Source organism: Columba livia, chromosome 6 (genome assembly GCF_036013475.1).
Source record: "Columba livia isolate bColLiv1 breed racing homer chromosome 6, bColLiv1.pat.W.v2, whole genome shotgun sequence".
Taxonomy (NCBI): Eukaryota; Metazoa; Chordata; class Aves; order Columbiformes; family Columbidae; genus Columba; species Columba livia.
Window position 1 is genome coordinate 36073051 of NC_088607.1, and position 122547 is coordinate 36195597.

Here is a 122547-nt window from a genome sequence, read left to right on the forward strand (position 1 = left end):
TCTGTACTTCGGGATCGAACCCTTGGTACATGTCAGTGGACTGGAGACACTGGTTGAGAGCTGCTTTGCCACTCCCACCTCCAAAATCGATGAGATCCTGAAGTACTACCTGATTCAAGATGGGTGAGTTCACTGTTCCCTCCGTTGCTGGCTGTTAGATGGGAACTGGCAGGGGAGCTAATTCACGTTGTCTGTGTGATGCAGGAAACGCTGTAACTTCTCTACAGCAGCCTGTCTGCTGTGTTCCTAGCAACAACCAGCAGCCAGGCCATCAAGCTGAGAGCCCCTCTCCCATCAAAAGTGATTGGGAGAAACAGCAGGAGGTGGTGAAACAGGTTACTCCAAGCACGGCCTTTACAGGACGTATTTTCCTGTAGCTAGGCTTGTGGATAATTGAGTTGGCTCCAGTGGAAAAGATATCCTTCCTGATGTCCTCTCTCTGCCAGCCTGCAGAGTGCCAAACCAATCGGCATAACCCCCCGATGGCTCCGTGCCACTGCCGCGCAGCCGCTGCAGCAACTGGAGCAAGTGTCTTAATTTTCTCATAATGGCTTTATTATAACAGGAGCCAGAAGACTCCATGGCTGGTTCTGGCTGGAGCTCCAGGAGCTCCCCTTGCTTTTCTCTCTCTCTGATGCCCGTCAATGCAGTAAGCTTAGGGTCTCTCAGTTCGGCTGTAATTTTCTGAGGTGTTTGGGTTTCGTGATCTTTCCAGGATACCCTAGTAAAAAAAACTCAGAGAGGATTTGTGGGTTCAGTGTAACGGGTTTTGTGTCAGAGGTTTGGGGCACATTGCTGTGGGCTCTGCTGTGACTCCGAAGATGAGCCCTGTTTTCAGACACTTGGTGGGTGCTAATGTGACAGCGCCACAGTGCAATGTCGCTGTGGAGTGTTTCCATCCAGCAGTGCCTGGCAGCTTAACCAGACAACGCTGTGGGAACGTCGCATTTGGAAACCAGTCTGCTGCCCTCTAGGGAGGAAAGTCCAGCCACAGTAATATCTAAGACATACCCAAGTGTCAGAGCCCAACAGTCAAGGGACTGGGGTCTCATATAAGTCCTTTGTTCTGTCTGCCAAACCATCTAATGAGGACAACAATTATTTCCTCAGCTGCCAGGCTGTCACCCACCGTTACAGCTGGTGGTGACAAGTGCTACGTGATTGTCCTGTAGCAAAAGGGTTCTACAGAGTACAGTAAACAAAATACTCTTGTCATTTCCTTCTGACAAAGCTTTCAGCATTAGCTTGCTTTCCCTCCGTCCTAGGCTGCAGTTCTGTTCCTGGCATTTCTGGGGTTTATAAGCAGATCTGTAATGGAAGGATTGATTTATTGACTCCCTGGCTTGGCTGTTCCTGCGGACTCTGTAAAGAGCCAAGGCTCCAAACATTCATTCACTTCCCACCTTGACTGAAAATGATGGGATTCAAACCAGTGGCCAAAACCTGAGATGAAGGGAGAAGGCAGAAAATGTCATATCTTGAATTTACCACAGCACTACTCAGAGGATTTACAGCACCAGCAGCCCCTTTGGTACCATTATCCTGCAGAGGGCATTAAAACTTCACTGACGGGAGAAGTGGGCTGGAGCCTCATTCCTCCTGCTCTGCTCTCCAGCCATCACTGCAGCCCCCCTGATCTGTGCTGTGTTTAAATGGATCCACTCACTTACACCAAAGGCTGATGATCTGCCATTGAGCTGACTGGAGTTCGGTCTCTGTGTGCTCGCAGCAATTAAAAAGTAAAATGAGCTGAGTACGCTGTTGATTTCTCCCGGTTCCAAACAGTTCTGTAATAACCCAGTTTCTTTCTATCAACCCAGGCCCAAAAGCCCAAAGCAATAAAGATGGGTTTTTTAAATGTTCGATTATGTAGCATCAGGACTGCAGGAGTTAACTGGAGCTCTCAGAGGTAAACACTGTTTAAATTTGAGGGGATATACCTTAGCCTGAGGATGGGAAAATTCCCTCTCCTGCTTTTTTCCCTGTTAATTCTCCAGTTGGCAAGAGGTGGGAGCCTTTTTCTCTGGGACTCCTCAACCTTCTCCCTATGCTGATGTGACCGTGCTGGAAATCAGGGTCTGTAAGAGCTGTCACTGTAACAGCCTGTACTGCTGCTAGCCCAGCCTGTCGGCCCCGAGGCAGCTCTCATCTCATTCTTCCTCATTCTCAAACCAAAAATAAAGAAAAAGCATTGACCGATTGCACAGGCGATAAAATCTGCAGCTCTCTGGGGCATCAGAGCAAGGTTGTGTCACTGAGGGCAATCCCTTGTAATGTGATGTGGCCGGGAGCTGTGATTTATCTGAGCGTGATGTGCGTAAGGTAGTTCCATTGCAAGGCTCGTCTAGTCACACCTTGGGCAGCCAAGGTGGTGATTTCATTCTCCAAGACCTTCTCTCTACCCTGCAGCCCGCCAGCATGAGGGTCAGAGCACACTCCCCACGGCACAGCCGCTCTCTGCTCCTGACCTGAGCACATTCTGCCCAGGAAAGGGCTGTTTTCCCCACATCTGACCAGAGTCACTTGTTTTCCTTCCATACCTGTGCTCCCTGCTGCCTTCTCACCTCTCTGAGGTGGGAAGCAGGGGCTGGGGGGTTCCTAGGAGAGGGTGGGACATGGTATGGCCCCATGCACAACACAAAAGGGCTTGACCAGGGAGGTTTCTGAGCTCTTTTTCTCATGCGTTGCAGCACGACATACTCGGCATACTTGGCTCCACGTATCCCTGTTTCCTCCTTGTTCTTCCATTTTCCCTCTCCCTAGCCCCAAACCAGTAGGTTTCTTGCCACCAGAGTGAAGAACCTTTGGAGAACCTGGGATTTAGGAGTCATTTTGAGCCAGTGTCCAAGAAGCATCACAGTTTCTATGCTCGTAAATGAGGACATGCCTATGAGTTGACTTTATGACCCCAAAGCTTGGCTGGTCACTTATGAAAAATCTTTAACTGTCATTCTTGACAATCAGATGCCTTCAGGAATGCTACTTGTAAACGCAATCTTTTCCTAAACAACTTATATCTAGTGTTTGGCCTCAAGGGAAAGGAATCTATGTCAATATTTCTAGATGCACAGTCTTAATTTATTAGCCCCCCTTGGATACCTTTTCATTGTGTGCCTTCCAGGGCAAGTTAACTAGACAAGTGCTGCAGACAGGGATATCCCCCTTCAGACTGTGACCTCCACTGGCTGAGAAAAGCTACAGAAATATGTGGTGGTGAGAATAATGTTACAATCAGACTAATACTTAGTGCTTCCATGAACACGCACGGCTCTACCGCACACAGAGAAGGGCCATTTTGGGAGGGATGGCAGATCTACCGCCCACGGAGCCCTGTCAGCCAAAAAGCATAGAGATTTCCAAACACGCGTTCTATGAAAGCAGAGCTACGTATAGACGTGGGGTTTGCTGCTCTTTAATAGTCGAACATGTCAAATGTCAGCGTTTCTGACAACGCCTTACGTATTTCTGGTGTAAAGATGGAACGTAGAAGCAGCATGTGGGCCTCTCAACGTGGCTACGGCTTTGCAGGAGGCAGCAGTAAATATCAAATCACTGTAACTTTTTGTCTGACTGTTTCTCTGTCAAACCCTAAACAGGCTGTAATAGTTTATAAATAGACTGCACCTGAAGTGTAACTTTTTATAAAAGTGGCTTGTTTTGTTGCAGTTCTGTGACCTCTCACATGACTTTATAGTGCTAGTGATGGAGAAGGTGAAATTATTAATTTTAGCTGTAACGAATTTGAGTTGGCCGATCAAGTCCAGCAGGAAGAAAAATATAAACGTTTTAAAGCAAGATAGATTGTGGTTTTTTAGAAGTATCATCTGTGATATTTTAGTAACATGGGTAACAGCCTATTCATTTTAAGTGTGATTTATGTACATATATGTGCGTGTACAGAGCACACGGAACACATTATATACTGTCTATACAGCATACACTGTGTTGCTCACTGCAGACCGTTGCACAGGAAGGTGAAATGAGGACAGCCGTGCCTGCAGCTCTCTGGCAGCCCCTCTGCCGAGGGGACCGTACTGTGTCCTGCCAGCTCCTTGTGCTGAGCTCTTCATGTCTGGAGATGCCATTATCATCACTGGTGGTTTTACCCATCATTCCCCAATTTTCTCCTGTGGCCAAAGAGGAAGTAACATGGACTGAGACAGCCGGGACCTCCTTCCCTTTCTCTGGCTGAATAGGCTGGGATGTTTTTTCTCTTTCCATTTCTGGGAAACCCATTAAATCCTATTCCTCTGCTTTCCTCAGCTGCGTTTCTGATGATTCCGTGAAGCAGTACACGTCAAAGGACCATCTCGCCAAGCATTTCCAGGTTCCTGTGTTCAAGTTTGTGGGCAAAGACAACAAGGTAAGTTCCAAAATCACCTCTTAGATATTGCATCAGCCCTGATCTGACTGAAGAGTCTCAGCAGAGAGCTGGCTAACACTAGAGTGCGAATGGTTGGCCCAAGGCAGATGCTGCTCTGCCTGTCCAAGCAGTTGTGTCTTTCAGGAGCCTGACACACTTATTTTAGGAGAGAATGATGAAAACAACTAAAATAAAATATAAAGGACAGTTGTGGAACATCACCGCCATAGCAGGTGAAAATAATTGTTGTTTACAGGGTAGTCTTAGTGGACTTGTATGCTGGGAGAGAAAAGCGCTCCCAGTCACCAAACAGAAACCTGTTGAGTTAGGCACGTCACGCAGTGTCCTATCTTTAAAACGTGACAGTCTATAGTTTTGAATCTCTTCCACCTTCTATCTTCCCTGTCTCTTGTGAGTATAGATACCAGGTTTCCAGATATAAGGCTCCCATACCAGGCCATCCAGGCTGGTGGTGCACTGGGGCAGAAGCTTTGTAGTGGGAGGAGAGTTGAAGGATAATGCCATTTTCCTATTGCAAATACCTTTGCTTTTCTGCGCTAAAAGAAATCAGGTCTTTCTGTCACTGTTGTGATGCTCAGCCAATGCTGCTTGCTCCAAAAGGCATAAAGCTGCCTCTCCAGTTCCCGGAGCGCCTCGGCAGGGTTAAAATGGATGAGATCTTTCCAAATTCAGAAACGTCGCTTGGCCGTCTGGTTGCCACTGCTGCCTCCAACCTGCATCCTCCTGGCCTGTGCAATGGATTTTGCTTCAAACTTTCACCATTGACCAACCATTCACAAATATTTGCTTTCCTAATTGCTGCTTGCAGGAGTCTTGCTTACTCTCGTTGTCATTTAGAGGGCAGGGAGCAGCAATCCTTTAGTGTGCAGAGAGAAAAGGCAGCTGTCTGCCTGCACTTTGTGTTCTCCTTCTCCCCACTGCTACCAGTCTCCCTCAGCGACCTGCATTTTCCTCCTTTGCCCCTCAGTCTCCTAGCTTCATGTTTTCTCAGCTTGCATCAAATTTTTCCATGTGTTTCCATCTCCTTGTGGGCCTTCATGCCTTCTTGGCCTGCTTCCTACCATGCAGCTCCTACCAGTCCATGCGAGCTCTTCCAAGCTTATTCTGGGCATTTTCATCCCTTCCTCTGGAGCATCATTTCATGCTTTCGTATTCTGTGTCTCGCCCTTGGCTAACAGACAGATCACATAATCACAGAATGTATGGGATTGGAAGGGACCTCAAAAGCTCATCCAGTCCAATCCCCCCGCTGGAGCAGGAACACCCAGATGAGGTTACACAGGAAGGTGTCCAGGCAGGTTTGAATGTCTGCAAAGAAGGAGATGCCACGCTTTAAGATCTCAGCCAGGCACTTGGAAAATGTCCCCTTTCCTGGGCACATAAGAAAATGGAGCAGCCAGTTTGGGTGGGGATGGTGACAGTGGATAAAGACCTTATTGATGCGGGGACAGAAATGGCCGTACACTGGGATTCTGGTTCCCAACGCCACGCGTTGACTTGGCCTGCTGTCTTGCCACCCTCCAGGAGGTGTTCCTGCACTGCCGCATCCTCGTCTGCGGGGCGCTGGATGAGAGCTCTCGCTGCGCCCAGGGCTGCCGGAGGCGGGTGCGCAGGTCGGCTGCGACTGAGGAGGAGGAAGAGGAGGAATCTGGTCGCGTGGCAAACCACGTCCTGACAGGTGGTCCCATCAGAATCGATTTTGACGACTAAAACCCACCCACTGGAGCAGCATCTCTGCCCGAGACCAACCTTCCTTATCAATGCCTTTTTTCGTGGTTGTTTGAGAAACAAGGGCTGTTTGGTAAAGCCCCACTTGAACCTCAGGACTTGTTTCCCTGTCTGCATGGTGATTATTTGTGATTTGTGTTTGCACACTGAGTGCAACCTGGACTGCAGAACAGTTTGATTTTTACCTGCATTTCTTACCAACAACCCTTTGGTTGAAGGGACCCTATTGCTTTGCAGGCCTGAAGCGTTACCCAACTTTGTCTTTCCCTGTATCCGTCTGCAGGCTCCACAGGACTCTTTCATTGACTAAAGAAATGTTATTCAAGCCCTTCTTTCATCAGACAGTACAAACAGTATCATAGCTGAACGTGTTTGCTATGCAGTTCCGTGAATGATGCTGAAGCTGAGATTTTGGACGAGCATTAATAAAAACATGTATAAAAATATATATCTCGTAACATATAAAATCCTTGGAGCTATAAAATGGTTGTTGCTACAGGCAGCTAAAGCTCAGATCTATCACGGGCACATTTAAATGTTATTCCTAAATAGTAAAAGGTATTTAATAAGACTTGATTTTTTAGTGTCTTTTGATGATTGCGTGCAGTTTAACACTCTTGCATTTAGTGTATCATTATTTTTCTCCCACTTCTTCCCGCACCAAAACTGTGGTGCCTTTTGTAAGTGCTCTAGCACCTTGATTGTAAGAAAAAGACCATTAAACATTTATAAACCCCCCTGTTCCCAAGCGTGCCGCTGCCAAGTCTTTCTTTGAAGGCTGCAATGCATTACCCTGGTCTAGAGAGGCTGTGGCTGTGATGGAGGGATTAGAGGAATGCTCGTTAGGTATTTACAGCAATCATTTGTAACGTGGTTAGTCCTCAGGACACTTGTCCCCAGCGAGCCTGGTGACAGGGACGTGGCAGCGTTGTCTGAGTGACTGTGTGTATTTGCAGTCTCCCGGAAGGTGAGAAGTCCCCCCAGCCTGTGTTACCCGCTTTCTACTTCGGCTGAAAGCAGCCAAATTGCTGCTTAGGCCAAAATTTGTTGCTGCTTTCAAATGGATGAGGAGTCTGTTTGAGGGGAGCACTTAGAAGGGAGACACAAATCACCTCAGTGATATTCCACTTCACAGATTTATTCTTCTGGTGAGTGGGATTCTAGTGAGGAACGGGCATGTGATGGGCTGCGTGTTTCAGGATTTTTCTAAATGGCTCCAGGGCTGCTTTTCCAGTTTGGGAATGTGTGTGCACGTGTGTGTGTGTTAGAATAAATGCAAATGTTTCCATGATGATAAGTAAATATATAATGGAAAGATACTTTTCATGTGTTATCTACCCATACATGAATAAAAAGGAAATGAAAAACCTCTAGGCAATGAAACTAATTATCTGGTGCCTTCTGGAGAGGCAACTGGAGGTTTTTAGTTCATGTGAAAGGGACGTGGGGTAGCGGTGGAGGGAAAGGTTCGTTTCCTGGCTTATTTCTGTTATTGCGCGCATTGTTTGGTTCTTCCTGACAAATGCATGCAAAGCGGCCTTTCTGCTCCGCAGCTAAATTATCTGTAAGAGTAATGAGGGGAGGAAACGCTGATGCTCCCGAGGATCCGACCAACACGGCCAACGGGACTTCAAAATCCCAGCTGCATCAGGGCTGCCCGACATGTGTTGTTGTTGTTCCGGCTGCTGTCACCTCCTTCTCTCTTAGGATGTAAAGCAAACATCTCAACATTGGATGTCCAGGAGGAAACACGTATTTTATACTGTCCCAGTCCCTGCTTTTATGTCCTCAGCAGAAATGGAGATTGCTGCTTGAGGAGCCATTGCTAGGAGAGGGCAAGCTGACCAAATGGGTTGAACATCAGCAAGAATTGCAAATAATGCTGCCTACAGGAAGCCGTCGGGTGAGCACAATGTCGTCATCTTGTTCAGAACAGGGTGGGAGCAAAGACGATTCCTAGTTTGGCTGTAGAAGTTTTACTGTGCTTCATGCACTGGTTTTCTCCCATGCAGGATTATCTGGTGGTTTGAGTCCCTGCCACCACTTGAAGGCTCAAAAGTTTCCTTGTAGAGCTGCTCATGGGGTTTTTCAGGTTACCACAGCTTAATTTTGGAGAGAAAAATGCACTAATGCCCTGCGTGTAGCAGTCGATAGTGTTTTGGGATGAATGGTGGTCTGAAAGCACGAAGAAATGATTATTTATATTAGTGGTGTCTCCAAGGCGTCAGTGTGTAGATCGTTTCTTTTCAGAACCCTTCCATTTCTCCAGTGAATATCATCATTTGTCATCATTTGCTTGGCTTGGCTTTAACCCGATATCACTTGAGCTATAAAATGCTTTAAGCCATTTGCCAGCCAGCCGGCTATTGAGTGTAGACAAGATAGATTGTTGTTGTCGTTGTTTTTAAGTTTTGTCATTTAATCATAAGAGTATGCTCACATTTAGAACTGTCAACAGGCAGCATTTCACCAACAAAATACAAAATTTGGGAAGTATCTGGAGCAAGAAATGCTTCCTTCCCATTCCTAGCCAAACATATCTTAGATGGGTGATCAGATTGTGCAGCCTCATGCTCTGATCGACACACACTGCAGTGAACCCTGGCAATGCGGTATTCACTCTCCAGTGAATTAGCACGGCGAGGAAAGGACGTTATCATGTCTGATCAGTGTAAATTAAAGTCTTCCTTAATGGAAAATAGCCCAGCACCCATCATGTGGTCACTTACGTTTTCCTGGTCTTAATACCGGTGGGGTCTTGGTGTTTCAGGCTGTTTGGGGCCAGATGAATGTCTCATTGCTGCTCACTGTAAAGCAAAGATGACTGGCAAGAACAGGAATACGGGGCTTGAATAATTTATAGCTCCGTGCATACATTTAAACACAAACTAGGAGAAAAATAACTAAGATGAACTCTTTCCTTTCTTGTGAAATCACCCTTCTGTAGCCTCAGCTTTTCTGTGGCAGATGGAAGAACATAACCATAAATATGTTTGCAGAAGATGCTGAAGTATTTATGTGGCATCACACACGCACCCAGCAGCAACTTCCTTTCAACAAGAAACGCAAATGAGAGCTGTCTGCAAACGTTCTATGGAGATGAAATTCCACAGACCACTTTAAACCCTAATTTTGCATGCGATAAAAGCTCCCCATAGCAGATGGAAGTATTAACTGCGTTTTGGAAAGGATGCTCGTCTCAGACTGCTGATGACTCCTCAGCTGGCAGCATCTCTGTCCCGCTGAGGTACCATCTAAGCCCTAACCCGCCTGACAGATAAGCCTCCAGGATTTTACATATCTCATCCAAAGCAACCACGAGCCTCTTGTTTCTCTTGTGCAAAAGCTGGAGGGGAATACCCAGCCATTTTGTATAAAAAGGGATCCTTTGTTAAATGATATAGGAGGAAAATAATTCAATAGGTCTGGGTGGCGCTGCCAAAGAAAAGTGGCTTTGTCTCCTGAGACTATGGGAGAGTGCTGGGATTTCACATCTCAAGCACAATGGGCTTTGGTTCTCTTCTGCCCAGATTCGAGGAGTTGCGCCTGTATCAAACACACTTAAAGTCCTTCTCGTGCTTACCGAAACCCTGGATGTTTTAAATCGTTTTGGGGATCCAACAAGTGTTTGAATGAGCAGTTGTCTCAGGGTATATAATGATAGGCTGGAGAACGCCAGGGATGGGTGTGAGCAATATACTCAAAGTAAATTACCCCTCTTCTTCAGTCTGTCACCAGTGGTAGAAAAATGTAAATAATGTGTCCATGCACTGGGATTTTCAGGGGTTGCAGAAACCTAATGCCTTGCCCTGCAAATTAAGGAGTTAAGGGGCTGGGGGAGCTAATACGTGTGTGTCTAAGGCAAATAAACAAGTGAAGCCCCTTGTTTATAACCATCACTACATCTTGTCTCTCTCTCCTGATCAGGCTGTAGAGAAAATTGGCATCGGATCATACGGGCCGATGGACTTGGAAAGGGGTAGGGCTGTTGAACTGCATCTGTGGTGGACAGCAGGCACCACTGCTCTTATAGCCACAGGCTGTCTCCCGTTTCGCTCCCCTCTGCCCAAAAGCTGTAGTTGATGTGTATTGCTTGGCCTGAGTCCCCCGTGCCGTGCGAGGCCTGAGAGAAATTGCTGTGCTGAGGTGCAGTGTCAGAGAGGGGACGCTTGGCAGCAGGCTCGTGCAGTCCGGGTGTCTGCTCTTCCTCACAATTCATCTCGCTCTTCCTCGTTGCAAATGCAGGCGCTCCTTTGGCTGTTCATGAAGGGCCGGCAGCCGAGGGTCCAGACGGCATTGAACACGGTGTCTGCGATAGATTCGCAAGCTGCAGCGGAGGAAAAGATCAGGGAGGTGAGTAACAGGCACTTGGGGATGTCTGAGGGCTGGGTGGAAGCCCTCTAGCCTGAGCCCTGCACTGACTTGTGTGGTATTTGCAGTTGGAAGCACGGGTGTTGCAGTTTTTCTAAATCCAGAGGTTCCCTTCTGCTGAACGGAGGGCTCTTTTCTCCCTGGGGTGGCACCAATCTGACACCAACTCCCCTCTCCCTAACCCCTCTCCTTTCTAGCCTCTCTCAGGCTTTTCTCATTGACGGATCATGTGGGGCACTGCAAATAGCACCGTTTACCAAGCAGGTGTCCCAGCAGACCTCCACGATACTGTCTTTCCTGGCTCCTTCTCCCATCTGTTGCCTATAGCCACTACTAACCAAGCTTTCCTGCTTTTTGGGAGGTGCAATGCCAGCTGCCAGCCAGCATGAAAAATCCTCCTGCAGCTGCAACAGTGGAGCTGTTGATATGGCCTGCCTTACTGCTAGCCCCTTCTCTTCTCCAAAAGTAAGCCCAAAACAGCTTGTCATTAAAAAGTGAGCTAAGGCTAGGTCTTTTAGAGCTTACTCACTGGCACTAATATTGACTGCTCTATGCGTAAGAGATTTGGGAAGGTCTTTGGGACTGTCTCCTCTCGTCTTGGCCTCTCCGAGCAACTCGCTCTGCTCCTGCTGCTTTGGGGGTCTGCTCAGCTGGAGAGGTGGCAGCATGTCAGTGGGAAAACTGAGGCTTTGGTTAACTGGCTGTGCTGCAGCTGGGATGTTTGTGCCCTTGTGAAGGGAGTGCAGCTGCTCTTCCCCTGCCTGCTGCCTCTGAACTCCTGCTGACTCAGGGGAAAGAATCCCAGAGAAGAGCTGGGATGGTGGTGGAAAACTGTGTGACAGAAGCTGCTTGGAGCAGCCCTGAGGACAGGGAGCAGCAGGTATAGAGCACAAGGCAAGAGGAGGCAGAGCAAGGGAAGGAGAGGATGGCTCAGATGTTTGTTCATGTTAGCAACCCTTGTGCTTCCTGAGGCAACCAAGAGATGCTGGAGGAATCTAGTCCTACTTGACTGTAGCCAGAGGTGGCTTGGCTCAGCCAAGGAGTGTGGACCTGTGGATAAGGATGACCAAAAAAGACTGGCTGTACTTGGCCTGTAGCACTTGTATCTCAGTCCACATCTTTGTTTTGTCTTGGTGGCCTGGACACTCTTTCACAGAGGTTACCCAATGCAGCCTTTACCAAAAAGCTTCTCAAACTTGCAGACTGAGGCTTTTAAACTTAGGCAAAACCAGGGTGGCTCTTGAACTGCTGACATGTCACTAGATCTTTGTCAGCACAGAGGCTCCTGAGCAATGCAGACCTCCCCAGAGCAGCTCAGCCACCACCCATGCTGTGGTGTGTCCCTGCTGCCATCGTCATCTCTTACCTGTGAACCAGCTCCCAGACAGCCCCTGTCCTTGGCTCTCCCAGTTTGTTGGCCCTTGGCCATGTACAGGTTTCAGCGTGTGGCTTACTGGCTCTGGAAGGGTTTTTTGACCTCCTGTGAAAGTGTTTGAACTCTCAGAGCAGGCGTCCAAAGGTTGAAGGGATTGCTTCCAGGGTTTGGGTTTTTTTTGTTGGTTCTTTTTTATTCTTTCCACATGTGTTTTGTAATGTTTTCCAAATGTAAATAATTCTAGGTGTCCGGTCTTGGGACAGAAGTGTGTGTGTGCAGATCTCAGAACCATGTGTTCTCACTCAGCTCTGACTCATCTGTGACAAGCACGGGACAGATGCGCTGCTCCCTTCTGCAGACTTATGTTTCTTTTGGCAAGAAAAGGGCTCCCTGCCCTCCCTCACCTCCCTGTTCCCTCCGCAGGGGCCGCGAGCCGGGAAGCCTACCTTCCACCTTGGAGACAAACCCGAGGCTGCGCTTGAGGTCGGAGCAGATGGAGTGGAGGCACCAGCGGAACTTGGCGTCGCAGCGGTATTTGTTGGCCCCGCAGGTGTCGTAACAAATATCCAGCTGGTTACAGCACTTGGTCATGGCAGGGATGCCCAAATCTAGCTGGGGAGAGAAAAGAAGTGTCCCATGGCTGCCTCCTGGCCTCAGACTCAAACAACTGCGACTGGGTGAGGTTTTGCAGAGCCCAGCTGGCTTCTTTTCCAGAAGCTACCCCCAACAGCTGGGGCAGGAGGAGAGAAAACATGCTTTTCCCTCACCATGTAAAGAAAGTGGTGACATTAATGCAGGACAGATCACATTCGCTTCTCTTCTGTCTGTCACCTCTGGTAGGGAGATGGGGAACAGACCCTTCATGACCATTTGCTGGTTCTCATTTGGCAGAGCTCACTGGAGAGCACCCTGTCCTTGCCAGCGATGGCAAAGGCCCCTTTTCTCTTTCCTCCTTTTCCCCCAACCTGACTGACAAGTCCCACTTTTTGGCCTAATAAATCTGCTATAAGTGTTATTAATTCCTAATTTCTCACAGATGCACTTGCAAGGCCAAGCACAAATACAGCTCGGGCAGGGGAGTTCTGCTTGCTTAGAGGTGCTATGGGGGAGATGGGGCAGAAGGCCTGTCGACCGGACAGACTGGACTCATTGGTTTATTGTAAATTCTTCCTCTTTTTGGCCTTTCTCATGTGGTATTTAGGAGACAAATTGTTTCTTCATTGCAGTCAGCACTCATGACCGCCTGCATAAGGAGGAGGGACCACAGAAATCCTCACAAGGTTTGTAATGAAATGTAGTTTCAGGAACTACTCTAACATGAAAAATGGGTTGTAAAGAGAGGGTTTTTCAGAGCCTAATTGCTGCAGGCCTCATGGGCAGCAATAATGCATGAGCTAAATAGTAGTTCTTGCTCGTAGAGCCTCATGGGAGTGCTTTTCCTGGTGATTCTCATATTAATTGCTTTTAAAATAACAAGTGGGTACAGTAATAAACCCCACAGGTTTATTTCAGTGCTTGGCAAAGGCAAAAGGCATGGGAGGGGATGAAGGGCCAGGTATGGAGAATGCATTCAAGTATTGCTGTTTGCACATCATGCTCTGTCATTGAGCTGCCCAGTGTTGAACGTGCTCCCTGTTCTATCACAAGGGCATGGGATTGCTCAAGGCCTTGATAAAATACATTTCTGCACATGGTGCTCTGCTTGGCCGGGTACCCCCTTTTCTTAAGTGATACTTCCTGGCTTTTCCAGAGCTCTGGCTTCAGCTGCAAAGAGAAGCCATCACACGGTCACTGCGTAGCCTTTTCCCTCCCCAATATTATGAGGTGGTTGCCGTGGTTAGAGAATTGCATCATTTGGGAATGGTGGCCGTGGCAGTACATACACTTTCAGGTACCTTGAGCCCCAGAAAATAGGAGCTACAGCCATTGGGTTCTTGGGGTTTGTAGTGAGGTCGCGGCATCGGAGCTTTCCCTGAGAAAGAAAGGAAAAATGTTAGGAAAGCCGATCTTCCCCAGAGTAGCACCAAAAAGCAAGGAGTCACAGGCAGCTTCCCTTTGGCCTGCATCTCCAAACACTTCATTCTCCTCCAGGGGATGCAAGGAGTGAGGGAAAGGTGCTAGAGCTGGCTGAGGATGCGCTCAGCTCACTCCTGGCGAGGCTCAGCAGCCTGGCTTAGCTTGTATCTCCTCTGGCATGGCTACTGGAGCACTGGGTTGTGCGTAAATTGGGTCCCCAGCGCTTCTCAAATGTTTAAAATGGTCTGAGTTCAGTCTCTAGGTCCAAGACTCTCCCCAGCTCTTAAAAATGGGCAAATCCCTCTCTGCAGCATTGGAGTGTGTGGTTGAGCAGCCCTTCGTGCTGGAGTTAGTGCCTCAGACCTCCTAGCAGCTTTTTCACGTGCTTCCTGAGAGCTCTGCACAACTGGGATCACCTTGGCTGGGTTTTAAACTCCTCCAAGAAACCACTAGCTAACCCACTAGCTTAGCAAGGGCATTTCTTTCTATCCTCGGTTCATTCTCAGAGCGTTGGTGAGCTATGGATCTCTGCAAAATTGTGCTAGACCGTGCATGCTCAGAGCAGGAGGTTGTCTTGGTCCATTTTCTGCAGGTGGTGATGCACTGCCACATTTTAAAATAATTTCTGTCCCTTTTTCTCTGCTCTCCCCAGGTGTGCTTCTTAGGCACAGAGGAGCAAGAATTTCCTTTGTCAATAATTATCTGGTGTAGAAAGAGTCCAGCAGATGATTGGCGATCAGTAGCTCCAGCAGCAATTTATTTTACTTTACTTTGCTTGACTCAGCTGTGCAAGGAGCTTGTTTAAAGGTGGAAGAGGATTCTCCACTGGAGAAGTCGTGGAGACCAGCCCGGCGTGGAGTCAGCTTTCTCTCTACTGCCCCTTGATTTGTGTTCAGTGCTGGTTCTGCTTCTGTCCCAGCTGGGTTTACAAAAGGGAGATTGCGGATGCAAAACGAGGTGTTAAAACAAGACATTTGAACTCTGCTCTGGGGAAACTTTGTAAGCCGTGTGAATGTTCCAACAAAAAAATGTGTGAGTTGAGCCTTCTCTAAGTCCATCACCTCTAGGGTTAAGTTTCTGCTTCCCTGAGCACTGCTAGAGAATTTATATAGACATAAAAATAGATCTAATTTAGCCCTTCAGGCAGGGTTGGGTTCTTAGAAACACTTCCACTGTTTTCTTGTCAGCACTGTTAATTTTTCAGGACACTTTTTTCTGTCAAGGTACCTAAAATACCAGTGGTTAATGTAACCACAGATCTGCCGTGTTTTTGAGAAGCCCTCACAGGCAAACGCCTCAAAAGCTCTGACGTAGGAATGTTCCCAGCACCTTCTAAATGGAAAAATTGCCAGAGAGGTTTTGTTTAAACAACAGATTTGCAAGAAATAAACAACAAACTGAAATCCCGTCCAGCTGTGAGATGCTAATAGCCAATTTTCTTCAAGCCTACAGAAATGCACTGTGCACCAAGGATTTAGCTGTCTGCAAGCCAAGATAAAGCCTCTAGTTGATGTTACCACCAGGTGATGGCATTTCTGTGGGAAGGGGTTTCTCAGTACAGCAGTTACTGCTGTGTTTCTACCTTTCTTGGCCCCTTTTGAATAGGTCAGATCTGCTCCATGCTCCAGATGTAATATTTTAGTGCAGAAAGCATTGTTATTTTGAGCAGGTAGACACAAATCAGTTGGTTGCAGCACGCCATCATTATAGGATATTCTTCACACCAAAACATATGCAAGGTAAGTTCTGAGTTCACAACACATTGCACATTACGCTATTTTCATGGTTATGCTATTGAGAGAAGGAACTATGTCTGTATGTGGGCTGAATCTATATGACCTAAGGCTCACATGCAATACAATGAGCACCCAGGTCTGAGTGCAGTGTACAGTCTAGTTGTTCTTTTGGAAGGGGATGAGAATTGGGACTCGGAATTTAAATGTCCCTGAACTGAGGGATGAGGCAGAGGAAAGTTCAAAATCCAAGGTGGGTTTTGCAGGATGGGGTCAAGTTTTAATGACTTTCTTGTAATATTGACAATAAGTTATGTTCCTGCAGCATATTGTCAATTAATGGGATAAGGTGGCAAGTCACAGTAGAAGTGGGACTGCCTGGGGATATGGAGATAGCTGAGTTTCCAGAGAAAACTGTTAAGCTGAAGTGACAGCTATTATAATGTCTTAGAAAGCTGTCCTGAGGAAACAAAAATCTGACATGAGAATTGTGGTGACCAACAAAACATTGAACTGCCTTCAAGATGAGCCCTTGCAGGAAACCTGCCCCCTCCTCTCTGAAAAACAAGGCTTAATCATTTGTAAAGTGCCCCTTTGTGAACTCTTTCTCAGCAGATAAAGTCTGAGACGCCACAGTTAACCTCTCTCCTACATCTTGTTTTCCAGCTAACGGGAAAACAAAAGCAAAGCAGAAATAATCAGCGTTCCTGACTCTCCATGAGCCTCCACTCCGTGCTCTCGTCATCATTCATTGCTTGCTCCTCATTACAGACAGGTCTGCGACAGCAAAAGGACTTGGGGGGTCACCCTGGCTGTTTTCTAGCGGCGTTTCACCAGGGGCCTGTTGCGGTCTGTCTGCTTGCTGCAGGGCATCACCGGGGGGACACCAAAGACAGCTGCCAGCACAGCAGGCCCTGCCCAGCAGCACGCTGAGGAGTGATGCTGGTGCATAGAAGCATCGCTGAGGAAGCCTGTTCTTGGGAAGAAGATCTATTTCAGGGCACTGCCTCGCTGGCATGGCCTTAGAGGAGAGTGAAGTTGAGTTTCTAATGGGAAGCACGTTTCCCTAATGCATTTTAATATCTCCAGGCTGTTGTAGCTGTGCCAAGAGACTGGAAATCGGCCAGCTGGCTGGAACAGCTGCTGGCGATGCAGGAGGTCTCAGGCACTGCGGTACTGGTACACTGGCAGCAGGAAGCGAATGTATTTGTGGGTGAATAGATGATCTTGGGGCTCTTTGCTGTTTTGAGTGGTCCATTGTTACTTCTGCACCGCAGGCTTTGAGCAGACCTTGCTGCACATACCACAGCCTTCTAGCACTATGTGGAGAGCCTGACTTTAAAGGCTCTTTTCCCACAGCCTGGATGTTCCTCCTCATTGTAAGCCCCCACCAGGACCAAATGTTGGGCAAAACTTTGAAGTCCTGCCTGGCCAGACAGCTGAAGGAAGCTATCAAGGGATTTACTTCCAGTTCAGGCTGTTTCCCCCCGACAAAGATGCCAAGAAAGAGATTTTGTGAGGAGAAGGAGATATTTGCCAGCAAATGCGAGTGTAACCCTAATGTCCTGATTTAAGGGAGTAATCCATCAAGTTGGTTGTTTTCAGACCTCGCTAGCTGCTGAAAAACCAAGAGGAGAGTCCTAGAGCCAGAACAGCCAAGTGCTACGTGCTCAACTGAAGATGGATGTGGCAATCACAGGTGAGCCCTGACCTTTATCGTAGTAAAATAAGCTATTATCGGTGTCTCTTGCCTGAAATGAAAGGGAGTAGAAGGCATAATTTTTGCTTTGTGCCTGGGGAAAAAGCAATTGGCCCCTGATTCAGCAGGAAGATTATGAAGATGGTTTGTGTTTGTTGTTCTGAGCACAGACTGGGTCTCACTGGTTTGGGATCATCGCTGCGTCCCCTCCACTTGCAGTTCGCAGTGTCTGTGCTAGAGACGAGCATGAACAAATGGTCCTGGAAGGGTCCAGAAAGACTCTTGGAGGCAGGCGGGCAGCTTTTCAACAGTTTGCTCCTCCAGCCACTGATTAATGAGTTGTTCAGCAGAAGATGAGAACAAGGCTAACGACGTGCTTGTTTGTTTTCCATTCTAGGTAAAACATTTCTTCAACAAGATGCAGGATGCTCTCAGGGAGCAGGCAAGCATTTGCACCGCTCCATGGAGATGCTCTTCCCCCTGCCCAGAGTGCAGGATCAGGGAAAGTCCCGGCCTCGGGATGCGCCCAAGAGCGATGACTTCTCCAGGACTTGGTGAGTCCTCAGGCTCCCTGAAACGAGCTCTGAATATCAGCCTGGCTTGCTGCTCCCTGTTTGCTGTTAGCGTGGGGCCTGGGGAGCAGAGCTGGCAGGAGCGGGAGGACAGATGTATAAACATCATTTAGAAACAAACCAAAACAAATGAAACAACTTTAAGGCTGATTTAAAACTCTCCTTGTGGCCCCACTTTGGCTAAGGGTGGCCCACCTGCCCTCTTGCCCTGCTAGGGAGCTGGGTTCCCAGCCCTGCAGCATCTGTTGCCCCCGACACCCTCGCTGCTGGCCAGGGAGGGGTGGGAGATGCTGCTTCCCCCCGGCTGCATCTCTCGGGAAGCATTTACAGACAGCCCTGCGCAGGCTGGAGAGGCACAGCGTGCAGCCGTGTTCAGGAGGAAATGTGATGTGTGCAGACTGCACCTAGGTCGGGGGGATCTCTCCAAAGCATGGAGTCTGTGTGTGTGAAGAGGAAGGAGAGGGGTTGAAATCACCTCCCTGCTCATCAGCATCTCGCCCAGGCTGTCACTAGGGACGTGGGATGAAGGTGGTGGGAAAAGGGCGGACTGGCAGTTGTGGCTGGGCAGGCTGAGGTGACAGTTGTAGGAGGCTGGGGAGAGGACACAGTCTGTAGGAAACCTCCTTGCTGTTCCCAAACAGGTTGTTTCAGCAGGAATCCTGCTGGTGGCTGGTGCTGCTGGTGCCCCTGCCTGCCCAGCAGCCCCCAGAACTCTGCACACTCAGTGCCCTGCCCTGCCTGCTCCCCCTGAGATGTCACCCCTTTGCCCTGCCCCCAGAACAAACCAAACCCTTCTTTTTTAGTAAAATCACTCTGAAGTCCGAGGCAAGTGGCAGCTGCCTCGTTCTGCCTCGAGTACTAAAGGTTCCTCCGTGGTGACCGCCAGTCTCGTGTACCTTGCTGTTATCTCCCCTCTTCTGGCCCATGCTGTTAGCCAACTGCTGAATAATGACACTCCGAAGGTTGCTGAGATTAGGGCTGCTGGTGACACAACCCCCTCTGAGTCAGATTTGCAGGGCCTGCAAATCTGTTCTCCCCTCCAGGGCCTCGCTGCCCACCCTCCTCCTCCTCTGCAGGGCTCCGGGCAGCCCCATCACCTCTGTGCCCTTCCCGTAAAACCCACGTCCTCTCCTCTTGTCCCCTTGCACACAGAGCATTGGCTTCAAGATCAGTCTGAGAGGGAAATAGGAGGGTTTGGTGTGCCTGTGCTGGCACTAGCAGAGGAGTTGTGTGATTTTTTGGTCAGGTCACAGATAGGAGCTGGTTGTGGTCTTGGGGAAGGAAAGTGCTGTGAGTTTCCACACGAGAGGGAAAGAGGGGAAAGGGCGAGGAGAGGGGTGGCAGCAGGAGTGAAGTTCACTTACCATATCGACATCTGTACTGACAAACGCCGTTTTTTCCCCCAAGCAGCTCCAAGAAGGAGTCGAAGTAGCTGTTGACCGTTTCGAAGCTGTCCCGGATGGTTTCGATGCCCCAGTCTGAATAGGATGACTCTGCTTGGGGAGCTCGGTGGACTGTGTTCTCCTGTGTCGTTTCCTCGGTGCATTGCCTCAAGCCCAGCGTCAGGCACAGAACCACTGCCTTGAAAAGCAGCCGCATGCTGCAGTCCAGATCCAGGCCGCAGAGCCCCCGTGCAGGCAGGGAGGAGTGGGACCGAGCCGTTGTGCGTAGCAGGCAGGTGAGCTCCCGTCTCCCCTGGACTTTAAACACTGCTGAGGGACCCAGCATGAGGTCACCACAACCAGAGTGCAAAGTGCACAGCGGAGATCTGGACCAAGTTCACCTCGCAGAGTAACACTGGGGTTTGTGTTTGCACAATCCCGCTGGGACGGGCTCAGCCCCTGCCGCGCTGGGGCTTCAGCCTCCCCAAAGGGGGCTGGTCCCTGGGGTGCTGAGCGGGGCCTGGCTGGGTTGTGTGGACACGGGGACCCTCCGCCTGCCCCACCGGCACCACACGGGCTGCCCCTCTCCCTCCCCAACCAGCTGGGAGATCAAGAGTATCTCCTTGTCCAGAATTTCTGCTGCTCAGGTAATGGGAGTAATGGATCATGAGCAGCCTGAGGATAAGGAGTACCCCTTGCCTTTTTCCTAGGCAGGTAATGGGGTGGGATGAGACATCCACCCAGCCTGGGTGCTGTGGGGCATCGCTCCTCACAAAACCTGCAGGACCCCAGGGCTGACACCCCCAGAACAGGCTGCCTGGCAGGGACGTGCCCGGGACAGAAACCAGTGGCAGAGAGCACCCTGTCCTGCTCTGGCTTGAGGGTGCTGGTGGGCATCGTGGGTGTTGCTGCTGCAAGTCTGGGTCTAGAAACACAGCATTTGGGGCAAACCCTTGTTGTGTCCCCTCCAGTTAGAGGATCAATGATATAGATTAATATTGGCCTACGATGGGAGTCCCGAAGGCTGATGTTAGATGGCTGGTTGTTACAACTGTTGTGTGACAACAAAAAAACGAACAAACACCAACAGCAAAAGACAACGCAAACCGCTGATCAAGAATAGAGAAGGGAAAGGGTATGGGAAGGCTCTGGCTGCTCTTGGAAAGCTTTTTGGATGTGCTGCAGCACAACACTGCCCCTCTGAAAGAGCAGATGGACTGATGTCTGTGGATTCCAGTGGCCAACTTCAGCAGTCATTTCTGTTTGACTGGCCAGGCTGTTTGAGCAGAGACTCTCCAGGGACAAAGAGGAGATAGGCAGTGGGTCTTTCAAACGCATAGCAAACGTAAGTGCAAATTCTGGCGGTTTATTGTTTTGCAGGAGACTCAGCCCTGCTGCGTTGGTACTTCTGGAACTCCAGAGCCCTGCAGCACCCGAATGCCTGCGCTTTGCTGTATATGGCCCTGCGTCCTGTGCTCCAGACGTGGGGAGAGGAGGAGGGACCACAGCTGAGTCTTGGCTTCTCCAACAGGTGAGTCAAAGAAGTGGGAAGGAGAAGCAAATGAGCCGGGGCGGGCTGCTGCCTTTGTGTTACATCTGTTCTGGTGCCCACCGCTGACCGCGTTCGTGCTCAGTGCCCCTCAAAGGGGGCGTGGGGGCTCCTCATGTCGGCAGGTGGAGGTGATTTGGTTGCACAGCCACAGCTGATGCCTGTGTGTTGCCTCTCTGAACACTGCTCCATAGCCGGAGCTGCGCACTGCTGTCCCAGCCCACAGGAGGACGCTAAGCTGAGTTACAGCGTGCAGGACATCCCAAGGGAACCTAAAACAAGCGCTGTTTTTTGGGAGATAAGCCCAAAGACAGAGGCAGACAGCATCAGGAAGGGAGGTTGGCAGCGTCTAAGCTGCAGACAAAGAGGTGGAGCGCTGCAGTGCCTGGTGAGAAATTATGGTGATGTTTTGGTTTGAGCTAGAGGTGCCAGGTTGCTACTAAATGGTCCATTCTCCTGAGCCTGGGAACCAGCAAGTCCGTGCCTCTGGTGAGCCTTTGTGGAACAGGGCGTCATCGCGGGCACAGGGCAGTGGGGATGCTCATGAAGCGAGGGCTCCACTGCAAAAGCACTTTGCAGGGCAGGGCTGGAGAGCTTGGGTTTGTCAGTCATGGGGGTCCCTTGAATTTGTTGTCAAGGAGTCCCAGTAAAGGGAAATATGGGTTCAACAGTCCCGTGCTGTGTCTCTGTTGGCTGAATCACTGCCCGGTGTGATGTGCTGGTTTGTGGCCCTAGTGCTCTCCACCCTCAGAAACAGCCTGGCAGCAGTTAATGTAAAAAAAAAAAAGAGCAAAATAGCTATTCAGAAATAGCTTGGAAACACAGCGTAAAGCCCCTGGGTGGCTGTACTTGGTGTTGCGCTTTTATGCGGAGCCTTTTAGGGTTGCTCTGGAGGCAATTCTAGAACACGGCTTTTCTTCGTCATCCCGTAGTCCCCGGTGGCTCATCCATGTGCTGCTGAATGTGGACAGACGGAAAAAACGCCGGCGGGACTGCAGAGGGTGCGAAATGCCTGTTGCATGAGTTGTCCATGCTGCGCCAGGCGGGACAAGCAGCCTGCAGGGGACTGTTTGCAAATCAGTCGGAATGACAATAGTTAGGAAAGTGGAAAAGAGCGGGGGGAGCACCTGGCAAAGCGCAGAGCCTGGGGAAAGAGGAGTTGGAAACTTCCCTGCAAGTTCATCACTTGTTGTGTCGAAGCAAAAGTTTGTGAATGAAAAAGCAATCTTTAGGTGCTCTCCCAAAATGTGGCAGCCCCTTTTCCCTGCCCTGGGGATGCGCCACCCTCTTTCCTTAGTGCTGCTTCTTCCCATCCCTCCCCACACTCGTCTCCGGATACATTTTCAGTCCAGCTGCAAGCAGCTTGGTTGCACCCAAACTTCACGACCTGAAGATCAGGAAAAATGGAGGATTGAGTAAAACTAAGAAACACTACACAAAACCTCCCCCCCCACACAGTTATCTCAGGGAATTGCTGCTCAACAGCTGCAGAAGTGAGGGCTCGGTAAAGCGGGTGTGCACAGCGGGTACCTGCAGCTTGCGTGACCCACCGCGGTTGTAGGTACCCGCTTCCCTGTGCCAATCTTTCTCTCTTAAGATTTGAGAGACGCAGATGTTGTTTGCCACGACAGTGAACTCTGGTGACCTCAGGGTGAGCAGCTCCTGACTCTGTGCATTCATTTCTGACTCTGTAATGCTTAAATTTAGAGCAGCCCTTGGGCTGCAATGCGTCAGTCAGTCCCAGCGACACTGTCAGACTGTTGGCAGCTCCTGTCAAACGGAGGCAGAGCTGACTACGTTTAAGCTCAGTCTAAAGTGGGGACAATAGGCACTTGTAGTTAAGGTTAGTGGGTAATCTGCAGTTGGTTCCAAGCCTGGTTTGGGAGCCGGGTGAGTCACTGGTTATTGGGACAGGAAATGTAGCTGGATGATGAAATGCCCGAGTCCCTCTCAGGCAGGTCGGAGTCCAGCGGCTGGAGGAAGGTGGGTGGGTGGGTAAGGACCTTCAGGGAGCTGCACCTGAGTTCTCGTCCCATGAAGCCCCTGTGCTCCTGGCTTGGTAATACCAGCTCAATGGCCACATCTACCCAAAAGGGGCAGCCCCGCTTCAGCCATTACCCGCCTGGGGCGAGGAAACACCCCAAAAAGCTCAGAGGGTTGGAGTAAGCCCTGTCCTCTTGTTCTGCTTGTGTTCTGGTGCTGGCCCAGCTTGCCGAGCGCGACACGGCAGCAGCGCAGCAGCATGAGTGGGGTAGCCTGGGATGGAATCGATTCACATTTCCAAAATTAAAAAAATGCTGGTACACTTTAGCCTTATTTCCTATGCTGTGGCCGCCAAATCTGCAAGCACATGAGCTGCATGGAGAAGGGAGGGCAGCTCCCCAGCAGCAAGCCAAGTGCTGTATCAGCAGCACAAGGCTCCATCCCACAGGCAAAGGGATCAAGGCTTCTGACCAGCCCGTGCTGTGCTTTTTTGCAGGTTCCCAATGCCCATAAATGAAGTGCGAGCTCCACTGTTCTGACGGAGTGAAGCAGAGGAACAGCCGTAGCGTATGAACCACAGAAACTTGATTGTGGAAGCCATCAACCGGACCTTCCTACAGGTAAGTGCTGTCTCCTGTTGCGCTGGGGGTGTCTGTTGTAGGATGCTCTGATCATTCTTCCCCTCCCTAGAACTATGACCTCTTGGCTTTAGGAAATGGATGGATTTATTATCCCTGAAGAAGGGTCTCTCAGCAGCTGCCCCTTTGCTGTGTGTTTTGAGTTTCAAGCCAGAAGCTCGTGCAGTTCCCATGTCACTATTAAACCCCACACCAGCCACTGCCATAAATCAGCACGTTAGGCAGACAAGGGCTGAGCCGCTCTCCTCCCTCCCAGCACGTCAGCTCCTTCTCGCCAGTTTTTGAGCACAACGTGCTTCCAGCCCGGGATCATCTGCCCGCCACTCCGCGGTTCATTAGCATGGTGTGTTTCCAACGGAGATGCCAAGTTTGGGTCTGAGAACGTGTTTAATAGCGATTTGTGGTATGAGCATCTTCTGCACCTGCCCGCCTAGATGATGGAGTGAAACAAATGAGCTTGGTTTCCAGAAAACACATATGGTGATAAAAATCTCAGCCTGAGATCGGATTTACAACAGCCACATAGGAAGAGAGTTTAATGTGGAGGATTTTTCACTGCTAATGGCAGTGGCTTTTATTTTAAGCCCTTTTTTTTGTTTTTACATTAAAACTTTTATTACAAAAGTCCTTCATAGTAAGGTAGTTTCTCAGTTGTCAGTCACTGTGAGCCAGATGGTTGTCAATCACCTTTAATAGAGTCACACAGGAGCCCCGCTCTTGGTGCAAAAGCCCTTTGAGAAATGCAGGCGTGAGGCAGCAAGCAGCAGCTCCCGTGCAATCCCTCAGGGTTAGTGTTGGGTGCACGGACAGGACTGCACAGGAGAAAAGAGGGAATACAGATTGTCTGCAGGTAAAAATACTAAGCTTACCCCTTCTCTTCTAGTAATCTGAACGTTTTGATCCGATGCGCCTCAGCAGACTTGAGCTTTAGTTTTGAGGGATTATTATTTTTTAAACTGAGTGAAATATTCCGCTGTCAAAAGACAAACTGTTTTTCTTCCCCCAAGACTTGCACATCAAGTAGTTCGGTGCTTTACAAAGTCCTGCACTAACCCGTTTTTACTGGCCGAGTGATGCCTCTTAGAGACTGTTGTTAAAATGCTGTTTAACTCTGGGAGGCCTGGCAGTTGAGGGAACTGTTGAGCAACCGTCCCCAACGTCTCCCAAGTTTGTCATTCACCTTTTGCTGTTGGTTGAACAAAACAAAACAACCCTCCATTGCTTAATAGAACTGTGATTTCTCATTGCTGCGACCATTCCTTTCTTCATTTGACATATAAAGACGCTAGTGTTTTCTTCCACTACAGCAGTACCTAAAGCACTCATTAATACTTTTAATTCAGTATTCCAATTTTGCAGTTTTAAGCTTTCAATTATTTTAATGTGTCGTCAGTCCTCTGCTCACTTGAGGGGAAAAAAAGCAGCTTTTCTGCAATAGCACAACCAGATGCTGTTTTCTAAATGTGCTCGTGGCAGCAACACATTGATAAAAAGAATTGCGCTTGTTAACTCTGCAGGATCGGCTTTTCTAAAAGTATTTACAGATGCCCTGGAGCTACTGAGGGAAAATTAATGGCCCAAAGACTCCTGACACCACATTGTTCATCGTGTTCTTGTACTTGCAGGAAGCGGCCGGACGGACCTGCAGCCACAGTTACTTCTGGAGCTTAAGAAAGTAAAACAGATGGGAAAGAGAAAACCATGGCTAGGAATGAACAGCACCGTGTGAAGGGGAGAAAACTCAGGTCAGTAGAAACGCTATGGGGTTTTTTAATTATTACAATTTAGTGATCAAAAATAAGCTCTGATTGCCTTTTCTTTGCCGATTCTGTCTACATCAGATACTGCTCTAGCGTGGCAGCGGTTGTGAATGAATGAGCAGTACAGACAGGAGGTGGAGCTGTTTCTGGCTTTTGTTTTTATTGGTTTCCGTAAGCACTGGCTGGACTGTGTTTCACAAGTGCCAAAAGCACGGGTAAAATGCGAGAAGGTGCAGGGCTCAGGGTAAACAGGTAGGTAGGTCCCATTGCTAACAGGCTCAGTAGAAATTTAACAATGCGTTTTCCAGCAAAGATTTTAAAGTGTCTTCTGAAAGTTTGCAGTTTCTCAACCTATAGTACCTTAAACTGCATTCTCAGTGTTCCAGAGGTATTTCTAACATGTTAAGAGTTGTTTTCTGTTAACCTTTTGGCTCAATTTTCAAGGTTTTATTGAGGCAGAAAATCCAATTAACTACAATTGGAAGTTTTCCCTTGGTAAAGACTTCAGGCCTGACCCCTGAATCAGTAAAACCATCATCATCCAGAAAATCAGACTGGTTTAGGTAGAGTCTGGTGCAGCTCACTCTGATTCTTGTCCTTGCGCTAGTGGAATATTTTAGCCATTTTGCTAAAACTCCTGCTGTTGCAGAGAACCGGCTCAGGAAAGCGAAACCTCCCTGCGGCCTCTCCCCGCCCTGCCGAGCTCTTCTGTGCTGGGGACGAGCAGGACAAAGGTCAACAGCTACAGCAGCCACAGTCGCATCTCCCTCAGAGGCTTCAACTTCATCTCAGCGGGAGGATGATTCGTCACCAACTATGGTCCCTGAAAGTCACCGAGTTCCTCCCATGCAGCACCACTGGCTCTGCGTGGGCGGCGTGAATCAGAACAGCTGGTGGGAAGAGCAGCAGCGAGGTGAGCAGCACCAGAGCCTCGGGACGAGGCCCCTTCCCACCGATTCGAGGGCCAGCGCCAGCTAAGGAGAGGGGAGGCGGCACGAGGCGCAGCCGCGCAAGGTGAGCGACACCAAACCGTCCAGAGCGGGCACCTTCTCTGGCATCCGTGGGTAAAAGCATGTCACCGCTGCGGCCTGCGCTCGGCCTCCGCAGCACGAAAGAACGTTTGCAAAATCAAAAGCATCTAAAAAAGATTGAGGATTATAAATAGGCCATCTGTTTCTCACAAAAACCTTGAGAACTGGGAGGACAAGGGTGGAGAGCGGTCTGTGAGGACTATGTATTACCTCATAACCAATTTGAAATTCCAGTGTCCTAAGGCACAATTACTTTGATTAATGAAGAAGGTAATGTTCCCATCCCCGCTGCCCAAGGAACAGATGGAGGAGTTTGCTACTAAGACAGAATAAAAGCAGCATTTGTTTATGTGGACAAATATTAAAGAACAAAATCTGGTGGGAAGGCGGGCTGGAATTGTTGTGTCTGACACAGCACTGCGGGAGCAGCTCGTCTGTGCGTGTGTAACTGCTGGCTCACGTCTTCGACATTAAGAGCCAAACTGACCACAGAGACTGAGGAGACGACGTTTAAAAATCAGGGCTTTTGTGAAAGTGGAAAAACAGGCTAAAACCACAATAATAACCCGTTCCCCAAAGAAACACAAACCGTACCCACAGTTCTCAACAGCAGTGGCTGGGCACTGGAGAAAAGCAAGGAGTTGAATGTCTGGGAATGGAGGAGCAGGAAGGGGTTTAACTCGGGCGCCCTCCCGTTGAACCACCCGCCCTCGGCGGAGCGAACGCTCTTTCCGTGCCATCAGAGGGGTGATGGTGAAGGGAACACCACACACAACACCACTGTTAGTTGTGGCCCTGATTTGTATTTTGTCCTTTTTGTGTTTCTTTTTTTTTCTGTAACACTCATAGACCTTAATATGTTCTGTTCATAAAACCTTAAGGGGATATTTTAAGGGAACTAAAAGCATGTTTGTTTTGTCCACAGATGAAACACCGGTGTAGCTGAAGGCTGAACCTGTAGTGGAGTGTTAGTCGACTGTAAACTGTAGGAGATGTGTGCATTTTACACAGGCTGGATTCGCAGGAGACCAAGGACGAGTCTGCATCATTCCAACTCTGATAAAGTGCACGGCCTTCGGAATTCCTGTCCCCGCTCGTGGAGCCATTTATTGGATACTGCAAAGACATCAATGTATTGGATCACTGCACCTGGTTAACTCCTGCTTCTGTTTAAGCTAAATCTATGCTACTGGCCACCTTTCAGTTAAGCACAGGATTATCTTCATTTTCTAAAGTATTTTAATACACCCAGACAAATGTGAAGTTGGTCTAATAAATACAAGAGGGGAAAAAAAATTCTAGTAGCTGCCAAAAGACTTAAAGTAGATATAGTATTATATATAGAAAATGCTATTAGATATGGTATTAATGTACTGTATACTTGTGTGCGTATATATATAATGCTACTATATATAATATAGATAACATAGTATATATAGAGAGATATGAAGTATATAAAGGTAGGACCATTTATAGTATTATATATAGAAAATGCTATTAAAGTAGATATAGTATTAATGTATTTTATACTTGTGTGTGTATATATATAATGCTACTCTATACAATATAGGTAACATAGTATACGGAGAGAGATATGAAGTATATAAGGTAGGACCTCATTTCTGGCTGCTTTTTTCCCCACTGTGAAGCACAGGGCATTAAGCCAAGGAAGCCAACCCCAGCAGAGCCCCAGACTCGCGGTGACAGGCAGCGGGGACGACGCGTGGGACACTTACCCCATTTGTTTCCCACTAGCACTGGGCAGGCCGCGTGCCGCGTGCTGTAATCTCCTTCTCCGCTCGGGAAGAGGTTGTACCAGAACACAGCTGTGCCCTGGAAAAGGCGGTGGAAACCCTCAGCGTTGTGCCCGTGCAACAGGTGCTCTCACACACACTTACTGAACAAGGCCAAGGTATGTCTACTTGTATTTCAGATGCTCCTTTTAAACTGACAGGTCTTTCCTGTAGTCTAACATTTGTTTTCCTAAAGAATTCATCTCCTTTGGCTCATTCCGTGTGTATATATTTGTCTGTTATTATTACTTTTTTAATTCTAAGCCAATTTAATTCCACTCCAATGAGCTTTAGAAAGGCCAGGAAAGACAGACCTTATCTGTGACACTTCTGAGGGAAAAACTACAGCAGGAACATACCATTTTGGGGGAGAATTCCCTGCTGACCTCAAGACTAAACCTACTTACAGATTTGAGTATTTTCAAAATGTTTTTTGAAGCATTGTAATGTTCTGCAAAGTGGAAGCATTAGAAGCAGTTACGTCCAAACCGTAACTATGCATTAACACACAGAACATCAAAGGCCCTTGGAATCACCAATACCACTCCAGTGGCTTTGTTTAGTTGTAAGTACCTCTGTGCTCCCATGACCGCTGCTCTCAGCTTCCTCATACAAACTCATTTTAAAGCTTCTTTGTAAATGTTTAGACTGGATAAAAACCCTGCTCACCTTTCTAGGCCAAACACTGGCTCCTACTTCAGGAAAGACAGTAGCTCCCCCTGCTGACACATCGCTCATCTGGAAAGGTGGGGAAAGGCACAGGTAAGCTGCAAGCGTCACATTTTATTAAAATAGAATTAGGTTATTTAACAACTTCCCTTCTACCTTCCAATTCATAAGCAAAGGCTGCAGGATTAACAGCCTTCAAGGAAAACCCTCCCGTGGTGTTCAAAGTGCCACAGCTGGCCCTGTCCCTGAGTGTTACATGCAATGAGCACGCTAGGAAGTCTCACACAATATAAAAATGAATAGACAGGCAAATAATTTAAGCTGATGATACCTCTGAGGAACAAATCCTCTTTAAGAACACATGAAGAACCATTACTTTACAGGTAAGAAGAGACCCGGTATGTGTTATTGCTAAGTTAGCGATGCCTTCATTTGCAAGTCACTTCAGTGAAAAAAATGTAGTGAAAACATTCAACGGAATAGAATCTGCAGCAATAGATATTTTTGGCACTAGCACATGACAGAAATATATCACTTACATAAAACAACCAAGTAGCAATTCTGTTGCCTGTTCCCAATTCCTTAAAAGCATCTGGCTCATCTTTCTGTGAATAAAAGCGAGCAGATTTAATAAGCATTTAATTTTGATGATTGAGAGGAGCCAATGACATACAGCTGCAGAGCCAGCAGCAAACTCATGCAGGAAAATTAATTCAGTCCCTCTATTTGGAAGGAGGGGAAAATGCAATGAGTGTATCTATTAATTTAAATAAACCAGGCATTTTAAAATTCTCTAGGACAGGGAAGGCATAAGCCCAAGTGACTAATGGGTAAGAACAACTGTACTGTCTGAAAATGAGTATATAAATCCACTTCACAGCCACAGACTTAATTATATTGAATTACTCTCCCTTAGCCCCTCTTGTCCTCGGCCAAGAGGAGGAACAGCAGGGGCAGCTCCTCAGCCCCAGGCTCTGAGCAGGAAGGTTGGTCCCTGCTCCTCTGCTCCCTTGTGTTGCTCTTTCCTTGCGGCGGGAAGGAGCTCGTCCCGGGGCAACCAACCAGCCCCAAGCCCAGCGAGGCAACCAACGGGCTTTCATCACTTGGCTTACAAGAAGAAAACCCCATTTTGCTGGGTTATGAGATCAACTTTTATCACAGCTCACAGTGTGTGACCCCGATCTGCCTGCGCTCAATCAGCAATCATTGCTCCAGAAATTAACCCGTGCATTTCCAAACAAAAACCGATAATCATTGACAATGCTTTCGAGCAGAGATTCTGATTAATAGTTGGTGGCTTGGATTTACAGTGTAAGGTTAATCTGAAGGTGTTAAATCACACAAGGACGCCCAATAAATAACCAACTGAATTCAGTAGCATTATTTCCAGCAGTCTGCAATTTAAACTGGAATAGAAATAAGTTGGGAATTTAAATCAAATTAAAGAAAAAAACAGGGTGGTTAGACGAAAGGACCTTGGTAGGCGCTCTCCAGTTTGGGGCCTGCACTGGCAATTAGCGTGTAAACTACAGTAACAGAGCACTTAGATCTTCAAAACGTCTTCACCAGCACACAAGACACCTGTGTCTGGGCTCTGGGGACCAAAGTTCTCTCTGTGCATCGCAGGCCTACACAGTACGCTGCCCTGCGACTTTCCTACGCTGCCTTTCTCACAGAAGAGGGCATTAAGCTCTCACCGTGCAGCTGTGTTTGTCTTATTGAGCCACGTTCTGCGCTGCAGACACGGCTGTGGGACCTGCAGTGCAGGGATGCGCGGCAGCTGATGCCACCGTCACCTTCTGCACACACCAGGAGAACAAGATATACACATGTTTATTCAGTTCAGCTGTCTGTCCTTCAGTGATTTGAAACAAAAACGGCTCTACATGGCCAGCGCCCTGGCCAGCTAGAGAATTTCTAAAGATTTCCTCAGATTCACAATCAAGTTAATGCACTTTTGCTCTGTTAAGAATGATCAGTCATATCCTTTGAATAACTCTTTTTAAATTCTGTTTTTGAAGAAAAGCCTTGTAGTGCCTAAAACATTGATCAGTTCAGCTGGTGGTTTAGAGGGCTTTCTCCACTACCAGGGATTAGAGAAGTTGAAGAGCTACAAAATGTAATACACGTTAAAGAATAAAAACTGTGCCACAGCCAAGAGGCCCAGGCTTCACCAGGTGACTATCTCTCCTCCATCTCTTTACTTGCCCGTGCAAAGTCAAAGTGGGGTTCATACTGTCCTCCCACTCCATAATTTGCCACCTGAAAAAGAGAAACATAGTGCTTGTGAAGAAGAAAGAGGTGGAGAGAGAAAACAGGACTTACCCTTCCAAAATCAAAATGAGGCTCATACTGGCCTCCTACTCCGTAGTTGGCTACCTACAGTGAAAGGAGAAGCACAACATCTAGTAAAGCAGTATTTTGTCCAGACAAGAATTTGACCATCATCTACAACCTATCGACAGATGAAGTTTAAAAACCAAGCTACAGGAAATTACAAGTCTCTGCCTGCTAAACCGCACTGAATGCAGCAAAGTCCTACCAGGTTTATTCACAGGTCGCTCTGATTTCGCCCAGACTCATCAGCGTAGAGCCAGAACGTGCCTCCACAATTCTCGACTGGACACCAGCCCCCAGGAAAGCCACAGCTGAACCTTCCTTTCCCCAAGGAAAGCTCCTGGAAAGCTCCTCTGTCTGCCCCCGGCTGAACAGGTAACAACATTCCCCCATTTCTGAGTGCCCGCTGCTGTCTGATCTAACGACCTTTGGGTCACAGACCCTGAGCACGACACTTGTGAAACTCCTGAGGAGTCCCAAGAGGTTTGGCTGTAAGAGCAGCAGCGCATCTGAGACTGGCACTGGGTACGCTGCACCAGGAATCTGCTGCTTCCCCTGGGGAGAAAAACACTTTCCCTCTATAGAAGCCTTACAGGCTATATTCTCTTCAAAATAGGTCATGGCGTTTTAATATCATTCAAGTTTAAATCACTTTTTGATCTCTGTGTCAATAAAGAGGATCTACTGCCCTTTCTGCTGATTGATTTTTCTTCATCTCTTCTGTGTAATCATAACCTCAATTTTCAAGCAGATGCCTGGGCTTTTATCACCAGGAGAAGCACAACCTCGCTCAGGAACACTTTGCAAGGTGTCCTGCTTTCCAGGTATTAACACTTTCTCAGAATCAGTGACATAGCTGTTCATTTAAAAGCCTCAAGCAAATGAATAAAAGTCCTTCTAAAATAAAATCAACTTGATGCAGGTAGTCAGCCCTTCCCGCACTGCGGCGACACCGGACACACCGACGGCCAATCCAGACCGCCCTTAAGTATCAGTCAAGCAAAACTTTCGCAGCAGCGAATGTTCACCCTGCAGCAATGAATCCAAGTTCTATTAGTACAAATAAAAAGGATTCAAGGCATCTACTTCAACAACCAGCAGGAATTTCAGTTATTTCTCTGCAAAGACAACTTGGTTTTTTCCTCCCTCTTAAAAACCACACTCATTCTCCTAATAGTCTGAAGTAAAACCGGCCATCAAATTAGTTGCCCCCGGGCTGAATGAGCTTTTGTGGCCACCTCAAAGCCAGCAGCCGGTGAGCACGGTGCTGCACACGAGGCCAGAGCCACCACCAGAGCTGTGCTGACAGTTACCTGGAGTTCCTCTGCGGTGGAGACATCGAGTCCCGTTAGGTCCTGTATCCTCGTGTTAATGCGAGACACCACAGGGCTTTCGTATCCAGACAGCCAAGCACTAAGTGGAAAACAAATATATTAATCAAAGGCGGCAGTGAGCTAGCCGTACAAATGCAACATTTGGAATTGCTTCCAATGTGAGATGACTTTTTTTGCCGTACTTTTCAAGAATTTGGTAGGACGATCAGAAGTATTTCCAGGACACTACAAAGGCCTGCATTTAATAAGCCTGTTCTCTAGAAAGGACACTTAGGGAGCTCTCAAACTAAGGGCCCTCATTCCCATAACTGACCTACCACGAGACTGAAGAAAAACGTTCTGAAGAGTGAAATGTGCTTCAAGCTATCTTCTAGAACAGGCACAAACCAATTCTGCTCTTACCAGTCCAAAAAGCTAATTTAGACCCTGCATTTGATGCATTTTGAAGCAACACTTGGGAAAGGAACAGGTGAGTTCCTTCATTTGGTGTCCATGGAGTTTGTGTGATGGTAACTCAGCTCGTCTGTGTCACGCACTGACGGGCGAGCGGGCTGGATCTGTCCTTTCCCCTTCCTTACCTGTGCCATGGTACCAAAAAATCATTCCGAAAACAGTTCAGCAACGCATAAAACTCTTTAGCAATCTTCCCCTGTTGAGCAATTTCTACCAAAACAGCCTATTACAAAACCAAATGTGGTATTTAGCAGATGTTTCAGGTACAGAAAGATACTTGAGGAAAGGTTAAAAAAAATAACCAAACAAAAAGAAAAACAAAACACCCCACAACCAACCTGGTTTTTTTAAATATAAATGTCAAAGCCAAGCTCACAGCTGCAAAGACATTTTAAACGTCTGTCAATCCGGACTTCTTGGCTAGAAGCGTTGCATTTGAAGTAACTGGCAAGCTGGCTGGCAGAGGAAGGTGTGCGCAGGTGGAGCAGGAGCTGCTCGTGCAGCGCGCTCTGCTCTGCTCTGCGCGGCTCCTTCTCGCAGTCGGAAGCCCCGTGCGGCTCCGGGCAGGCGGTGCCGCCGGGAGCAGCCGCAGCCCCGCTGTTTGCGGAGAAGGGGACGCTTACAAACACACCTCCTTTTGTACGGGCAAGCAAACACGCGTTTTTCACCTCTTTACAGGATAAACATTTTGTTATTTTGAAAAAAAATATCCATTTCATCTACTCACTGACTTTTTTTGCCTTTTTTTCTTTCTTTTTAACCACTCATCCGCTCACCTAATGCTCATCTGCTCACCTTCATCTCCCCCGCTCCTCTTCCCTCTCTTGACACACTCAGCACCTGCCTGGGCCTCTTCTCTGTTTACCTTGGCATTCCCCTACTAGTGGTGAATATGGATGCGAATATTGATGATTTTTCCCCTTTTTTGCAGGAAAACGGACACAGCCAGTTCTACTTTCGTTTCCCGGCCTCTGGGCTCATCAGTGATTCCTGCTGCTCTTATATGACTGTTGGACAAAATGCCCAGAGTCTCGCTGGCAAGTACATAATCTCGCTACTCAAATGAACTTTCACATCTATTCTAAATTAAGGCTGTTTTCTTTCCTATAAAAACTGTATTACAAACAAATAGAAAAACACAAACACCACCACAACACCCCCACACAAACAAAAAAACACCCCAAAACACTTAGCGTGGGAGGAACAGTAGCATGGCACATGACACAAGGCACTGACACAGGTTACAGAATCTCTATGAGCATTTTTGGTTTTAAATGACAAATGAGCTATAGATAAAAGAAACGGGATTTCTCAAGACAGACTTGCACGAACACATACACAGATTTACCCACTTCTCAACGCTGTTAGTATAAGGAAGTGTTACAATGCAACCTGCTTTGATTTAAAGTGGTAGGAGACTACTTATATGAAGCATTTTGCCCTTTCCCCCCCCCAAAAAAGCAGCTCTGCAGCCACATGCTCCACAGCCATGTTGAACAGGTAACGCTCCCAAGCAATCCAAACCCTTTCGCAAAGTATTAGATGCTTTTTAAAAATAAACAAAGTCTATAAAAGGTGGAGGAACTGAAACCATGTTTCAAGTGTCAGTGCTGAGCAAAACTGAGGGGGAAGCCTGTAGTTCTGACTGGTTCTGTGTGAAGAGTTAAGCGGGGTTTAAGATTTAACCCTGTCGCATCACACAATCTGTGGGGGCAGAGGGCTCGGGAGGGCCCGCAGAACCCTGCGCTGGGTGCCCGGCGTCTCTGTCTATCAAAAATAAACCCCAAAACACACCCAAATCTCCCTCACCAGTGGCATATATATTATGCAGAATTAATAACAGCCTTAAACTGCACTCAGCAAACCTTTTCCTTCCAAGTCCAAGGCTCAGCACACAATGCACACATGGTTCTACTCTTCGCTAGACTTTTGTTCAATTTGTTAAATTAAGTCGCTCACCCGACAAGTTAACTGGCGTGCAAAGCATTCTGGATTTGATCGTTCCAGAAGCCAAGATTCCCAGACTACAAAGCAAAGCATTTTGGTGTCCCACGTGGCTTTGTAAAGACACCCATGCACTAAGCTGGTATGTTACAGCAACTGAAAGGATTTCATTAGTGCTGAATTCCTGTAGGGGGATTTCTTCTTCTTCCCCACACCAGGATCTGGCTTTTAATCAACTTTTATATTCATTACAAACAGCTAGCAGTAATTACATTTACTTCTCCCCTTTATGATACTATCAGGTATCCTATTAAGAGATATTTTTTTTAGCATAAAATTTATATGCAGAAACAATTTTAGATTAAGAGGTATCAGGAAAAAAAACAGACAACTGTCCAGATTTACACGGGCTCATGTGCCCAAAAGTTGGTCTGATACCACGTCCTTAGTCACAGCTACACCAGCACCACAGCATTTCAATGCTGCTTTTATAACGGTCACACACAATACCGTCACTTCTGTTTAAAAACTTTCTAAAACGTACTTAGTACGTAAAAACTATTCGCAGAGATGCAACAAAATCCCAGACTGGTATTTCTGAAGTGGAAAGTTTAACATCAAGCTACAAGCTTTGCCTGGCGGCTGGGAGGGCAGAGCCAAACAAGCTGCTTTCAGAGCGGAGGCAGAGCGGCTGGGCCGGGTGCGCGCTGGCACGGCGCCCCCTCCGCCTGCCACGTACCGCACGGCCAGCAGTAGCCCTCTCAGCGAGAGGAACGCGGTAACTGAGAAGCGCGTTTGCTAGGAAAGAATGTTTGAAAGGGGAGAGCAGTCAGCTGGTAAAGAACTAAAGCGAGCATTTTTTTGGTTTTCAGGAGTAATGACTCATCTGGAATCCAAAGCAGCTCAAGCAGCTCTAAGGAAAAGATCTTTCCAGCAAGAGAAGTTCGGTGATCCAGCATTAATAACGTGATCCTTCTAAAGCAGTCTGGCTTGGGGGCTTTGGGGGAGGCTCTTACCTCCTACTATAGTTTTAGATGTCAAATTCTCTTTTAAAGTATATACGTCCTCACTAACCTGCACATGGAGGAATGCAAAGGCAAGGGGAAACACGAGAAGGGAAGTCTTCCTCCACCCTCAAGTCTGTTCCCAGCCTCCAAAAATCATCTTTGCAACGTGCATTTATCTGTTGGTTTCTTTGCAATTCCAATTCCAGTCATGAGATAAGGAATTAAAAAAACTCAGCTCAGTAAAACGTGATTTCATTCTGTGAGTTCCTTAGATACGCTGGAAGTCCGTCCCAGGGTGCCACCTTCTTGAGCGCCAAACCTAAACCAGCGCACGGCTCATTCCAGATTAAAACCCAAGGAGAAGTATTTAGTCGTGTCACAAAGGTGATGGCAAACAGGGCCTGGCCGCATACGCTCACAGGGGAATCGGTTTCTAACGATGGGTGTTGTCTAGTGATGTTTTTCCTGACTGTGACACCTGCAAGAGTCTCAAGACATAACACTTCCCACTCACGGAAAATCAAAACTCTAAAGAAATTTAAGTCCTTTTACTAAGGATCAGCTGTTTGAATAGGGGCCAATTATGCATCTTTATTTCAATTAGTGATCTGGTTACGTTCTCCAATTCCTATTATTAGGCCATCAAGTTTGACAGAAACTATGAGGCTGTGTTCAAATGGATTAACGAGTCCCTTCAGTTAATGCCCCAAATGGGTCTGTGTCACAGAGGACAAACCCTGAGACTCAGCAAACACTTTCTTTAAAACACCCAGTCACCGATAACCGAGAGAAGACATGGACCGCCTTTGAAATTAAAATCAAAACCTACAAGTTAGATGCAACACGTGTCAAATAGGAAGACGTATGTTGCTGAAGTACTTCTGGGGGGGCCTCTGGAGGGGGGTTAAGGCACAAACGTGTAGGCGCTCCCGGGACAATTCCAAAGTAGCGCTCTGACGGTGCCGCTGAAGGTGCGAGGCAGTTCTCAATGCACAAAAATAAATGTTTGCTATTTGGCACTACTTGTAGAGAACATGGCTTTAAGGACCAGACTTCAGCTACAATGGTTTTCTAGTTTCCATTAGTTATAAAATAATTCTTGAATCAATCGACTTCTTGCGATCCAGCATTTGAAGCACTTTTATCTTTTTAAAGAAATTCATAGCTAAATAAATGGCTACTAGCCATTCTAATTTCAGGGTTAATTTCTTCAAAGAAGCTGAAAGAACACTAGTTTTCTATTAAAGCAGCACTTACTTTCAATCATTTAAACAAGGGAACTCTTAATAATTATCAGTTAGCTTTAATTTGCACTACACACACGAATGGCAGCAGCCCATCGGTTTTAAGCACAAGCACCGACACTGAAGCTCAGCTGCAGAGCCCCACACAGGACCCACGGTTTAGTACGTTAGTCACACCACACAAGCCATGCCAAGCAGAACGACCGTCCATCGTGGCCACCCCTAACATCTACAGCTATATTCTATTCCAGCAGGACGCTCGCTTTGTTAGACGCCAGCCCCATTTGCTTTAGGCCATTCTCTTTCTTCTAAAGCCAGACTAAGAACAGAAGAGTTACGCAAAACCCCTTCTTTGCCCCAGGTTTAGAGATGCAGCGGTGCAGCCCCAGGGCAGATTTCCTCAGCCTGGGTGTCCCTTTGGCAGACGTCCCCTTACCTCTTAGAGACTCTGTAATGTGCTGTGGTCAGTTTCCCAGTCTCAGGGTCATGAACAGTAGCACGGCTCAGCTACAAAAAGAGAAAGGACAAGGCTTACCCACCTCGTAGGCCGCTTTTGCGCCAAGCCACAGGTGTTTGAAAGGGTTCCGATTGGTCTGGATGGTATGCAATGCTCTTCAATTAGCAATATTAGAAGGGCAACAGAAGCTGTAGCTGCCACGTCCAAATCAAAACAAATTGGTTGGAAAAATTTGGTTGGATTGTCCTTTCACTTTTTTCCTCCTTTTTCTCTTTTTTTTTTTTTTTGTTTTGTTTTAAATTAGAGACTTCCTGCAAATAATTTACGATGCTGAGTTTCACAGACAATTCCTCTTCACCCAGAAGTTTAACTCCTCTCAGAACTTTGGCTTAGCACGTGTGGAAGGCGCAGCCCGTCTTTAACCAGCGCCACTACCAGCGGGGGGGCGGGCGGGGGGCTGCGTTTAGAGGCAGCCAATTTTGGAAAACATCGGCTAAATTCAAGACTCGCAGGACTTCAAGCTGGAAAGAACCAGGAGGCAGCGAAAATGAGCTTGTGTTCTACCAGATTTGCGTCAGCAGAAGAGCCCAGACGGGAGAAGGGGATTATCTCAGCCAATTAAATGCTGCGTGACTAACGAAGGCGTGTTTTGCACACCACTCCGGCTGACACGCACGGTAACGACTTAAAGCTTCTCTTACACATGTCAAGGCGCTTCAACTGCTCTGCTACATTTTACAAGGAAAGGGAGGACAATTTTTGGTTGGTGAGAAAAGCACGGGAAAGGGAATATTTTAAATCTCGATTCTACTGAAGGTTTTCTAGCATCGTGTATTTTTTACACCACACGTAGAGACTTGCTGCTTGTACAGATATTCAGTTGGAGAACACACACTGAGAATGCGACCAAAAAACAAGAAAACAAAATACGCCCCCAGAACTTCTCGCTGAAGGAAACGACTGAGAAACTCAGCAGTAACAGCCTGTTACAGATCTGCATGTAATAAAGCGGTGGACTACACAGCCAAAGTTGTCTTTTTGGACCACCTCTTTTTTTCCCGTAATGAGCGGAACGTACACGCTCATTACAGGCCCAAAACATCTGGCATAGAGCTCTCTTACCTTTTGCTAATTCTGTAATGTGCCGTCTCCAAGGCTCCCGTTATGGGGTTTGAAATGGTGGCTCGCCTCAGCTGTGAAGCGAACCATCAGAATAGTTGCATTACAAAGCACATCTCGCATCACAGCAATCCGACCATTCAGAAGCCTAAGGGGAAATGTCACGCAAGCCGCCACGCAAGCCACCCGGTCACCTTTTGCGGTGGATTTTCCTTTACGGAGGGGCTGGAAATTCATAAAGCAGTGATGGGGAAGGAGAGGGTCTCCAAATTTACTCAAAGAGGTTTTTTAGGGATTTTTGATTTATGTTTTTAAAGAGAGCATTAGAGAAGATCAAGTTTTGCAGGAAGTAATGTTGCCATTTCTGTAGCGAAGAAGAACAGTCATCTGAATAAACTAGCAGCTTTGACTTCCTTCATATTGCGACAACTGCTGGAAGCGGTACAATGTTGTGGCACGTGCACAACTGGTCCTTTGTTAGCACTCTGTCCTGCACGTGTAAGAGGAGTTTTGCAGTTAAACTGAAACCAGGCAGCTCTGTGATCTTGTATAAGCGAAACAAGAGTGAAACCCTACCTTTCTGATCCTTTCTATAACCAAAAGCAGCATGGACTCCTTTAGCACTGACTGCCAACACAAACTAATTGCTTAGTCCACGGGTGCGTTCACACTGTACTCCTAAGTTACACAGAGAAAGAACTCTTGGTTCAAGGCCTTCCTTTCCCTCTGCTGCGCTCCGTTTACTTGACGCCATCCCCTCTACGTTAACACTCTGATTCAGAACCTTCCATGTGCCTTTTAACTTGGTTCACATACTGTCAGACACCCCGTCATTCATAACTGGGAGAGGCTGAGTTGCAGAGCCCGAATTTTGGAAGAGGCACAAATGCTAAACGAAGTCCCAGACAATTAGAAAAAGTGTTTTTCTGTTGTTAAAATAAACTAAGTAAATCAAAGCCTCTCCATTTCTACTAACAAGAAACAGATACTGGAGCTCTTAACATGCTGCTTCTCCTCTCTCGTCCCACGCGGACGCATGTAAGAATCAAGGCACAAAGCAGGATTCCAGTGAGAGTCCCAAAGCTGAATAATAAGGATTGATCCTGCCAGCACAGCAGAAGGCTGGGCACAAACCAGACAGCGCCCTTTTCCAAGGCGGCGATGGGAACATCTCGAACATCAGGAAGAAGGAGATGACCTCTCAGTGGGAAAAATCCATAAATCTCTTGCTACGCTCATCACTGAGCCCTGCAAGGCCTCAGCCACCGGAGATACGTGGAACGCTAATGACACAGAGATGGTTCCACGGTAATGAACTATGAAACTCCGAGTCTTAAACACAAGCCAATGTTTTACAATAAACCAATGATCTCAGCAAGTCGAGAAGTTATAAACACCACGTTCACAGGTTTTTCTTTTCAGCGCTGAGACTTATTTCTACTCCATAAAGAAGTGATTCAGTCATACTCCACAGATGTAATGCCAGAGCTTTTGCAGCAGCAAAGGGGCTTAATTATCCACAACCAACCAACGAGGGCTCAGATTTTCAGACCTGCAGTAAGGCTGCCTGACAGGAGAGCAGGAAGAGATGTTTTACAGGTAAGAGAACTGCTTGTACTTGCTAACAGTTCAGAATGTTACCTCAAAAATACAACACATCAGCCTTTAGGGAGCTTTAAAATCACCTTCAGGCTACCTAATACTCAGTGCCATGGCCATGGACAGCCTCGTCCTCCATGTGCGCATGTACGACCCACCGCTGCTTTATTTGCTGCAGACCAAGCTCACAGTTTGTCCCTTACTTAATGCATTTATCCCCCTATCTCCATTTGCTCAGACAAAAAGCTGTTTAGACTACAAGCAAATAAAGTACTGCTCTTTCATCTGCAGGTAACTTCAAAGCCTGGGAGACAGAAGTCAGTTTTATACTTAGCGGAGAAAGCAACCATTCATTCTTGTCTATACAATAATTCCAGGACCAGAGGAATGGCTGGCACTCCTCTCCATGTCACAACTTGGCAAATACAGACTTAAACTAGAAAACCAAACAAAAACCAGATGACAGAGGAGTCTGACAGTCCTGCGCCGCTCCTGCCTGGCTCTCTAATTACACACCATTTCCAGCTTCCCCGCTGTCTCCTTCGAAGAGTGCATCACCAAGAGCTACAAGGTGAGAAAAGCGTCGTGAGCGCACTGCACGCACTTCTGCACTCACGAGGAGACAGAATCACACACGTTCACACAGAAAACTACACACGGAACTTAAGAAGCGTAAGGCATTTACCCTTGGCTTTGCCAGCTCTTTCACAGTTTCGATCTCTTCATCGGAGATGATGTCAAGGAAGCGAACAATTCGAGGTTTGTCCCACTCATCTTCCTGTTTGACAGGGCCCAGGATGTATCTCGGATTCCTGTTTCCGTCGTAGTAGCGGCAGAAGAGTCTTTTTTGTCTCCGAGGAGTCTGGAAGCAAGGTGGAGCAAGAGATAATCAGATCATTTCTACATGGCGTTAGTATCTCTAAAGAAACAGATGTCCTGAGAACATTAATGTTACTCTGCAGCACTGCAACAAGTAGCACTTTGCGCAGTCCTATTACAATAAAAATAACTTCTTCACATAAAGAAACAGAGTCACTTCATTGTGTGTAAATCTAGACTTTCAGCATCCTTATTCAATAACTACAATTACGTAGCGCGTCCAAGTCAGCCAGCAGTGCCTGCGGCAGCATTACTCTTGTCTGCTGGACAGAACGAAACAGGGAGGAAATCCAACACACTAATCCTCAGTTCCACACACAGCCAACTGCTCTAACGACTTCCTTGCTTTCACAACACATACAAATTCTTGACATTGTTTTGTCACAGTTGGTTTCATACATTTGAAAACAGTCTACTCCACTTTACCATTTTGAGACCCTCCCCACGGCACAGCATTTCGTACTTCCTTCTCTCGGGCAGGTAATCCTTTTTCTTAACCTCAGTTTCCTTCTCCGCCTGGTCTTCTGAATCCGTGCTGGACTTATTTGCTTCTTTTTCTTTAGCCATGATGTATTCAAAATATTTCATGTTCCCATTTGCTCTTTGATGTTCAGGATCTATTGACAAAGAAGCAGACAAATTACCACTGGCCAGTTTCCAACTTGTGAAGTAGTATCCAGAAGAGGCTATTTACAGAACAAAAAAGAAAACAGATGCACACGACTGCTTCTCAAACAGAAATGTGAAACATGTACCCTGGTTGGAGAGGATTCACAGGATAGTTATAACCCCAAGCTAAGCTGGAAGCGATGCTGGGCTGCAGCATGCAAGTGTCCTTACTCATCTATACACTATGAGCTTCCAGAGCTAAGCTCAGCTTATTCACGGTCAAGAAACCGCTCACCGCAAGGCCAAGGTCCTCGCTATACACAGGGGTCCAGGCGCTAAGAAAAGGAGTTTGGCCATTCCAGCATGACTGGCTTTAAACCTAAAAACTTCCCTGATAGAAATTAAGATTTCTGGTGACAAAGCTTTTAACGATCACTAAACTTACAGAATTAGCTTCAGTTCATAAGTGGTTCTCACTAGGCTTTGCTATCGTAGGTTTCGTTATGAACTTCCCAAGTCAGTGGAATATTTACAGAAGCATAAACATTTTTGTATCTCATAAAGCAGAATCTTAGCTCCTTGTATTGCATTCTGTATTTCTCTTTTTTTCAAGTTTTTCACCTCAAGCATGCTTAATTTGCGTTTAAATTTTGGTATCACCAATTTAGTTTCAGTTTCATTAACTGTGTTCTTGCCTGTGCCTAAGGAGAATAATCTCAACACAGGAAAGTAAGATATGGTAAGAGAGCAACATTTCTGGCAGTAATGACTAAGGTAAGTGGCTGGAATGCGACAGTGACAGGAAGCAGAAAATACTTCAATAGGAAGGAGCAACCCTTAACGGTGACACTTTCTGACGTGATAGTTGAGACTCTAACTGTCTCTCTAAATATATGCCTTATGGAAATACAAGTCTCATTCTACTGAGAATTACACATCAGGAACTTAATGGTAACATCAGCAGGAACCCACAGACAAGTCAGAACACCGCGACCCCGCGCTCCTCGCTGCAAATCGAACGGCGAGCCAGCCCCCGTCATGTCACACACGTCACATACCCAGCTCCAGCAGGCGCCTGGTGAGCGCCATGGCCTTGGCCAGGTCCCCCTGCTGATACACAGCGTAGCTCAGGTAGTCCAGGATGTAGACTTTATCCGCAGAAGATACTTCTCCCTCATCCAGCTGTTTCAGCGCCTGCTCCATCCAGAGCTCGGTGTGGTAGTAGTCGGCTTCAGTGTAGGCGATCTTTCCCAGCTCAAAGCAATCTTCGGCCGTTAAAAAGGATTTGTGCTTCACACCTGCATTTAAAACAAATCAAAGCAAACAGAATTTACACAGAATTCCAGTCCAGAGGAACATTCAGGTATCTCTTGTTCTTCACAACACAGCTGTTTCTGCACTGCAACACCTCTGTTCTGGGGGGGCTGTTCAAGCATCTGAAGGCTGAGAGTCCTCGGCAGAGCACACGGCAGTTGATGCAGGTGTTCACTGCCCACCCGCAACTACCTACATGTCTGTACCAGCACGGGAAAGGAAAATACAATAGGAACAATAGCAAAATAAAGTAAAAAATAAAACAATAATAAAAAAAATAAAATAAAATTGAATTAAAATTAAAAAATCAAATTTAAAAAAATAAAAATAAATAGTAAATAAACATGAAAATAAAAGAAAAATAAAATTAAAAATAAATTTTAAAATACATAAAATAAAAATAAAATTAAAATTAAAATAAATAAAATAAAATGAAAATTAATTTAAAATAAAAATTAAAATGAATTAAAATGGAAATTAAAGATAAATTTAAAAATAATTAAAATGAGAATAAAAAAATAAAAATGAAAAATGAAATAATAAAAAATAACAAAGAAAGTGAAATAAAAACAGCAATAAAAAGAAAATGACAAAATACAAAATAAAAATAAAAGTAAAAAAAATAATAAATATAAATAATAATAAATATAAACAATAAATAAAAAATAAAATAAAATTTAAAAAAATAAAAAATAAAATGAGAAAATAAGAATAAATAAAAGAAAAAATAGAAATAAAAATAATAAATTAAAAAATAAATAAAAAAAATAAAAAAATTAAATAATAATAGTAAATAAAATTAAAATGAAAATGAAATAAACTGAAAATAAAAATAAAGAAAATTAAAATAAAAAAATGAAAAATAAAATAAATAAAAATAAAATAAAAATGTAAATAAATTTTTTAAAATAATAATAAAAATAAAGTAAAATAAAAATTAAAAAAACAAAATCAAACAATAAAGATCCAAATCGAATCAAACCAATGAGCCTTCCCTCTGCCCCAGCCCAGGGCCTCTGGGCAGCGCGGCAGGATGCCAGAGGGGCAGTCTCAGCCGTGGCCAAAGGCGCTGCCGGATCCCCTTCCAGAGCTCCCTGCGGCGCACCCCGTTTGCCCCAACTCAGCACGGGAGGAGACAGGAAACATCAGCCACTAATTCCAGCTGCTCGAGGTTTTTCTAGTCAGTCGTTTTTAGCAACACGCAGACCTCTGTAACACTGAAGCACCAGGACGCAAATTACAGATTCCTATTTTTTGCCACTGTGAATTAAGGCCCAATGAAAAACCAAATCTAATCTTGTAAGAAGGAAACGGGACCTGCCGGTTTTACAGCTAAACTTAACATTCCTGATTACATCTTAATACATCCTGAATTCCTAAGAGCAGCTGCGTTCAAACAGGGCAATTCTTCTGCTGAAGACATGCCTTAGGAAATTAAACAGCTGAAGAGACAGCCCGTGGAATGGAGCATCCCACAGAACAACTTTGTTTCTGCTCACTGATTCAGCCTTTAGAAGCAACATAACACCACACACGAAAAGGCAACTCCTAAAAGGTGCCTAAGACAGCAATCATCAAATAGGGTTGATAGTTAATGTAAAGAAACAGCACAGCCTGTAATGCATGAAAAGTGATATGATGGGGGTTAAGATTCTAATCAAAACTTGATGATCTGACCAAACAGAAATTCCCTAGGAAGAACGACAAGGAGCACAAACCAGTGATGAGCTCTCTCAAGTGACCACCCTATTCTCTTTTACACTCTAGAACTTTCACGTCCTGCAATTACACTTTATTACACGCAGTCTGCACGGCTTATCGCTTCCAAAGACGCAATAAACTACAGCCCACCCAAAGCACTTAGCCTTGTATTTTTGTGCTGTACTAAGAAAACAATTACAAACTGCTTATTGTATTAGAATGAATCTGTAGGTCTTTGAGACAGTCTTGAACTAAACCCAAAAGCAAGGTTATACATCATAACATATAAAGCCAATTACCCTTAATTTTATTAGGCATCTGACCACAACGAACGCTTGCAAAAACACGGATTGTACAGAGCTGATTTTTTGCCAGTTGGCACAGTGCTATTTTCAAACAGAGGAAACAAGGAAAGCTCAGCAGAGAAAGTGTGTTCTAACAAGAAAGCGCGTCTTCTCCTGCTTATAAACCTATTAAGATCACCTCGGGTAGTGACACGTACGCTCAAGTCTATATGTGCTCTCTGTCTTTTGTTGCGCACTTTATACACACAACTTCCTCCTTCTTGAGGCGTGGCAGAATTAACGCTGACATCTACGTCAATCTATATTCTACAACGCACATCATGCCACTTGTCATTAATTCTTAGCTAGCTCAAATGTTTTCCTGTTGTTACCGTCACGCTACGCAGTTAAGCAAGATAGGACAGAGTAATCAGGACCTTTAGTAAAAGTTCACAATGTCTTCTGAAAATAACATTGATGACTCTTACCTGGAAGGTTCCCTCGAGAGAGAGTGTCTGTGTCCAAATTATACGTGTCTTGAAGCCGCAAGAGGGCTTTTGCTGCACCAGTCTGGTCCTCATCGTTTGGGAAAAACTGCCGCTGGATCGTCATGTTGGAGATAAAGCCTGGGAAAGACACGGAGACACTTGTCAGCTCTGTAAACTCTATACACAAAACAAGTCCCTAACTCTAGAGGAAACTAACAGTTCTACAGGACAGGAGTAGCCATTCGGTTTCACCTGGAAACTACTCTTATCAGGTAAAAAAAAGCTACATACAACAAAAACAACCCCCATTTGGAGAACATTACAGATAATACGTTGGTAGTTTTTGCAACTGTCCCACTCAATCTGCCACCAAAAGGTTCTTCATTTAGCAACATGGATTTACAAATAATTTAGAAGAGGAAAAACCCAAACAGTGCTAAAAATAGCAGTGTAAAGATTAAGGGCAGTCACTAAAAAGATGAAGAACAAAAATGCTGATGTCTAACTGCCAACAGCTTTTGACAAGACCTCAGGCAGCTGAGCAGCCACTCTGAACCTAACTGCTTTTAGTGGATGTGGGTATTAATGTATTTATATAGAAACCTGAGAAACTGCTTCTGCACAGTCAAGAGGCTGGTGGGCTCTTTGCAGCGGGAGGGAAACAGATCTCCAGAAAGCCACCAAAAGGAAAGGCACCAGCAAAGTCAGCCCTGAGGAGCGCAGCTGGAACAAACAGCCATGCCGGCGTTTTCAGAAATCAGCTTTTCTACTCAGCAAACCCAGAAGTACAACGAGCTTTGTTTGCAAAGTTCATCTAATATCCACCAGCAGAAAACTGAGCAGCACGACCGAACCAGGCAAAATGTAGTGCGCAACACTCAGCTGCAAAACCATCCAAAAATAAAGCATGAAATGGCCAATTTTGAGGTTTTTGCCACAGTCTAGAAGGATTTAAGATGCACTGGTCCAGATTGCTGGCTAGCAGGTGAAGAGCCTTTTCTCTTGGCATATTCAGTCACTCACAGCATCAACAGGAAAGCTGATTGTGCTGAATCCTTACCAGAGACTAACCCTGGGTCTTTTTTGAAAGCTCCACTATTTCACCATTTCTTACTATAAACCTACACCTGGTATTAATTACTTGGTGAGGCAGGTTCTCACAGGTCAAATATAATCATCCCAGACTCCTTGCTGCCAAATGTCTTTCACAGTTAACTATTTTATGTCATGTTGCTGAAGAGCTTCTACTCTTGCTGAAGAAAAGAAGCAGCAAAGTGTTTCCTACACATTTAGATCAGTTCCACAAATTTTCAGTCCCTGTGAACATGGAGTTTCATTCCCTTTTTTTCTGTCCAACGGCCTCATCCCACTTAGGAATGAAATCTCCTAAAATACTAGTTTGCAAGAAATGGGAGAACACATTAAATAAGTCCTGACCCCTTGAAAATGTAAAGCATCCAAGGAGGTTATTCAGTTTAAACATCCCAGTTTTATAAAGCTCAAATTGTACAATAGCACACTGACAGCAAAATGGCAGGTCTTCTGGGATTATTTTCTATGAGTGCACCCCAAAAGCAGACTTACAAATCTAATTCAAAGCACGACATGTGAGAGACATAGTCAAGTAAATGCAAATATAATGCGGTCGTTATTCTTACTGCAGGCACACTTACCATCTGACATGTCCTTCAGAACCAGGTTTTCCAGTTCACCCCACTCTGTGTTAAGCCGTTTCATCAACTTGAATGCGTTTACTGGGTGTCCCAAAAACCCCTCTGGGTCTTTCGTAGCAGTATCTGTCAGCTGATCCAACTTCTCTGCCCACCTATAGTGAACATATACATTCCTTAATGTCTCTTGTAAAAGTCTGCCAGTGCACTATAAAAACGATTTCAAGCTACTCAACAGTCTTTGCTGATAAAATATACAATACAAATTGCAAGCTTTTATAGTATCTATATGTAAAGGTCTCCTAGGAGGAACAAAAGGGTCTTTTTTCTTTCGTGTTTTTCTGTTAAAAAAACATCTTCTTCCTCAGCTGCAGCCTAAATCTTATGTTGCTGTAGTGGTCTTTGTTACAACACTGCTGAACTAACTCCTTCCTACAAACACCCAATGCCGTATGCCAGCAGTTCCATTATGAGTTTTCATGCAGAACTAATCAAAAACAAAGCCTTACCCATATTTTTGATCTTTTATTTTTTAAACGCTCTTTTCTTCCTGAAATTTACAATAAGGTAGTTCAATGCTTGTCTGAAATGATTTTACGTTCAGCCACACATCTCCGCTAAGCCCCTTGCTTCCCACCACAAAGCTGCCTTCCATACTCTAAGCCTGGATTAAGAAACATGTAGTTCTCACGCTCCCAAATGAGGAGCCCAGATCAACTTTCTGATGCTACAGTTCTGACTCCACAAATTCTGCCAGGCACTTAAGTCATTCACAACTCCACTCTAGAACATGAAGGCATGGAACAACACGCTGGAAACAGGATAAATTAATGTTAAAAAAGCCACACCCCAGAGAGGATACCAAACCTCAACACCATTATACAGCAAATACAAAAATCCGTAGCCTGGAGGGAACTCTCTACACAAGCCAGCATTCAGCTTGTTCCAGAATTTGGTACGCCTGAATTAATTTGCCTGCTTTACCTGAGACAGGTAGACGTTTACAGCTGTCAAAGGTGCCACTGTCAACACTCACCCTTCTCACACTGTCTTCAGTTGTTTCCCTACACTCTGACAGCCACTGTCCAGGATCTTGCCAGCAGCAACGTGAGTTCCCTCCGAAAGGGTGTGCTCAAAGTGCTCCTGCGGGCCACCTCCAGCTTCTCGCAAGCCAAGGACTTGGAAGAAACCACTTTCAACAAACGGTGTGTTCACATTGCACGTGGTTAAATCCATCGTATGTTTGCCCACTGTGGGACTATCAAACCTAACGAGCAGCTGAAAGTCAACTGCAACCACGAGCCACAGCGACAAGGCCAGGATTTCTTTCAAGTAGTATCTGTCCCATAAAAGCCTCCACCACCACAAGCCACCCACCATGTGCGAGCCATCCTCTGCATTTCAGCGAACTACCAGCTTCAACACAAACCACCAACATCCTTCAGCCAAAGAACAGAGTCCAAACTCAAGCAATGCTGGTGTTTTTTCTAGGTTCTTCTGTCTCTCTGCAAGTCATTTTAATTCTTCTAACCTGACCGTGAGCACCTCTAATATAATAAAAACAGAGCTGCAACGTTAATATGATAAGCTGTATTTACACCCTTTTGGATGTCCAGTTGGCATACTCCCATCTTAATTTGTAGCTGTAAATAATATACTTACAACATTCCAAACCTGTAAGCAATTCTGACTCTGTATTTTAAGCAATAAAAATAAATACAGTCTGACAGAAGTATCTTTCTTCCTGGATGGTAGAATTTAATACACAAAGGCTAAAATAAAAGTCATGCATCTACCTAGAACTGTTTAAACAACCTCATGACAGATTTATACGCATTTTTGAAGGCCAGGAAACCATCCTGATCAGTGATACAAATTTTTTATTTCTAGCTGTGATAAAATCTGACATATTGGGCTCTGGTCCTCACACCTATAGAGCTGAGCAATGTAGTAATGGCAATGGTCAGGTCTCTTGTTATTTTTAAAAACAGTAAAGAAGATTTATGTTACTCTATTTTACTTTTAAATCCAAATACAGCACGCAGAAATACTCTGCTCTTGTAGTCGGTTACTGCTATTCATTGGTGAGGCACTCACAAGCAGTATGGCCACACCAACACTTTCTAGCACTTTTACACCTAGTGTATCATTGCAACGCTCATCTGGAGACTTCTTGGGTTTTAGTTTCCACTAAGCAGATTGCCACTCCAAGAACTACATCCCCTCTGAATTACGTGAAAGCAGGAGTCCTAAAGTGAAGGTATCATACAGAAAGTGGGTTGATTAGAGTTCATCGTTAGAAAGCTTAACAAAACAAACCAATGGCTCAGAGATAATGACTTAGGACAAAAACCTGGCAAAACTGCTAGTTTAAGCTTTGCCTCAGAGGAAAAATTCCACAAATTTAATCAGCCTTGGGAAGCATTTTTTACATAAGGGTGGACTCAAATTATTAACTATTAGCATTATGGAACAAGCTGCTTACTTTTTGATCTGTTCCAGCTTGCTTTCTTCTGCCTTGATGTAATCTTTCAGTGACACCACCAGATCTTTTTCCGTATGTATTAAGTCTGTCATATGACCTAGAAAACAAATGAGTTGCTTAGACAAGGAGAAACAAAAAAACTGAGAATTAAAGGCATTCTTCCTCTCTTCTACTCTCTTCCCCTAAGCCCTTCTGCATTTGCTTAAATAAACCTGAAGGAGTATTTGAGAAAGGCTTCTTGCCTTTTCTTTTTTTTTTTTTTTAGGAAAAAAATCTCATGTTGGACCAAGCTTGTTGCCATGGAAATTAATGTAATATCACATACTTATTATTAGAACTAATTTAGGATTCGTTTGGAAAAGGAAGTAGGTTACAACAGAGCAATCTTCCATCCAAGCACACATAATATAGATCAAATAAAGACAAAGCTAGAGAAGTACAGAAAGCCTTCGTGTGTTTGATATACAATATTAATTCAGCGTTTTACTTTAAGATTACTTGCATGACTTCAATGCGCCCCCTAACAGACACTTATTAATTAATAATGGCTTCATTTCCTGCAAGCAGGGAGCCGAACCAGTTCATCACAAAGTGACACAGTCCACATCTTCAGCTGTATCACAGGCCATGAGAACCCAAGACAGAGTACGCTGACATTCTGGTGTCATGGTGTACCTGTAACAGCTGTTTCGCCTACTTCTACATACATGTAACAGTCCACACCAAAACTTTGTTTAAAACCAATAATGCGTATAAAGCTTAGCCTGGATCATTAGATTAACTGGACTGACTTAACTCAAAGCACGTTTCTCCCCAAACGAAGAAGTCTATAAGGTCATGAGAACTAGTAAGTGAACTTAGCTCTGCACCAATTAAAGCCTTGGATGTCATTAACACATCATTGCAGAATCAGTTTTGAGAGCCGTCAAGAAATTCTTTCAGCTATGCAGCATATACACTAAAGCATGTCTCACCAATGGACGTGAAGAAGTCTGTATGGGCGCAAGAGAAAGGCAGCAGAAGTCCAAGCGCTACAGTACACCAAATCTTGTTGAAAGCCATAGTTTGACAGCTGTCACCTCACCACGTACCTACAAAAGAAACATAAAGTGTGTAAACAAGTTTATTGTCTTGGGTTGCCACTAGTTCTTGGGGTAGCATAATCTATATAAGCTTGAGCAGCTCTCACAGAGGATTAACGCCCTCCTGCAGACTTTCTTATACTTTCATCTTGTGTGGTAAGAGAAGAAAGAATAGCTTAGAGACAGGGTCTTCACAAGCACTCTTCATCTTTCTAACACCTAAGACACACTGCAGATAGATGCTTCACATAAAGCACCAAAAAACCCAAGATCCAACACTGAAAAAAAACCCTTAAGAGCAAGTTAAAATACATATTATCAATTTTATCCACCCAATGAAAAAAAAAAAAAAGGTTGCATTTGATCAGTCAGAAAGATGCCAGTGGAACGAGTCTAAATGAAAACGCTACACACCCAGACCACAGAGTAAGCTACAGGGTTGCGACTCGTCAGCTGCTGCCGCGGTGAAGCCAGCCTTCATACCTGATACAAAAGGCTCCTCTGTTGGCTGGGTCTTAGTTAGTCCCTGGGTAAGGTCATAGCAGGCTCACAGGCAGCGCCTTCTCCCACAAAGGGCTGCCAAGCTCTCAGCCTTTCAACATCCCGAACCCTTTTAACAGCCTAAGATTTCCTCACTACTGCATACTTTAAAAGTAATTATGCTGTCTTGGAATTCATTACTTTTTTCTAAACATAAAAGCTTAAACTCTCATGTATTGTATCTGCTCAAAAACATTAAAACTACTGCATGTACTAACAGAAACTGTTTTACAGCTCTTTCGACAGCACAACTAATGAAGAAGGAAAAAAAATCATCAAGCAAGTCCAGCTACAAAGCGACTGTGCCTACTTAGGGAAGAAAGAGATGCTTTTGATCAAGTCGACAGAACTGGTAGCGAACAACATAAAACCGAGTAGGTGTGCCAGCAGGACAGGGGTTTACATTTACTGACACTGAGGACTGAGTGCTTCTTGGGCAGGGCAGGCGCAATTTCACTGGCACTAAGAGCAACAACAGGAAACTGTAGTACAAGCCTAGAAAAGCAGCTCCATCTCCAACTCCTGTAAATCATCTGAAACCTGTGTGACCACAACTGAAGGGCTGAAACATTCTGACACATTCACCGGCAGAGAGTAAAGCTTTAAAGCAAAAATCTGGAGAGGGAAGCTGGAGTCCTGCTCTTCTGCCAGTCAAGTCTGGCACATCAGCCCTCCCAATGCTCTAAACCAGGCCTGCTATCCCCAGCAGCTTTCCTCACCTCCTCCTTGCTTGCTCATCCCCTCTGCAGGCAGCCAGGCAACAAGCTAAATCAGACTATTTCAAATATTACTAACCCCAAAAAGTCCCACCCAAACTCTCATTTCATCCTGGTTCGGTTCTGATATAGTTCACTATACAGCCACGGAACATCCATGCCAGTACAAGAGGGCAATTTGGAGGCAGGAACTGGCAGCCAAAGACAGCAAAGCAAGGCCAAATTGTTTCTGGTAGCAGCACAGGTCTAATCCATTTGTGAAACTGCAGCCCTACACATAATGAACAAACACACAACCCTCCAGCCAGCCTGTAACACCTACCTAGTTTTCAGCACAAACCAGACATTGTGGCCACATCTACAGAACTGTATCACCCTCTTCTGTGGCTGATGTCAGTCTCATTAAATAAGAGCTCCAACTGAGGACCTGCTGTAAATTAATGGATAACACCCGGAAGCAAGTTTTCACACGGGCAAATTTCACCCTTTACTTAAAAGAAGCTGTATCCATATGCTCAAGGACACTGATGTGTACCTGCAAGCCTATTAAAAATGCTGCTCAATATTTTGCTCTGCAGAAAGCGAAATGCCTCCTGCTCATTCAGTACTCAAGCTAACACATCTGTGAATCAATTACAAAGCACAAACAGTTCTACTACATTATAAATATTTACCAACATTATCAGTACTTAGAATTCACTAAGCTATTTGTTTACTGTGCTCAGTGACACAGAAGGAAAACTTCAGCAAGTTTACTTTTTTACCATTAATCAATATGAAACTTTTCTAAAACACAAACAAAACAACACAACACCCAAAAGGTCATTAAAACAATGCCTCCTCTTCACCTATGGCTCTTGGTGACAGCCTTCCACCTTGCACGATAGAATGACGCCTTAAAGCCTGTTTGAGTAGCATGCATTGTGAAGTTCTCCCTCTTCTCCACCTGCCTTTACGGGCTGCTCCAACACTGGGCTGACTCCAAACACAGTTGCAACTCTACTCTAAGTAGACACAAAGAGGAAGACCCGGTGACAGCAGTTTGGCACTAGAAGAGGTTGCCCAGAGAAGCCGCACTTCCCATTCTTGGAAGAATTTCAAAACTGAAAGGACAAGCGCATGTGCAGCCTAACCTGACCTCCAAGATCACCCAGCTTCAAACAGGAGGTCAGGCTAGACAACATCCAGAGGTCACTTCCAACTTCATTTTTTTTCCTTTCGCAGCCTCCGGCTTTTCTGTCACTTGCAAGGACTCCCATAATAGCTTTCAGCCACCCAAGACGACTTTCCTCCCAGACGGAATTCAGAAAGTTGGAAGCAGAGCCCACGGCAGTGGCCAGCCAAGCTTTCCCTGCCCTAACAGCAGTTGCTAAGTAGCACAGCTTTCCAAACTACTGCAGAAGGATCAGCTGCAGGTTCCCAAATCAAAGAAAACGAAGCTCAGTTAAGATAGATGCTGGAAATCTCGTAGATGCACAAGCTGCCAAATAAGTAGGCTTGATTTCTTCCTGTCAGTGACATGAAGCAAAACAAGACAAAAATCCTCTTTCTGTTATTGCTGTCGGTCTGACTCTTCAGGCAGACACAGCTGAACATCTTGGAGAGGAGGAATCCACTGCCCACATAAAAAGTGGGAGTCCAGCTGACAGCTTTAACACAGCTTTCTGACTTTCCATCGTAAGTACATTTGCTAAGCTTTGAAACAGTAAAACGTGGCAGAGAAAAGAAAAAAAAAAGGAAAAAATGGAAAAAATAGCAAAGAACAAGCGAACGCATAGATACAAGTAAAACAAAGCAGTAATTACACAAGTGATATTGCTAAACGTGGGAGAGGATTTCCTGAACAGCAGGATACACAACAAATGCCATTTCAACAGGTACGTTTTGTGGGACTTTTAAAAACTTGAGCTCTGCTCTGCAAGTAGAAATAGGCCTGCAAGTGTCATACAAGAGTGGACGTGCACATAGCAACCATGCGAGCAGAAGGAAAAGTGAAGACAAACTGCGGGGAGTGATATAACCTCACAACAATCAAGGTCACGCTAACCTGTGACTGAAGCATTTAACCAAGGGTACTTATTACACAACTCTCCTCACTGCCAATTCCAAGATCCCGGGTGCTTACCAGGATCCAAAAAACAAGATAGAAAATACAGATAGAAAATGGAAATTGCAGGTGTACTCTGATATGAAATTATTTTACTGTAGCTCTAACTTACACTTTAAAAAGCTACTTTGGAGTTAAGTAAAAAATATGTAACCTACTCTAAATTAAGTCTACTGCAAGGCCAGGAGTCAAAACCGTACCACCAAGATCCTCAACTTGTTATTTAAATACTGATCCACCCTCACAGTCCTTAATGTTAACTCACTGCGTGTGGGAAAAGAAAAATAACACTTAAACTGAGCTGACTTTAGGGAGGAAGAGGACAGCATCACAGAACAGAGCTGCTCAGAGCACCCTCCTGTCCCTAGGAACAGGGTTCAAGTTCTAGTCTCATGACACAATGCGACTGCAAATATTACTCAGAATGAAAGAACTTTCCCAGAGTAAGCACCAAGAACATTTATCTGTCATCATTGTTTAACAGTCTCAGAACAGAAACATTAGAATCCAGTTATTGCTGAAGAAGTTAACTTTAAAGGCTATTTTAAAATTAAGATCCAAGCAGTGAGAGAAGAAAAATTATCTGGAATTGCTGCTAACAAAAGAGAACAGCATATTTTAAACTTCTTTTTAATGACAGTAAGTAAACTTTTACACATATAAGTAATCTCTAATGAGAGATAAGAATCCATTTTAGAGTAAAGTAGGTGACCTGTTTTAAATATCATTATTGCCAACTTGAAGACAGCACTCATGAGTCTGACTCTAGACCAGGGCTGTTTGCACACAGATTCGTGCACTGCAGCAAGGTTTTCCTCGGTTTCTTACAGAGTAAGACTGAACAGCTCACTTGTTTTAACTTTCTAAGCCAAGACAAAGCACCCCAGCCACTGAGCAGAACACTTATCTTATTAGACACAACAAGCAGGAGGTTATCCTTCTGCTCAAAGATTAGCAGAGTATCTATAGAGATATACAGAATGTTTTCAGATATTAAGAGTGATGATAAAGAGAGCAGGACAATCCCAATGATCAACAGCTGAAAAACAGCAACAGATAAGAGCTCTTTTAGGCTGAAGTTGTAGCCCCACAGATGGTTCTGTAATAGAAGAAAGCCTGGGCAGCAAGTCACTCCAAAATTACTGCAAGAATGCAGCACAAGTGGCAGCAAAGATGCTGTTTCAGCACAGACTTTATTTTCAGTCTTTCCTTGGTTAAACAAACAGGATTTATCAAGTAAGGCTGGTTTAGGTTTTGTTTGTTTCTTTGTTGTATCGGTGTTTGTTTTTTTTTCCTCAACAAGTAAATTATTTTGGACCACTTTCTTGAAAATAAAAGCATCCTTATCTATATCAACCTCAATATGGAGGTAGAGTTCTCCTCCCATAAGCCTCTATGAATCCTCACTCCTTCCATAGCGCTACCCATTATCTATAATTTATGTTTTTCAAACTGCAGCGGGTGCTTTCTCATCTATGTGCGTGCCTCCAAATCACAGCTTTAAATGCTAGATTTCAAAACCATTCATTATGCAAGAAGGTTTAACTCTCTACAAGGTCAGAGAGCCGCTTTCCCTTCTGGCTCAATGCATAGCTCTTCATGCATATGTTAACCCTGTTGCTGCACAGCAATCTCTGCAGAAGCTCATCTCCACACCACCGCCTCAGCTGCAGCCCTAATGACCTGCCATGTGTGTGGCTGCACACTCAATTAGCAAAATGAACTAATCCACCTCAGCTGCTTTCTGCTGGGAGGTGAATACCCCCCGCCATTCATTTCTGATTTGGTTTATCAGTTTTTAGCCCCTGTGAGGAGCACAGATCAGGAACTGCTTTGGACAACGGTTCATGAAAGGGCACTGCTTCTTCAGCCTCTAAATGAATCAACAGATGTGCCTGTGCCACCATCACTGCTCAAACGGCAGAATTAATAACTCTCAGCATAGCAAGACTGAGCCACATTCCTGTTACTTTGAGTCCCAGGAGGAAGAGGAAAAAAAGACAAAAAAAAAAAATCAGTCCTAGTTCTGTCAGCACATAATTAAGAAGCAGTGCAGAGTACTCTGGGTCAAATCAAATGCTTTGCAGTGTGGTTCAAGACATTCACATGTATCCAACAACAATCCACAAGTAGTAATGTGTGCAGAACAGTAAGGCAGAGAACACCTCTCATCCAAAAGCAGGCCTCCGCTTCCTGAACTAACTGGGAAGCCGTTACTTTCACTTCCCACCCCATGTCCCCCGCTTGCATGCTTAACTTATGCCTTTGGCATAAGAAGCTGCATTTAACATTTATCTCCTTGTTGTAGACTCCTTCACTTACTAAAGCCTTGAACACCCAATCTTTAAATATCTGAAGCAGGTAAACACTTAAGCACCCAGCACCTCTGCAACTCCTCTTACTGAATTCTGCAGGAAAAAAAGTGTGAAACTGAATGCTGGGCAATCCTTTTGATACCTCTCTCTGTAAACCTGAACTATCTTTCCTCTAAGAGCATCCAGCTTTTTGGGTAAACTGAAAGATTTACTGCAAGCACATCTGACATTTTTATTTTCTCTTCATTCAACACCATCCTCAAGACTCCATACTAGAGTTTTTCCTTGTCATCAGCTTAGATCCTATCAAGATACCTGCTCAAGGATAAAGCTACTGCAAAGTTAAATGCCAAATTTCACGTAACACAACTGGCTGAATCCAACCCAAAGCAGCAGAGGGAGAGGGAAACCAAGATAAGCTTTATTCTTCAGGACACAATCACTATACACAGCACCCGCAATTACAAACACGGCGTGTGACAGCTTTCACACAGAATGACAGAATGTCAGGGGTTGAAGGGCCCTGGAAAGCTCATCCAGTGAAATCCCCCATGGAGCAGGAACACCCAGATGAGGTTACACAGGAAGGTGTCCAGGCGGGTTGGAATGTCTGCACAGAAGGAGACTCCACAACCTCCCTGGGCAGCCTGGGCCAGGCTCTGCCACCCTCGCCGGGAACAAGTTTATTCTCAAATTTAAGTGGAACCTCCTGTGTTCCAGTTTGCACCCACTGCCCCTTGTCCTATCACTGGTTGTCACCGAGAAGAGCCTGGCTCCATCCTCCTGACACTCCCCCTTTACATATTTATAAACATTCATGAAGTCAATTAATTTCGGTGCTTACACAAAGAAACTTTTCACTTATCCGAGCACAATATCGCTCGGGTGCCAGAGCGCTCCGCAGCTCCCGCGGCAGCACAAACAGCAGCTGCACAGAGCTCCCCCGGCGGGAGCGATGCCGAATCGGCTGCGACGGGTGGGATCCCACCTGCGGGAAAAGCCAGGCAAGCGGGTGCCGAGGCTCGAGGCGTGGGGGGGTCCGAGCCGCCCGCGGCCACGTTTAAACGCGGGGCGGAGCGGGGGGAGCGCTCCCGCGGCCCCGGGGAGGCGGAGGAGGCGGCACTGTTTAGTCTGCCAGCCCCGGGGAGCCGGGCGGGCCGCCACGGCCCTGCCCTCCCGCCCCCCTCCGGAGGCTGCCGGCTCCCGTTACGTAACGGCCGGGCGGGCCGGGGGCACCGGCCCCCCGCCCCTCGCCAAGAAGGTGGGCGGGCGGCGGAGCGCTGCCACGTATCGCCCTCACACCCGCCTCACAGAGCGGTCGCGTCCGGACCCCGACGGTTCCCTCGCTTCGCGCCGCGTTCCCCCGACCCCCCCACCTCTCCACCGCCACCGGTGGGACGCGGGGGCCGCCGGGGCTCACCTGAGGAAACCGGAGGGCAGGGGCGGCGCCTGAGGGAGCGCGGCGGACGGCGGCGCCGGTCACGAACTGCCGCGAGCTGCCGAGGGGCGTGACCGAGCGCGCGCGGCCGGCCCCGCGCCGGATTTTATAGGCGCGCAGGCCACGCCCCCTCCGTCCCGCGCGAGGAGGGGGGGCGGAGCGGGCGGCGCGGTACGTGCGCTCGGTCACAGCGGCGGCCGCCGCACTGCGCAGGCGCGGCTGCTCCACGTGGGCGCGCTGTCCCCCCCCCCCCCCCCCCCGCCCTCACCCGCAGGGGTTGGGGGGGCTTCTTTTATTGTTAATCACAAGGGGTAAAGAAGGGGCTGAAAGTGGGCGCTTCCACAAGTACAACAACGACTGTGACAAGGATCAAGCCCCGGGAGTCGACACTTCGGAAGAGGCGTCCCCCGCAGCTTTTTGACCACAAGTTTTCTGAAATGTGGGTCAAACAACTCTGACAGAGATATATAATGTTTAGAGGTTTCCCCGTTGTTCCACTCCTCAATACTGTGAGACATGCAAGGTGGAAGTTCCCCGCTGAATATGTTCAAAAGCACAGGTTCTAAATAAAAAGTCCATGTTCTGCAGGATAGTCAGAGGCTTTTCATCACTGGATGCTCATATCCCATCTGAATGTCTCCTTACAGCACCCTGGATGAGAGGAACGTGTTCCATGATACATTTTCTTTTGCAAGTTTGTAATGTATTATTTATCACTAACAAGGGTCAAAAGGGTGATAGATGCTGGATGCACAACTGAGCATCATCTGCGCAGCCTGGCTCGCCAGCTCTCCTCTATGGAGCTCATTTACCTCAGAGCGGTGACTTGATTTCCATCAATAAATTTGATTCTAAACCCACCTTGCAGGTTCCCGCTCTCCCCATTTACTGCATTTCACCGCATGCTTTCTGCCCCACCATCCAAACCCCCGCTGCTTTCCCAAGTCTTCTCCTGCAAAGCCCATGTGAAGACACTTCCAGGCTGATTGCACTTTGTTGTGACAGATCTATGCCGCCTGTTCATTGTTTTCTAGGAGCGCGTAAATAACTGCTGGAACAAAGAACTAGTTTAAGTTAGAATCAGGTATGTTCATAAGCATTTTTTCCTTTCTTTTTAGATGTGGGCTTCAAATAAAGAATCACATCCTTACTAGCCAAGCCAGCCTGTGATCTTCCTTCTTTCAAGACAGGCATTTTTGGCTGCCCCTACCTGGAAATCTTTCATAACAATAATGAAGGTGCTGGCAAAGTCGTAACAGGGGTCAAAAATCCCCTTCTCACGCATTTTTTTTAGCAGGGTTAACCTTCAGCTGGCTTAAAACCGCATCATTCACAAGAGTTAATGGAGGTTGCAGCATGATCCATAACTCAGACTTCTTCCTCGTACCTCGTCTTCTCAGCTCCCATTCCCCCCCAGCAACGTCTTTTGAAGAGCAAACATCACAACCTCAGGCATCACGCCCCGTTTTGGGCAAGACTATGGGATACGACATATCTCACAGGACAAAGAAACAACATTAAGTTCATTTAGTCATTTCTTGTCCAGATGTGGACACAGATGTGTCCACACAGCTGACTTGCATCGCAGGGACTGCGAATGCTGCTGCGCCAGAGCAGGAAGAAGGCCAGTTTTCAGCAGAGCTACCCGTCAAAAAAATAAGCCTTCTTTTCCTCTCATTTTGGTCTTCTTCCAACAGAAACAGAACTCCTACAACTCGCAGGAAACACTGGAATGATATCCAAGCTTCTAGCTCAGGCATCGAGTTAAAGCCGCATTATCCAGAGAGTCCATAATATCTAGCCAGAGATTTAACAGCAGCTTCTAGAGATTTGGCAAAACCTCACACGCTGCAGAGGCACTCGGGTTCTTTCTAGAGGGGTTCACAGCTTTCTCATCATCTTTGCAGGTATTTTTAGAAAGGCAGGTGGCGGAGAACAGCAACAAGTTTATTAGCGTGCTTAGTAGTGGGCTCGCTTGTATTGGTCAGCATGGGGCTGAAAGCAAATTTCTGCCCATGATTTTGGCATGTAGCAAACAGTCAAATCAAGAGTTATTTCCAATAATCATGGCACAAACTCGCTCCATGAACCTGTTTCTGCCCCTTATCAGTGCTTTCTGCTGGTGCCATAGAGAGCACTTATTTCCTCCTGCCTTCCTCAACGCCGGCATGATCACTGACATCTCAGTTGCATTAAAAGATAGCTTTTAAATTGCTTTATGGTGGACTTGTGCATTATCACCTGCTGTCAAACGCTTCAAGCAGGCTTCAGCAGAGCCGTCTGTTATGTCAGCACCTTGTGAAGAAGCACTGTCTCCAAGAACAAGCACAACAGGAATGCTTCTTGAGAGAGGACAGCAGCAGAACAAGTGGCTTTCAGACTTTCTTTAGGGTTTGCAAGCACTGTGTGTTTTCTAGCAGAAACACAGACTCCTTTGTAGCCTAACAACATGCCTCCTTTTCTGAGGAAGCCCATAGCAGTCCTCCATAGGCCCCCTTAAGTTGGAGGATGCTAAAGGAAAGGTCCATCTAAAGCAAGAATTAAGCACAAGAGGCCTCAACGCAAATACAACTTCAGTGGCTCACACCAAAGCTTTCTTTTAGCCCATGCTGCCCAGAATACCAGCAGAACCTCCAAACGTTTTTAACTTAGGGATGTTCTCAGCATGATGTGGCCCATCTACTTAGAATCCTTCAACAGAGTTCTCTGTTAATTATTTCCCCCCTCTTGAGCTGAAACTCTTTCGCATCCACAGCATCTCTTACCCAGCAGTTGTGCCAGGGCATGGAAAGCCACCCCCGTTTGTTCACTGGGAATGAGGCTCCAACTAATTAGATTTGATTAATGAGGTTTTTGCATGTGATGAGACAGCAAACAGTTGGTACCTATCCCTTAGGCAGGCTGAAGTGTCGGACCCTACCTTGCAGTGGCCGTACTCCAAGTCTTTGATCATGCTCGTTGTCCTCTTTGAACCTTTACCAGTTCTTCGGTGTCCTGCTGTGACCTGGATGCAACGTTTTAAGACACAGATGAGTCATCTTAATATCATATCGAGCTAACACACAGTACCGCTTAGCTTTTTAAAACGCATTAACTATTTAAGTACATCCTTTGTGAAGGGATGAAGCCTCATCTAGTTCCACCCACATTTATCAAATGGTGCCTGAGCGTCAATGCTAGTCTCCTCCCAAAATGAACTCATTACCTGGACGGATCCTGTATCATCAGGTGTTTTGTGCAGTGCAGCAAATTAGTGCCAGAATTTTATGACCTCCCCTAACCAACAGGGAGACAAAAAGACAAAAACATACCTTCTATCCCAATAAGCTGAAATGAGCAAATCCTACTAAAACATCACTCAGACATTAAAGTTTCTCCTCTACACACGTATGAGTGTTAGGAGCACAGGCTGTAACCAGCAGCATCAAATTAGAGAGTTGCTGTCTTTTGAGGTCCCCGTGACACACATGAGAAACTGTAGGAGTCCATCCTATACATAATATATACATTACAAGTCAAACTTTAGAACAAAGCCAGATTTGGTTAGTTTGTATCTACAATTTAATGACAGAGTGACACACCACTCATTACCTTTCTCTTTAAAGCAGCAGCTTGTCTTTCCTCAGTCTCTTCCTAAAGAAGAAGTGGTTTTTATACCAAGTTGTTTCATGTGGCTTGACCGTAAGTTTTCAATGCAAGTTTGCTAGCTTTATGTATTTAAAGCAATTAACAGTTGCTCGCTCTTAGCAATTCTAGTGCTGGTTTCTGCTTATTGGGAGCAGCTGGAAAGACAGAACAGAATGGCAAGAGAAAGCAACATCACTGGTATAACCATTATTAGCTTAGAATTATATTTTCCAGCCACTTCTCTGGCTTGAAAAATCTTTTCCCTATATGAGTAGCATGCTGATACCAATATGAGCATTTTAGCAAACCCAAATTTTTAAAAGGATCTTGGTAACGTAGGACCAAAACGTGCCTATTTCGCAACCTTGTCTGGGTAAGGGACCACAATTATTTGTTCCCAGTGCTTGTGCTCTCCTCGCCTGCTCCTTCTGCTTGCTTCTCTTGCACCAGGACAGGCGCAGGGATTCAGTTCCTCTGGTGGCCTGCCAAAGCTCAAATTAGTAAGCTACAGGAAGCTGTCAGGGATGCATTTGCATGGCCAGGCCTTCACTTCCCTCCCTCATGAAGTACAGTATCTGCAGGGGACAAATAATAGTTTATAAATGCAATTCACGCAACTCGGAGCCCAGCTGAACAGTACTTAGAAAGAAGCAACTCAGTGCTAAAGTGACGACTGATACTTGTGCTCCTTAAATTAAATAATTACATGAATAAATGATTAGAAAGATGCTGTTCTTTTCAAAATCATCTCCTTATGTGCCGCAGAAATATTGAATTGGGCAACGTGCCATCACAAGCAGGTGTATGGACCCTCGGAGAAGCACAAGGAGTCTCTCACAGACTGCACAGCTCCCTACCCGTCTGATCAGTCACACAGGTGACTCTCATCTCATTTTCTCCGCGTATCTTCACACAGCACAGATGCCAGGTATACACAATTGGCCTAATCCATTATGTTTTTCATCTGCGTATGGCAAGGAGAGGCCACAGCACTGCATTGCATTGCCTTCAAAGGAGTCCCAACAATGCAGCATCGTGCTCTGGCTTTTAATCCCTCACCTGGATAGGGGAGCACTTACCAAATGATCAGCTGCTCCAGGCTGAAGGAGCTTGAGAGGTTGTCCCAAAATTCAAGGTCCAAAGGTCCCTCTAAAACCAGCTCTTCTTGCAAGGTCCATTTCTGAGGGCAGGTAGGGTCAATAAATCTGTTAGTTTGTTTTAACAGCAGGGTGGATACTTCCGTAGAGATTATATTTCAATCCTTTATCTTGTTAAGGGAAGATGTGTTTTCTCCATTAATCCAATTAGCCTAGTGGATTAATACGATGGGGCTTGCTCTGTTTCAGGAAGCACACAAATAGTAGTCAAGCATAATTAAACTTAAACTTGTAAGTAACACTGGTAACAAGAGTGCTATTTCCCTGCATATTTTATTTATTATTTTTACAAGCTATACTCTCAAGTTACATTATGTGAGTTCTCAATTAGCATCTCAATTCACGACCAAAAAGCAAAAGACTGCCCTGAAAACATTTACTTTCATATGTTTATAAAATTCTCTTTGTGCTAAACATAGGCAGGTAAGTCCCAGCCCAGAATAATGTTTTCAATTCTTGAGAGGAGTCTGCTTGTTCATTTATAAAGGCGTGAAAAATATACGTCCTCATTCTGACATCTGTCGTGGCACAGCATGTTTTCTGATCAGAGCTATTCACTTACAAACTCAGCTGCGGGTTCGGGTGCTTGAACACCAAGCAGTTCGGTGCTTTAGATATATACGGATCTTGGTGTGATTGCTTGTTTGAGGACACGTGGTCCTTAACTTTAAACAATGCTGTTACTAATACAAAAAAAAAAAAACAGAGAAGCTTGGGGAAAGAGAGAAAGGAGGGAGAGAGGGAGGGTGAAGGGAGGGTGAAGGGAGGGAGGGAGGGAGAGAGAAGGAAGGAGGGAGAAGGAGGAAGAGGGAAGGAGGGAGGGAGAGAGAGAGAAGGAGGGAGGGAGGGAGGGAGAGAGACTAACAGGAACAAACTTCTCTGCTAAGAACAGCTCAAATGACTGCAGTAGCATTGTTCTTGTAATATCTTGGCCAAATGCAGCATGTGTGTCTCTGATAGAATGAAGCAGGTGGGGGGAAAAAAAGAAAAAGAAAAAGAAGAAGAAAAAGAAAAAGAAAAAAGAAAAAGAAAAAGAAAAAGAAAAAGAAAAAGAAAAAGAAAAAGAAAAAGAAAAAGAAAAAGAAAAAGAAAAAGAAAAAAGTTAGTTTAGTTTTATGCAGCCACACAAACTCCAGGAGTTAATAAGAATCCGGAGCGGACACCCGGCCGCCCGGCTTTGCCAAGGGTTTGCGAGCCGCTGGTGCGGAACTACATTTCCCAGCGCTCCCAGCGGGGGAAGAACGACTGGGAACCAGTGAAACAGCTGTCCCGGCGGTTGCTGCAGGAGCTGGGGTCACAGGGGGTGCTCTGGTGGCTGCCCCCGCTGCTGGAGACAGCTCTCCGTCTGCACAGAGCAAAGTAAGTGGGGAAAACACGCGGGGAACGGCAAACCGAGATCCCCCTCGCGCCAGCGGGACAACCCGGGTGGCATTCGCAGGCGAGACCGGGGTGTTCGGGCTGGCCTCCGAGGTCAAGTTTTTAACTGTCTCCGTCTCAATGATTCTGACCGAAATCCCGCAGCACAGCTCCTAGGAAGGAAGGGGTTAAACGCCTGTGTACATTGCATTTAATCTATTCAATGGCATTCAAGCTATTCCTCCTGTGGGTCATTCCCGAGCAAAGTGCAGGGCTGTGTGTAAACTCCTCGCTGTGCTGGAGGTTTTCACATCCTGGGTGGTAGGAGACGGAGAAGTCAGGGACGCGTAAAATTGTCCCATCGCAGAGTTGTTTTCAGACGCGGAGGTCTGTGATGGTTGCTGATGCTGTCCCCATCCCCATGAAGATCACTCTCGGTTGGGATGATGGGAAAGAGAGGGCAGAAGCCACAAGAGCCATCACTGACCTTCACCAAAAGTCAGGACTTACAGACTCTCCCTTGGCGCTGCTTAGGTGGTCTGTACGTCGAAGCAAAGGTAATTTCCTTCTTACAGGGCTTCGAGTTCTGTGGCTGAAAGGTGAAATATTAAAAATAATCGTTAAGGATTACAAACTGTAGTTTGTTTTTGTTTCAGATGAATGCTAGAGATGTCTGTTTTCTCCAGCTATTTTTTGACATCCTAAAGCTGAGCTCAAACTGCAATCTGTGACTTAAAATGTGGTCGGATCCTTTGGCACAAAAAACCATTCACAGCTGGAGATGATGCAATTCGGCTGTAACTCTTGTCCACCTCCAGGAATTCTCTTCCCCAGCTGATATTTTGTCTTTCCTTCCCTTCTGGCATCGATGCCTTTCCCACAGACCCGCTGCAATGGGATGCTCGGGTGGATCGAGCCCATTACAGCTGCGTAGGAAACAACAGAAGAGCAGCCACCTTCGCTGCTCCTCTCCCCAGGGATACAGGAGTTTAGGTCAGGAACATTTAACCAGGTCTTTAGCAATTTCTGCAAGGCCTGTGTCTTATAGCACAGACAGAAACAAACAGAAACAAACTGAGGTATATATAAATAGTCTCAAAAATAGCCTGAAACTGGGTTTAATGTGCGGCTAGAGGCTAAAACCAAAGCGATGACTTTAGAAAGCAGATGGCAGCATTCTGCAGGGAGATTTTTGGTAGCAGTGGGTTATTGCACCTTTTAAATCAAACTTAACTTTGTAGGGCTGCTGCATTATATTCCACACTTCTCTTTTTAGGCAGAGACAGCTACCTGTTGGTCATGGCTGCGATTTATCAAGCAGTGCACAGAAGAGCTTCCTCTCTCTTCTGCAGGTTACACTCTACCTATGTTAGAAAAATGAGGTGAGTTCTCATCTGGTTCTTGTATACGGTGAGAAGACTGGATTTTGGCACTCCCATGTCCACTCTCACAAGCATCTCTGCCTAAATCCAACCCAGGGGTCAATCTTTTAACAGTTCAGCAATAATATAGTAATGCTATGGGAGCTCTGTAAATGATAACAATCAAAACCTCTCTGCTTCCTTCACCGCTGATAAGAACAGGTTCTCTCAGGCTGAAGCTCTGTTAACGAATGCCTATTATTGCTGTCCTGGCTAGAGATCTCTTAAAATACACACAGCAGACTTGAAGCGATGCTGCTAGAATGTACCCTGAAGCAACACACCCAGCCCAAGGGGAAGCGTATTCAACACCTGAAGTGCTTGGTAGCCTTGCCAAACAGGACTTGGAGCCATCCAGATTTGGGGGGATAGAAGAGAAGATCAAGGTTTCCTGCACATAAGTGATCAGGGCTACAAAACAGACACCACGTTGGAAGGGAGTGTCGAGCAGCTGGAAGGAGGGATCTGGATAGACTGGAAAAATGTGCTGATTCCAATGGGATGAAGTTCAGTAAGGCCAAGTGCCGGGTGCTGCACTTTGGCCACAACAACCCCCTGCAGCGCTCCAGGCTGGGCACAGAGTGGCTGCAGAGCAGTCAGGTAGAAAGGGACCTGGGGGACTAACGGACAGGAAGCTCAACAGGAGCCAACAGTGTGCCCAGGTGGCCAAGAAGGCCAATGGTATCCTGTCCTGTACCAAACCAGCGTGGTCAGCAGGACAAGGGCAGTGATCCTTCCCCTGTGCTCTGCATTGGGGAGGCCACACCTGCAGTATTGTGTTCAGTTCTGGGCCCCTCAGCTCAGGAAAGAGATTGAAGTGCTGGAGCGGGTCCAGAGAAGAGCAACAAGACTGGGGAAGGGACTTGAGCACAAGCCCTATGGGGAGAGGCTGAGGGAGCTGGGCTTGTTTAGTCTGGAGAAGAGGAGGCTTAGAGGTGAGCTCAGCACTCTCTAGAACTACCTGAAGGGCAGTTCTAGCCAGGTGGGGATTGGTCTCTTCTCCCAGGCAGTCAGCAATAGGACAAGGGGCCATGGGCTTCAACTCTGCCAGGGGAAATTGAGGCTGGATGTTAGAAAGCAATTCTTTGCAGAGAGAGTGGTCAGGCATTGGAATGGCTGCCCAGGGAGGTGCTGGACTCACCAGCCCTGGAGGTTTTTCAGCTGAGCTTGGACATGGCACTTAGTGCCATGATCTAGTCAATGGACTGGAGTTGGACCAAGGGTTGGACTTGGTGATCTCTGAGGTCTTTTCCAACCCAGTCCACTCTGTGATTCTCTTGGTGTAAAAGACTGGGTTGCCTGGTTGTCCAAGATTCGAGGCTACTTGTGTCGTTGTAAGAACTGCAATATTTTCTGCCACACAGCACCTTTGCTAGAGGCTACAGCTCACCAATTCGGCTGTCAAAAACCCTAGACGCATATGAAATCCCTAAAATCTGTATTGTCCTTTCAGCCCCCCCTGCTGTGTGCAAAATAAATGCACCCAAATAAACGTAACACAGGTCATCTCAACATGATCTTGGACTCTTCCTGATTTCTTTTCTCACTGCAGATACTTAAATGAGCTAAAGGAAGATGACAGCCTTTGCAGACAAGCCCAGACCTCAGGGACTTTCTACCTCTTTCACAATCTCTTCCCCTTTCTGCAGAAAGTTGGGAACAAATATTTGGTGCCACAGCTTAGTGCAGCAGGTAAGTAGGTGTCCAGAAACAAACACCTCCTGCATCACACAGCTGAAATGATAGAGTCATTTGCAATACGCAGCCCCTTACATGGAGGCTGAAAAATCTATCAAGTTGTGCAGGAATATCCTGCTATTTGCACCATGCTATTTGTTAATGACCAAAGACTATTTAGATTTAAAACCTTGGCATGTGGACACAAGCTTATGCTCTTCACGCACATACAGTATCAACATTTTAGTGCTAGAGTTAGGTTACGGTTGGACTCGATGATCCTGAGGGTCTCTTCCAACCAAAATTATTCTGTGGTTCTATGACATATACCTGATCTGTTTTGAGATGATCAGTTTTAAACATTGGAGGCCATGCCTTTTGAGGAGAAGGGGCTAACAGGAAAACAAGCGAGGTCTAACTGACAAAGGTTATTTGGCGTAACGGAGGATGTTCCCTTGAAGAGGAAGGTGTTGGCTGGTGCAGGACAGAAGCAGAATGGGCAGCTGCTCCTCAAGCATGACAGGAATTGCATCTTTAGCTTGACAAGGTCTAAACTTCCAACAGCTAGCAGGAAAGCCAGACTTGTGGTCTCCATCTGGGTAGGACCACTTGTCTGGTCCCCCATAAGCACCCTGCCTCAAGCCAAGATTGAACATGCCTTGAAGATCCAGAGACATATTGTGGTTGTATGAACTTGCTTTCGTCACAGCTTTCCTTCATTTTCCCTTTTCCCCTGTTGTTTAGAGATGAAAACGATCCTGGAGAAATTCAAAGAAACCGAGCAGTGGATAGAGAAGTCGGTGCTGATCGGCTGTTCAGACGAGCACGTACCACACTTCGCCGTGGATTTAGGTTAGGATGACTCCTCATCCATCGCGTTTGATGCACAGAGATGAAGATGCTGCCTAAGCAGCATCCCCCATCCTCGTGGGGTGAATATTTATCACCAAAGAGGACTCGGTTGAGCCTCTGTAGGAGCTGCTGTGAGCGCGGTGGGTCAGAGCCCCATAACCGCTCCGCTGTTCCCATGTGTGAATAAAGGTGGTCTCTCGGCAGGTCGCTTGACTTTTGGGAATGTTACCACCAATGTGATGTCACTTCCACGGGAACTTCCAGAAATTGTATACTAGAACAATGAAGGGCATAAAGTTGGGATAATAACTGCAATTTATGAGATCAAAGACTTTTTCTTTGGAACAGGAGCCTTGGAGAAATCAGTTATTGAGTCTGAACTCAAGGGAGCGTTCACAGACTTACAAAAGGCTCTCTTCATAGTGGATGAGAAGGATTCTTCTGTGCTGGCTTCGGTATTGTACAGAATTTCTAACCATTTCTAACATCAACCCTTCTCCTGCTCTCCCCTATTGTTTTATGATTGAGTACGTATTGTGGAAGTACCTACCGTACACTGTCAGTGACCTAGGCACAAACACATTACAAATTACAGTGCTTTTCCCAAATTTACAATCCCCAAAGCAAGCTGCAATAGAAAAACAGGCAAGTGGCTTCAGAATGACCACAGTAACTAGCCATTTAGCATCAACCCTGCTCTATGTCCAGGGAGAAAAATCCTGACCTTATCAGCAGTCACAGCAGCCCCAGTTTGTCCTCACCTTAACAACACTAGTTTACTGTAATCTAGGCAAACTGAATTTCACAAATGAACGTATAGATCCTCTCTCAGAGCTGCTCTTTTAAAACCCCTCGCTGGTAAGCTGTTACTCTGCAGATGCTCTATATGTTTGGAAGCCCTAAGAAAATACCTGTGTGTGAAAAACAGCTGTTCTCACCCATACGTTTCTTTTCCTGCTCTGTAACATTTGTGGTGCTCGGGCTATTTTTCAATAAGGTTTTCAGGGTTGGAGGCTCCTTAGAATAGTTCAGTTCCCATTACTACTCCCATTATATCCCAATAAAGAACAACTCTTCCCTACCTCCCTCGAAGCAAGAAGCATGAAATATTGATTGGAGAATCTGCCTTTTTTCTGATGTACTGCTGGGGCTCCCAAACATAATCAGAATTTATCCACATGACTGCATGCTGGGGAGAAGACAGCAAAGTATTATTCATGGGGAGTGCTCCGAATCATCTCTTTGCCCCAGGTATAAACCAGATTTGTGTTTCTTTTGGTGTTTTGCAGGCCCAGTCCCTTCTCCGGTGGCACGACTCCCACCAGTACTGTAGCAAATCTGGGCAGCCCACTCAGAAAAACGTAGCCGGCAGCAAGCGTGTCTGCCACGCCAGCGGAATAACTTACTATCCACAGGTGAGCACCCGAGGTTAAGCAACAATTTGCACGTGCTTGTTCGGTCTGAACTTGTTGCTTTGCTCTTTGATGCGTTCGCCAGACATCTCCCGTGGTGATCACCCTGGTGTCCGATGGCAGCCGGTGCCTCCTCTCGCGACAGCCCTCATTTCCCCCGGGGATGTTCAGCGCTCTGTCAGGATTCTGCGATGTGGGTAAGGTGGTCTGTGATCCAGCGCGGTGGCCTTGGACACACAGGGTGTGGGGACATCAATGTGTTCACAGAGAAGGATGGATGCATAGGTGCCATCAGAGGAGAACATACTGGATATGAACAGCGTTGCCATTCTGATAATTGAAAATAGCTGTATGTGTCTGAGAATAATGGGAATTATGGGTACATATCAGTTGCTCTAGTTGCTGGTGGTAAATACAAGTGTAAGTCTCCTCAAGTTAAAATCGCAGATGCTTTTTCATTCTAGTGTCTAGTGCAGTCTGGCTCAGAGTTAAAACCACAGACCTCTTGTTACAGGAGGGAAAATGGCTTAAAAAGGGAAATTACGAAGAAAGGCAGCGTTGTTTTGTCCACCAGCTGTATATAGACAAACCCCAAAATGTCTCTGATGCCTCTCTGGAAGGGAGGTGAGCATCAATGAGTTTAATTGAGCATCCTGCTGACAGATGTGCCCAGGTCAGCACAGCCAGAGCTCCTGCACCTCAGAAATTAGCGTGCCTACATTTTCGTCACCACAGTTTGCTGCCCCGAGGCCAGGCTGTCCTTACCTAACCTGGGTCGCTTCCAGGTGAAAACGTGGAGGAGACAGTGCGGCGAGAGGTGGCCGAGGAGGTGGGTCTGGAGGTGGAGTCGCTCCGCTACTCGGCTTCTCAGCACTGGCCCTTTCCCAGCAGCTGCTTGATGATCGCGTGTCACGCCTTGGTGAGGGCACAGCAGACCGAGGTGAGCAGGTCTGGGTCCCCCCGGGGTGTTTCACTGCTTGCCTTACGTAGCAAAATGTCTTTGAGCCCATGGACTTTAGAGAGCACCAGATCCACTCTACGTGCGTTTTCCATCAGCTACAAGTGAAGACCAAACTTATGTCTTCTGCTGCAACATGCCAGGCTTTGCACAAGTCACTGTATATACATGAGTTCAGAACCTAAAGCCTCCATATTTCTTCCTCTGAACTTTGCATAGGAGGTGCTCTCTAGTATTAATATCATATTTGCCAGAGAATGTGCAAATTCTGCCATGTTAATTACTGGTACTTTGCAGGCCAGTTCCATGATGGAATAGTGGGGCCCAATTTCTGGCTTCCTGAAAGAAAACCAAGACAAAGTGCTGGTGGATAGTCATGTCCTTCCCTGTGTTGGCATCAGCACTTAATTCAGGTGTAGAGAAAGCACTCCAGGCATTCTGGCATAGGATCTTGTGGGTACAAGAACAAGTAAGGTACCACTGCCCATGTTTAAGTCCAATTTAAGGAACCGGTACTCTCTGAATTCTTTCCAGATCAGTATGAACAGCCAGGAACTTGAGGCAGCGCGTTGGTTTGGCCTGGAGGAAGTCGTGGAGGGTCTCAAGAGAGAGCCCAGATCTTCAAAGCAAGACAACGGTAGTTATTTACCCTGGTTCCCTCCCAAACAGGCCATTGCTCACCAGCTGATTTGTGAGTGGGTTGAGCAGCAAACTTCCCCGCCAGCTTAGGCGTAACTTCAAGTCTGCAGTTCTACCAGAACTACAAGAGCTCGAAACAAAAGCCTCCAAAGTTACTGAAGGCAAAGTCTGTGTTACAGCGAGGACAGCACCAGACCGCCATCAGTCTTATACTCAGGTACATAGACCTACAAAGCCATTTCTAACACGATCATCCTCAGACAACTCCATGTACAGTGATCACCTCTGAGATCCCATCACTTGCAGTAAATATACAATAAAATTCTTCGTCCCAAAGCACCGAGCTTCTTGTGACCAGCTGCTGCTGTTGCCCAGCAAGCAACAGAACAAGAGCCCCTGGCACCCATGCTGCACTTTCCTACCTTTTATCCGTCGTGCGTGGATATCCAACACAATTTTTGCAGGAAAAAATAAAGGGACAGTGGCACCTTTCAGTGTTTATGTGGATCTGGAAGAAACATCCAAAAAACCAGAAGAAAACCCCAAACAGTGCCCGTATGCTCTCCTCTTCTTCTGCTTCCCTCCCCATCCCATCTTCCAGTTTCATATAAATCATCCTATTTTTTATTTGCAAATATAAGTGGGCTCCTGCTTTGTCAAATAGCTGAGCAACTAGAAATATCTCTAGAGGCACCATTTTCCCCACCAGTAAGACAGTGTTACTTCCACCCTAAGGAAGAGAGAACAGAGCTATCTGCTGGTGGCAAGTGGGAGAGCAAAACCTATACAATAAGCATGTTAGAAGAACCCAGATGATGCAAAGGTGAGAGGAACTGCTGCAAGGAAGAATTGTACCTCCAACAGAGAAAAAGCCTGAAAGGCACAACACCTCTCACCCTGTACCAAAGTCTGTGGCTTGCCTGGGGTGCTGGTCCCGTTTCACTGATGAAATGGCATCACCTCTCTGGAGGGACAACAAAGAGACAGGGCAAGGAAAGCTCAGTAAAAGAGATGGAAGGACATTTGATCTGCCGCTCGTTCTGGCTGACAGTCCTTTCTGCCCACTTGGTCAGAGTTCAGATGCCAAAATTGCAACGCCGTCAGCACACATATTCAACGGGGAAACACGAATGTATCACTGACTGCCACCAGTAGGATTCATTTTGGGTGAAAAACCTTCTAAGCAATGGTAAAAATCTGGAGTCATGACAGCTGAGCAGGGAGCAAAAAGGAAACTTTCTCACACTGCTGAGACGTGCTTTATTTTTCTCAGGTTAATTTTACTTCAGGAGGCTGGGAGGGGATTCTTTCAGGCCATGGCGGGATGTACAAATACTTCTCCCACCCTCGCTAGCTCTCAGTCAATAAAACCCACGTGCCAGCACGTCTTTCATGTTTGTGAACTCTGTCGGTCACACTGGTGGGAACGTACTCCGGTACAGCCCAGGGCATTGCTTCCTCCCCTAGAGCCCAGCCAGGCACCCGACGGAACTCCACCGCAACGCTCCTGCACCCCGTTTCCTTTGGAACGGGTCTCTTCATAGCTGTTCCTCTTGCTTTCTCTCCCATCCCACCACTTTAATCCTCCAGCATTTCTCTCTTCCTCTCTCACTTCATTTTCAGCCTCACTCCTTTTTTCCCCTTCTCTGCAGCAGAAGATATCGAAGAGTTAGATACCCACCAGCAAGATATTCCTTCCTACTTCACCTTAACGCCTCCCCAACTCACCCTTGTGCCGTTCATTAATGAGCTTGCTTCCAGTGTACTTCTTAATATCCACACATGTTCTGTTCTGACAGTGGCAGGAAAAGGACTAAAAGCAGCACAAGGCAGCACCTGCGAGCGAGGGGAAGGGCTGTGTGACTTCGGCTGCCCCCTTGCTCAATGCTGGTGGGACAGACGCTGCCCAGGCTGGAGCTCCACAGACTTCAGGGCAGTTGCAGTCTGCCTGATAATATGAATATACCAGGCTTTTGCAGGTTTCATCATTCACCCGCTGTTTTCTACAAGAAAATTAGAGGAAAAGCAGAGCTATGTTCTCATTTGTTTGCTTCTGTGATTCACTTCTTAAAACAGTTCTAAACATCTACATGTTCCTTTTAATTATCAGTAAGTCTTTTCAACCTCCACAAATCCTTTTTTTGGTAGAGCAGGAACAAGACAATATTCTCACCACATGTTTTCAAGACGCTTAAATTTTAAACTGTTTTATAAAATCCTTAATCGATTCTCTTTTGACTTAGGTGTGAAACAATCATAGTGGCCTCTGTTCCTGATGTTAACAAAGCAGGAATGATTATAAGCAATACATAACTACAAACAGGACAGAAAAACAAGGCAAGAGACACGCTGTTCTCACTTGTGTTTGCCTCAGAAATCTGGCTGAAGCCTGAATAATCCTCCCTGCATTCGAGACAGAACATGCCCCATAAAGGTGGGTGACCTGGAAAAGAAACAGGCAATTCCTAATAGACACTTCTTCAACAAAACAAGATATCAGGCAGGCTAAAGGGATGCAGCAACGTAATTCTCTCAAAACGCGGCTGTTCAGTGGATCCTCTTTGGGGATGTTTGGCTGGGATCAATCACTGAGACAGACTGCGAGGGCCTGGGACTTGCAGCAAGACCCACTCGTGGCATTACAACCCAGTTGCGTACACGAGTTACCAATCAGCAGGACATATGGGCAGCTATAAAATAACAGCATTCACCTGATTAATATAAAATACCTTTTCAGAGAGCAATGCAGGCCGGTTCAGAGCAGCATTCCACCTACCTACGAAAAGCAGCGAGGCATTAAATATATATATATATATATATATATATATGTATATGTTTATCTCCAACAGGTGCCAGCAGAGACTTAGAATAACCAAAGCACATGACAGAACTTGTCTATGTCTGAGGGAGCTCGGCTAAATCTTACCTGGAAATGGTGTGGATTGAGAATTCGCTCACCACGTGCTCTCCCAACACATGGGGCTGCAGAAAGTCTGACTTCAGCATTACAGGTCAAGGAGGTGGCTTTTACAGCGATTAATTACTTCACCTTAAAACACGCTCTGAAACACAGCAGATACATCCTGAATCTGACACTTGGCCTGAAGGGACGTGAGTGCTTAATGGAAAACCTTGAAAACATGACCAGGTTAAAGTAATTTTGCAGGTAGTCATTATTCAGGTAACCACAAGCAGTCTAACTGTGGCAAGGGACAGGTTGTCACAACAACTTGTAATTACACAAACAATTCCTGTGCTTCAGTTCGAAGCGCTGCCAAAACGAATTCGGCAGCCCCAGCCTTGAAAACTTGTGCACTTTTCAACTTAACAACAGAAGGCAAGCAGCTGTGTAAGGGAAAAGATATTGCCAGTTGTCACTCATGGAACAACACATATGCCTGGGAACGACCAAGTGCCACCAAAATTACTTCTGTTAAAGGAAAAATGGAAATGGTGTGACTAAGACCCATCGGTGGTATTTTGTAGACAAAAATCAGATGTACTCAGTGACATCCAGAATCATAATTACAGGGAGAAACTGGGGTGGATTAGAAGGGGGGTGGTCAGTAGGTCAGAGAGGTTCTCCTGCCCCTCTGCTCTGCCCTGGGGAGACCACACCTGGAATATTGTGTCCAGTTGTGGCCCCTCAGTTCCAGCAGGACAGGGAACTGCTGGAGAGAGTCCAGCGCAGCCACCAAGATGCTGAAGGGAGTGGAGCATCTCCCGTGTGAGGAAAGGCTGAGGGAGCTGGGGCTCTGGAGCTGGACAAGAGGAGACTGAGGGGGGACTCATTCCTGGGGATCAATATGGAAAGGGGGAGTGTCAGGAGGATGGAGCCAGGCTCTTCTCGGTGACAACCAGTGGTAGGACAAGGGGCAATGGGTTCAAACTGGAACACAAAAGGTTCCACTTAAATTTGAGAAGAAACTTGTTCCTGGTGAGGGTGGCAGAGCCTGGCCCAGGCTGCCCAGGGGGGTTGTGGAGTCTCCTTCTGTGCAGACATTCCAACCCGCCTGGACACCTTCCTGTGTAACCTCATCTGGGTGTTCCTGCTCCATGGGGGGATTGCACTGGGTGAGTTTTCCAGGTCCCTTCAACCCCTGACATTCTTGGATTGTGTGAAACTGAAGCTGGTGTCAGATGTCACCAACATTAGAAAGATCACAGGAGAAACAAAACCTCCCCAGCTGCTTCACAGCAATATTGGAGAGCAATATTGGAACAGCAAATGCTGATAGAATATCCTTCTCCACTGGTCCCTGCACTCAACTATATGTCGCATCTTTTTATAGAGTGTTCTCCACAAAGCTTCATGTCTTCAGAAAATGCAGCTACGGAGAGAAATGGCAGAAGTCAGGAGGCCAGGAAGAGAATGTTCAAGTGGATTTGGAGTGAGTGGGGGAAAAGAGTGTGCAATGAAGTCGTTCTGATGGCAAGAATTGCAAAGAAAGCCCTATTTCTGTCAGCTGAAATACTGCAAAGGGGCCCAGAAGATTTACTAGTATATTAATAGAAAAAGAATAAAGATGAGGTTTGGGGTAGAGACAGAGGCAAATTCACTCATCACTGTCATTAATAGAAGTTTAATAAACTCAACAAGATCTTTTACAGAATGGGAAGCTGAACAATTACAGGTAGTAAGGCAGGGTGCAAAATAAATGTGTGTTGGACTGGGATGAGAGCAGCTATGCAGCTTCACCTATGAAATATCATTGACTGGTTTAACAGGAACACAGCAAAAATGAATAGATATCGCACAAAATTCAGCAACTGTAATCCATCTGAACACCACAAACGTGTGAAGTTTTCATTAGTGAAAGAAAATATGGTTACAACGGGGACAATCTGAGGTAACAACCTGAGGAAATGGGATAGTTAGATATGGCTGCTGCTGGTATGCCTAGATTAAACCAGATTATATTCCAACACTGTAATTGTACAGCCTTATAGATGCAGGTAACATTAATAACCCTCACCAATTAAAATAAATGAACTGGTCTGAACTAGTTTAGATTAACATCACTGTAGTTATTGGTTATCATTATAATTTGATGGGGAAAAAAGAGTGAAGTCCTTACTGGAAATACCTCATTTTCTGCCTCCTGCCTGCAACAGTGATCAAGTCACCTGTGTGTATATATATATATATATATTTTTCTGAATAAACTGAGTGTTACCTTCACATTATCTTTGCTCTTCATTTCCTATCCTTGTACGCTTGTAAAGTCATGAATATCCACCCAGGAGCACTGACTCCCTTCAGTACAGGCTCTATTCCAAACAGCAATCACGCTTCACACTGGAGTAAGACGGCATCTGATATTCTTTGTTAATCACTTCTTAGCTACAGTTTCACACCAGATAAACTGTATCACGACCACAACAGCAATTCTCAGTTATTTGCCATGAAAGCAAGTTTTGCTGTTAGTTATCCACTATTGGCACCTGTAATTTGGAACAGGTGTCGAGGGTTTAGATTGCGGGGTGACAATAAAACCCTGGCAGATGTATTGTTAACCCCCTCTCCCCACTTCCCACTCAGGACAGGTGATCGGGAGGGAAAGAAGGACAGAGAGAAGGAGTTGGAAAAGTTAAAAATGTTTTACTAATGCTACTAATAAAATAGAGAAAATAATACAAAATATACAAAACCAATCCTGAAAGTCCCAGCAGCTGCAGAGCCGGCACCCGAAGTCCTGGACTGGACTCTGCAGCCAACCGGAGCTGGATTCAGTCTGTCACTGGCCTCAGTTCACAGGGACGACTAGCAAGGTCCTCTCCTAATGTCGGCCATAAGGAAAAGGGACGAGATCCTTGTGATCTCCCACTTTTATATGCAGTATTCACGTGAATGGGATGTTGTACACAGTTGGTCAGTTTCTTGGTCACCTGTTTCTTGTTGCCCCTCTGGCGAGATGTCCATCCATGCTTATCAATAACCTCGTATTCTATTGCTACGTTCACCAAAACATGGATCTGGTTCTCCAGAAGAATGCAGCTGATATGAAGCTTTAGCTGACAGGCACATTCACTACAAGAGAAACTTGGTTTTAACAAAACCAGGACAACATGGTACCTTCTCCATCCTCAGGAGGGGGGAATCAGGTTCCTCAGCTGGTGGCTGAGGACACAACTACATCAGTGTTTTAGGCTTTGCACCTCTGACTTCATATTCTTGAGCAATTAGCTTTTTCAATAGCTCTGTATTTTTCTGCTTGAGCCGAAAACCCCAGCAGCCCTCCATGGGGAATAAGCAAAGTTGGAAAAAGAAATACATTTCCATCTTAGACCTGCCAGAACAGATGCTCTCGCGTTCCATTCTGAAGATGTAAATGGCAAGCGAGAGGGCAGCTGTTGCTGCAGCTTTTGCAGCATCCCAAGGTGGTACCAAGGGCTGGTCCTGACTCTTGCAGCTATTAAAAACAAACCCAGTTTCACACAGGAGTTAAATAAATAGCTGCAGTGGGAGCTACTGCAATTTAACACGTGCCTTGGAGGCCACTGTGACTCCTATAGAAAGGAAAGGCAGGTGATCCTTCATAGTGACACTTAAACAGCAAGGATGCTGAAAACAGTTTAGTTGCAGAAAAAACCCATAAACATAAAACAAAGGCCTTTATTCTTTGGCTCCTCGCTATCCCATCAAGCTCATCAGTGGAAAGAGTGGCAACGGCCAAACTGCCCAGGTGTTCAGAATGAGTTTTACCAAGTTAAAGATCTCTGCCGTCCCCTGGGATTAATTCTGATCTCATACATGAAAGATCTGTTGTTTGTTTTCTGCACCAACACCTACACCATTGAGAACTGGGGCTGCAGGGGTCAAGCCACAAACAAGAAAACCACATTTCTGGGAAGGGATGAACGCGGCTGCGGGCCTGAAAATCTGCTTTAAAGTTGCTCCTTGCCTGCTGTTTGAACGTGGTCTGATGGATTTGCAGCACAGTGAGATTGGTGACTGCTGCTATATTAAGGTTTTTCATTACACCTTGAGATTTTCAGATTCTTACAAGCTTGGCTTTTCTGGTTTACACACACAAAGATACAATGAGATACATTAAATGGTTTGGACACTCTCCATTGTTCTTCTGGATCAATATTCACTGTAGAATGTTGCTATCCCTTCTATAACATGAAATATTATATAAAATACCTTTGGAAGAAAAGAAAACCCTGCCTTATGAACTCACACAACATACAGCAAAGCCATTGGAAAAAAGCCCACAAGGTTCCATCCTCATTGAAGTCAGAAACTCCAGAAAAACAGCACAAAGGACCTAAAGGGGAAAAAACAAACAGAACAACCCCGAAGAAAACACCTGGTGCATTTGGTAGTATGGGTACGATTGCAACGTGCCATAATATCAACTTATTGGAGACAGTATGTATTTATTAAGGGTTGTTTCACAAACACCACCACAGCCATGCTATCAGAACCCCTAAAGACATCTACCAACATTCAAAAAAAGTATATATATATATATATATATATATATATATATATATATATATGCTGCTAAACATAGGCCGGTCCTGAAGCTCTTACCTCAAATAGATGCTTTGGCTTTTCTAGGTGTCCAAATATATAGCTCATGCAGCTCAAAGGCTACAAACTCCTGAAAGAACAGCAGAGCACCCAGGAGCAGAATGGGCTCCCTGATGAGAGGCTGTGGCTCTTACATCCCGGGCCCCACTCACCACCCTTATCACAATCACCTGGAAAGGGGAGGAATGAAGCACCGTAAGGCATAAAGGCAGCTGGAGGAGCAGCAGTGAGTTTGCTTATCTATTTTGACTTTGCAGCATGTGAAGTGCTAAACAGAGAAGGTGATGCTTGCTGGAAATGACAACACCTGCTCCTTTACTACAACTGCATGTATGGGATCTGCGATGTCAATGGGTGGGGATTTGGTCTTTATTTGTTAAGGCATCGATAGAAGAAGATAGATGTCCTACTAAGCTGTGTAAAAAAAGTAGCTCATCAAATACAGTAACTATATTATTAAAATTGTGTACTTTAGTTCCCTATTAAAAAATCGAAATGTTATTGCATTACACTAGATTTCTAGCAAGACCGCACCTACTACCTGACTTCTACCAGAACTGCATTCTGGATAGGACTGAACGACGAAGCAGAATTAGATTCCATGAGAGTCTCTTCTCAACAATACAGCCCAAGAAAGGTTCCCATGCTTGTTCTAGACAGGTGGGTTCCACCGCTCCCTGACAGATTACAGCCATCAAAATATGCCCTGTTGCCATAAAAGCCAAAAGCTTCCTGATGGCCCCAGCCACAAAGCCAGGAGTTGATGTGCGTTATGTGGTTATTTCTGGCTGCTCCCTTTCCTCCAGCTGGTAAAATGGAGGGAAAGATGACTTGGGAATCAATATTTTTCACTTGCACCCCCAGGGCTTTATAGTCACGATTCTACTCAGGTTCTGCCTTGCAGCGTCACTCGTGGAAGAGTCGCGGTGGAGGGTGGTCCACACTCTTGACAAGTCGTGGTAACATCTCGGCTTGCCGGGGGCAGTGAACCCCTCGTGACTCCCTGCCAGGACAGCAGATGTGCCCCTCGGTGCCCCTGAGCAGCCCCCCACTATGAGCACCTGTCAGTTCTTTGTGGGGCGCCCGCTGTGTGCTGCTGCCACCATTCCTGCTGCTCTGCAGCTCCAAGAGCTTCGCGTCTGGTTTTGGTTGTGATGCCGGAGGGAGGGACCGATGCCAAGTCCAGCTTTGGTGGGACACTGGAGTCTGAGGTGCCTCGTGCTCAGGGTCTCATGGCTCCGAAATCACCAGTTTTATCCCTCTCTCCCCCCATGAACACTGTGCAGCCCATAACACTTTCCAACAGCTCAGACACCTCCTGGAATAGCTCATCAGTGCACACCTTGTGCAGGTGTTTGCCCCAAGCCCCACCCATTGAAGCCATTGAAGCCCCACCCCCTGAAGCCCCACCCCCTCAGGCCAGCTCCATTCACAAGCCCCACCCTTGCAGACAGGGACCCCCCTTCCACCAGGCCTCTATAACAGGGGGACCCATAAAGCCCCACCCCAGAAAGCCACGATTCCCATGGGAGCCCATGGGAAGCCACACCCCCGGGTGCCCCCCCATCATGCTCTGTCTCCCCCCAGTTAGCTCCAGAGCCCCCCCAAGGGCTCCCCCAGACTCCCATCACCTCCCCTGGATCCTCCAGACTCCCCAGAGGTCCCTCCCAGACCCCCCCACAGTGCCATCCCCCTAGGAATCACCCCCATTATGTCCACCCATGCAGGGCCCCCAAGACTCCCCCAGTACCCTCACCCCCTCAATATTGTCAGCAGCACGTGGGGGGAGTCAACAAATATTTATTGGGGGGACACAGGGCTGGGAGGGTTCCACACTGGGGTGTTTCCCATTGTGGGGGTTCCATTATGGGGATCAACATCCTGGAGTGGGGTCTGCTGGAGGAGGTCCCAGGGTGGGGATCCTGGTGGGGAGTTGCCATTGACATGATGGTCTGGGGGGAGTCCCCAAGGGGACCCCCATAGTGATGGATCTCAGGGTGGGTCCAGGGCGGGCAATTCTCAGAAATGGGGTCCCTGAGTGGAGTCTCCCCATTGTGAGAGGTTTCCCATTAAGGTGGGGGGATCCCCAATAGAATGGGAGTCCTGAGAGGGTGGGGGGATTCCGATGCAGGGGGTCTCAGGGGTTCTCTCATAAGCCGCCCCCCTCCAGCCCCCGCAGGCGCCGGGCCAGCTGCAAGTCCTTGGGGAAGAGGGTGACGCGGCGGGCGTGCAGCGTGCACAGGTAGGCGTCCTCCAGCAGCCGCACCATGAAGGCCTCCGCCGCCTGCACCCCGACACGTTGGGAGGGACCCCGAAACCCCAGACCCCTCCTCTGGCCCCTCCCAGGGGACGGGAACCGCCCCCTCAACCAACCCGGGGGAAGAGACCCTCCCCAAACCCAGCCCAGAGGAGTTGGATGCACCCAAATGCTCAGAACCCCACAATGTCGTGACCTAAGGGAGGGGGACCCCAAAACCCCCATAACCCAAGACGCGCCCCCCCCCCCCCCCCAGCTTCCATGGGACTTTTCTGAGCCACCCTGGGACCCTCCCCAACATCCTGGGCACCCCCCAGCACCCTGGGTACACCCCCAGCGCCCCTTCCAGCACCCACAGGACACTCCAGCACCCTGGGAAACCCCAGCATCCATGGGATGTCCCCATCACCTCTAGACCCTTCCCAGCACCTACAAGACCCCCCTCAGCACATTGGGGCCCCCTTGAGCACCCATGGGACCCCGCCGGTACCCACCTCCTGCAGGGCCATCAGCGCCACGCGCTGCCACCGATAGTCAACTCCCCGGGTGAAGACCAGACAGATCTCCCGCACCTGGTGACACAGGGACGCTGGGGGTGACACCACGGGGACACCCTGGGTGTGGAAACATTCTGAGGGGGCACTATGGGGACAGCCAGGGCATGGGGACACCTGGGGGTCATGCTAGGGACATGGAGACATCCCACCCCAGGGTGAGGGACAACCCGGGGACAGACATGAGGACAGTGCCACCCTGAGGGTGGGGACACAGGGGCACCCTGGGACATGGAGGACACCACAATGGGGACACCCCAGGGGCGGTGACATGGGGACAACGTGGGTGTGGGGACAGGTGCAACAGTGCTACCATGGGCAGAGGGGACATGGTGTCCCAGGAGGCATCATCAGGGATGGGGGGCCGAGGGGGGGACACAAGGACATTGGAGTGCGACAGGGGAAACCCGGCCCTATAGGCCCCTCCCAGACCCTATAGACACAAATGGGGGGAAGGGCCCCGTGTCACTGGGCAGGGGGACAAGACACAGGACAATGTGGGGATGTGGGTCCCCTGAGGATGGGACGGGGGTCCCATGATGACGTTGGGGGTCCCTGGGGTGTCAGGGGAAGTTCGAGAAGCCACAGGGAGGGTTTGAGGGGAACCCATGGGGATGTTGGGGTCCCAGGGTGGATTTTGAGGGTCCCAGGGGGATGTGGGTTGTCCCAGGCTATTTTGGGGTCCCTGGTATTTGGGGGTCCTGGGGTATTTTGGGGCATCCCCCCTCACCAGGCGGGAGAAGGGCCCGGCGCGCAGCAGCAGGCGGGTGCTGCTCTGGTACTTGCGGATCTCCTGCAGCGCCCGCTGGCCCGGCCGGCGCCCTGGGGACAAGGGGGACAGGGACAGCGGGGACAGGGATGCATCAGGGGCTGCCGGCACCTCAGGGGAAAATGGGGACAGATGGGGGACAGGAGTGGATGGGGTGCGGAATGTGGGAACATGGGGACAGATGGGAGGACATGGGGAGACATGAGAGGAACATGGGGGACAGGGCAGGCACAGGGCAACATGGGGGACAGACAGGGGACATGGGAGACAGAGGGAGACAAGGGGACAGATGTGAGGGACGTGGCAGATGGGGGGACTGGGAGGCATAGGGGACAAGGAGAGACATGGGGACACATGAGGGGAACATGGGGATGGGGAGGAGACAGCAGGACATGGGGACAGGGCAGGGAGTGATCTATAGGGCCTGGGGGGGAGGGATCCATGGGAATCTATAGGGGCCGGGTTTGGGGAAAGGGAGGGAACTGCAAGGTTTGGGGGTGGGTGGAATCTACAGGGTCCAGGGAACAACGGGAGGGACGTATAGGATCTGGAAGGATATATATGGTCCAGGAGAGGGAGAAATCTGCAGGGTCAGAGGGGTCTATAGGGCTGGGTGGGAAAGGGAGGGATCCATAGGGTCTGGGAGGGACCTATTACAGGGTTTGAGAATGTCTATAGGATGCGGGGGTGGAGTAGGTCCAGTGCGATCTATAGGACTGGAGCAAGTGGGGAATATATAGGATTGGGGGGATCTATAGGGCTAGGTGAAGGGAGAAAACTTCAGGGTGCGGGGGGGTCCATAGGGTCAGGGGGTGGGGGTAGGAAGGGACCTATAAGGTGCAGGGGGTCTATGGGGTGGGGGTCAGGGAGAGATCTATATGGTTCAGAGGGGTCCATAGGGTGGGGTGTCTCCTCCCTCCACTCACTGCGGGTCCGTGGGGTTGGTGGCGGGGGGGGCGCGGGGACGGGGCGGCGCCGGGGGGCGGTGGGCTTGGGGCGGGCCATAGCGAGGCTCCGCCCACCGCGGGGGGACCCAGGCGTCCGGGGAGTGGGGTCAGGGGGGACCCAGGCGTCCTGGGCGCTGGAGGAGACCCAGGAGCCCGGGGGGGTTCAGGGGGGACCCGTGTGCCCCCCAGGACCCCCTACGTCACCCTCCACTGCTCCCCGTCCCTGACGTCACCGCCCCGTGACGTCACGCCCGGGACCCCCCAAATTGCCGCCGCCGCGCGAATTCAAACCTGCCGCCGTGCCGGGCTTGTCTTACGTCACTTCCGTCATCGCCGGACCAATAGGCAACCGCCTGCCCGGTCGCTCTGCGCACCCGGAGGTCGCGTCTCGATGGTGCGGGGGCGGGGCGGGGCGGGGCAAGTCCCGGAGCCAGGCGTCCGGGACCCAGACGTTCCGGCGCTGAGCTCAGCTTTTAGTGATTAGGGCTCGGCCCCAGTGGCTCCCACTCTGATCCCAGTTGCGCCAGCATGATCTCAGTCACTCCCAGCTACCCCCAGCATGGCCCCAGTTCCTCCCAGTGTGATCCCAGTTCCTCCAGCATGACTCCAGTTGCCCACAACGTGCTTCCAGTCACTCCCAGTTGCCCCCAACATGATCCCAGTCACACGTAGCTATGCCCAGTGCAGTCCCAAGTACTCCCAGTACCACCCAGTATTATCCCAGTTGCTCTCAGTGGCCCCCGACATGGTTCCAGTCACTCCCAGTTCCTCCCATTTACCCTCACACCACCTCTTCTTCACTCCTCTTGTCCCCATGAGCATCGCCCCTACAACCCTCAGCTCCCATCCCTAAGCCATGATCCACTCTGGTGATGTGGACACGAAATACCCCTCCTTCTGGACAGCCGATGGGTAAGAAACCAACCTCTTCCCCACTCTGTCACCCACCTCCTGGGTGACCCCAGGCTCAGCTCTGCTGCTTTTGCATCACTTTCTTCCTTGCACGCAGCAGTCCTCGGAGCAAAGACTGTGTACGTGCACACCGAGCAGAGCCCAGACCATAGCACTGGGTTTGTCGTCACTTCAGTAGGACACGAGTCTGGGTTCTTCCCACAGAAAGGAACGCGGCTCTTGGCACACATGGCGCTACAAGCCCACGGCAAGGAGGCGCTGGAAAAGTAGTCAAGGAGAAGGAGCTGTGTGGAGCCTGCACTGGAGCTGCCCCTGCTTTGCTCGGGAGCTGCGTTTGTGCTTAGATCCTTGCCTTTGGTCCTTGCCTTGCACAGAAGCCAGTGCCCAGCCGTGGACCGGGCTGATTCTCCCCGTGCCTTGCTGACTTGACTTTCTGGCTTCACCTCCGACCTGCCGCATCACTGCAGCCCAGCGTGGGCACCAGGGGACGCAGCCATGAACCTCTCTGCTTTTGATTGTGTCCCACGGGGCTGCATCCCACCAATGGCACCAAGTGAGCAGCATCCTCCTGCTGCACCCCTGGCTCCCGCACAGCCCCTTTGGGGCCACCAGCACACCTGGCAGGGGTCAAACAGCGCTGGGCAGGCCAGGGGGGCCAGGGGGAGCGCGGCAGCACAGGGCGGCGCAGACCTGGGCAGGGGGTGGCACGGGGGCTGTGCTCAGCTCCTCCGGCGACAGTGGCCGCAGGACGAGGGACGCTGCCGGCACCTCCTGGTGCCTGAGGGGAAGATCCTGACCGGGGCCCCCACACTCAGACCACGCTGGCGCTTGGCTGCCCATCACTGTTTATTGGTGCTGCCCGGCAGTGCTTCCTCTTTTGCTCAGTGCCGGGTGCGGGGAGGCTTCAGCCGGGGACCCCCAGTCTTCTCTGGCTCTGGGGGTGCCGATGCTTCCCTCTGGGGCCGGAGGGGCGGGAGCAGCCGGGGACCCCCAGTCTTCTCTGGCTCTGGGGGTGCCGATGCTTCCCTCTGGGGCCGGAGGGGCGGGAGCAGCCGGGGACCCCCAGTCCTGCCTGGCTTTCGGGGTGCCAATGCGTCCTGTGGGGGCTGGAGCGGTTGGAGCAGCCGGGGACCCCGAGTCCTGCCCGGCTCTCGGGGTGCCGATGCATCCTGTGGGGGCTGGAGAGCCGGCAAGAGCCCCGGTGCCCGGGAGACGAGGGATGAGGCCGACTTGTGCTCCGAGGAGGCGGTGGTGCCTGGGGGCGAGGAGCAGGGTCAGAGACATCCACAAACAGGGTCCTGGTCCCCACTCTGCAGCACACAGGCTGGTTTCCCACTCTGCCCAGGACCATCGTCCCACACCCCCTTCCCGACTCCAGCTCCAGCACAGGGATCTGGTGTCCCAGCCACCACTGCCTGGTGGCCGGGTTGTCCCCCTGCCTTGGGGACAGCTGGGGCTTGTCCCTCGGGAAGCCTGGCAGGAGAGACCAGAAGGAGCTGGGCTGGGGAAAGCCAGGGGGAAAACCTGGCATACCGCAGGTGTCCTGCCTGCCCCGCTGTCCCCTTCAGGCCCCCCAGGTCCCCTCCCAAAGAGCACCCCGACGCACCTTCTTTGCCCTCCAGCACAGGCAGCTGTCCATCCTGCCGGTCCCTGGAGCTGCGTCTGTCCTTGTCCAACAGCTCCGTCATCTTGTGCTGGGAAAGAGAGAGCGGGCTGGCTGAAACACGGGGCCCCATTCGGCATCCCCAACAACCCTCCCACAGACAGCTCTCCCTGGGGAAACTGAGGCACAGATCCCCATTCCAGCCTCAGACACCGCCACTGTAACCCTACCTGTGTCACCCTGAGCTTGCTGTGGAGCCGAGCGAAGGACTGGAGTGGCCGCGGGGTGCTGGGTGGGTGCGGCTGCAGGCAGTGCTGCAGCGGGGGGGTGACGGTGTGCTGGTCCCCGCAGCTCGGCGGCACAGGCGGGTGCTGGCACTCATCTGTCTGCTCCCTGGGAGATGGGACACGGGGGTGCTCAGTGCCCGGCACCGCATGGTCACCCCGTGGCAGGGAGGGGGCCGGGGCTGCAGCGCAGCACCCACCTCCCAGCGTCCCCCCAGGGGCAGGGGCTACTCACGGGCCAGGCACCAGCATGCTGAGGGGCTGGTCGCAGGACAAGCTCTGGAAATGGGCCAGCAGCTGCCTGGAGGAGGGAGAAAAGGGCTGGGCCAGCTCCTGGGGGGCACGCAGCCCTGCCTGCACGCAGCGGTGTCCCCAAAGCCACCGCTGTCCCTATGGCACTCACTTCTTGATCCCAGCCGCCTCACCAGCCGCTGCTTGCGACACCTTCTCCTCCAGCTGCTCCTGGAGGCTGTTCCATTGCTCCTCCAGCTGCTGCCGGAACGGCCCCAGCTCCAGGCGGTCCAGCTGTGGACGGGAGCGCACCAGGATGGGACGTCACGGTCCCCGGGGGCACGGCCGGCTGGGGACCCTCGGAGGGATGCTGCCTTAGGCTGACAAGCCCCCAAGGTGTGCACAGTGGGGACGTGCCAGCCCTCACCTTGGAGTCCATCTCTTCCCTGAGCTGTCGCTGGACCTGGTGCCAGCCCTGCTCCTGGCCTGCCACCCGGCTCGTCAACTCCTCCATCTTCTCTTTCAGCTGCTCCACGCTTGCCTCAAACTGGCTCTGGCTGACTTTGCCGGCCAGGGAGGTTTTGTCAGCTTTCTAGCAACAGAGAAAGGCAGGAGAGCGCTGGGGGAGGGATGGAGGGACGCTGGGCTGGGCCAGCTCCCATCGGGAGGAGAGGCAGAAGTGGCTACATGGCCCCGCTCACCCCATCACTCCCGTGGGCTTGGTCCCACCAGCCAAAGGGACCCAAGCAGGGAGACAGAAGGACCTGGCGAGGGACCCACAGCGGCTCTGCAAGCCCTCCCTCCCCCTGACCGGTTCTGCCACCAAGCACCCGAGGGACAAGGGGCATTTGTCACCCTGCCCAGGACACCCTTGTGTGGCGCCAGCTCCCCTCCATGCCGTACCGCATCGATTCCCAGCAGCAGCTCCTCCTTGTCCGCTTTCTCCATCTCCAGCCTCTCCACCCACCGCGACAGAGCCTTCCAGTGCAGAAAGCACCCGTGATGCCACGGCACGGTGGCAGCTGCCACCCAGCCAGCCCAGCACCCCCCGCCTCCCCACCTTCCCCCAAAACCTCCCGGAAAGGCATTTGAAACCATTGCAGGGCTGCGAGCGGCTTGGCAGGGGGACAAATCCCTGCTGGTCACCAGCCTGGGCTCTGCCTGGATGATGCTCTGAGCCCGCGGGGGTTTCAGCCGCCCACCTCGATGGATTTCTGCTCCTGGCCACGGTGATCCAGGAGGCCCTTGAGGACAATCCTGAGCTTGTCACAGTCCCCTTGCACCTGTGCAACGCAGGCCTGGAGGTGGTTCAACAGCTGCCCATCCTGCTGCAGGGAGGAATATGTCACGGTGGTGCTGTGCAAAGTGGGGCTGGCTGCCCCGTGGCCACAGACCCGGCTTACTTGGCTGGTGACGACGTGCTGGACCAGCTGGGCCAGCTGCACCCTGGTGTCCAAGATGCCCCCTGCCAGCTCCTGCCCTGCGCTCTCCACTATGGCTCTCAGCTCGTCCACCTGCAGGAAGGGGAGCAGGAGTCACCTCTGAGCAGGGTGGATGCAGCCAACAAGCCCAGGTGCCCTGCAGGCTCAACGGCCCCATCCAGCCAGGAGACGTGTCCAGGACCCCACCAGGACCACCCCAGCGAGCCGGAAGGTGCTCAGAGTGCTCCCCCTGGACCTCACCTGCTCCTGCAGCTGCTGGGTCCTCTTGGTCACCAACTGTTCCAGTGTGGCCTGGATCATCTCCTGCCGTGCAGACCTGGCCAGCAAGACGGGGCACAGGCAGGTTCAGCCTCCAGGGGCCGCTCGGGGGGTGTCCCTCACTCCCCCACACCAGGATGCTCCAGCCCCCTGGGCTCCTTGCAGCCCTGCAGGCTGGGAAACCCTCTCCCGGCATTTTACCCCAGCTGCAGGGGGATCTGGTGGCTGCTGCCCGCTTTCCCGTCGGCTCCAGCCAGCCCCAGCTTTCCAAAGGCCTCCTCCAGCTGCCTGACCTGGGAACGGCGGTGGGGGCAGAGTCAGGGCACGGCCCCTGTGTCGTCCCAGCACAGGGGCCCTTTGGCTGCCCCTCCCTGCCCAAATCCTCCCACCATCCCCACAGCCCCCTCGGGGACTGCTGCCAGCTCACCTCCTGCTTCACGTGCTGGAGCTCGTAGTCCATACCCTGCAGGGAGGACATCCAGCCGTGCAGGGAGGACACCTGGGTCTGGATGTCGGCCAGGATGTGGGCCAAGCTCTGCTGGCCTATAGGGAACGGGCCAAGGGGACATGTTGTCGGTGAGGTGGTCCCTGCCGACTTCTCAGGGGGCGCTGGTGTGCTCTGCGCCCCTTCTTGCATCCACAGGGCAGCAGGCTGTGTCCCTGGAGTCCCCTTGCTGGTCCTGGGCACAGGCTCTGTCCCTGGTCCCTTCGGCCCCAGGGCTGAGCTTGCCCCACGCTGCTGGTCCATGTCCAACTGGGGGGGCTTGGCAGGGGCAGACTGGCCCCCAGTGCTCTCCTGGGAAGAGAAGGCGAAGAGGAGCAGGTTTACGGGCAGCCGTGCAGTGGTGAGGACAGACCCCAGGGCCCCTGCCATGTCCCCCAGCCCTGTTCCCAAAGCCCGGCCTCAAGCTCAGCACGAGAGCCCAAAGGCAAAGGGATCCTGGGGTCAGCCCGGCCACATAGCCAGGGGGACGGGAACCCTGGCATCACCGCCCAGCACCGCCATCCCCGCCCAGCACCGCCATCCCCTGGCCCATGCCCCAGGGACTGACAAGAGCCTCTACCTTGGAGATGCTGCTCTTGTTGGCTGCGATCTTCATCTGCCCCACGTCGTTGGCCAAGGAGGTGACCTGGGAGCTGCTGGTGGTCCCCTGCAGCAGCTCCTTCCCGGGCAGGTGCTCCTCCGGCTCCCGGGGCTGCTGCCCTGTGCCCTGGGCCCTGTCCTCCTCCTTCTCCAGGCCAGGCTGGTCCTTGGTGGCCTGGTGTCCTCCCAGGAGGGCGGTTGGTCTGTGCCCCGGCTCCAGAACAGGCAGGTCCTGCAGTCCCAGGTGTCCCAGCATGGACTGCAGCAGCCTGTGCAGCGACGGCAGGTCCACAGCCCCATCGCCAGATGTCCCGATGGCAACATCCAGCAGTTGGGACAGGGTGAGCGGGGCCATCGCTGCCATCCCGCAGAAAATACGGAGCCTGATCTGGGGGGACTGGAGCCTTTCTGCCTGGAGGGGCCTGGGAGGCTGTGAGGGATGGTCAGCCGGCAGCTTCCTCCTCCTTGCCAAAAAATTGATCCAAATGCCGAGAGTGAACAAATACCAAGGGTGATCCAACCGCAGAGAGTGATCCAACCGCCAAGAGTGATCCAGTCACCGAGAGTGAGCCAAACGCCAAGAGTGATCCAAATATCAAGAGTGAGCCAAAGCCAAGAGTGTGCCAAACGCCAAGAGAGATCCAACCGCCAAGAGAAATCCAAACGCCGAGAGTAAACCAACCGAAAAAAGTGATCCAACCGCAGAAAACGAGCCAACCGCAAAAAGCGATCCAGCCACCAGTGAAACAACCACCGGAGTGATCACACGGGTGGGTGATGGGTGACAGGACAATGTGCTGTCCCTGTTGCTCAGCAACGCCCCACCCTGGAGCCAGCGGGCACCGCCCCGGGTCCCTGCAGCTGGCACTTGGCTGAAGGGATCCACAGGGATGGAGATGCCGAGAGGTTCCCGGCTGCCTTTCACCCCTAAGATGTGCCTGGTGCCGTCTCGTATGTGGCAGCAGGGGACATTTTTTTAACGATTTTATTCCTGAGGTATCCAAATGCATGACAGAGCTCAGCGTCTCCCCAGCCTCAGACGCGGGAATGGTGGAAGGCGGCTGCGGACAGCAGCAACACACGGACTTCTAGCAAAGAGCCGCGTAAGCAGGGAAAAGAAGCGCAGATGGGCACGTACTTCCACTCAACCCCGGGAAGTATTCAAACGCCGGGAAGGGCTTTGAACCCGCCTGATCCGTCAGACAAGTGCTCAATAAATAATCAACAAGAACTCCTTTTCCCTTATAAACCTGAGTCCAAGTGTCACACAGTCAGAGCACCCCCAGGTCTCTCCTTCGGCCGGGCACCCGAAGACAATGTCCAAGGAAGGATGAGCGTGGACAAGCAAGGCCCAGAACAGATGCCTTGCTCTTCTAAGAGCTACGAGATACCTGTTTTCAGGCATTAAAAACAAAGCGCTTAGATCTGATGTGCGTGTGGATTTTTTTTTCCAAGGCCCTGAATGCAAGGAGGGAGCAGAGAGATGAGGAGATGGGGACAAGGTGCACTGAGGCAAGAAGCTGAGCCTCTTTGGAGGGATCCTCAGCCTTAACTCCAGTCACTGCAGAGCTGCCAGCTCAGCAGCTCTAGAGCTACGTCCAGGGACCGGTGGAGCTTTCTAGAAAGCCCTGGGGACTGGCAGGAAAAGCTGAAAGAGCCCTCAAGTGGCCCAGGGCCACCTGGCTTCCAAAAGAGCACAGCAGCTGTGCAGTGGGACAGCAAGAGCAAGGGCTGGATCTCCGGGCAGAACACAAGAGATCAGGCTGGGTGCTGAGGAGATGGCAGGGACCACCCTGCACTGCGGCTGCTCCGCGGGGCACGAACGACACCGCAAGGCCGAACCCATCAATCAGCCTTTTCTCCCGGCAGGACGAGACTAAAGAGGGAATAGAACCTCCATCTCCTCCTGATTTGGGGAGTATTTGGAGCAAAGGGAGGTTCATTCTGCCTGGGTTTCAAAACAACATTTAAATCCCCTACACCACAAAGCTGTAAAAACTGCTTTGCTTTATTCACCTGGTTGCGAGTCACTTTATTTTCAGTCTCCGTGGAAATGCGCTGTGAGGCACCACGACGTTTGCCCTGGTGCTGGCAAACCTGTCCTGGTTGTTTCCGAGCAAACACTGGGGAACGGCGAGATGGAGAAGGTCAAGATTAGGGGTCGGTGCTTTTGTTCTCTCTTTTCTTCTTTTGCCGGTGGTTCCAGCTTCCCTACACGCAGCAGATTTTGTCTTGGAGTTTCTTGAATCTACTTTTTCCCAGAAAAGGCAAACAAATTTCAAATCCAATCTTGTGTAGCCTCAGCTCAGCAGCCAGTTTCCTCTCACCTCCATGTTGCAGCCGCAGCCCAAGACTCTTCCTGAGAGCAAGTGATGCGGACTTTGCCGTGCCCCACGTCTGCCTGCTGTCCCAGCGCTGTCCTTGCTGGGAGCTTTTAAGAACACGGTGAGGAAACGAAAGAAAGAATTAAAGGAACTGTTGTAACCTGCCCCGCTCCTGCTCTGGTTGTGGTTTGATTCTCCCCTGGGTGGGCAGGGCTGGCGGGGAAGCTCTGTGCCCCGGACCCGGCCCAGCAGGGGAGGCCGGGGGTGCCGGGCTCCTGCAGCAGGAGGGAACATCGACCTTCTGCTCAGCCTCAGCCCTGCTGCGTCCTCGGCAGCCATTCCTCACAGGATTGTCACAAAGCCTGTGCGAACCTTTCAGCTCCCTGGAGTTTCAGAAGAGCATCTGCCATTTCCAGGCTCAGGCAAGATGCCCCATCTCTCGAGAAAAGGCACTGCTGCCCAGAGTGGGCCTGGCATGGAGGAGAGGCAAAACCAGCCCAGAGGCAGAGGAAATTATTTGGAGTTTGATTTCAGAGAGCGTTGTGTCTCAGGAACGACGAAACAAGCATGGGGGGCTCTGAAATGCTGCCAAAGGGAGGTGGGGCAGAGACTGGAAGGGCCTGTAGCCAAGCACCTCCCATGTCATGAGACGATGTGGAGAATGCAAAATTGCCGGCAGGACCTCTTGGAGCATGACGGGCGGGCTGGCGAGAGTAATGAGTCTAATTCAATATGAATTTAACATCAATACCCTTTAATGAACTCTTAACAACGCTGCATATCAATGTCCGCCAGACCACGTTTTTCCAAGCCTTATATACTCTATACCGAAAGGCCATGCGGCAAGCACAGGCTACGACTGGTTACACTTGCAGTCACTCTTCCCCCCACCACGATGGTGATTAACTGCAGGGCACTGTCCACATGCTTTTCACGGGCAGCGCGGATGGCAGTGCCCCTCCTGCAGCCTGGGTCGAGGGCAGACCAGCTTCTGTTTACTTCCGTGCGGTCCTAGTGCACCTCAGTCACCCCAAGCCCTGGCTTGTTCACAGCATACGGCCCAAAAACTCTCCACACTCCCAAAGTACTGACACATCTCAAACCGCTGCTGCAAATACCCCATTTTCGCCCCTTTGCCTTCCCCATGCAGAGTGGGACCCTCGCACGCAACTGCAAAAATCCATCGCTAACGAGTGCGGGCGGCAGAGGCCGGCACCTTCGCATCGTGCACAAATCCGGTGCGCTGACCTTCAGACTTTCTTCCTTGGTCCCTTGAATCCTCGCGCGGCACCTTGTCCAAAGCAGATTGTGGACGGGATCCTGGAAAGGGAGACAGGGTCTAAGAGACACAAACATTCCACGTCCCACGTGATCTCCGGGACGCTTTGTGCCTCGTGTCACGTTTCAAGCTCCCAGAGTGGGAAGAGCAAGGTACCAGAGGAGGAGGACATCGAAATCACCATAGTGTCAGTAAAAAAGAAGCCAACACTACAGACCTGGATTTATAGAACCGTTTCTCTGGCGTGGCGGGGTCAGGGCTGGCTGGAGGGTGAGGGATCTCCACGTTCTCACTGGGCCCTGTTTCCATGGGGTCCACTTGGAATGGCTCCGACATCTCCACACTCACGTCCATCGGCACGCTGGCACCATCCTTTGCAGGAGAGCTCACATGACACGGGCCGCTGCAGAGACAATGTTTCACATCCTTCCTCAGTACTGCCACAAATGCCCAGAGCAAGGCAAACAAAAGGTATTTTATGATCAAACAAGTCAAGTCCCATTTGGGAGAGTTACTGTGTGGAAGCACAAAGACTGGGCTGCGCAGACTACGAGGTGCAGCAAAAAGGTCACTGGAGAGCTGTGCGACAGCCTTGTATGAGCTTCCACCCAAGTATTCAGGGCTGCTGTGTTACAGCACACAGGGCATGCCCAAGGTCTTCAGTCCCTAAGGTCACTCAACAAGCTCAGAGGGTTGGACCATGGCAGGAGTATCAAATTCATTTATCCCAGGGGCCACATCAGCCTCGTGGTTGCCTTCAAAGGGCCGAATATAATTTTAGGACTGTAGAAATGTAACTGCTCCTACATTTATACAGTCCTAAAATTACATTCAGTCCTTTTATTAATTCCTGTGGTGAGAGCAGCGCAGTGAGAAAGCTGCCTGTGGTGAGAAACAAGGAGCCAGCTGAGAAAGCCGTTCCCCAAACTGACAGAGCCTCCCCCGGCTCTACTTGTGCTTTTGTGGAACAGGAATATTGCAAAGGGCTGGAGAGCAAAGCAGGAAACGGGCATAAAGCAATGCAGAGAGACGCTGAGCTTTGTGTTCACACTTGAGATAGCACAAAGGGAGCAGAGTCTGGAGTCACATAGGGAGAGAAGACGCACTTCAAGATAAAGCAGAACATTGCCACAGAGACTTGCGAGTCTACCGTCATTTCTGAGCCGCTTAGGATACAACTTGCTTACTCTGGAAAGAGAGTGTGACAGCAGAGAAGCACAACATCAGCTCCACAGGGGAAACCCAGTTGTGCCGTGGCAGTTCTGCAGTTACCTTTTCACTTTCCTCGGCCTATCGAACCGAAAGTCAGCAGGATAGAGGTGAGCAGTGACCAAGTGATCCTTTCTGTCCTTGCTGCTCTTGAATTTCTCCACACAGCCTTCTACCAAACACTTGTACTGAAAGATGGGGAAAAGGAAAAAAAACCACAAAAGGCATAATTGAGGAAGGCAAACGGTGTCAGAGGCGGAGATGGGCACCCTTCCATGCTGCACACACCGACTACGAGCAAAGGGCTGGGCATGGTGACTCACCATGTTCTGCTTCTCGGCCATGATCTGGAAGAGAGAGTCATGCCACTCCAAGATGTGAACATCCAGGAGATGTGCCGAGGGAAAGGAGCGCTTGCAGAAGGAGCAGACATTCCTGTGCAGCGTGTTGTAGTGGTGCTCGTAGCCCTCCAGTGTGTCAAAGACCTGGCAGCACCCTGAGATGTGGCAACTGAATTCAGACACCCTGCGGGGAAATCAGGACATCCACGCCTTAAATTAAATTGGAGCATTAATTTAAGCTGCGTATATCCCTCTAGGCGACTTTATTACTTGTGGAATTTTTTGTGAATAGTACTTGAATTAAATGCAAGGTGCAATACAATGAAGATTATGATGGAGCTGGCAGTTGGGAACTCTTTTTTGCTGTTGTGGCTTGAGCACCATATATATTACCATCCTATGAAGTGGTGCTTTGATTAAGAAGAAACGCCAAGCAACAATATGAGAAACAAACTGTTTGATCTTAAAGCTGCAGTTGTGGATTAAAACTTCGTGCCAACACTGTTTAACAGGCATGGGCAGGGGAACCTCACACAACCCTCAGCTTCCTCAGTTTTATGTATGGTTTTAAAGGCAGATGAATATTCTCTCCCAAGCTTCACTTCCCAAACCTGCAGTCTATACCACATAGCCCTCCTGCTGTTTTAACCAGATAAATAATAACCTGCCACCTAAATCCTCTTGTTTAGCTACAGTCCCAACATTCAGACATATTATAGATGCCTTATCACAGGATCACAGAATGTGAGGGGTTGGAAGGGACCTGGAAAGCTCATGCAGTGCAATCCCCCCATGGAGCAGGAACACCCAGATGAGGTTACACAGGAAGGTGTCCAGGCGGGTTGGAATGTCTGCACAGAAGGAGACTCCACAACCTCCCTGGGCAGCCTGGGCCAGGCTCTGCCACCCTCACCAGGAACAAGTTTCTTCTCAAATTTAAGTGGAACCTCTTGTGTTCCAGTTTGTACCCATTACCCCTTGTCCTGTCACTGGTTGTCACCGAGAAGAGCCTGGCTCCATCCTCCTGACACTCATCGTTTCCATATTTATAAATATTAGTGAGGTTGCCCCTCAGTCTCCTCCAACCTAAAAAGCCCCAGCTCCCTCAGCCTTTCCTCACACGGGAGATGCTCCACTCCCTTCAGCATCTTGGTGGCTGCGCTGGACTCTCTCCAGCAGTTCCCTGTCCTGCTGGAACTGAGGGGCCACAACTGGACACAAGATTCCAGGTGTGGTCTCCCCAGGGCAGAGCAGAGGGGCAGGAGAACCTCTCTGACCTACTGACCACTCCCTTCTAACCCACCCCAGGTACCACTGGCTTCCTGGCCACAAGGGCCCAGTGCTGGCTCATGCTCATCCTGCTGTCCCCAGGACCCCCAGGTCCCTTTCCCCTACGCTGCTCTCTAATAGGTCATTCCCCGACCTATACTGGAACCTGGGGTTGTTCCTGCCCAGAAGGACTCCACACTTGCCCATCCGCCTATGGACTCAGTGAAATGACATCACATCCAGCACACAAGGAAGTCAACATTTAGACAGGCAGCTGACTGCAGCACAAAACACCAATTTTTGGCCTTTTTGGCAGGATGTTGAGATTTGCAGACAACACCACTTCATTCTCCTTTATCAAACTGCTTTGTGACGTGTCTGCCTCTTCTTCCTTCCGACTTATTTTCCTCCTTGGCCTCCAAAGTCTGCAGACAAGGTGAACAGCGCCCGTTCCAGTGCAGTGTCAGGGAGTCCCACGGGTGGTGCCAGGCGCGTGGGCAGTGTTCACACCCCGCTGCCGTGACCCAGAGTGGGACCCACGAACCTAGCGGCACGCCTGCTGCCGTGACCCGGAGCGGGACCCACAAACCAGGCGGCACACCCGCGGCCGCTGCCGTGCCCGGGCGGCCCGGCCTCACTTACTTGGGTCTCTCCGCCACCTCGGCCAGGCTGGTGAGGACACCCTGCAGGTAGAGGTGTCTGTGCACGTCCCCATCCTAGGAGAGGAGAGAGGCACGGTGGGCAGGCGGGAAGAGCCCTCCCCTCCACGGTGCCGCGGCGGAGAAGCCCCGGGGGGCTCTGAGGGAGCCCGGGAGGCTCGCCCGGCGCGGGGAGGCAGCCCCTCACCTCCAGGAGCGGGTGGTGCAGGCCGAGGCGGAGGCGGCGGGGGGTGAATGCGAAGGGCGGGGCGGGCGGCGGGGGCGGGGGTGGCGGCGGGGCGGGCGGCGGGGGCGGCCCCGGCCCCTCCTGCAGGCGGCGGCGCAGCCCGGGCGGCAGCGGCAGCGGCAGCATCGCCATGGCGCGGCGTCGGGCGGACTGCGCATGCGCCCGACGCGCTCCGAGAGCCGGTGCGGTGCGCGTGCGCCGGGGAATCACTTCCGGCCGCCGGCAGCCGCACTTCCGGGCGGGTAGGTAGGGACGGGCCGGGTTGAGGCGAAGCCGCTGCAGGGACCGCGGATGGCGCGGGGTCCCCCGGGAGGAGCGGGGCGGGAAGTACCGGTAAGCGGAGGTTCCCGCTGCAGCACCCGGGCGGGGGCTCCGGCCCAGCCCCGCTCCCAGCAGGGTCAACGCCGCAGCCGCGGCTCGCTGGGGATGGACCCGGCCCAGGGACCCCCCAGCTCGCACGGGGACCGGCTGGTTCCATGGGGTCGGCCGGGGTTTCCCGCGCTGCAGCTTGTGCCGGTGCCTCTGGGGCTCTCGCTGCAGCAGAGTCCGGCCCCGGCGTCTCTGGGACCCCTTTGCTCAGGGGGGATGCCGTTGGGTCCACCTTCACCTCCTGAGCCAGCTCGGCTCCACCGGCCTCTCCTCACTCCTTACGCTCTTGTCCCCTGAACGCTTCAGCAGGCCAAAGGGGAGCTGGAGGTTGTCACTGGTACTGATCCTTGCTGCTGTGGCTCGGGACATGCGCTGGGTCCTTTGGCAGCCAGCATGACAGGAGAGGTGGCTTTTGGCAAGTACCCGTGTCCCACAGACGCAGGTTCATGGGTGGGGTTGTGGTGGCTGCTCACAAGCTGGAGAGGTGGGTTCACAGAAACCTTAAGGAATCAGAAGAAGTTCGAATGCTGTGTTCTTGGGGCCACAATAACCCGAACGGCAGCAAAGGCCCATTCTCACCCCTGTTAGCCAGGATGTGGCAGCAGGTGCCTCGTTTGTGACACCATATCCCAAATGGCCAGTCTCGGGGCTCCCTTCTGAGAGACCTATAAACAAATCAGAGTGAGCCCAGGGACACCCCCTGGGTGGGTGGGGGCCAGGGTGTGCGAGGGGACGCTGGGGGAGCTGGGCTTGCTCAGCCAGAGATGAACATGAAGGTCCAACGGCATCTCCCCCTGCCCAGAAGGGTCCCAGAGGGGCTGGACTCTGCTGGGAGGGGCACAGTGAGAGTCCCAGAGGCACCGGCACAAGCTGCAGTGCGGGAAACCCCAGCTGGATATTAAGAAAAGGTGTTTCCATGTGAGGATCAGGACCCAGAGTGGTGGGAGAGACTGGAGGATCCATGCAGATATTTAAGTTGGACTGGACAAGGCCCTGCACAGACTCCTCGAGTTTAACTTAGTTTTGGGTGGAGAGTTGGACGAGGCTTGCACAGATCCGTTCCAGCCAGAGCGATTCACGGACTTGGGCAAACCAAAAATGTGCCCATGTGCCCGCTACTCTGCATTTTTACAGGTGCCACATTAACCTCCATACTTGCCTCATGCCTCAATTAGATGCTTCCGCAGCCATCATTTAAGAGACTTTGCAGAATTTAGTGCTTGTCTGTTAATAAAATGGGCAGCAGGATATAACGACCCCTAAACTTGGCAAAACTGCTTGGGAATAACTTCAGAAGCTGTGGGTGGGCTGCTGAAGCCAGTGATTTCAGCTGCATCTGCAGTCTGTCAGCACACAGACCAGCACTTCTTACAATGACTCAGTGACTTCTCCACTGTCAGTGTAATTTTGAGATTGAAAAATCCTCTCCTGGCTCATCTGTGTTTAAGTTGGGGTTTGTACCAGGATGGATAGTTCAGGCATGATAACCAGTGTCTCTCTTTATTTCCTCCCCTTATGTGTACTTCTTTGTTCCAGTCAAATATTTTGGCATGCCCTGCATGCTCATAATATAACCAGGAAATGTTGTTTCTGCAGGTATATTTTCATTTGTGGCGGTAAAATAATAACTTACCGCCCTCATTTCTGCGCCCACGGAGCTCCCTCAGGTGGGAGTATGAGCGAGTTCCGCATTCACCACGATGTCAACGAGTTGCTCAGCCTGCTGCGCGTACATGGCGGGGAAGGAGCCGAAGTCTACATCGATCTTCTGCAGAAGAATCGAACGCCGTACGTTACCACCACTGTCTCTGCACACAGCGCCAAGGTGAGTGTCCTTCCAAAGGAGAAATTAGAGATAAAACGTTCCTCAGAGTGATTTCTTATGGCCAGATGTGAACACTTCTGTGAGAGATCTTGACTTCTGTGGGTGCAGAGCTGGACACGTGTTGTGGAGGTTAATGGCTGTCCCGAGTTTTTTCTGAGAATAATGATGAAATCATGTTGGTAAAAAAAGGGGGTAATCTGATGTGGAATCTCTGTTTTGGGTATAAAGTAGAAAGATTATGTCAGGAAAAAGGTAAAATCCTCGCATCACGCAGAGATGGGTAAAAGAACATGAGAAGGATTGTTAGAATGAGGGTGAGCGGGAAGTTCAAAGAAGGAGCTTATTTTGTGCTTGTGATGGTTGTTTCAAATTTTAGTTTGAGGGGTTGTCCTCTGGAGGAATAAAACAAATTAAAAATAGTAACTGTATGAAATGTGATTTTATCAATAAATACTTGACCGAGTATCACCCAGGTATTGGGGATTAAAGCCCAACACTCTGATGACCAGGCATACTTCTGTGGCTGTAATACTGCTTTTCATTGTCGCTTTTAAAAGCAATCCATCAGCTAAGCTGTAAGTGCTAGAAAATTGCGAACTCTGTCTGAAAGTTCAGAGCTTTGTAGCCTGAACTGCCTGTTTTCTTTAATTCCAGGCTCGTGTATCATTTACCCTGACAGCTGCAGTTCACAGACTTGGGAACAATTTCTTCCCCAAAGGGCTGTGGGGCATTGGAACAGGCTGCCCAGGGCAGTGCTGGAGTCACCATCCCTGGAGGGTTGGACAGACGGACATGAGGTTCTCAGGGTCACGGGGCAGTGCCAGGGGTGGGTTAATAGTTGGACTTGATGATCTTGAGGGTTTTTCCCAACCAAAATGATTCTGTGATTCTATGATGCAAAATGATATTGCTTCAGGCCGAGCATGTGCAAGTGAGCCCTGCTACACATCCTGTGCTTGCCTTCATCTTTTCTTTCCTGCAGTCCCTTCTCCATCACCTGAAGAGCCAGGGCGCCCACTCTCCTCCAGCAGAATTATTTGCAGGAGACCAGTGCTGCAGCGTTCAGCCCAAAACCCATTCCCTGCGGCACTTCTGTGGCAGCAGCAGCCGCACCATGTCTCCATCCTCACACAATACTCCTCCTTTGAATACTGAGATAATAACCTACGTTTAACTTTTAATATTAATGTGGTGTTTTACAGGTCAAAATAGCAGAGTTTTCTCGAACTCCTGAAGATTTTTTGAAGAAGTATGATGAGCTGAAGTCTAAAAATACAAGACATCTAGATTCTTTAGTTTATCTACTGTCAAAACTCACAGAAGACAAAGAGGTTTGTTTCTTCTTTAGAACTGGATGTGTTATAAGTATTCAGCAATAGCAACAAAGCAATGATTTTTAAGTATAGCACCCTTTCTGATGACAGTGTTCAGCAAAATGCATTGAAATCAACAGATAACCAGTTCTAGCATTTACTTAGTTATTTAAGCACTGCCGAAAATTATAATTTTCTTTATATAAACCACTAAAACATGGAAAATGGGGACGGGAAGACCTGTGGTCTGATTCAGCACAACCATCTTATGGTCGTGTGTTTTTTGCTTTAGTGCGTGCTGCCCAGTGTTCACAAAATCATTTGGTTTTTGTGTATGTACAGACACTCCAGTATTTGCAACAAAATGCTAAAGAAAGGGCAGAACTTGCAGCAAGTGCAGCAACCAGCGGCAGCACAAATTTTTCCATTCCCTCGTCTACTTCCAAGATCTCTCTGCAGGAGCTGGAGGAGCTACGCAAGCAGCTGGGCAGCGTCGCAGCCAGCGCCAGCCTACAGCAGGTACAGTCTCTTCCCAGGCTTTGGGCACAAAATCGCTCCATTCTGCTCATGTGAAGAACCGTGCTCTTAACTTCTATCATCTAGTGAATGACCAGGGAAGTGATTGTTGGAAGTGATTGCTTGGCACTGGTGAGGCCCCACCTCAAATCCTGGCTTTGGTTTTGGGCACAAGAAAGCCCTTGAGGTGCTGGAGTGAGCTCAGAGGAGGGAACAGAGCTGTGGAAGGGGCTGGAGCACAAGTGTGATGGAGCGGCTGAGGGACCTGGGGGTTTCAGCTGGAGAACAGGAGCTGAGGGGAGACCTTCTGATCTCTGAACTGCCTGAAAGGAGCTTGGAGCCAGGGGGGTCAGGCTCTGCTCCCCAGGAACAAGCGCCAGGAGCAGAGGAAACGGCCTCAAGTTGCGCCAGGGGAGGTTGAGGTTGGATCTTGGAACAATTTCTTCCCCAAAGGGCTGTGGGGCATTGGAACAGGCTGCCCAGGGCAGTGCTGGAGTCACCATCCCTGGAGGGGTTTAAAAGACATGGAGATGAGGTTCTCAGGGACATGGGGCAGTGCCAGGGGTGGGTTAGCAGTTGGACTTGATCTTAAGGGTCTTTTCCAACCAAAATGATTCTATGATTCTACTTATGAACGTTCCTATCTGTGCAGATAATGTATTATAAATTATCTCTCAAAATTTATTAGTCGGATTATATTAAATCCTTGTGCTGTTCTTAATAAAAGTGGCCTTTTTGTATTAAAATTGGTTAAGGCACGTCAAGTTTAGGCCACAACAGTTCTAACTGACAGAGGTTAATGTCATTTCATTTTCCCATTTCAAACGACCACTTGAAGCTGTGCTGATGTATTCCTGATGTGTCCTACCAAGTTTTGCTAAAGCAAACCATTCTATGAGTCTATGATCTGGTTTCATTTTGGCAGCTGGAGATAGGAATTACTTCATGTCTTTGGATTTCCAACGTGTAACTTTCAGGTAGCCCTTCTCACTGAACTGGCTCTTTTATAGTCCATCCACATGTGCTGCTGAGACCTTACCCAGCTCTCTTGGGTTATGAGGACTCCCACACTTTGCACAAAACCTCAGAAGCTTTTGGACTTAGATACCTAGTCTGCTCTCTCATAAGTACGCATGGTTCATGGAGATGCTGTGATGGTGAGATCCATGGTTTGTGAAGCTTTTCTTCCACCTCCTTGCTCCTTGCCAGTTGGAAAGATGTGTTGCTGTCTGTCCTAAGCAGAAGCTTGTTCATAGAGCCATGTTGCATGGGGCCAGCACTACAGGGAGACCTTCCATTCCAGGTCTTCCTTTCATGACCTGGAGCTCAAGATGATACAGAAAGCGCACAGGATGTTTTGATCTTTTAGCCAATGTCTGCGTGTCCAGATCATGACGGACAAGTAAGATACTGTGTACTACTTCAATAGAGGAATATTTTCTCACTGTATGGGTTTAATTATAAAGGAGTTCAAGTTGTTTACCCGCCTGAAGGACTACAGTAAGATCCACAATTTTATGTGAAGTTTAGTCAGCCTTTGAATTGCAGGCAGCTTACTTGGTGCTTCTTTCTTCTCCGTACCCTCCTGTGAGAGACCTGTTTCTGTTAGGGGAGCGGAGAAATCAAGGTCCTCCTAGCAGATCCCCCATTTACAGAACAAGTAGGGATGTTGCTTTGGGCTGCTTCTCTGACCTGAGGGCGTTGTACTGATGTTATGCCAGCAGTGACTGCAGCAAACGTGCCTGGAGCCAGTGCTGCTTGGAGGAGCGGTCCCGCTGCTGTTGCTTGTGTGCAGGATTTCAAGACCCAGCACTGGGCAGCCCTGAGAATATGAAAAATGTCCGGGGCCAGCCCCAGCATTCATCAACTGCCCTTCACATGTAAGAACACTGTTCTTTAAGATGCAAATCTCACACGTGTGTTTGCTTCCTTCCCAAATCCTGCTGAGACCTCTACAAGAGCAAAGTGAGAAGATCCAGTACGTGTCCCATTTCACGTACACATCTTTGGATCTTCAGAAATGGCATTCATAAGCACACGCCCCTTGTTTGTGTGCTTGGAGCACTAAATGTTCATGCAGGTTGTACATCTCACAGGCCTCTCCAACTGATAATTTATCTTGCACTCCATTTATTTTAGTGTCAGAGACACAGAGCCAGGGATGGAAAGTCTTTTGGTCTTTACAAGCTCACTTCCTTTGCTGGCTCCTATTCAGAATAACAGAAAGTCCCTAGTTTTCCAGCCGTCTGTGTATGGATTGTCTGGACTGCAGCTGCTCAGTGCAGAAACAAGTTCAGAGGTGTTCCTTAGCTTCTCCACAAGTGCCCCTTGAAGATGATGTTACTGCTTCTGGAAGGACTTTGCTGCCTTTCTCGCAGTGTGCTTTACAAACGAGTAACCTGGCTGCGGGTTGTGCGTGTCCCTGTGTGTGCCCTAGCACCCAGGCTGGTGGGGAGGGCTGAAGAAAGGTGGTGTTTGATGTACCTGCCAATAAAAAGACGACCAACTATATGAAAAATCACCTCTGGAGCACTGGGATCAGTAGACTAGATGGTACTGGGAGACCAGATTCTACACCATGCTACTGAAACATCAGCTATTCTGCTTTCTGATCTCACGTTATCAATGTACAATCCACTTCTGTTTAAAAGTCAAAATTTCTTGGACTTCTGAAGGCCTTGTTTTCTCATTTCTCTCTCTCTTTTTCCAACAGCCTCTTGAGCTTACACGAAAAATCCTCCGAGATAAGCAGAACAAGAAGAATTCTGGTCAGCCTATTCCAGTATTTCCTTCCTGGGTGTACGAGAGACCAGCACTTATTGGAGATTTCTTAATTGGCACCAGTTTAAGCACTGACACAACGGTACCTATAGGTATGTGATACGCAGGGAAAACTGCATATGCTTTTTGTGTTTTATACTTGTTTGGAAGTGCCGTTCAGATTCCATCACGCTCAGGATGAAAGCAAACCCTGGCTCCTTGTACTCTGCAGGTGGAGAGCGGGGTTCAGAAAACAAACCCTACACTTATTTTGCTCCCAGTGTTTCTGCTGCGCTGAATTCCAGCCTCACTGTTGATCCAGGGGATCTAATCTGTTTTGAGTTTTCCTGTCCTTTTTCTCTCTTGAGTCACAGCCTCTTTAAAATCTCGAGCAGCAGGGGACTAATCTCGCCCTATGATATTCTGGCTTTAGGCTGGGCTGTGTATAGTTTCTTACTCGTAAATTGGATTTCAGTACTTTTTTTTGCAAGAGAACAACTGAGTTAGAGACTCATGTTTCCATTCTCCAGAACTGTGGAACAACAAGAAACTTCTAGCTTTTTCCTTATATGGATTTGGGCTGCACTAAGGGGGACATGAAGTCAGTTGGCACATTCTTGGAGGTGCCCTTTGATAGCGTGTCCACCGCTGCTTTTCTGCCAGGGCCTTTAGGGCTGTGCTGTGACGGTGTGTTCCTGGCAAATTCAGAGCTGTTTGTTGTCTCATGTACAATCCTACAAACGGAGAGGGATTGTTGCCCTGTTCTGTGAGACAAACTCTGCTGTAGTTAGTGCTGTAGCAGCTCTGTTCCCTGATCTTCTGATGCACTTGATTGTATTTTGAGTTGAGTCCTTTATGCTTCTTTGCATCTGGTTTACAGTTGACCACACCATTCAGAGACCCTATAATTTGCAGTTAACGTGCAGCTTTTGCTGTGCTGGCCTTTCTTTGTGTCTGTATTTGAACTGTTTTCTTGATATTGGAATATTTCAGTGGAGGGGAGGTAGGGGGAGTTGTTGCCAAGACTGGGACTCCTCCGGTCCAGAACAGCTGAGCCCTTTTGGGTGGGAGGATCAGCAGCACAAGCTGTGGGTGATCTTCTCGTGGCCACAGATGTTACATGTGTAGCCCTGTCTACTTGGTCTGCTTTGGGTATAAATGAGCAAAGGATTCTGTTTTCCTGGAAGGCAAGGCAGATGATTTTGGAGTTGACCCTAATTCAGTTTTAAACTATTTCTCTGTATCTTGATTTAGCTCTGTGTGGTCTGCCTTTGTTCTCTTTGAATGGTAGTAGGTCTTCCTTTCAGGCTTCGAGTACTAGATTGAAATGATGTGAACGGACGATCGGGTGGTACTGCAGCATGTTCTGATTGTGTTCTTTTTCCTTCTCTTTGAAAACAGGTACTTTGCCATTAGCCTCCCAAGAATCCATGATTGTGGAGGACTTGTTGTACGTTCTGATTGGCGTGGATGGAAGATACATCACAGCGCAGCCTCTCGTAGGCAGGCAGAACCGAGCATTTTCAGTTGATCCAAACTTGGACTTGTCCATCAAAGAGCTGGTGACCAGGATTCTTCCTGTAGCAGCAAGTTACTCTGCTGTCACCAGGTACCAAGCTGACTTTGTCAGAGGGGAGGATGTTCTTTGAGCATCAGATTGTGGAATAGAGAATCTGTCATTGTGCAGATGTTCACTTCCAAGCTTAATTTAAACCTCTGGGGATATAAAGTAAAAATGACAATTTATTTGAATTGATTTCAGATACATTTATTTTTGCTGGGTTTCTCACTTGTGTTGCTGGTTCAATTCTTCATTCATCTCGCCTTCACTTTTTCCAAACTTGGTCTTGATATATTCAGGCGAAGTGCAAATAGGAGATGTCTGCTTATTCTGGCTTGCCTCTTCCTACTCTGCTATGAATTTCTCCAGGTTTCCTGCTTTTTATGTAGTGGCTTTGCAAATAATTCTAGTTCCCTTGCAGTTTGAGAGGTGACCTCTGCCTGTAGCTTCCTGTGCTATGAAATGGGGTGATGAGAAATGGGCAGGGGGGCACAGAGCAGATGTGGGACCTGAAGCTCCAGCTGAAGACTTTTCAATGCACAGTCTACTTGCGTGCTTGTACAGTATCCCAAAGATAAAATTCCTGAAACCGGTAGAATGTGCCTTGCCTGAAAGAGTTTTTATTTTGCTTTTTACAGGTTTGTAGAGGAGAAGTCTTCCTTTGAGTACGGACAGGTAAATCATGCTCTGGCTGCTGCTATGCGGACTCTGATCAAAGAATACATGATACTTATTACCCAGCTGGAACATCTTCAGAGACAGGGACTTCTGTCACTGCAGAAACTCTGGTTTTATATCCAGCCCACAATGAGGACACTGGAGATTCTTGCTTCACTGGGTGAGTTTCAGAAATGCAGTCATTGTGTTTTGACAGATGCAAGTGGATGTCTGCACATGGTCCCCTCGGTGTCGGAGGCTTTTGGACTTTAAGCCGGCACGTACCTTGTGTCTGCCTGAGTTCAGTTCTCCTTCCCTGGAGCACTGGGATTGGTTGTTGCCTTTTGAGATTGTGGATCATTTTGGTTTTCATTTCAGGACACTTCAGGTGTCAGTTTTGTGTCTTATATCTGTATTTTTTTCATTTTAGCTACATCTGTGGATAAAGGGGAGTGTATGGGAGGATCAACCCTGAGCTTACTCCATGACAAGACTTTCAATTACACGGGAGACAGCCAGGCCCAGGAGCTGTGCCTGTACTTAACCAAGGCAGCCAGCGTGCCTTATTTTGAAATTCTGGAAAAGTGGATATATCGAGGCATCATTAATGATCCATACAGGTAAAGAACAGTTAAGGAATTAAAATGAAAAGCAAAAATTAAGAAATACTGTTCAGGTCTTTGGCTTCTGCTTTGTTTGTGCACCCGTCCCTCTGCTCTCTAGAGTCTGCATAGCCAAGGGGTTGAGCCCTCTTCTCATGGGGCACAAGCGTGATAACTCAATCAATCTGTTAAATGTAGTCTACTAATATGCTAATCTGATATGAGCTAACGGTGCTCGGAAGGTTCTTGCCTTTTATAGAATCAAAGGAAGCATCTCGCTGTGTTTAATAGTTTATGCAGCATTTTTGCTTCTCATATTTTCAGAATCCGAAAGGGGTGTAAAACTCAGGTTAAAAAAGCCTAATGTTTTCCTGATGGTCAGAAGGCAAAGGTCAGCTTTCTCACCTCTGCATTGACAACCAAAAAATGTTCAGGTTTGGTTTGTGAATCCTATAAAATTCTGTTTCTGTCATAGCCGATTGCAGATTTTCATACACACTCTGCTTAGTACTTCTCTTACGACAAACACAGGCTAATTTCAGATTGAAATGTCTTTTCATGAGACCATATTTCTGATAGATCGTGTTACCAGTTTACAGGTCAAAAAAGTAATCCCCATTGTACCACTTCCTGCTTCTAAAGATCTGCTTTAACTGTTCAGTGAGTTCATGGTGGAGGAACATGAGCTGCAGAAGGAGAAGATTCAGGAGGACTATAACGACAAGTATTGGGACCAAAGATACACCGTTGTTCAGCAACAGATTCCCTCATTCTTGCAGAAAATGGCTGACAAAATACTAAGCACAGGTAGGTAGAGATATGTTTCTGATGTAAGAAGAATCTCAAGACAAGCGTTAGCATTCTTTGTGTAAAGTTAATGTCATTGTACTTTGCCAGTTGATGGAGTTGTCCAGCTGAACTTCTCAGAGAAATGGAAGAATCAGATTTAAAAAGAACCCCAAAACCAATAAATAAGCCAAACCGTGGGCAGGGATCCAGCAGCAAGAGCTGCCTGTCTTACCGCTCCGTTCGGTAGGTTCAGTTTTCTAGCAGCTAGCTAGGTGGAGCTAGACAGCTCAAGTTTGATCATGCTCAGTGTTAATTGGGATGCTGAAATGAAGCATGCGACTTGGTGACCACCATTGTTCTCTTTCATGAGTAAAACCCCCCAAAAGCTACATCTGAAGTGCAGCACCAGATCTTCAAAGTTTCTGGCTATCTGCAGAGATGTTTTTCCCACCACTGGGAAACAAAATCATATCTAAATCTCTCCTCAAACATGATGCTAGATGTGTAATTTAAAGTTCTATATTGTCTTTTGAAAGGTGTCTATATCCTTTCCATCCTTCCGTAGAGCTTAGGCCAAACGTTTCACAGCGTATCTTCTGCTGGAAGGTCTGAAGGTTTCCCTGTTGGATGTAAAGCAGGTATATACGTGGGTCATTCTTTCTTTTTGCTTCTAGGGAAATATTTAAACGTTGTGCGAGAATGTGGACGTGATGTTACCTGCCCTGTAGCTAAAGAGGTCATCTATACTTTAAAAGAGCGAGCGTATGTGGAACAAATAGAAAAAGCTTATAACTATGCTAGCAAAGTTCTTCTGGATTTCCTAATGGAGGAGAAAGAGCTGGTGGCTCACCTAAGGTTTGATTTATTTTACTAAATGCATGTTAAATACATTGGTTCTGATTGCGAACATATAATTTTGAAGTTAGCTCTCTTCTCTTGGGGTATTATTGATGTATTCTCTCTATTTCCATTAGAAATACAGGGTTTTTCTTAATGTTGTCCTTTTTTAAAGTTAATTGTAATAACCTCTGTTTTCATTCTTGTAACGCGTTTAGCTGAGAGCAAATGCAAGTGCATTCAAGCACGCAAACTCCAGCTTTCTTGGGGGAATCAAGCTTTTATTTTATTACTGTCTTCAGAAAACAGTAAAAATAGGAATCTTAACTACCCAGAAGACCAAGACAGCAAAAAATAGGTAGGAAATTGTAGTTGATAGCTGGTTGTAAGATAGTGTGTCATTGGGCTGAGAGCTGGTACCAGAGGTTCTGCTTCAAACCAGTGAGACAGCGTGAAAGAAAGTGGTCAGAGCTTTGTGGGACAAACCTGCCTTGCACAAGAAGATGCCAACTGGGAGATGTGAGCTGGAGCAGTGACAGCAGCCAAAGGAATGTTCCTAGCAGGCTGGCGGGATTGCTTTGAGCCTGCCTTTTGCTAGGTCTGAAAAAGTTGTAGCCACAAAAAGAGTGTCTGCTCCAGAGCTGCGAACACTGTGGCTTATGCTGAGGGAGGTTGTAGGAAGCCCTGGAGGTCCATGGTTCACTCCTGTGAAATGGGTACTGCTCTCCTGCCCTTTGAAAGCCACCAGAGAACCTATTAAAGCCACCAGAGAACACGCCTGGTTCCATGAAAGCTTAGAAGAGCTGTCTGAAACCTGTCAGTCATTAAGGAGGTTCTTTTTTGGGTACACTCTATTAATACGCGGCTCCATGCTTGGTGTCACCACCACAGTTTTGGCCTTTTTGATAATAAGATGTGGAGTCTCCTTCTCTGGAGACATTCAAACCCACCTGGATGTGATCCTGTGTGATCTGCTTTGGTGACCCTGCGTTAGCAGGTGGGTTGGACTGGATGATCTTCAGAGGTCCTTTCCAGTCCCAACTGTGCTGTGATTTTGTGATTCCATGATTCCTCGCCTTGCTGATGGTTGTCATCCTTCCAAGGCTTCTTTGCTTAATAGGATTGTTTAAAAGACACTGGCTGCCAAAGCTCTGGTGGCACATGTCCTCTGTTGAGCTCATCTATCACGGCTTAGTTGCAAATGAAGCTGTTGCTCAGCCTCTCCAGCTGCGCTGGATTTCTGTAACCTCTTGGAACCAGATCATTCAGCAGCTGGCCTGGGTATGGGTCATCTGCTGGGGTGCAAGTGCAGGGGCAGCTGGTTAAGGAGGAACCAACCTACTGAGCTTCCAGTGCGTGTGGGCGCGTTGATGGTTGTGATCAAAACCCAGGGACCTGTGACAGATGGCAACTTAGTGAAGCAGGAGTACCAACTCTCTCCACCATCGCAGAAATGTTGTTTGGAGGGGACCAACAACCCAGCAGGTCTCTAGTTCAGTCTCCTGCTTGACATGGGATGGTCAACAGCATTAGATCAGTTTTTGATTCGGGTTTGCGCCATAGGGCCTGTCAACAGTAAGTGTCTCATACCCCAACCTGTTGTGTCCTCAGTGAACTGCTGACACTGCCACGAATTCCTCATGACTGGGGGAGTTTTCTTGGTTCAGGAGAGTAATGGCAGTCGGGGGCTGAGCATCGTCCCAAATTGACAGTGATCAAGGAGTCTGCGACCACATTCTGTTAAGGCTGCGCTTGTCCTGGTTTGGCTTTGAATACTGAACACAGATGGATGTTTGGCCCAGCACTAAGTTAACCCTCGAACTCTCCGCTGAGCTGTGTTCAAGCTCCTGGCCCGCTGCAGCTAATTCTTCCTGCTGTCAAGTGAAAATTAGATTTATGCGTCCTCTTACAGCAGAAGTCAACGCAAGTACCTAGAGCGCTTAAAAAAGTCATCACAGATGATTCTCCTCTCAACTGGCAACTGCCTCTTGAATGGATCTGCACACTGTGGAGGTTGGGGTGGTGTTTGGGGTAGCAGGATGAGCTTTCACCCAGAAATGTAGTGCATATTGGTTTTTCTAAGGTGCATTTTTCAAGGAAAAAAAGAACAGCAGTAGCAGCCCTGATCTGACTGCACAAAAGCAGCTTTGCTGAGGTGGAAGGGAAGAGGGGACACGCATAGAAGACGAGTCTCCAAATGAGTTATTTATGGCTGTGTGTAGTGTATTAAGAGGAAAATTTGTGATCAAACCCAGCAGGCTGGCTGAATTGATTGGTTTTGATCCTTTAGATTTAATATGGATTAATTTAGGCTTTAAAAAACATAATTGATTTTCCCTGCGTTTTCTTGAGCAGATCTATAAAACACTATTTCCTGATGGATCAAGGGGACTTTTTTGTTCACTTCATGGATCTCACGGAAGAAGAACTTAAGAAGCCTGTAGACGACATCATAACTACGAGGCTAGAGGCTCTGCTTGAGTTAGCCCTGCGAATGAGCACAGCCAACACAGATCCCTTCAAGGACGATTTAAAGGTAAGAATGTCTGTAAGCAGAAAGTAATTGAATTTGAGCAAAAGGCCTGCCATGATTTGGGAATATCTGCTTGCCTGTAAGAACCTGCTGAATGTACAGTGAAGGAAAAGAGAATTGATAGATGCTGTCCTTCTGTAGGCTTCTCTGGGTGACGTCCACTTTTATCCAGATTAGCAACTGGAAGCACGCACCCTAGACAAGTTGCTTCTGAACACGGAGAAGGTGCTTTTCCTTCCTAGGCGGTCTGATGACTTCAGAATGACTGATAATTTGCGCTTCTGACACGCGTCTGTTGCTGCGCGGTAGTTGTGAGTTTCTCGTGACTTCATATTTTTCCTGCTCTTCCTTTCTAGATTGACTTAATGCCCCATGATCTGATTACGCAGCTCTTGAGAGTGTTGGCCATAGAAACAAAGCAGGAGAAGGCCATCATCAGTGCAGATCCCACAGAGCTCACTCTCAGTGGTCTGGAAGCATTTTCCTTTGACTACATTGTGAAATGGCCTCTGTCCCTTATAATAAACAGGTAAAGTATTAATCCACTGAAGGAAAAAAAAGCAGAAGCTTTTGCATGGGGTTGAAACACATTTCCACATAGCAAAATACTAGAAAATAGCAAAATACTGGAAAACCTGTGTCTTTAAAGTGGCGTTGTAAGTTGCTGAGCAGTAGGGAATGCTTTGGGGTTGGTGGAATATGGATTGTGCCTTCAGAAGAGCCCTACTAGACGGTGCCTAAGGCATGATTGAAAAGTCAGTCTTTGATCTGAGATGGTGTGAAGATGTAGATCAAAGGGTGTTTTATCAGCTTGGTCCCTGGTTTTACTTGTGGCTGGTCACCCAGTTCTCATTTGTCCATGGCTTTCTGAAGTATCTCCCCTGGAAATATGAACTCTCATGAGAGGGTTTCCATGGAAGAATCAAGCATTTCTCCAATGTGGAGAGCCAAAGAAATTGCACTTTCTGTTATCCCTGATTGCAGACTAGAAGGATACAGGCTGTTGCTATAATTTCTATAGCCAGCTATTTTGCATTTAATTGAGTTCTGAGGGACTGAACGGTTCATATTTTCTTCAAGGATTTGCCCCCGTTTCTCTGGAAAAATCCTGGCAAACCTGTGACTGTGAGCCAGGGGCGATACATGAACACAGTGACAGATACCAAATTGTTAAATGCATACGATTAGCTTGTCCCTTGATTTCCCCTTTAAAAAAATCAGTTGATACGGTGGGACTTTTCTAATGACCTGATGAAATTATGTCTCTTTCTTTCAAATGGAGTGTGTTAGCTCTGATGGTAGCCATGGCAGTGAAAATATGACTTGGTATGGTTTCACAAAGTGTATCGACTGGAGCTCTGTAGACACCTACACTGAAGTGTCTGAACGCAGACCTGAATCCAGGCCTCGAAGCTATAAATAAGCATCCCCATCTGCTTCTGACAGAGCGTCACTGGCGGGGTGATGCTGCCTGTAGCTTGGTTACAGCTTTTTCATCTTCTTGGAGAAGCCTGGTGCGTTGTTTTGGCGATGGTAGCAGTCTCGGTGCAGTGGGCACACGACCACGGGCTTTCAGTCTCTGTCTCGGCATCGGTGTTTGTGACCTTTCTGCAGGTGGCTGGAGGGAATTGAAGAAGGAGGCTGGTGATGTACCCGCTGGCGGGGGTACGGAGGAGGGACTCCTTGGGGAGAAATTCTTGGGGATGTTTACAAATGTCTTTTTTTTTGTTTCAGTGCGGATCTGTGTGCGTCTGAAGGCGTAAGGAACATATTGTGTAAAGTCTCTTTGCCTTTGAGCAGCCTCAGCCTTCTCAGTTTAGTCTGTTAATCAGAACATGGCTTAATCTGGGTGGGTTTCTCCTTTTTTTCCAGGAAAGCGCTGACAAGATACCAGATGCTTTTCAGACACATGTTCTATTGCAAACATGTGGAAAGGCAGTTGTGCAACGTTTGGATCAGCAATAAGACGGCCAAGCAATTCTCCCTGCATTCAGCTAAGTGGTATGGCCTTTTTTTCTGCTTGATCAGATGTGAAGTTTTGGTTCTCCATCTTGCTACTTAGACATGGATCAGATCATTTGGATGTGAAAAAGATCCTTATGAGTGAGTTTCTTACAGGCTGAGAGAGGTCAAAATATAACAACTTAGGTTTCAGTAGGAATTGTCTGCTCAATAATCTTTGTGCTGCTTGGCTTGTTCCTCTTTGTTGGCGTGATGTTTTGAAAAGGAAGAGATGGTCTTTAGGGTTAGCTGAAGAGTTACCACACAGGCCATCTGTGCATGTATCATCTTGGTCACTACTTTAGCATCAGCAAGATGTGTAAGGACCATGCTAGTTTACAAGCAACATCCTCTTCTTCTGGCCTGACCACCAGCAAGGTCTCGTGCCCTTCACACAGCTTGGCTTGGAGTTTTGCTGTGATACAAATGGAATAAGGTAAAATCGGTAGCGTGTTTTCCCAGGAAATCATTCTATCTTGTTCCACCTGTGAGCGTAGATGATCATCTTCGGGTCAGCACCCCAGGTGGTGAGGTGCCTGTTTGGAGAGGTGACAGAACCCCAGAATGCCAGGTAGGACCTCCTGACTCGTCAGTGGCGCTTGGTTGTGAATAGGTCCCCTCAGCTGCCTTGTGCTGCCCTCAGCCAGTGTGACTGTAGCTCTGGTTCTCCTGTAATTGTAGAGGTGTTAGACCTGTGAGGGTCTCTGGTCCAGCCTCCAGCTCACAGGACAACTGATCAGCAGGGGACTGGGCAGCTGTGGTTGAAAACCCCTGGGGTGTGGATCCCGCACCTCTCCGGTGACCTATCCCGGTTTGCTGAATAATAGAATCCTAGAATCACAGAACAGTTTGGGTTGAAGGGACCATCAAAGCTCATCCAGTGCCCCCCCTGCCATGAGCAGGGACATCTTCAGCAGCTCAGGTTGCTCAGAGCCCCTTCCAGCCTGGCCTGGGATGTCTCAGGGATGGTTCATCCACTTTGCCATCACAGAGCCCGCATAAACTAACATTGAAAGAACCTCTCTGTAATCCCACTGTCCTGTTTTTAAGGTGAAATCACATTAAATACCCTAGGTAGCAGGTGATTTGATTAAATATTTGGATCCCCTGCAAATGCTGATGCAAGGCATAGAATATTTTTAAGTGTTCATTTTCCAAGGCTGGAAAGAAACAGGAACCATTTATCCTGTCAAATTTTGCCCGGATAACCAATGCACGTCTCAGAAGGTAGTTATACTAGTAAAATCACTTTAATTTTTAATATGAAAATTTTAGTTGAATATAAGCAAATATTTAAAGTAATTGTCCAGTCTGCAACAGGTTCAAAACTCTGACTCTAGTAATTGAGGGAAAACCATTTGAATATGTGGAAAATAATCAGAGATGGTTTGCATTAGCTAGATAATTCATCTCAGTCTGCGGCAGAGAATTTGCAAGGACAGAAATATTTAGCTCCGCTTGACTGTGCAAGCCTGGTGATGGTTCTTCATGGTGTTTGCTAGCTCTGAGCTGCGTGGGTGTGATTTCTCCCCTAGGTTTGCTGGTGCTTTCACACTGCGGCAGCGGATGCTGAATTTTGTACAGAATATCCAGTATTACATGATGTTCGAAGTGATGGAGCCAACATGGCACATTCTCGAGAAGAACCTGAAGTTGGTGAGTGTGTGTGCTTGAGAGAAGTTGGAACAGAACTTGTGTTTAATTAGAGCAGCTGACCAGTGGTCCATTCCTCGAACTTGCTTACTTTGCAGCATAACCTTTGTGATGGCTGCAGTAATTTTCCTTACCCAAGGGACACTGCGTTCCTCATGGTCCTCCCCAGCTTCCTTACCCATTGCAGTGCTACTCTCTTGGGTCTGGTGTTTGGGTGCCCCAGCTGCTGCCGGGGAACAGGAGGCAGACGTAAATCACCACTTTATTCCTTCTGGTGATCATCCTACGATCAGACAATTCTGGGTTGCACATCTTTTTCTTCTTACACCATGAAAAACATGTGTCTCATGTACCAAACAGCCCAACACTCCTACAATCTGCATGAAGCTGCAGCAGCTCTCTTGGCAGCTTTCTGATGGGCCTTGCGTGTCTTCAGCATCGGCTGACCCTGTCTTAGTTTCAGCTGTGTACCAGTGAGTTGTTCTGGGGTTGGCTAACCAACGTTTTTGATGCTCTGTCATCCTTTTTCATGGAGAATTTACAGGAGGCATCAGGTCTAGGATTGTGGGCATCTCTGCATGTTCTTGACAAGGACTTTGGAACAAGAAGACGTTATATGTCGAGTCCCTGGATGATCTGAGAGAATTGTACTTGCTTCTTAATTTTGTTCTAAGTTTAGGTTTGGAAAATACAACACTCAGTTTACTTGAATTGAGCCACTTGAACGAGTTATCCGTCCTGCGTTCTTCCATACTGGTTTCAGGTAGCGCTTGAGAGAGATCCTCTCTGATCTCTCTCAGCCATTGAGTTTTTCTCATCCTTCAGAGATATAGGTAGCATTTCTATTTCAGTTCCAAAAAAGAATTTGCCGTTTTATGCTGTTTCTCGGAGGAGTCCATTCCCAAGGAGCATCTGTAAACCAAACATTTTTGATAGCCCCAGTGGGCAGGATTTTTCCCTCGTTATGGAATATCTTTGAGCCTCTTCAGCCTGGCAGGGCAGCTGAGATGGGTATAAAGTGACTTTGCTGGCACTGGGGAAAGGTGTTTCTGTGGCTGTATGGCAAGAAGCAGATCTGTTTGTGCCCTCACCATGTGCTTCTTCATTTCTGAAACCTTGAGGGCTGCTGCAGCGTTTTGTAGAGCGTTTCTACCATTGCTTTGTATGAGAAGGGCCTCTCCAAGTATTAGTGCAGTAGTAACGACATAAACCTGCCCATGATGTGAATACATACGCAAGTCGTTACTTGAAACCAAGACATTTTTTTGTCAATCCAGCCAGGTCTTTGAGACTTAATCCAAATGTACGTTTTCCTTCCCACCCTCCTCAGTGCCCTTCAAGGCTTTTCAGTCTGTGGGAGATGGAGCACGCCCTCTCGCAGCGCCAGGGCAGGAGAAGCCTGGCTCTGGAGAAGCTGTTTCAGGAACCATGTTGTTATGCAGCCCTTTAAAAGAGCTGCTCGCCAGGGATGGCTTGTCCCCAGCCACTGGGTGAAATCTTGATTTAAATAAAAGCATCATTGATTTCCAAGCAGAGGGTTCAGAACTGGCTCTTTAACCTCTGCCGCCTACATACTGGAATAGTCTTTTCCTTTCATTTGCGTTTTAGGAGGAAAAAGGCTGATCCTCACTGGTCTCACGTTGTGCCTTATGGTGGATTTGGTTTGTCAGACTTCTCTCTTGTCCATTTCCACTTGAAATTAAGGTGCTTTCTTCCTAAAATATAACTAGTATATTTATCTTGATCTTCACCTCATCATTGTCTTCGTCAATACAACAAGCATCTTTATGGCATTAGAGAGCAGCATTTATCCCTGTTCTGTGCTAGTTGTTTAAAAGGTTATGAGGGGATTTTTTGCCTTTGATCTGGATGGGGCGGTGTGGATACCTTGGCAATTTTAGTCCTATGGCTCTTTCCTAAGCTTGACTTGCGTTCTCAACTTCAGCACATCCCATGATTGTATAGAATGAGATGGGGGTTTTAACTCAGCGTTTAAAACTCGAGAGTACAACACCTAATTGAAATAGCAGAGCTGGGCAAAAATCTTACAGAACACTTGCAATGTTGCGTGTTCCTTATTGTGCTCCTAAAACATGTTTTGGAATAACCTGAGTGTTTTAAGCCTCATAAACTTACTGACATTTTAAGGTTCTTTGATTTACTTTTATCTTTTCCACTTAGTGTAGCTGGCTTGACTGAGATTGTGAAGGTGAGGCTGGAGTGGGCCTCCTTTCCAGGGGAGGGTTTGGTTCATTAAGGAAAGGTTGAGGAGCTGATGTGACAAATCCGAGGTCAAAAGCCTGTGAAGGGCTGTTGAATGCAGTAACACAAATACTGTCTCCATCTCAGGATGTTTCTGGAAGCTGGAAGGTACATGAGAAGTATCTCAACACATCCTAGAGCATGTCTTCAAGGTCGCTGTCAGGGGCAGGTGCTGGGTTAGAGCTTTGGTGCAGTCCTGGTTTGTTTGTTCATTATTGTACTGTGCTGTTACAGGCATCTAATATCGACGATGTCCTGAGCCACCACACGAGCTTCCTGGATAACTGCTTGAAGGACTGCATGCTGACCAACCCCGAGCTGCTGAAGATCTTCTCCAAGCTGATGTCTGTCTGTGTCATGTTCACAAACTGCATGCAGGTACGTATGGCCTCCCCACGCTGACCCCACGCTGCCAGCTGCTCTGGCTGCCGACCAGCTGTGACAGTCCCGTTTTTCATAGAATCCTTTTGGTTGGAAGAGACCCTTAAGATCATCTAATCCAACCATAACCTAAATCTAGCACTAACGCGTGTCCCCAAGAGCCTCATCTATACATTTTTTAAACCCCTCTGGGGATGGTGACTCCACCACTGCCCTTGGCAGGCTGTTCCAATGCCTGACAGCCCTTTGGGGAAGAAATTTTCCTAATATCCAATCTGAACCTCCCCTGGCTCAACTTGAGGCCGTTTTCTCTCATCAACTCGACCCCTCATGTCTTCGATGCATGTGGAAGAGCCTCTGTTCCTCCTGCCAGCACTTTAGAGCTTGACTGTTCAGACCCTTATCCTTTCTCCCAAACAGTTTCTCTGGCTTCTCCCTCCACAAAATTCTCTGTGCTCTTCTTTTTAGTGTTGGGTTCATATGAACCAAATTCAGCCAGTTCTTCAGCAGAATGTGAGATATGAGTTGGAGGGCTCTGTAGTTTTTAGCGTGCTCTTTTGAGAGTCAGGTGAGGACTGGTGGTTGGACTCATAGAGACCGATCTCTGTGGGTACACCCTAGCCAGCATAGCTTCAAGAAAACCAAACACCTTCCTTTGGGTTTAGTGACTTTTGTGCATTAACACTGTAAATTGAATCTCACAGTTGGCTTTCATGGTAGTTAGCTAGCTGTAGGCCTGGCAGAACTGAGTCAGCCTCATGCTTTGCCATCATGCAAAAAGAGGGATCTCACCATCTGCCCAACCCTCTGCCCTTCCAAGAGGTTCACCCAGAGCATGAAGCTGGACAGTGAGATGGACCGGCTCACCTTAGAGCACGGCACGATGCTGGGCCCGCCAACGGAGGAGGAGCGTGCCGAAGAGACTGCCAAGAAGAAGCTGACTAATAAGGTGGGACATGGGATGGACAGCTGGGCCGGAATGCCGTCTGGTGTTGCCATCTGGTCAGGGTGGCTCTCCCACCTCTTGCAGATAGACCTTCCTAGTTTCCGGAGCACCCGTGGCCCCAAAAGCAGCATCTTTGCAGAATTGTGGGTATTTCTGAGGGCAGTGTGGAGCGCTGATGGTGTTTCAGGGTCTGCTTTGAAGACCCTGTCTCCCACAGCACTCCCTGCATTTGTTTCGAAGTTCTTAGCTGTATTTTCAGCTGTGCAGTGGGTACCCACACACAGCTTTTCTGCAGCTCTAGAACTTTCTGATTTCCAGAACTAGCATTTTGTGATGGGTGAACCAATAAGCTGTTGGGTGTGACTCTTTCCAACCCATCCCTTTTGTATCTGGGGTATTTGTCTTGTCCATGTTTCTCTGTCTAGATGCACACGTACGTTTGTGTGGCCCGCTCTGCAGGTAGCAGGCTGCCTCCTGTCCTGCTGCAAGCCCCTCTCTGGCACAGGGAGGGTCTGTCACGCTACAAGGCAGTCACAGTGCTCCTGAGGTTCCAACCTGCCTTAGGCAACGCTCACTTTCTGCTTCCTGGCTTTTCTTCGTGCTCGAAAATAAATAATGACAGCATGTATTTGAGGATAACTCTACTGGGATCTACTCTGGGGTTCTCCCAGATAGGCACAGCAAGGTTTTTAACTACTGAGGACATCGCAACTGCTCTATTTTAGTGGCTGAGTGACTGTTAAGTTTTATTGCAGAATTTTTGAGCAGTTTAGAAAATACAAAAGCAATCATTCCATCTCTTTGTCAAGTGCAAGTCCCCAGACACATGGTGCCACTGTGCCTCTGTCTTGGTAGCTTTTAGCAGAGCATGCTGACAACTTTCACCTGACTTCTGGCTTCGAAGCAACGATCAACAAGTTTGATAGCAATTTCTCAACACATCTGCTGGACCTGCTGGACAAGCTGAGTGTTTACAGCACCAACGACTGTGAGCACAGCATGCTCAACATCATCTACAGGTGAGCTGGTAGTTTTCTTTCTGTAGCTTCCCCTCCTGTGGTTCCCAAGTTGCGCTCAGGAAAAAGAATTGCTGTTTAGAACTGTGCCTGTCTGCCCCATCAGTGAATACACTGAAATCACAAGAGATGCCGCTTGGCATTTCAACCCAAGGCTTTAAAAAATCCCGTTTAAATGATGTGAAATTTGTCTATTAATCTTGTAAATGGAATGCAAATGATTGTTTTCTTGGGATTGTCTCAGTTTGTAGACAGGAAATAAGCTGATTCTTGAATACAGCGTGAGTATACCATGCTAACTCCGTGATCTGGCCACTTGGACACCATTGCAGGTCACACAGGGCATGGCCAACACAGTGTTGAAGACCAAGTCGTGTGCACTCTCAGTACGAGCGCGTCCTGACCCTAGAGTCCTTGAGTCTTGCAAAGAACTCGTGGAGATCGACCCATTGTCACCTTATTCAAGACGTCAACAATGTCAAGTCCTTGACTGGTCTTTACATGATGCAACAGCAAAAGTCCTGCAGGCTTTAGCACGTGTGATGCCAGACACTGGTGTAAGGTGGTGTCCTCCTTCCAGCACTGCTCCTACACTTAGCGTGAGAGCTTCACCCCTTTCATCATGGCCTCCCCACCTTTCTGTCAACTTCATGCTTCTGCCAGCGTGGTGGGACAAGCTGATGCTGTGCCGTGGAGATTGGCTGCGTGTCTTGTTCAGTTGTGGGTGCACGGTGCCGTGGCCAGGAGCTGTCCTCCACCTTTGTGTTTCACAGACAGCACACGGCTGTTAGCTGTGGCAGGAGGTGACTGTGGAACCCCTGGAGCAAATTCTTCCAAATATGGAGAGGTTGCTTTTACAACCGGTACTTCCTGCTTTGGGAGAAAGGAGAAGTGTGGTGATTCAGGCGGCTTGTGAGAAAACAAAATGTTTCCATTAGTGGTTTGCACCGAGCTGCTACCAGCTCTTCAGAAGAAGGTCTGAGTCCTTTGCCCACTGGTATCTGCATCCCCTAGTTCCTCTGCAGAGGAAATACTGGGTCTTTCTGCCATTAGGGCTGTTGTCCCTGTCATGTCCCCAGTTTGGACTGTCTGGGACCACGTGAGTCTTCACCAAGACATTGGACATGGCTGGACCATTCCTGACAAACCAAGTGTCCCCACTTCCCTAACTGCAGTGCTGCATGTTACCAGGCCACACGCAGCGTGTCTTTCCATTTCTGCAGGCTGCTTGGTAACATTTTAAAGCGTGGAAGTCCCACCACGAATGCCCAGACGTGGCATTTAGCTCTCATTCAGTCTGTAGAGATTCTTGGATTGAGTCCTGGACTCTATGGCAACAGGAACCCAAGAACCAGAATGGAGACAGTTGCCATCTGAAAGAACATCTTTGACAGAAAGACGGAAGAGTTCATAAGACATAACAGTCTTCGTTTAACCTTTTTATATGACCGCTTGTCAAGGGTGATAGTCAATGTGTAAGATAGGCTAAAAAACATCTCTTAGTATTCATAATTCTGGTACTGTGCTGTCAATGACTGAGCTTAGAGTAAGTCCAGTAGGACAGATGAAGTGATGCAAACCCCAGCGAATAAAAGTTCCAGCCATAAAAGAAGAAACTGAAGTGTAAGCAGCGTCGGAGGAAGCACCACACAAATTCTTAAGAGGTGGTTATCAAAGATCATTTAACCCTAAAAGCACAGCTGAAAGGGAAGCCATAAAAATATGCAATTCGAGGATTTTGTAATAAGGCAACTTTAGAAATGGAACAGATCCTCAAAGCAAGGATGTAAGTAAGTCCTGGCCTCATATTTGAATCAAAGTTTGGTAAACGTGCCCGCCTCAGTGTCAGGTTTCCTTCCTACGACACTTAAGGGATGAAAGAGACGTAAGCTTTTTAACCAGGAGAGAGCAACAGATAAATTCCATCTGTCGAGGCTCTGTTTTCCACAGCCACCAAAAAATGTCAAGGAACAATTTGTTGCCGTTTGTGTAAGGTTGTTAAGCAACATGCAATTCAAATATTGTGCCCATTCATTTAGTATTGGAGCAACTTAATTTGAGAAATGCAGAGAGTAACTTTTGTGTGATTCACACAGCCTTATACCGACTACTGCCTGGTGTTCCCAAGACACATTTTTAAGAGCTGCACATGTCTCAGCTGGGTTCAGAGTGCGGAGATCTGCCTGAGGAAGATCAGGGTGGTTTTCTGGCATCGTTTTGGATTATCAGGGAGACAGGATTGTGACATTACTGATGTTGCCCGCTTTGGAGAGGCCTTTACAAGTACCAGCAATACCTTTGATCTTGGCTGAGCATCTTCCAGCTGGTTACTCGTCATCTTGAAACATGAATCTGTTGAAAGGATGCTTGTGTTAGCAAGGAGGTGGTGGTAATGGCAACTACAATGTGGCGTGGAACTTACTGTGGGTAATATGGTGGATTTCGTACAAGAACCAGTACCGGATTCAGTACCGGAGTTCAGCGGTGCTGAATGCTGTTACAGAGCGGTGGTGGGAAGTGGCCAGGAAGGTGAGGAGCCCTCAGCCCTGGCACCTTGTCCCCGAGTGACACGTCTCCAGGGTGGTGTGGTCAAGCCGTGGCTCCAGAGAAGAGCTACGAGCAATTGATCTTTCCCGATGTATTTTGTACGCCCGTAAAGAACAGGGGGAACCTATCCTGTTTTCAAGGGACACCTGTAACACCGGTGGAACGAAGCAGGTGTCCCCGTTGTGTCCACCCAGCCTGGGACAGTCCTGTGTGGGGATGGCAGCTCTGGAGCTCCCTGTAGTGTGGCCACATTCAGCAGATGCCCTGGGAGATGTTTCTTCTTGGGGGAACACGGCTGGGTAGGAGCATGGCTGTGGGCAGTGACTGCGGCTGCTGGCAGGGCCTGTGCTCAGCACGTCCTCCGCTTCTCCCCACAGTGAGAGTTTCACACCCCTCATTTCAGCCAACCTTCTCCTAGAATTCATCTGACCCTATAAAAGAGTCAATTTATTTTTGCATCTCCTTGCTGCCTGCGAGCACCTCAACGAGCGCGTGGGCTGCAGCTCTTGGAGCCCTCGGCAGCGCGTCGGTGCCGTGTGCCGCTCCCGGGAGGCGGCAAGCCGGCCAGCTGCTGAAACTGATGGCTTTTTGTCCCTCAGGTTGGACTTCAACGGGTTCTACACAGAGCGCCTGGAGCACATGTCGGCCGAGCGCAGCCAGAGGACAGCGCCCCTGCTTCCCCGCCTGGCCGTGCCTGCCCAGTGAGGCGCTGCTGCTGCCGCCGCCATCCTGCTGGGCTGCCGCATCTTCTGCACCGGCGGAGAACCGGGCACCAAATCCCTTCCAACTGGGAGTGCTCGGTTGAGCATTCTCTGCACTCACAGTGCAAGCTGGGAACGAACCGTGAGGCTTGTCGCAGAGAGACGGGGCAATATTCAGTCTCCTGAAATGCATGTAATGGGTTTTCTCTTCTGAGAAGCTTTTGTCAAGTCCTTGTTTGTTTGTTTGTTTTACTACATTGTAAAATGATGTATTTGTGTGTTGTAGAATAAATTTAAAGAAACAAAACAGGGCTTGTTTTATCTTAACAGAACTCAGGGTGCAAATTAGTGTTTTAGGGGACTGAATTTTGGCCGGCTCACAGACACCTGGCTCAGCTGCCATGCAGTGTTATTTTGGGAAGAGACTAACTGGAGGGTTGCTGGAGTGAAGCTGCTGAGCTGCTCTAAGGGATGAGGTGAGGTTCACAGCTGATGGGCCGGTGTGTGCCGTTCATATCGTATTGGCCAAGTCCCCAGCAGAGGACTTTCAGGGTATCTTGCAGAGTTGTGCAGGGCTGAGCACCTGTGAGTGACCTGCCTTTCCCTTGCCTTCTCCTCTGCAAGGTCCTTAAAGGGAAGAGCCAAGTTCTCTTTGCATTGGTGGCCTAAAGCTGCTCCTCCAGCTTGACAGAGGGAGAGAGACCTAAGGAGAGGATGGGGACCACCAGTCATAGAATCATAGAAACATAGAATCATTTTGGTTGGAAGAGACCCTTAAGATAATCGAGTCCAACCGTTAACCCACCCCTGGCACTGCCCCATGTCCTGAGAACCTCATCTCCGTCTGTCCAACCCTCCAGGGATGGTGACTCCAGCACTGCCCTTGGAAGCCTGTTGAGTATCTTTTGTTACTATTTTATATATATATTTGCTAGTAGTGTATTAGTATTTTGTTATTATAAAATAACAAAAGAACTGTGTTTATCTCAAGCCAGGTTTCTCCCTTCCCTTTTGATTCTCTCCCCTGCTGCGGCGGGTGGGGTTGAGCGAGTGGCTATCGTGGGTGTATTGCCAGCTTGGGTTAGACCATGACAGGTGGCTATGAAGATGCTGAGGGGCCTGGAGCATCTTTATGATGAGGAGAGACTGAGAGAGCTGGGACTGTTCAGCTGGAGAAGAGGAG

General features: G+C 48.2%; 8 protein-coding genes and 1 long non-coding RNA gene across 35 annotated transcripts in view; 4 read left to right on the forward strand and 5 right to left on the reverse strand.

The window, feature by feature from the left end:
* The window catches only part of OIT3 (oncoprotein induced transcript 3), a 29390-nt gene extending 22535 nt beyond the window's left edge, over nt 1-6855 (forward strand). For both annotated transcript variants that reach the window (XM_065068096.1, XM_065068095.1), the window contains exons 7-9: nt 1-123; nt 4264-4363; nt 5909-6855. The exon at nt 1-123 is cut by the window's left edge and continues 293 nt beyond it. In XM_065068096.1, the coding sequence (XP_064924168.1) occupies nt 1-123; nt 4264-4363; nt 5909-6094 (409 nt within the window). In that variant the 3' untranslated portion in view covers nt 6095-6855. The remainder of the gene's footprint in view (nt 124-4263; nt 4364-5908) is intronic.
* A 1643-nt stretch (nt 6856-8498) lies between these two features.
* Nucleotides 8499-19575, reverse strand: PLA2G12B (phospholipase A2 group XIIB). 2 transcript variants are annotated; one of them, XM_005505212.3, is made up of 4 exons: nt 19243-19575; nt 13754-13830; nt 12305-12470; nt 8499-10439 (listed from the first exon to the last, which is right to left on the reverse strand). In XM_005505212.3, exons 1-4 carry the CDS (start codon nt 19475-19477, stop codon nt 10321-10323), a joined length of 597 nt encoding a protein of 198 aa, XP_005505269.1. In that variant the 5' UTR covers nt 19478-19575; the 3' UTR covers nt 8499-10320. The 2 variants fall into 2 exon arrangements, with proteins under 2 accessions (XP_005505269.1, XP_064924180.1); XM_065068108.1 differs by having other exon boundaries at nt 13742-13830.
* A 5750-nt stretch (nt 19576-25325) lies between these two features.
* On the reverse strand, nt 25326-58026 carry P4HA1 (prolyl 4-hydroxylase subunit alpha 1). 5 transcript variants are annotated; one of them, XM_065068101.1, is made up of 15 exons: nt 57788-58026; nt 50582-50698; nt 49608-49704; nt 47126-47277; nt 45453-45590; nt 42724-42963; nt 41483-41673; nt 40863-41039; nt 38582-38652; nt 32334-32433; nt 30892-30945; nt 29223-29288; nt 28684-28752; nt 27958-28054; nt 25326-27337 (listed from the first exon to the last, which is right to left on the reverse strand). In XM_065068101.1, exons 2-15 carry the CDS (start codon nt 50667-50669, stop codon nt 27267-27269), a joined length of 1611 nt encoding a protein of 536 aa, XP_064924173.1. In that variant the 5' UTR covers nt 50670-50698; nt 57788-58026; the 3' UTR covers nt 25326-27266. The 5 variants fall into 5 exon arrangements, with proteins under 5 accessions (XP_064924173.1, XP_064924171.1, XP_064924172.1 ...); XM_065068099.1 differs by lacking the exon at nt 30892-30945 and adding an exon at nt 31009-31062 and having other exon boundaries at nt 57788-58004; XM_065068100.1 differs by lacking the exon at nt 38582-38652 and adding an exon at nt 37439-37509 and having other exon boundaries at nt 57788-57972.
* LOC110360726 (uncharacterized) lies at nt 32429-41029 on the forward strand. The gene is made up of 2 exons (XR_002416815.2): nt 32429-40177; nt 40469-41029. It is a non-coding gene; the product is annotated as an uncharacterized LOC110360726 (long non-coding RNA).
* A 5421-nt stretch (nt 58027-63447) lies between the features above and the next one.
* Nucleotides 63448-72288, forward strand: NUDT13 (nudix hydrolase 13). 7 transcript variants are annotated; one of them, XM_065068103.1, is made up of 11 exons: nt 63448-63948; nt 65222-65327; nt 66919-67058; nt 67788-67895; nt 68244-68350; nt 69185-69310; nt 69393-69504; nt 70093-70247; nt 70800-70902; nt 70995-71121; nt 71242-72288. In XM_065068103.1, the coding sequence occupies exons 2-11, from the start codon at nt 65245-65247 to the stop codon at nt 71513-71515; spliced, it is 1335 nt and encodes a 444-aa protein (XP_064924175.1). In that variant the 5' UTR covers nt 63448-63948; nt 65222-65244; the 3' UTR covers nt 71516-72288. The 7 variants fall into 7 exon arrangements, with proteins under 7 accessions (XP_064924175.1, XP_064924178.1, XP_064924177.1 ...); XM_065068104.1 differs by having other exon boundaries at nt 63453-63948; nt 70995-71391; XM_021291314.2 differs by lacking the exon at nt 71242-72288 and having other exon boundaries at nt 63455-63948; nt 70990-71240.
* A 7943-nt stretch (nt 72289-80231) lies between these two features.
* Nucleotides 80232-83316, reverse strand: CENPA (centromere protein A). Of its 2 annotated transcripts, none has more exons than XM_065068140.1 (4): nt 82954-83316; nt 81989-82080; nt 81199-81318; nt 80232-80731 (listed from the first exon to the last, which is right to left on the reverse strand). In XM_065068140.1, exons 1-4 carry the CDS (start codon nt 83030-83032, stop codon nt 80597-80599), a joined length of 426 nt encoding a protein of 141 aa, XP_064924212.1. In that variant the 5' UTR covers nt 83033-83316; the 3' UTR covers nt 80232-80596. The 2 variants fall into 2 exon arrangements, with proteins under 2 accessions (XP_064924212.1, XP_064924213.1); XM_065068141.1 differs by having other exon boundaries at nt 81199-81276; nt 82954-83308.
* A 648-nt stretch (nt 83317-83964) lies between these two features.
* LOC102085215 (collagen alpha-1(XV) chain) lies at nt 83965-90028 on the reverse strand. Of its 4 annotated transcripts, none has more exons than XM_065068134.1 (12): nt 88769-90028; nt 88132-88500; nt 87906-87997; nt 87687-87762; nt 87408-87518; nt 87207-87329; nt 86908-86982; nt 86432-86596; nt 86177-86298; nt 86009-86074; nt 85493-85882; nt 83965-85141 (listed from the first exon to the last, which is right to left on the reverse strand). In XM_065068134.1, the coding sequence occupies exons 1-12, from the start codon at nt 89150-89152 to the stop codon at nt 84733-84735; spliced, it is 2382 nt and encodes a 793-aa protein (XP_064924206.1). In that variant the 5' UTR covers nt 89153-90028; the 3' UTR covers nt 83965-84732. The 4 variants fall into 4 exon arrangements, with proteins under 4 accessions (XP_064924206.1, XP_064924205.1, XP_064924207.1 ...); XM_065068133.1 differs by having other exon boundaries at nt 87207-87332; XM_065068135.1 differs by having other exon boundaries at nt 85493-85580; nt 85720-85882; nt 87207-87518.
* Nucleotides 90029-91849: 1821 nt separating this feature from the next.
* On the reverse strand, nt 91850-96227 carry ZNF511 (zinc finger protein 511). The gene is made up of 6 exons (XM_065068139.1): nt 96057-96227; nt 95853-95926; nt 93924-94125; nt 93664-93788; nt 92609-92794; nt 91850-92432 (listed from the first exon to the last, which is right to left on the reverse strand). Exons 1-6 carry the CDS (start codon nt 96225-96227, stop codon nt 92363-92365), a joined length of 828 nt encoding a protein of 275 aa, XP_064924211.1. The 3' UTR covers nt 91850-92362.
* TUBGCP2 (tubulin gamma complex component 2) lies at nt 96208-121671 on the forward strand. Of its 11 annotated transcripts, XM_065068126.1 has the most exons (19): nt 96331-96428; nt 97388-97598; nt 98061-98289; nt 99492-99620; nt 99945-100121; nt 102832-102991; nt 104280-104487; nt 105078-105277; nt 105527-105716; nt 106360-106505; nt 107162-107342; nt 109680-109860; nt 110214-110386; nt 111730-111858; nt 113394-113514; nt 116008-116151; nt 116975-117103; nt 117956-118119; nt 121263-121671. In XM_065068126.1, the coding sequence occupies exons 3-19, from the start codon at nt 98140-98142 to the stop codon at nt 121366-121368; spliced, it is 2688 nt and encodes an 895-aa protein (XP_064924198.1). In that variant the 5' UTR covers nt 96331-96428; nt 97388-97598; nt 98061-98139; the 3' UTR covers nt 121369-121671. The 11 variants fall into 11 exon arrangements, with proteins under 11 accessions (XP_064924199.1, XP_064924195.1, XP_064924194.1 ...); XM_065068122.1 differs by lacking the exons at nt 97388-97598; nt 121263-121671 and adding an exon at nt 118449-119732 and having other exon boundaries at nt 96210-96341; XM_065068120.1 differs by lacking the exon at nt 97388-97598 and having other exon boundaries at nt 96211-96341.
* Nucleotides 121672-122547: the final 876 nt, after the last annotated feature.

Bases quoted from the DNA above. Each gene is read 5' to 3' on its own strand.
- NUDT13 (XM_065068103.1), top strand. From the start codon at position 65,245: ATGGCTGCGATTTATCAAGCAGTGCACAGAAGAGCTTCCTCTCTCTTC. The intron at 69,505-70,092 runs GTAAGGTGGTCT...GGTCGCTTCCAG, and splicing joins GTCAGGATTCTGCGATGTGG to GTGAAAACGTGGAGGAGACA. The intron at 71,122-71,241 runs GTACATAGACCT...TTCGTCCCAAAG, and splicing joins GCCATCAGTCTTATACTCAG to CACCGAGCTTCTTGTGACCA.
- PLA2G12B (XM_065068108.1), bottom strand. From the start codon at position 19,477: ATGCGGCTGCTTTTCAAGGCAGTGGTTCTGTGCCTGACGCTGGGCTTG. The intron at 13,831-19,242 runs GTAAGTGAACTT...TTTCTTTCTCAG, and splicing joins TCAGTACAGATGTCGATATG to GGAAAGCTCCGATGCCGCGA. The intron at 12,471-13,741 runs GTATGTACTGCC...TTCTCTCCCCAG, and splicing joins GGCTCAAGGTACCTGAAAGT to CTAGATTTGGGCATCCCTGC.
- TUBGCP2 (XM_065068120.1), top strand. From the start codon at position 96,226: ATGGCGCGGCGTCGGGCGGACTGCGCATGCGCCCGACGCGCTCCGAGA. The intron at 99,621-99,944 runs GTTTGTTTCTTC...GTGTATGTACAG, and splicing joins AACTCACAGAAGACAAAGAG to ACACTCCAGTATTTGCAACA. The intron at 118,120-121,262 runs GTGAGCTGGTAG...TTTGTCCCTCAG, and splicing joins ATGCTCAACATCATCTACAG to GTTGGACTTCAACGGGTTCT.
- ZNF511 (XM_065068139.1), bottom strand. From the start codon at position 96,227: ATGGCGATGCTGCCGCTGCCGCTGCCGCCCGGGCTGCGCCGCCGCCTG. The intron at 95,927-96,056 runs GTGAGGGGCTGC...CTCCTCTCCTAG, and splicing joins TGCACCACCCGCTCCTGGAG to GATGGGGACGTGCACAGACA. The intron at 92,433-92,608 runs GTCTGTAGTGTT...CTCCCTTTCCAG, and splicing joins AAACGGTTCTATAAATCCAG to GATCCCGTCCACAATCTGCT.
- CENPA (XM_065068140.1), bottom strand. From the start codon at position 83,032: ATGGCCCGCCCCAAGCCCACCGCCCCCCGGCGCCGCCCCGTCCCCGCG. The intron at 82,081-82,953 runs GTGAGTGGAGGG...CCTTGTCCCCAG, and splicing joins ACCAACCCCACGGACCCGCA to GGCGCCGGCCGGGCCAGCGG. The intron at 81,319-81,988 runs GTGAGGGGGGAT...TTCCACACCCAG, and splicing joins CCGGGCCCTTCTCCCGCCTG to GGTGTCCCCGTGGTGTCACC.
- P4HA1 (XM_065068101.1), bottom strand. From the start codon at position 50,669: ATGGCTTTCAACAAGATTTGGTGTACTGTAGCGCTTGGACTTCTGCTG. The intron at 32,434-38,581 runs GTAAGAGAGCTC...TTTTCCACTTAG, and splicing joins CATTACAGAATTAGCAAAAG to TGCTTGGCTGTCTGGATACG. The intron at 29,289-30,891 runs GCAAGTAAAGAG...TTTTATTCACAG, and splicing joins CCCACTTTGACTTTGCACGG to AAAGATGAGCCAGATGCTTT.
- LOC102085215 (XM_065068132.1), bottom strand. From the start codon at position 89,152: ATGGCAGCGATGGCCCCGCTCACCCTGTCCCAACTGCTGGATGTTGCC. The intron at 87,763-87,905 runs GTAAAATGCCGG...CTTGCTGGCCAG, and splicing joins CAGATCCCCCTGCAGCTGGG to GTCTGCACGGCAGGAGATGA. The intron at 86,983-87,206 runs GTGGGCGGCTGA...CTGCACTGGAAG, and splicing joins AGGAGCAGAAATCCATCGAG to GCTCTGTCGCGGTGGGTGGA.